Source organism: Betta splendens, chromosome 13 (assembly GCF_900634795.4).
Source record: "Betta splendens chromosome 13, fBetSpl5.4, whole genome shotgun sequence".
Taxonomy (NCBI): domain Eukaryota; kingdom Metazoa; phylum Chordata; class Actinopteri; order Anabantiformes; family Osphronemidae; genus Betta; species Betta splendens.
This window is the reverse complement of record NC_040893.2, coordinates 3,552,549-3,674,444: the sequence shown is the minus strand read 5'-3', so window position 1 is coordinate 3,674,444 and position 121,896 is coordinate 3,552,549. Positions and strand designations below refer to the sequence as shown.

The following is a 121,896-nucleotide window of genomic DNA, read 5'->3' as shown; positions in this document are numbered from 1 at the left end:
GAGTCTCCACAGGTTCAATTCAATTTCCAATTCAATTTAATTTATATAGCGCCAAATCACATTAAAGTCACGGCCATCTGCCTTGACTGGTTGGGGTGAGGGGATAGAGAAAGAGAGAAAAACACAGCAACAAGAACAAGTGTGGTGGAAATTTTCCATGAAGAAGCAGATGAGAGAGAGTTGTCCTTTTGTGCGATTTATTGAAATAATAAAGAAAATAAAAATAATGGGGAAAGCAAATAAAAAGCATGGATGTTGATCATGCACATAAACAAACCAAAAACCAGCTGGGGAGATCAGTGCACACACCACGGAGGTGTGATGCAAAGAGCCCACGATCTCGCCACAATACTATTAGAATCAGTGTTATTCTGGTTGTAAGTACAACATGCGTCTTCAAACATAACACAAACGCCTCTTTTCTCTGCTAACGTGTCTACGGCCATTCAACTGTAATGTAATAAAGACAATTAATGTATGATAGCCATAGGTTTCGGATGGGGTTCTGTTTCATATAATGTTAAGATAGATTTCATGCTTTCGGATCTTTAATTGTACATTTGCGTCTAGAGCGAATAGAAGATTCAGGGATTTAACCAGAATGATGATGCATATTTCTGCTTGTGTTGTCTTGATAGATAAAAACTAATTGTAGCAGTGAATAAAGTGATTGTGAGCAAATTAAACACCAAATCAACTTTAGGATATTTAAACTCAGTGTTGTTGTTGTTGTTAATTTTCTCATTCAAAAATAGTGTGTAAAGTTACAAGGAAACATCATGTGATAAAGGCAATAATCAGAGTAACATAAATTTAATTCTAACAAAGCATGGTTACACTTGATGTCTCGTAACAATCTGCTTCGTCCTGTTGAACAGTAGCGTTAGATTGTTTCCAACCTGTGTGTTGATGTATTGCCAGTACGTTGGAGTTCTTCAGGTTGTGATCAGATGATCACAGAGACACTTGGGATTTGTTATCACCGCCAGGTTTCCTCCCAATGTTGTCTTAGTCACTGTCACTCCCGTGATGTGAAGAGTCTACACGTCCAGCGTCAACTCAAGGCTGCTCGTGTGTGTGTTTTCTCAGGAACGTGTGTGTAGATGTATGGTCTTATAGTGTGATTCACCGGCGCAGCTTCAGGCGGCGCTTGGCTCACACCTTTAGCTGAACGGTCAACGCAGCCTCGCCTCAGTGCGTGTGTGAGCACAGCGAGGGTCGTCCTTCTCACTTCTTTTCGTCAGTGGTGGTTTTCTCCGTGTGGTGTAGATGTAGATGGAGGGTTGTCTGTTGGATCCGGGACCTTCCTGGATGGAGTTGGATCCAAGTCACTCTTTCTGCGATCTTTACAGCCGTGTGGGTCGTCAGAAGGTCCTGGAAGGGGCCTCGCCCCTGTTTGGAGTCCCAGTGCTTCCTCCTGAACTCCTCAACGATCACCCAGTCCCCTGGTTGGATGGTGTAATGGTCCTGTCGACTGTTTTCACCTGTTGGGAAATCTGAATTGTGGGGAAAAAGTGTTTGGGCGGCTCGGCTTCCATCAGGCCCAAACCAGACTCCATGGCTACAGGTGGAACCATTCGTCTTCCAGAGTCTGTGTTCCTGTGAGGTAGAAAATGTTCAAAGCACAGGGAGAGAGAGGAGGAAAGGTAGAGAGAGTTGGAGAGGGAAATGAGGATCAGGAGAGGACACAAGGATCAGGAGAGGGAGGGGTTGTTGGGCAGCAACCTTCGCAGCAGCGTCTGCAGCTGCATGTCGGCAGAAACAAAGTCGTCACTGATGGTGTGAGTCGGACGGTTAAAAACAGCATTAGCTGTAGGAAGCAGGACAATGTCCAGCAAAACAGAACCTAATCATGATGTAAAATAGGTTTGCAATCAGACTTCAAAAGCTTCCTATGCTTCCACAGAGCATCTGTAGAGTCTGTGTAGATGGTAACAGACTCTCCTTCTGCTAGTTTACTAGCTTCAGTCAACGCGATCAACTCTGCAGCCTGAGCAGAGTAGTGTCTTAGCAAAGCACTAGACTTCAAGACGGACTCTTGATAGTAATGTTCAGCATGTTGAGTAAGGTGGTGTTGCATCTAAGCCATCGGGCTGTAGAAAGATCTATTTCAAAAGAATCAAAGTATGAGGACAAAAGAACAGAAGTCGTACAACCTGATTTCTCATCCACTGTTTGAGTGAAAGGTTGCGTAGGGTCAGATCAGGAAGACCCAAAGTAGGAGCCGACTGAAGAGCAAGCATGAGGTCGGTGAACGTTGTTCAGCCTCAGACGTCCACGTGAGACAAGAAGTGGACGGTGAAGACGTCTGCATCAGAACCCTGAGTGGGGCCTCAGAGAAGGTAAAGTTAGGAACGAAAGTCCTACAATAAGAACAAAGACCTAGAACAGATATCAGCTGTTTTTACGTGCACGGTTTAGGCAGGTTTCAAATTGCTTCAACTCTGTTGGGTGAGATGGATTTGCCATCAGCTGTAATTACAATGACCCAGAAAAATGACCTTTGTCTGAACAAACTGTAATTTAGACAGGCTCTCTTTGTGGCATGTAGCATCCAATGATTCAGTATCTTAGTGGTGTCTGCAGTAACACCATCTATGGCTTCCTTTAAGAGGGTGTTGTTGTTTACATGGTCTGTGGTCAGATTTAGGTGTGATGACCACTGGTTCACATCCTCTGATCGAACCTACATCATGTCTGTGTGTGAGCCACAGGGAAGCAGGAGCTTCCTGTAAGGCTGAGTGTTGGGTCAGAGCGTCCTCTGAAAAAAAAAAAAAGCATGTAGTGTGTGTCATTAGAATGTGGAGGAACCAAGTTCACTGTTTGCTGCACATGACGGGCAGAATAAAAAAAGTTTTCTAAAAGTATGCAAAGTAGGTGAATACGTCACATGGGGTCAGAAGTCGTTCACCAGTCTCCACCCCGTTGACATCTGTTCACAAAAGAACCCACGTCCTGCATCTGTCTCCATCATGTTTTCACAGAAGGACGTGTGGAACTGTAGAATAAAAATCAAAAAAACCTTTTTGTTCGTTAGTAAAAGAAATCGCAAGCGCAGACTTGTGTTCATCTCAATAGAGGGAAGTTGAGGTCAGTTTGTGTGTTTGTGTGTGTGAAATCATAAACAAGCTGTGATGCAGCCTGTGTGAGGGCCTCAGTTACAGCCCCCCCTCAGCAGCCAATGATAAGAGCACAGCTGAGCTGAAGTTAACACCAACAAAAGAGGGATTATTTAGAATGTCTGTAGATGTAACCTGCACTCCGTCTGGAGTGGAAATCAATCAAATACCTAATTTACACATGAGATCTCTTCCTAAAACTTTAACTGGGCATAAGTTTGAAAGCAAAAATTAATGTTAAGGTGTCTTGCTGTCAGATGTTGCACAAGACAGTGAAAGAATAGGTTTTTCTTTAATAGTCTGGTACGTACAGTAATTATTACTACTTCTCTCTAATAGTCGTCTTCCCTTTAATAGTCATTAATAGTCTGTTTCAGTCAGTTTCAGTCTTCCTATGGTCTGTTTTGTTTTCCTATAGTCTGGTTTTGTTTTTCTATAGTCTGTTTTGTTTTCTACAGTCTGGCCAGACAAACCTATAGTGTACACAAATCTTTTTAAAAACATGGAGGATTTTATTACTGAATTTGTTGCAAGTTAAAATAGTTTAAACCCATCAGACTGCAAAGTCATGCAGCAGTTGTCATTTAGCTGTTTGTCATCATTTTAAAATCACTCTGTGGGATGTTTTGAGGAAAAAGCGATTCTTCATTGCGAGCAGATAAGCATGAACATGAATTTGAGCGTGTATCAGCTGTAAGCGTGTTTCTTCGTTGCGTGTATGAATGTGTGTGTGTGTGTGTACGTACCGACGTACCGTCTTCTACGTCACATGAAAAGGAACCGTCACCTTCCTCCTTCCCCAACCATCAGTCTGATGTGAGCGCCAGTGGGTGAAGCCTTTCAATGGGACAGTTGTTCCTCGATGACAGACCTTTCCTGGATCCTCGCATGCAGCTCTTTTGGGCCGATCACGTCTGAAGCCTCTCCTGTTGTTTCAACCAGTGTCTGTGTCAGAGCACGTCTTCTCAGATGGAGTTCACTCTGCTGTTTGTCTGTCCTTGTTTTAATTTGCTGATTGTCATTAGCAGGTGTCTGTATCAGACTCATACGTTTGTGTGACAGTTTCACGGCCTCTGAAGCTTCAGTCTTTTCCTGCTGGTGCAGGGCTTGTAGTAGCTGGTTCATCTGATGAGCCCAGAACGTGATGGCTGCAGACGTTGTGGAAGTCGCTGAGGCGTCCATGCTGGGGTCTGTGTCCTCCAGCTGCTGTGGTGTCAGAGCTTCCACTCCGTTCTGGTTGTTGGTCAGGCGCTTCTTCTCCTTCGGTTCTTCTGCTGATGGTGGGAAAGGAGTCCAGATCCGGATTTACCCTCATCGCGCTCAGTTCTGCATTAGGACAAAGAGCAGAAACAATGGGAGCGTTTGCTCTTGACATGATATGTGTGTGTGTGGTGTGTGTATGTGTGTGTGTGGCAGAGTGCAAACAATTCTTCCCCAGAGTTGTTATCTCCTTTTTTTCTGTTACTCTCATCTCTCTTTTGTTTCTTTTAGGGGTTTAGTTTTGATAGTTTTGCTTTTCAAATCTCATCTTTTGCATATAATTTTTCTTTCTAAGGTGCGTATGTCCTTTTACACAAAGCGATTGTCCTTTTGAACCCATAACCAGTTTCCCACTCATGGAAACATGAAACGCACTAATAACCATATTTACCTTTTACTTTTGTAATGTTTGTAATGCTGCAGTCTGGTGGTGGAGACTTAGATCGCCCCGAACCCATCTTTCAGAGTCCCGGCGGTTTTCTGCCTTAGACTTTTTTGTGTTCCGGCCGGAACCTTTTCTCAAAATTTCTCTTCCACGGACGTCTCCGTAGAAAGGGAACCGCTCATATCAGCGACAGGGTTCTCGGAAGTGCTCCCTCACCGTCAGGCCCCTCTAAGACCCGGGTCCCTCGTATCTCAAAAACACTTCCCCCTGCAAACGCGCTCCGTATTTCAGAAGCCGTTTTTTATTTCTTGTCCACTCCCTTTGGACTGCGCTCAGATTTGCACACTGGTCTGTATCCTCAGTACAGACAAAACAAGCTCGGTTCCACAAGCCAACCCTTAGCAACCACCGTCTCGGCCACCAGGGCAGACTAATTAATTTTTCTACCCGAATATTAAATTTAAAATTTAAAAAAAAAAAAATTTGTTTGGTCCTAATTTTTATATTTTAGATGTTTTCTGCCAAATAGTCGTTTCAGAAATATTATCACCTCTAATCCTAATTATGTTTTCTTTTATGTTTTAGTCTAGTAGGGGATGCTTTAGAATTAATTGTTATTTGCCTTACTTTCCCTAAACCAAATGATCAGAGCCAAGTAAACCCCGAATACCTGAAACCAAATTCAAACCCGTTTTCTTTTTTTTTTTTTTTTCTCCGATAAGTCACAACAAAACGGAATCTCTCTCACCGGGCCGAGTAGAGGTTGGATTTTGTGTTTGTTGGATCTCGTCAGAGGCGATCCAGATGGGTGAGCAGTCCTCCCACTCAGAACAGCTGTAGAGGTTTGGAGGCTGAGCGACCCTAGTCCTCAGGACTATCGTCCCTGGTCACACCGTCCAGATGACCTGCAGCGGATCCTGTTCGTAGACGCCAATTTCTGTGGTGGAAATTTTCCACGAGGAAGCAGATGAGAGAGAGTTGTCCTTTTGTGCGATTTATTGAAATAATAAAGAAAATAAAAATAATGGGGAAAGCAAATAAAAAGCATGGATGTTGATCGTGCACATCAACAAACCAAAAACCAGCTGGGGAGATCAGTGCACACACCACGGAGGTGTGATGCAAAGAGCCCACGATCCTCAAGTTGCTTCTGCCAAACATATATCATAAATTATTAGTCAGTCAAATGTAACATCAGATGTTTAGACTTGATGTACGTCAGGGCACAAGAGATTATTTGTTTGTGTAAGAATGTTCAGTATTGCACCTAACCAGCACATGACGAGTGTGTTGGATAAGAAATAGCACTAAGGTAAAATTTTTCCATTACAACAAGCAACAACAGAGCACAGGCAGGATAGTTGGAATAGGGACTAGATACTGGCAGGATGGTTGGATCTGCAGCTGCCCATCACAGAAACAAAGCTCTGAGTCCGATGATACCTGTAGGTGAGGACAGAATGGAGGAGAGAGAGAGAGCGGGGGAGAAGCAATACTACTGGAGAGAAAGAGACAAGGTTAGTTGAATATACAACTATGAGGGGAGGTTATTGGACAGAAGAGGTAGAAGGAAACAGAGGAGCTCAGTGTATAAATTTAGTCCCCCAGCAGTCTATGTCTATTGCAGCTTAACTAAGAGATGGTTCCTGTGACTAACAATCATTGCCAGTGACCTGAACCATCTCTAACTATAAGCTTTATCAAAAAGGAAGGCTTTAAGCCTGATCTTAAAGGTGGAAAGTGTGTCAGCTCCTCAAACTTGAAGAGGCAGCTGGTTCCACAGGAGAGGAGCTTGGTAGCTAAAAGCTATGCCTCCCGTTCTACATTTAAATACTCTAGGAATCACAAGTAGCCCAAGGCCCTAAGAACGAAGTGTTCTGCTGGGAGCAGGGAACTATGAGGTCTTTAAGATGAGAAGGAGCTTTATCATTAAGTGCTTTGTGGGTGAGTAGGAGAATTTTTTTCAAAACAAGGGTCCATCATGGGTCCAAACATATACATTTCCAGGAACCCCTCCAGACTCAGAAACCCCCTCCCGTGGAGGGCGGTAGCAGGAGATTCTCCCAACCCAGCAGCCGCTGGGCTGGAACGGTAGGCGGGAGGGGACGATCCCCAGGGGAGCGGCCGTGACGACAGCGGAGCCGAGGCGGATGGCGCTGAATGAGGGAGCGCCACCCAAACGGCAGGAGGCGCTGAGGGCGAGGCCACCAGGCCGGAATACGAGTCCGAGACGGACGTGACGTTGGTACCAGGACCAGAGACGAGGACCGGCGTGGAGACGAAACCATACGCGGAGCCGGGATGGACGCAGCTGACGCTGGACCAACAGGAGCCGGGGCAAACGTGGTCCCGACAGGACCACCAGGCGTGGCCGGTGCCGGGCCACCAGGAACCGATGCAGGCATGGCCGGTGCCGGGCCACCAGGAACCGATGCAAGCGTGGCCGGTGCCGGGCCACCAGGAACCGATGCAGGCGTGGCCGGTGCCAGACCACTGGGAGCTGCATCTGCGGATGTGACCGGACCACCAGGAGCTGCATTTGCGGACGTGACCGGACCCCCAGGAGCTGCATCTGCGGACGTGACCCGTGCCGGTCCACCAGGAGCTGCATCTGCGGACGTGACCCGTGCCGGGCCACCAGGAGCTGCATCTGCGGACGTGACCCGTGCCGGGCCACCAGGTTTAGAGGCAGACGTAGCCGGACCACAAAGAGCAGAGATGAACGTGTCTCCGCAGGCTCCTGTGTCCAAGGAAACCCCAGGCTCCGGGCTGCCCTGAACCAGTCCGGGCTCACCGGGATGAAAGAGGACGTGGTCTCTACCGGACCACCCGGAGCTCCAGGAGCGGTCCCTTGGCTGGTGTTCCCGAAGCCCGGAACCTCCTCCTGGAGGCCGACAGGAACAGAAGCTGGAACGATCGCCTCCTGGAGGCCGACAGGAACCAAAGCTGGAGCTGGAATGACCTCCTCCTGGAGGTCGACAGGAACCAAAGCTGGAGCTGCAACGACCTTCTCCTGGAGGTCGACAGGAACCAAAGCTGGAGCAGGCGCGACCTCCTCCTGGAACTGCGGCAAGAACAGGAACGGCGTCCTCCGTGGAGCCGACAGGAACAGGAACGGCTTGACTGGGCTGGAACCTGAGCATGACTTGACTGAGCTGGGCTCTGAGAATGACACGACTGAGCTGGGCTCTGAGCGTGACATGACTGACCTGACTGCAACGCAGGAACTGGTGTGGCTGCTGGCTGCAGGCCAGGGAGTTGCAGGGCCTCATGCAGGGCAGGTTCCCTCAGGATGAGAGCGGCCGCCTCCTCAAACAGTTGTCCCCTTTTGCTCTGATCTAATGTCACTTCGATGGTGTTCATGAGGTGAGCAAAAAGGAATAACACTGGGGAAGAGCAGTGAGGGTGGATCCGCTGGACGACGCTGTCTGGGATGCCTGCTATCAACGTGAGACGGCCAGCAGGACGGAGAAATCCTCTGCCGGGGAAGGGAGTCAGTCGGAGACTGTGACCGCGGTCTCTGGACGTGGGACCCTGGAAACGTGACTGGCGACTGGCTGTCGGCTGAGGCGCGGTGAGCGGCGCGGGCTGGGTTTCCCTGACTGGGTCCGCGTGGCGGGCAGAGATGGCGGCATCCGGGGCTTGGGCTGGAGCCGATGAAACGGGGACAGGAACGGGAACGTGAACCACTAGAGCGGCAATAGGAACGGGAGCTTGAACCGCCAGAGCGGCGACAGGAACGGGAACAGGAGCGTGAACCGCCGGAGTGGCAACAGGAACGGAGACGTGAAGCGATGAAATGGCAGCAGGAGTAGCTGTGGAGACACAGGCGGACGATGCGTGCAGAGTGCATGCCAAATCCCTCTGCAGCGAATGAAGTCTCTAATAGAATGCCTGCACTCCGGGATACTCACGTCACCAATACTCAGCCGTCAACAACTCGGTGCCCTGTTTTACGTGACGGAGACGGACCTCAAGGCTGGGTGTTTTCGCATATTTCTTAGTTAACCTCTCGAGGTCTCCGCGGATATCCACCGGCAGACTCGGGCATGAAAACTCCATTCTTCCCGCGAGGGATTAGTACTTGCAGCTGAACGGACGGGTAAGAAAAGAAAAAGAAAACCAGTCATTGACCTGGACGGAGGCTGAGCACTGGCTGGGTCCAAGTCTGGCCAGATCGTTCTGTCAGGAAAACGGCAGAGAGCGGACCCAAATTCACAGTGCTGAGACAGCAGACAGGTGGTAAAGCTCAAGGGTTTTAATGCAGTTTTCCTAATCACAGACAGTCCAGGTCATGCACGGATGAACACAGGATTGAGGTATAGGAGGCACAGGTGTGATCGGTTCTGACAGCAGGCGTGGGTCAAAAACAGGAGGCTCAGATTTCCAAGTCCAAATCGACAGGCTAAGACAGTTCCAGTAACATGCAGAGTTCAGCAACAGCAACAAGGGGTTTACAGTACCGGTCAGGATCAGACGAGAAGCGGTAGTCGGGAACACGGAACTGGGTCGGCAACGGGATAAGCTGAACGAGAGAATACTGGAAAGTGAAATCAGAGTTAATGTTTGTGTCAGATGTTCTTTCTCCTCCTTCAAGTAGCATTCATGGTTTTGAGCTTCTCTCAAAATTCCCTCCAGCTCTTTCATCTGGGAGTTGTCTGCGGTAGCCTTAATGCTAAAACAAATTACAACATAACAAGCTGAGCTCTTATTAATAAGAATTACTGGTTTACTATTAATAACAAAATGAAAATATTTTTTACTAGATAGAAAGTTTTTAATTTTTGCAAATAATACTACAAACACGTAAACACTTGAACATTCTGTTAAATGTTATTTACAAAGAGATTTACATTCAGTCATATTCATTTAGACTACATCCCAAACCGCCATCCTTTAATGAAGAATTAATAATTTGGTTATAGTTTGTGTGTTACAATATATAAAATCTTATCAAAATGACTTTCTACTAAAAAACTTAAATATATCAAACATGTCAACAAAATGTAAGTTACAGTCAAACATTCTAAGTTCCATTCTGCAGTTTTTCAGAAATCAGAGTTAATGTTTGTGTCAGATGTTCTTTCTTCTCCTTCAAGTAGCATTCATGGTTTTGAGCTTCTCTCAAAATTCCCTCCAGCTCTTTCATCTGGGAGTTGTCTGCGGTAGCCTTAATGCTAAAACAAATTACAACATAACAAGCTAAGCTCTTATTAATCAGAAGCTGATACAGGTGACATTAGTGGACTCATAAGCTAAAATTTAGATTTTTGATTTGCCAAGGCGCTATATATATATATATATATATATATAATTAATGCTGTTTATGGTGTCTCCTGTGTATTTCAGGCTCAAAGCCTTCTGTACATTGGGAAAACTTAATCTAATAAAATCTACGGTTTAGAAAGCTGAAGGTGCAGGAGTTTTACAGTTTAATAGTATGTTTTTTTTATAAAATTATAATAAAGGGCAGAGCATGTTGCTTAGTATAATTTACAATTTGCCATTCACTGTGTTTACCAGACCACCAGTCATGTCATAAACCTTTCCCAGTGACTCGTTATCGACAATTATTATAGGGTTCATACTGTGTATCTCATTCATCTAAACAGGAAGACTTGTAACCCAATTTATCAAAAGTACCCACAATCTATCACAACCTCAAACACAAACACAACATGCAACATACTGTAGAGGTCTGAATAATTCAGTTTGTGACAGTTCAGTCCTTCAGCTTGTGGAGGGACTTAATGCCTGGTAGCTCAGTAGGTAATGTAGAGCATCAGCCGAGGAAGCAGAATGTCCCCGGTCTGCTCCCTGCCTCTAGAACCTGGTGTGTTCCTGAGCAAGACTTTCACATTATCCCCTGGGCACCACGTACTGTAAATGCAGTGATAAATTTCCCACACTGCTTGGATCAATAAACGTTCAACTATTATTGTTTCTTTTTTTTGGTTACACAGTAACTTGTTGGTTTACCTTGTTTGTTCCTGCTTAGCAGTGAATTTGTCTCTATCATGTTTTGTCATTTTATATGAGTTTATAAAGAGTTACATTTGTTAGTTCATTCTTGCATTTTTATGAATTCAATTGAAATCACATTGTAATTTTGTGTTTCAAAACTTTGTCTAAGTTTGAGTTAAAAAGTTCTCCTCTAGTGCCACTTTTTTAGTGTTTAGTTTTAAACGTTTACATTTTGGTCATTCTCAATGTGTCCAAACTGCCATATTATGAGTTAGTTAATTAGTATTTAGAAACAAGTACAGTATTTTAAGTAATGTTTAGTAAACCATTGACACTTCTTGTTTCTGTTTTTCTGCACGTTATTTTGTCCTCAAGCAGTTAGTCATTTCCAGTTCTTATCTGTTGGCTATTTTTGGTTCATTATTTATTACTCTGATTTAATTTTCAGTCTGTTAAAGCCTGTATCCTCCTCCTGTTTTGTACATCTATACTTATTGGGGAGTTCCCTGAATTCAATAAATATTGTTTTCTATTAGCGCTTCACGTAAGCCTAGGCTCCTCTGAGCCAAGGCTAAAAATGTCAAACCCTAATATTATAGACAATATAATATAAATATAATATAATTTAGACATTAGCCTATAACAATTATGTTGGCAGACAGTATATGGAACTAAGTTGTTTACATCTAATACTGTACAGCTGAGTTGAATTGACTGAAACATATTTGCTGACATTTGCATGTTTTTGGCAATATAAATGCAGCTGCAGATATATGACCTACCTTAAGAATTCAGCAAATTGTGTAAACAGCATGCTGATGTTCAATTTTGCATCTGTAACACATTCAATTGTCATTCAATTGTTGTACATGTAATATGTACAGTATGTGAGACTAATTATACAACATTTTCTAAATTGAATATCAAACGGATTCTATACTGTAATTAGACCAGATAAAGGGAACTGAGATGTCAGTGGGTTAAATAAGTTTAACATCTTGTTGACCTGTTAGCCTTTGTTTGTTGCTTTTATGTCTATAAATCCATTAATTAAAAAATTATATGAGAATAAGATATCCTCTGTACCTGCAATTGAAACCTCAAATAAATCAGACTCCAAAGTGAATGGTTTACTGAGAGTTCTTTTGTTTTTTGATGCAAACTGGCTTTCATTGGCAGGTGGATGTTCTACCTATTGCATAGGAAAAAAGATAAATATTGCATTAAAAGTATTAGCTACATATTTAAAAGTCAAAAGTCAACTTTATCGGCGATACATCATGTATTTGCAACAGTTAAATAGAAAGAGGAGAAGCATGAGTATGTGTACGTGAAAATACACAGACTATGATGCATACTATATATTTACTATATACACATACACATAATACTTACATGTAATAACTGCAGAGAGAAAAATAGAGAGAATAATATATAAATGTATGTAAAGCGCACGATTCAATGTGAAAGATAGGTATGGCAGATTTGTACAGAGATATAAGGTGTTCTTCATGTCCTCTATCTAAACTAACTAAAACCTTGGTAATTAGATGCATTATACTACTGCCCAACTTTACCTTCTGTTTCAGAGTGAAAAAATGCTAACATGAGAATATTAGAATAAGTAGAACCTCACTTAACAACAGTGATCAATGTAACATTGAAAGAAGCTTGCCTAGGAAATATTGCATTCAAATATACTTGGTGTGAATCCTGAAATACCAATGGAAAATTAGGAGGGTACCAGCAGCTATTCTTACCCCATGGGGCGTTTCCTGTGCCAGACCTATCTTGTACCCTGTCTTCTTCATTATTCCTGGTGGAACCAGGGGTTTTGCTGGTTGTGTTGCTTCTTCCATTAGGTTGTAAATATTACTGCAAATTTGCAGTAACTAATTCACATGTAAACATATTTAACTCTGAATTGTCAAATCAAATAACACTGAGGTGAACTCTTGAATAACTTGTTCCAGGACACTTGATAAGAATCGGTTTAATCTAAGACTGAGTTAAATAAATGTGTGACGACTTTATCTTCATCAATGAAGCTCCTTAATGGCATGGCAAAAGATTTAACTATGCTAAACATTGTCTATCCAAACGTGATGCAATTTTTAATTAAAAAAATAAACAGCTAATTATGTTGGATTATATCTAACAACCATATTTCAGTAGGTGGCAAATGTAAAGTAAGTATCTAAAAAACGTTATACTCAAAATATCACTCACAATATGCCGGATTATGATTTATGTGACAAAACACAATTTTTTACTTTCTTACTAACTTAAGTAAAGACAAATGCAACACAAACAAAAAATGTTAGTCGGCTAAGTGGCTAACCCTTAACTGACAGACAACTAACGAATGTTGGCTAATTTATGGATTAAAATATTAAAGTAAAAAGTAGTGCTAGCTAACTATTTCTTGCAAGACGTATATGGATTATAACGAGGATTTAAATATTGAATTAATTTAAAAATGGCAACATGACCGCTTACCTGATAGACTCGCTAAATATAGCAAAACTTTCATGAAATTATCGCTAGTAAATTTAAAAGTCGGTCTCAGGCTGCGTTCAGGGCTCCTCGGGAACAACAGAACAATAGGTGGGCAGTAGCTTAGTGTGTATTGCATACAGTATTCTTATTCTTATTAATCATATTATTAATTAATGATAATAATAATAATAATAATAATAATAATAATAATAATAATAATAATAATAATAATAATAATAATAATAATAATAATAATAATAATAATAATAATGCGTATGCTGGCTTTTAGCTGAAGGTGACCTGTGAACTTCCGGTGAAGGGGCTAGGGTATAGGCAGCGTAACATGCACAACAAGACTTTGCATTTCACCCTTTAACAATTTATTACTGTACCAAACTGAGATTGTATCTCAGATTGAGAAATAATGTTAGAAAAAGACCATAACTGAACAAAATAGATTAGTTTAGCATCTCTTTAGCAAGTCCTAAAAGAAACCTGGAAAGCTATAAGGGAATATAGGTGTCTGGGTTTCCTCAAACAAATAAAAGTGAGTAAGATATAAATAAAGCAAATACAGAAAAACAGCAGCACATAAAGATACATGTTTGCTAATCAGCTTGTTTTATCATTGTTTACTGTGAACATTTCCTGTATTAAGTTCTGCAGACTCTGAACTCTGGATATTTGTTTATTTGATTATATCTTAAATAAGCTAGTGTTAATGAAGCACATATAGCCACACTTAGTGTTTTTTTTTTCTGCCAAAGAACCAGCTCTGTTCAGTTCTGAGCATCCATGTTTTTATAATCTGAACCACAGAAGCCAATTCCACTCGTCATTTGGGCAAGAGATGGATAGATTGCCAGTCTATCACAAATCAACACATAGAGACAGTGATCCATGGGCATTTAGAGTCTCTAATTAACCCAAGTGTGCGCCTTTGGCCTGTAAAATCAAGGCAGAGTAAATGAAAAGAACTCACACGGAGTAAACATGCAAATCTCCATATGACATTATGACATGGCATGAGCCATAGTGGAAATTCTTGTTAGTAAATCAAGAGAAAATTTGACAGTATTATGGCATTTATTTTATTTTATTGTGGCTTTATGTTATATATTTTATCTTTATTTATGATACATGTAATGTAGTACATCTATATTTGTTGATATCGTTATTGGTTTAATGTTGTGGGGTTTTTTTTTGTTTTTTTAGAGTGTGTCTTACACACTACATGACGCACCGCAGGTTTGCTAACTGCTTTTGTTTGTGGTGAAAAGCCAGAAAGAGCATATGCGCAGGTACTGTTTGTCGGCATTTCCGTGACTTGTGCATGGAGGGCCTCTGCCATTACCGCCAGTAGAAGGAGCTCTTCAGTTTTAGATTATCGACAAACCAAACGTTTACAAACATGGCGATATCACAGACCGCCAGGATGCTGTCGTCCCTTCGCTTTTTGTTATATTTATTAATCCTCGAATTTACAGGGATAAATTCTACGACCCTTCACGTTCACCCTTCGCAACACTTTTCGCTTTCTCAAAACAGAGGCTTCTTCATTGTAGACGCAAGAGAGGATCTACCAGACGGTGGCAGAGGTGGAGCGGACGCCGCGGCTCCGAGGGTGCCTCTGGGCACTCCTAGTATCACTGAAGCCGAACAGGGCTCCGGTGTTTACCCGCAGTACCGAAGCCGACGGAGCGCGGGTGCATCGACCGTACCCAAGGTCTACGGGCAGGTAATGTAACGTAACAATAGTGTTCGATAAAACCGCAACGCTGCGCTTAACCCCAGAATGATATTAGCCGCTAAACCAATGATTATACAAATTACGCAACCTCTGCTGTTTTCTGTTTCACATCTTGTATTTCCATCGCAACCCATGTTAAATTAGCCTGACTGTGATTACTGTTGTGATGGTAAATGGCACAGAGTTTCGCGTTTAACCAGAAACCCTACATACACAAGAAAGAGCAATAAACGTTTTGGTCAGTCGAGCTGGTTACAGTTCACTGAACATTTGTTGAAATGAAGGTCATTTTACAAACATATATCCCTCTTGGTTGCTTGGTGGCAACTTGTCTGGCACGTTCACGTTCTCAACCAGGGACATGAGTTCCACACTGACAACTTCCTCCATTCTTAATGTGCAAACAGTTATTAAAAACCCTAAAATTAAGTAAGTGTCTCCAAAGTATATTAAAGCCATATGTCTTATAACTGTTCTCTTTAGATGTCTTTAATTTATAGAAGTTTTATGAATACTCAGTACTACTTACAAATGTTAAAGAAAAAAGCAATTGAAAGGGAAATTGGAATTTGTACTGTACGACCGGACCTGTAAAGAAACTTGAGCAGGCGTTATAAATGTAGATAATGGATGTATCTGAGTGGGGTGCAGGTTATATCCTTAATATGATTAAATTAATATGCTGAGCGAGTTTTAAACACACCCATGTGTATTTTATATCAATTTATTCAAAGCACAATCCAGTTTTTTTTAAGATTTCTTCCATATTTCCATTTTTATTTCTTCTATGGTGGTGTATGTGTCGTTTTTTTTTTTTTTTTTTACTGTATATCATTTAAAGTCATATTACCAGCTCTCTTAGGGCTCCTACACTTGATGGATTATATTAGTGGATGCTGGAATAGTCCTCAACAAGGCAACTGGTGGATGTCTTTATTAGCCAACTCTTGTCATCAGTAGCTGGTCTTAGTCAGAGAATATTTAGAGTGATCTAAATTTGTGTCTTAATTTTGGTCTGGGTCTGAGTCACTGGGCATTTCTGTAAAGACGTGTCATTGATGTCTGTTGTTAGTTTGTTTTCTTTGCACTTTGCAAAGTCTAAATGAGATTTTGTTCACTGTTTTCTGAGTCTGCTTACATTTTCTCTGACATTCAGCTTGTTTTGTCCTGCAGGTTAGGCTCAATGACTCCCACAACCAGATGGTGGTTCATTGGGCTGGAGTGAAGAGCAATGTCATTGTAGCCTTGGCCCGAGACAGCACTGGAGCTATGACATCCAAGTCTAGCTCTGTATGTACAGTTGAACACACACCTTGACACATGAATGAATCACATGAATCAAACAGAGCTTGTATAGCTGCAGTCTCACAAAGTCCTCATGGTATCTCAAGTTGTATGTTCAATTTAAACTTTGTTACTTAGTTACACAAATAATGGTGTGGCAATATGTTCGTATGTTTGTGTAACATGTTTTCTGTAACAGTTTTTTTAGTCCCATATCTCACCTCAACAGAAACAAGCATCAAGTCATTGCACAACATGTTTAATCTGTCTTTTTCTGTCTCCGTTTTCATTTTTGGGCTGCATGACAGAAAACATATATTTATAAACTTACTTTAAAAAAATATGTAATTTACACCTTTCATTTAGCATGAATGCTGATATGGTATGGTAGAGGACATTTGTCTCATGAAATTGAAAACTGTGCAGAGTGGTCAGAGTTCAACCAGGTTCGACCACGGCTATCCTTGACTGACTTAACAAGAGAGCAGCAATAATCAATCTACCATGAGACCAGCCAGTCCTGGTCCTTGAGGACCACAATTCTGCTTTGTTTTCTAGCCATTTTTGCTTTACCTACTGGTGATTGTCTGACTCACTCTGATACTATAAGTGCACGAATGATTGTAAAAAACACAGTTACCCTCAAGGACCAGCTTTGGACACACTGGATTTGAATTGGATTTAAATGTAATTCGCTAAATTTACAATAATAATATATACTTTTTGTTGCAATCGACTGATGCCATTCTTGCTTTTGTGTGTGCAGGTTTATGTTTCTTACGATTACGGAACCACTTTCGTGCTCATCTCTGACAAGTTTCAGTTTTCTGGGTCAAGGTTGAAAGATGGCACTAAGCAGATCATCTCGCAGTTTTACCACAGCCCTGCAGACAACAAAAGAGTAAGTCACAGTATGGGGCAAATAATTGGGTACAAATTAGTTACTTTACAATACAACATACTGTACCTAAACAAAACATAGCTGAAAGTGATATGGTGAAAATGTGTTGGAGCAAGTCCAAACATAAGTAATCAGCCCAATGAGACTAGAAGTCTAGGTATAGGTGTTGGCAACTCTATGGTGACTGTTGAATTATACATGTTCTGTTCTTCTTTAACACAGCCTAATCTTACTGATCTACCAAGTTCTTATGTTTTTGTTTGAATTTGAATGTTTTTGTTTTTACTGTAAAATAACTGACTTTGAATGACATTCAAAAACTCAATTCATAAATTGGGTTTATTTAAAGGGTGTAATTCAAAACATAAATTACCTTCTGTCAGGATAACTCAGTGGGCTGGAAGATTTCTGCTGACATTAGAAATTTTAAATTAATTACATTACAAAACTAGAAAAATCATTTCCAGAGGAAAATGCACAGTGAATGGTATAATGCTTAATGCATTGCGGAAAATTTGCTGAAAGCAGCAAAAACATTGAAAATATAACTAAAAGTAATTCAGACATTTCATGTTTAGCTGAATGTATCTGTGTAAGAAGAAGCAAGCAACAACAGCCTGATTTCAATTAAAAGAATAATACATTTTACACATGTTGTTCCTACTGTCCTTTAAATCATTCATTTGATTTTCAGGAATCTAACAAGGATCTCCAGGATTGAATTTATGATCCAACCCTGGAGACCCAGGAATTTTTTGGGTTTAAGGATTTATGCCATTGAGCCACGATATCAGAGCTAAGAGAGCACAATATGTATGGAAGAGCGATAATAATAATAAATACAGTGAATGCTGTCAACAGCAATTACTGTATTACATCACTATATGCCTTACACCTGCTCATGAATTGGAGGGGCCAGTAGAGAATCTTCTACTCTCAGTATGACCAAACATTTTAGCTAACATGGACCTTTGGCACTCATATTTAAAAAAAAATCAGGAATACAGTGGTTCAAAAAAGGGAAAATGTCTTTCAATAAAAAGATAAATTAAAGATGAATTCAGATTCTGAGAGAGAATTTGAAGATGACAAGGAACCACAAAGCACATCATAAAGAGCAGCAAATGCATAGTAGCACTACGAGGATCTGCTGGAGCAGCTGAAGAGCCAGCCACTGGAAGAGTCCTACAGTCATCTTTATCGAAAATGGACAGATGGAATGTTCTTGTCTTCTTGTCCCTGGTGGGAGAGCCCCCTTGTTCAGCCGCCAACATCATGTGAATAGTGCCAGGACCCACACAATTTGTAGAGCCACAATGTCTCTGACAAGCTTTCATGTATTTTCAAGAATCATTAGATTTGACAACCAAGAATAAACAAGGGGACAAGCTGGCAGCAATCTGCACTGTGTGGGACCAGTGGGTGGACAATTGGGTGGATCAGCTTCCCCAGCTATACAACCCTGACTCCAGTGTAACTGTGAATGAGCAACTTGTTGGAAGCCAGTGCACCATCAGGCAGTACATGCCTTCAAAACCAGTGGTTTCATGGATTCAATGAATGGAAGCAGCTGATAGAAACTAGGGGACATGAGTGGTGCTCAGTATGCCACAAGGCCTACGTGTGAATTAAATGTAAAGCCTAAAATTGACCCAAGGGATAACAGCGGGTCCCAAAAGTGAAGACCAGACGATGTTTAAGAAATCTTCAGCTCTTCAAATAGTATGTATAGTGCAACATAGAGTGGCAGCTTGAGTAACTGTGGCTTAGTGGTGAATCTGCTAGATTATAACGCCTGGAGACCAAGGTTCAATTTCCTATTAAAGCAACAGCAAGACCTTGAGATTCAGATATCTTCAGCTATGCATTCAAGTCTTTACCTACTTGCAGCTATGTTTTGAATCTTTCAGCTACTTTCAGAAATTCTTAAGCAATACATTCAGCATGACAGCATTGACTGTACAAATTTCTCTGGAAATGTTTTATCTAGTTTTAGTATAAGCAAAACTTATGGTCCCAACAACAACAGTGTTGGGACCACAGGCTACAGTGGTGTGAAAAAGTCTTTGCCCACTTACTGGTTTCTTATTTTTTTGAAGGTTTGTCACAATTTAATGAGTCTGTGAAAAAGTGTTTGCTCCCTGTTAAAATATAACTTAACTCTGGTTCATTGCACCTGAGCTCAGTTTCTCTAGCTGCACCCAGGCTATAACCCTCAAATGTAGTTATAATATATAATATTTTATAAATCTCTTTTTCTTAATATTTTAAAATTTCTTCTGCTTAAACATGTCTTTTTCAGTATCTCTTTGTAGACACTATCAACAATTACTTGTGGAACACTTATGACTTCTGTAAGACAGTCCAGGGCTTTTCGCTACCATTTAAACCCACAGATCTGCTGATCAACAGCAGACTATCCAACATGGTACTTGGCTATGACAACTCCCACCCATCCAAACAGGTAAGAAGTACCAGTAAGGTACAAATACAATGGGTCAAATAAGTACTAAACATGTCACATCCCTCTGTATTTTGGTAACGATCTAGAGAATGAAATCATAGATATCCATTATGATTTAAATAAGGTATGTGTAATAATGTGAAATGACCCTTTTGCATAAAGGTATAGAAAGCAAAATGACCAGCTGAAATCAATTGGTAACTGGAAAAGGTAATTTCCTGATAAATCATGTGGTACAGCTGTTCTGTTGCCAATAGACGCAGGCAAAAATGCAGGTGATTTTAAGTCTTAAATGTTGACCAAAACCATACAAAACTTGACTATGATCATCTAAAGATAAATCGTTGTCAATGACAAAAAAGCTGACTTAGCTGAAAAACTGACCAAACGACAAATATGTATGTTTTTGTGTGTTTGTGTACAGTATCAGTGTGTGGGTCTTTTTTCTGTGATGTGTGTCTTTATCTGTACGTGTGTTACAGTCCTTTTCTGTGAAATGAAATCAATTAATAGAAATAGAAATACTTATTCACGTTACTTATTGCTAGAATAGAATCACGTTACTTATTGCTTGTTGAGAGGTCCTTTTTAAAATATCAAGTATGTGGTACAGCTGTTCTGTTGCCAATAGACGCAGGCAAAAATGCAGGTGATTTTAAGTCTTAAATTGTAGACGAAAACCATACAAAACTTGACTATGATCATCTAAAGATAAATCGTTGTCAATGACAAAAGCTGACTTAGTTGAAAAACTGACCAAACGACAAATATGTATGTTTTTGTGTGTTTGTGTACAGTATCAGTGTGTTGGTCTTTTTTCTGTGATGTGTGTCTTTATCTGTACGTGTGTTACAGTCCTTTTCTGTGAAATGAAATCAATTAATAGAAATAGAAATACTTATTCACGTTACTTATTGCTAGAATAGAATCACGTTACGTATTGCTTGTTGAGAGGTCCTTTTTAAAATATCAAGTACAGTTTTTCCATGGCCTGTACAACTGCATTGCTGAAGTTTATCTAAAGTTTGCTGTATTGAGACAGTTTCGTTCACCTCGTTCTTCTCTGTCCCTTCACTCCCTCTTCTGACTTCCTAGCTTTGGAAATCAGACGATTTTGGGGAGACATGGGTGTTGATCCAAGAACATGTGAAGACCTACTTTTGGTAAGACATACACTGTCTCAATTCATAGGTTCATAATAGGTATAGTGTGCACTGAAGAGTGTGCCTACTGTAAGTAAAAAGTTAAAATCATACCACATTGTGAAAATATTCTATTCTAAAGTTCTTATATGCCTAATTTGTAAAATTACATTAGTACCTTCTTTCATCATCCTTAGAAATTTAAGGATAAAGTTTACTTACAAACAGTATTTCTGATAGCAGTTTAGTCATAATCATGTTTTGGGAAAACTGCAAAACTATAACATATTAATTAAATACAAAAAATATTAAATACAAGTAGAAATCTGCCACCTATTCTTAATTTATTAATATCCGCATCAATTTCTCACGAATCTCTCCATTGGACATGTGTAAGATGAGATGCAGGTACTGGCTAGATTCAAGATTCAAAAACTTTAAAAAATATATTTTGCACACTTGTGCACACTTGTTACACTGTGTACAGTCCAACTGTACTTCCAACTGTAACTGTTATCACTGTTACAGTTGGAAGTACACACAAGAAGGTAGGGAGATTAAAAATAACAATGCTAACGCATCTACATACACTCACTATATATAGTGACTACTTATCCAATTACTAGCTAATGTTTTATTATACATATTGCATGGATGAAGAGCAACCCTTACAGACAGAGGAGGAATTCTACAGGCTAATGGCTAATGGTAGGAAGGATCTCTGGTGGCGTACTGTTAAAAACTTCAATATTCAAAGTATAAATAAACAAAGCAAGGATAGAGTTTTGTTCTAATGTGAAGATCTGCAGCAGCTCCAGTCAACCACTGCTACATCTGGGACACCAGTGTTTCTATCTTACGTTCTCCTGCGTCACTGTAGTTTTTACAAACCACGAGCTGAACTTCATATGACATCACATTTCTTGTTTGATATTTAATGCTCATATGAAGAAATTAGGGTGCAGCCTTTCTCTTGCTGCCATTTGTTTTTCTCCAGCATTTCGCCAGAAGTTGCGTTATTTTGCCACCACACTGTGCCGTAAAATCAGCAGCCCGACTAATTGATAACAGCAAATCATTATTGATCAATTTCCATCATCGATTATTGTCGATTTGTCGATTCGTAGTTGCAGTCCCACTGATCAGGCTCTGTGCTAGCTGGACCTTCAGCCACTGTGTAGGGGAAGGGAGGTTTTGTTTAGGATACAGAGACGTTTGACCAGCATCCTCTGCCTGGCAACAGCATGTAGACTTTCCCAGAGGGGGGAGGGCAGTGGAAGAATAGGCATCCTTACTATCAGCGTACATCAGGTCCAGTGTCTTCACACCTCTGGTGGGACAGCTCACAAACTGGGTGAATGTACAAAGTGACTTGTCAAGACTGGTGTGTCACCATAGATCATAAAGAACTTCTGGCAGATCTAACCTAGTGAAAATGGTAGGTTCTCCACCCACCTCTGAATCTTTTGATTTCACAGCTGAGAGACAAGTCTTTTATGCATACACCATTAGCACAGTCCACTTGGCTGTAGGCTGGCACAGTCACAATTTTATATAAACTTAATAAGCACTGATAGTTATCTGTGTGAAGACACTGAGCGTGTTGATGATTTTTCACAATCAGGTTCAACACATTTAAAATATAATCAATATGTAACATTTTATTTCTAAAATCTCTAGTATTTACATTTTAATATGAACTATGCACCATTCCTTGGAAATCAGTGTTCCATTTTCACTAGCCACTAGCAAATTTTAGCAAATCATGTTTGTATGTAACATATAAGTTTTTTTTTCTTTCAGATTGTTTTGTAAGAAACTGAACCTATCACCAAAGCTGCAGCATTTTTTATTATTACATTTTAGAAACACATTTGAGCCTGGCATTGGATGGTGTTAACCAATGTATTGTAATCTAGGGTGTAACTTAGTAATAGTGATCAGCCTCCGCTCTCCACTTTCTAGTGCCAGTGAGCTTCTGCTCCTCAACACAAAAAACAGGGACTTAAAAAAACCCGCTACCCTGTGCTTCACTGAAACCTGTCTCAGTGAGAACATCCCTGACGCAGTGCTACACAATCCCGGCTTCCAGCTCCTCCGTTTGGACCTTGTCACAGAGCTTTCCGGGAAAACATGTTTGTCTTGTGCAAACCTGATAAAACTGATTCTGATTCTAAACTTGACACTGCAGCTACAGTAAGAGTAAGTCTGAAAGATGTGATTGTTCTTGGAATTTTTGTCAGAAAAGGCTGATTCTCAAAGATAAGTTGAGCTAAACAGGTTAACAACCTTTATAGATGCTGAGCATACACAACTGTACGTTTCTGTGTCAACTAGGCACCAAAGGTTAGGTGCAGCCCATAGCCTATTAAGACATGAGGGAGGAGGTCATTTTGCAGTGTTAAAATGCCTGTTTCTACCCATCCAGCATTCAAGCTGAAGGTTGCACGTAGTTACTCAGCAATGCATGTTTAGCCAAGTCTGTTTATTCATTGTTCAACTTTTCTGCAACAAAAGTTCTAGAAGTAGAAGAAGAGCAATCTACGCAGCAGGAAAATGCAACACCTTTTACTCTAGTCTTAAAGAATTTCAAGCACATATGTAAGCAACAGTCTTCTTTTTGTCTTGCAGTTCACATATCAAATAGTTCAGTTTCTCAGTTATGTCTATTTTAAATGCAAGATCAAAGAAAGAGTTGACATTACACTAGTTCCATATTATTCGTCTTTAGGCATAGTTTTTGCAATTATCATTATTGTTTGAAAATATCTACCTCTGAATCAGGCTTTGGTTGCTTCTTTCAGTAGCCGCTTGATGGGTACTTAGCAGGTAACATACTGTGTGTATGTCGCCAAATGGATGAGGGCGGTATGTACTTTAAATCCACAGTGATCTGGAAAAAGGCCTGTGAATGCCTGTTTTCAACAGTGTTGAAATGTTAGAGATTAATTCCAAAAATGGGATTGAGATGGATTACAAATAACCTTCTATTTACTCTCAGCCCAGACAGTGTAAATCAGTTGAACCTTTTGAAAGACTACCACATAGGCAGTCAAGATGAAACACTGGTCTCTGAGCCCTTGAGACGCTCAAGGAAAACATGCTGAATAAGAAGGCAGTTGATAAGATGGTAAAACACCTTTATTCATTCTGTCTGATTTGCTTGTGGCATGGTTTCTGAAGACCATCCTAAAGTTAGATTTAAAAATTTTAATATCACAATATAGAGTCAATATATTCACTCTAGCCTCTCCATAATCGTGTTATATCTTTGTCCAGCTGTAATGGCTTTGAAAAAAATCTACAAATTAAAAATTTAAATAAAAAAGCACTGAATAGCATAAGAAAACAAATTGATCTAAAGCAAGGACAAAAGGATGTTATTTGATGTGAAACTAAGATGTGGATTTTAATTGTAAACATTTGGATTGTCGGGAGTAATGTCATATAGGTGTGCATGACATACAGGGAAAGCTGTTATTTCTCATACATTCTAGTGCAACAGACCAATAGAAAATGATGCATGTATACAATACATTTCTAAAATACTAACAGATTCAGTATATATATATAGTCTTTAGGGTAGGAGCAGACAACAACAATTTGGATATGGTGACAGGTTGCTTTACCTACATGTTAAAAGTTTTAAGCTGCTGCACATTATTTTTAGACTATAATGTGTGTACTATAATTATCTTATGGGTTTGATGTAAAACAGAAGCAAAGTCAACGATTTTTTCTTGTGAAATATAGTCAAAAAATTTCTCAAGATATAGGTAAACTTTCAAAAAATCTATTAAGGAGATATATTATCAGTTAAGCTGTGGGGAGACAAAAAGTCTGCAGTGTGGGGTGGAAATTTCCCATAAACAAGCAGATGAGAAAGTTGACTGTTGTGTGATTTATCATAAAAATAAAGGAAAATGAAAATAATGGAATGAGCAAATCAAAAACATGGTTGTTGATCGTGCACATTAACAAACCAAAAACCAGCTGGGGAGAACAGAGCACACACCACGAAGGTGTGATGCAAAGAGCCCAAAATCACTAACAGACTGAAAAACTCATTAGGAGGGCTGGTTCTGTTTTGGGGTGGAGCTTGACCCTCTACATGTACATGCTTTTGCTAAAAGATTGATGATGTTGACTGCATCATCCTCCTTTTAACACAGTGCTTCGCAATTATTTTCTGTTACGCCCCCCCACAGGAAGAAGTAAACCTAAAAAAAACAACTAAGTTTTTTAAAAAACCTTTTTCAGCAGCGATAGGCACAAAGCTCTGCACCAAACAATTAGTGCCCTGGTTTGCTGAAGTGGCATTTACAAGGCAGGACGATTGTTGGCAATATTTGTCACGTTTTCGCAGAAAAAACTCCAGCGACTTATTAGCGTGAATGGGGTGTAATGTCTTTAAGTGACTCCTTAACTTTTTTTGACTTCATGCTGTCCGCTGCCAACACTTTTAGACAAAGTTAACATACCGGTCTGTCCTTGTCTCCCCCTGTAGTCACAGTGAAACCAATCGCTACATAAGCTTCACCATATTTCCTCGTCTTAACTTTCGAGAGACTTACGTTTGTATCATTGTCTGTCTCCACCTTTCTTTTTATCCCAGCTAAATACTTTTCCGTGGACTGTCTGCACTTCATATGTCAGGCTCTCTACTGTGTCTTGTTCAGCGCTAAAAACTGCCTACGACAAAAAAGGATGTTACCTTTTTAATCTTTTTGTGCTATTAACCATGTATACTGATACCACTGATTGCAGCAAGTGATGGTCTTCAGACTTACAGCCTTACAATTTTAGAAGTGTTATAGTAGTACAATTGTTATCACAAATTACTTTTAATCTTGAACCTTAAGCAATAGTAATATTTTAGACACAAATGCGTATATGCAGCAGAAGTGGTAAATATTTTTTTTTCTGTTTTCCTCTCTTACATTCTAGGGGAGTAGAACCCTATGATCCGCCCACTACAGTGCTGGTCCAGAGACATGAGCCCCAGGGATTCTCCACAATTATCACAAGCACTGACTTTTTCCAGAGCGAACAGAACCTCAAAGTAATCCTGGAACAGGTAGACAGCTTTCAGCTCCAGGACAAGTACATGTTTGCTACCACAACGCAGGTAAGAAATTAGGTTATATTAGGTGAGATGATGATAATATTTTGATATTAATATTGTACAGACAAGAGATGAATAAACGTAAGCAAAACTTGGCAAAATTTGTCAGTCAGTCATTAACTACTTTTTGTGTGTTTAACCACTGCTATTACCTTAGTCCCGCAGAAAATGAGACAATGCAGTAATATGCCCTTTTGTATTTACAGCCATACTGCTGTATGCAGCTTAGATTGTAAAGTCTTACAGCAGCAGGTAGAAATGACCTACGGTGTCGCCCCTTCAGACACTTAGGGTGTATGTCTGTCACTGAAGGAGCTGCATAGTGATGACACCTTTGGCACCTCCTGTCTGCCACTGAGATGCTGCCGCACCAACAGACCACTCAATAAAAGATGGCTGATGCCACCACAGAGTCAAAAAAGGTCTTTAGAAGTGGTCCCTGGTTTTCAAAATACTTCAGCCTCATTAATATATATAGTCTGCTGTCCTTTTTTACACAGTGCATCTGTATTGTGTGACCAGTCCAGTTTTTTGTTGAGGTGAACACCCAAGTACTTGTAGGAGTCCACTCTCTCGATGTCCCTTCCCTGGATGTTCACGGGTGCTAGTGCAGAGTATGTGTGCCTACGAAAGTCAACCACCAGCTCCTTGGTTTTCCCTGCATTACTCTGGAGGTAGTTCCGCTGGCACCAGTCCACAAAGTTCGGAATCAGTTCTCTGTACTCTCTGTCATTGTCATCCATAATCAAGCCAACAATGGCAGAGTCATCTCAGAACTTCTGCAGGTGACAGGATGCTGAGCTGGACATGAAGTCTGCGGTGTAGACAGTGAACCAGAACTGTTTCCTGCGGGGCTCCTGTGTTGCAGACAACCATGTCAGACTCAAAGTGGCGAGCCCTCCCATACTGCAGTCGGTTCGAGAGGTAGTCCAGCATCCATGCAGACAGATGTTAGTCCACCCCCATGTGCACCAACTTGTCCCTCAGCAGCAACGGTTGGATATTGTTGAAAACACTGGAGAAGTCAAAGAACATGATTCTCATAGAGGTCTCAGCCTAATCCAGGTGTGAAAGAGCTTTGTTTAGGAGGAAGATGACAGCATCTTCAACTTCGATACCGGGCTGCTAGGCAAACTGCAGCGGGTCCATTTGACTGGCTCAGCACCAGCCTCTTCATCGTCTTCATCAGATGATAGGTCAGCGCCACCACTCTGTAGTCCTTGAAGTCAGTCGGCACAGATGTCTTTGGCACCGGTTCCACACAGGATGTCTTCAAACTGTGTCACCTTCCCCAGCTTCAGCCTCAGACTGAACACGTACAGCATTCATCCGCACATGTTTTGAGCAGCCTGGAGCTGATGCCATCAAAGCCAGGGTGATGGGAGGAGCTCGGTCGTTACCCCCCCCCCCCCCCCCCCCCCCCCCTCCCAAAAAGGTCTCTATAAATTTTCATGCCAAAAAGCTGAGCATCCAGTTGAATTTGCCAACACCTATGCACTTTGTCATTAACAACAGTATCTGCGCCATATCTGTCTATCAGAGTGAGCACTTCTCCTTTGCTGAGATAATCCAACCACCTCACACCCATGACATTTCAAAATGCTGGTTAGACAGCAGTATTATTGCACAGGTGTATCTTTGGCTGGACACACATTTTGCTTCTGCTACTTTGAGGTGTGAGGCATGTTAAATAGACAGCATTGACACTTTGACAGTGCTATATCAATGTATCTTTCCTCTGAGTTGAAATAGCTGTAGTTGCTGCAAAGGACTATGCTCTAGCAAGAGCAGATGATCTGGATGTGAAGTGACAAAGACATGCAGTTTGCTTTGATACAGGCAGTGCAGAGTTGTACGTACATGCTATGCAACATGTTTAAGGCTCCATAGTTATGCCAATAATATAGAAATGTGGCATCTAGAACTTGTATTTTTAGATATTTATATATTATATTTTTCTGTCTAAAAGTGCAACAGATATTGTATAAACCCTTGTTTCTCAAGGGTTAATACGCACAGCAGATGTTAGATCTCTGTACATTTATCATTGTTAGGCCCTCTCTTTCTGTGGTAGAAGCATCAGCTAGACAGCAAACGAACAGACAGCGGAGCAGATGGTGATGATTTAGATTTCACTTCCTCCGCCGTTTCATGAGTCTGCCTTTGACAGATTTTCTTTCTCATGTGACACATGCTTGGTTTGGACTGACAACAGCCTAAAGCTACAGTTATTTAGTAATAGCTAACTGGATATGTCCATTACAATAAATTGATTTTACTGAGCATTATGCAATGTGTTGCCATCTGTTAGTTAAATAATTTTTAAAATTTTACAGTGTAGATCCAAAAAACTATTTATCCCTATTATTAACTATTATTTTGCACACTTAGATCGCTGTCACAGATGAAAGTACACACAAGAAAGAAGGGAGATTAAAAATAAGAATGCTAACACATCTACACACACTCACATCAAGTCTAATTACTATTGTCTAATTACAGTTTTATTATACATGTTATTGCAAAGATGAAGATCAACCCTTACAGAGAGAGTAGAGTTGTACAGGCAGATGGCCACCAGTAGGAAGGCTCTCCGTTGGCGTTCTATGGAGCACCTACACTAATACTGATCAGCCTTTGGCTGAAGGTGCTCCTCTGTCCAGCCAGCACGCTGTGTAGGGGGTGGGAGTTGTTGTCTAGGATAGAGAGGAGTTTGATCAGCATCCTCCAGATGCACAGAACCAGCCCTCCTGATTAGTTTGTCCAGTCTGTTACTGTCTGCTACATTCATGCTGCTGCCCCAGCAGACCCCAGCGTAAAACACAACACTGGCCAACCACAGACTCATAGAGCATCCTTAGCAGGAAGCTGCAGACGTTAAAGGACCTGAGTCTCCTCGGGAAGTACATTCTGCTCTGAGCCTTTTTATACACAGCTGAGGAGTTTTTTTACCAGTCCAGTTTATTGTCCAAGTACACTCCCAGGTATTTGTAATTGGTCACCACCTCTTCATTTTTAATAGTGAGAGAGGTGACGGCACTCACAGATTTCCTAAAGTCTATCACCAGCTCCTTGGTTACTGATGTTTAGCTGGAGGTGGTCAGTCCACAAAGCTATCCACCACTCCCTGATACTCTGTGACAACACCTCCTTGGATATGTCCTACAAAAGCAGAGTCATCAGAAAACTTCTGGAGATGACAGGACTCTGAGTTGTACCTGAGTCTGGTGTGAGGTGAGCCACGGGTCTGTAGTCGTTGATGACTCTGGGACGTGGCATCTTATTCACTGGCACAATGTACAACTTTTGGAACTCTCTCCAGCTGCAGGCTCAGGTTGAAGGTATGTAGGACACCACACAGCTGGGGAGCACAGACTTTCAACACCCATGGGCTGATTCCATCAAGTCCTGCAGAGTTTGTTGGATGAAGCTTGTTCAGCTCCTTTCTCACCTGATCCGCTGTGATTGTATGTGAGGTGGGGTTGGATGAGCCCTCTGGGTGATGTGAAGGGGGGCCTATCGTGGGCAGCGGTTTATGGGCTCAATCAGTTAAAGAAGTTAAGCCAGGTAACCCCTCGGTCACCTGGCTGCTTGTAGCCGGTGGACTTGTAGCTGGTGATGGTCCTCACGCCTTCCCTTGTGTTGTTGTTCTGAAGTGTGTGCTCCAGTTTCCTCCTGTAAGCCTCCTTCCCCTCCCTGATTTGCACTGACAGCTCTCTCTAGACTCTCCAAGCTGCCTCCCTGTTCTTGGACCTAAATGCTTTCTTCTTTTCATTCAGGGTGGCTTTGATGTCATGAGTGACCCAGTCTGTCAGTCCATCAATGTCCTCACCATGTGGTTCACAGAGAGACTCCCACTTAGTGTCTTTAAAGCAGATCTGCAAAGCAACAATTTTAATAGTGGCAGGCAGCCTTTGAACCTGAGGTGTGTATTGTGACAGCAGATAAATCAAATTGTGATCTGACTTTCCCAGAGGGGGGAGGGCAGTGGAAGAGTAGGCATCCTTAACATTAGCATACATCAGATCCAGTGTCTTCTTACCTCTGGTGGAACAGCTCACAAACTGGGTGAATGTAGGAAGTGACCTGTTGAGGCTGGTGTGGTTAAAGTCACCGGAGATCATGAAGAAAGCGTCAGGATGTATGGACTGCAGGTTGGAGGCCGTCTGTATGACGTCACACGCTGCAGCGATGAGGATAATGTGTGGAAACTCTCTGGGTAAATAATATGGACGGAGGCCCACGGCCAGCAGTTCGATGCCAGGGCTGCAGATCTGCTCTTTGACCATCACATGTCCAGGATGGCACCACTTATTGGTAATAAAAATGGCCACCCCCCCTCCTTGCATCTTCCTGGTCGATGTTAACGCTGGAGTCTGGGATGCCATCATGCAGCCAGGTCACCGTAAAACACATCAAACTACATTCAGCAAAGATTTTCTCCTCTCTCACTAGAGCTGTCAGTTTGTCAATTTTATTATCCAGTGATCTCACGTTACCCATAATCAGTGAAGGGAGACACTGCTTCAATCTTCTCACCTTCTCTTTGCGCAGCGCCTTTTTTTGGTCTTGATTCCCTCCACAAACTTTTTTGCCTCTTCTGCATTCCTTCGGTTTTCCTCCTTATTTTTTGGGGAAGCTTGACATTTCTGATGGAGTCAAGTATTTTGCTGCTGAATTTAAACAAACAAAGCTTGCATGGCGCTGGGTCTGCTTTTGCGCACCAGCTTTACACATATAACTACAAACTCTTCCTGGGTCCACAAAGTTATCCATTACAGACAAGGAATGGAAAGAAGTAAGAGACCAGATAAATGAAAGGCTGCGGAACCGACAAAAGTTTGATCCCAGGACTGCTGGGGCCTATTTTCAGAGCTACAAAAGACATTGAGATTATCTAGTGATTGATGTACAATATTGTGTTACTACAGAAACACTCCAGAAACACTGCAAATAAAAATTATATAATGCAGCTCTGGACGGGCTCGGGCATCTGGTTCGGATGCTTCCTGGACGCCTCCCTGGGGAGGTGTTCCGGGCATGTCCCACCGGTAGGAGGCCCCGAGGAAGACCCAGGACTCGCTGGAGAGACTACGTCTCTCGGCTGGCCTGGGAACATCTTGGGGTCCCACCGGAAGAGCTGGAGGAAGTGTCCAGGGAGAAGGAAGTCTGGAACTCTCTGCTCAGACTGCTGCCCCCGCGACCCGGCCCCGGATAAGCGGATGAAAATGGATGGATGGATTTATGATGCAGCTCTTGTTTCATGTACTGTTTTGTGTTAAAATAAACTCAGATCCAACTCATCTGAGTACGAAACCCATCACATATCATTCGCTATCGTGCGATTCATTTAAGAGGCAGTCTGGAGCTCTTTGCTACGACTGCTGGCCCCGCGACCTGCCCCCGGGTAGTCTTTAAATTAAATTAAAGGCAGAGGTAACGCGAGAATGTTTTTTTGTTGTTTTTCGTTTTTTCTAAACTAGAAAAGTGATTTAAATGTAGTCCATGTAATCCATCTGTTTTCGTTAAAAAAACTATTTTGGCTCGTTATAATTGTTTGCAAGATGGTGCTTTGAATAAAATCTGTATCATATAATCCGTAATCATTGCTACATCTAATGCGCCCCTCCCTTGTCTCTGTCATAGCCTATATTTGCATATGCATACATTTCTGTGTGGTGATCACTCTGTCCGCACACATTGCTTCAAACCACATCGCATACGGAGTCACCAAGTCTTATATCTAGAGGTGACCTAAAAAGAGGCAGCTTATAAAAGGTGAGGGTGGTGAAAAAAAATGCAAGATACCACAAAACCAGATTTCTGATCAGATTTTATGTGATTTTTAGCCTGTATGCCAATTCCACTTTGGAAACCGCAGCAGATTGACTAGTTTGGAAATTAAACCAATAATAACCAGTTAACTCGACTGTGCTTTTTTTCTTTTTTCTTTTCATCTTTAGAAACTCTTTGGTAGCCATAAACGTTCATCTGTTCAGCTCTGGGTCTCATATAACCGCCAGCCAATGAAAGCTGCCCAGTTTAGGACCCGCCATCCAGTCACAGTGAGTCTATACTTTTATGTCAAATAATAGCTTTAAAACGGTAGTTTTTTATATTTAAATGGTAATTAAATTATTCTTTTGTGTTGAAGATGGACTTTTTTAGGATTTATTGTAAAAATAAAAGTAAAGATTTTTTGCAATGAATATACAGGATAATAATAAGCAAAGCATTGCAGTTACTTATCTAAAGATGATCCTCTTTTTTTTCTCCTCTTTCCTATAGGATTTCTACATAGCAGATGCATCTGAGGACCAAGTATTTGTTTGTGTAAACCATGTAAACAATGTCACAAACCTCTACATCTCAGACACACAGGGTCAGTCCTTTTCTGTATCACTGGAGAATGTGCTATATTACAATCCAGAGGGGTCTGGCAGCAATACACTCATCAGGTAATAAACACATGGATATGGTGTTAAATACTCTACTCTTGCAACTGAGTCTTTATTTGACATTAGCTTTGGTTGTTTATCTACTTTTAGATTTTGTATTGACCTGAACTCAACCTTTGTCCTCGCATTTTTCATTTTTTAACCATCTAAAACTTCTGGACATTTAGCTTCATTCTGTTCAAAGAACAAGTTGACCTTGGGATAAACTGAAAGAAGCCATTTTAATGGATTCAATAGTCTGGAGGATAGACAACTACATATATTGTGGCTGGTGGAAGTGAGATGTCACAATGAACAACATAAATATTATAACAATATAAATATTACAGGAGAATGCACATTAAGAGACACATTAATTGCTGGTTCATTGGTAGTTTCAGGCTTCTTGTGAGACAGTTCTGCTGTGTCCTTGACAGACATTTTTGGGAGACCCATCTCAGGTCATGTTTTGTTTATGTTTTGTTTTGTGTTAGCCATTTTAGCCAATGTTACAAGCACAGCTAGTGTGGGTGTGGGTCACAGGCAGTCAAACAGTAAGACACAGGCCTAACTGTCAAAATGGATCATTATGAACCATGAATAACACAAAATAAATTAAAAGATAATTCACTACCATGACCTGTGGGATACAAGGTAAACCGGTGACAAATAGTCACTAAATTCCATAGGTAATTACTCATTCTTCTGGTTTTGGCTTAAACTTTACATAATTCTAAATTCGAATAATTCTTTACATATATTTTTTTAAATTTATTTATTGCAATGACAAAATGTAAATGATATTCTTCGACCATAGAGTCTGATCACCCTTCTCTCTCTTCAGGTATTTTGCCAATGAACCCTTTGCAGACTTGCACCGTGTGGAGGGCCTGCGTGGCGTCTACATCGCCACACTTGTAAATGGCTCATTCAGTGAGCAAAACATGCGATCTGTCATCACTTTCGATAAGGGTGGGACATGGGAGCTGCTTCAGTCACCTGGTGCAGACAGCCTGGGAGGGACACTGGACTGTCAGGTAGACACATCCTTTCCACTGTAACACTGAATTTTTTATTGAATATTTTTTAGCTTATGTGTAAATGATTAAGCTTTTACTCATCTGATTTAGATGTACACTGTCTGGGTGTTAATCCATCCATGTACACACATTACCTGTGTGCTTATGTCAACAAAAACAAAGCAAACAAAAGATGCACAAATGTGCACAAAGCAATGCAATAATCTTGCCATTTATTGTAGGTGGTAAAATTAAGTGCTTGCATTAACCTGTTTATATTTATTTTGTTTCATATCCTGATCACATGGCCTGCCAGCACAAGAGGTGCTGTTTTTAAACTGTTTGGTATTTTTCACACATTTACACCAACAGCTTTTTTTTAATGAAGCACGCATTATTATATAATAAGTCATATTATTGACTTTGCTGACCGTATCAGATGGACAGAGCCAATGAGCAGATTCATTCTTTCTGCCTTAAATAAATGTCTAGTTCGCCAAAAGAGATTGGGAAGACATTTCACTTATTCTTTAACACAAATCGCCAACCAGTTACTGTGCTCAACAAAAGTCATCAATCGCCACCTTAAAAGAAGTTGAGACAAAAAAAACCTGCCCATCATTGCACAGATGACTCTGTCAGGAAATGTTTTATGAAGTAAGTGCGATTCTGTTTAATTCTGACACTGAAGATGATGACTTTAGTGGTTTTGATGCACAGAAGGCAGTGGTAGATAAAGTAATGGTCAATTACTTTTGTGGCACACTGCTGTATTGTTTTCAAACATGCCATGTTACAGGCACTGTTTATCGTATTTAATTAAAAGTTACATCTTTGCATAGCCTGCACCTGGGGTCCTGACTGGTATGGTAGATCCCAGCCTCTATTGATCTAGTATTTAAAGCCTGCTCCTGTGTTGCTAGGATCAATCAATAGGATCAATATATACCATGCAGGGTGTGGTAAATGAGCCTTGTCCACTCATCTGAGCCGTGGGGAAATGTTCAAAGAAAACCAAAGATGATGGCTCACTCTTATCCCGACAGTGTTTTCGCCAACGTACTTGCTCACACTCTCCAACCTCCAACGGCGTCTGGCCACTCTCTTCAAACGCCAGGCCCCGCATTAGTTTTAGCCTTTGAGCCCACAGCAAACCATCTGCCGGAGGAATAAATGATAATTTCTCTGCATAGAAATTAGGGAGCAATCTGAGTGTCCCCTCATTCTTAAGTATTACCTGGCATCATTTTGGTCAACCCCCAGTGAAAATCTAAAAATCTAATCGACGTTTTTCTTTAATACAGTTATTTCTGGTTATTCAATCTCTCTTTCCATTACTACAGTTTATTATAATGCATAGCTGCTCTATCCACCTATTTAATCTTTTGACTATTCCTAATAAATATTAAGACGGAGTTATGTGTTCTGTGTCTCTTTAGGTCCACACCAGTTTCTTGACGCATACAAGGCTTGTTTTCAGAAATAAAATGCTAAAGCAGTAGATATTTCCATTTTTCAAACATTTTAAAAACATGTGATTGTGCAAAAGTCATGTAGTACTACACAGTCAATAAGGAAGGTTTTGCAATCATTCAGAACTGCGACCTTTGAGTGTGTTTTGTTGTATAAAGGTCAAAAACACCTAACAAATATTTAAGTGTTTTTATTGTATTTTACAAAAACACAGACATGCAATTAAATGTGTTTCAAATGTGTTAGGTCTACCTTGTTTAGAAATTGAAGTGGTTTAATGGAAGAGAAAGAGTGGAAAAAATGAATTAACATCATGCTTTACCTTTCATTACTTCAGATCACTAAAGGTTGCTCTCTGCACCTGGCCCAGCGCTGGAGCCAGTTATTTAATATCCAGTTGAGGAGACTGTCCATCTTATCCAAGGAGTCTGCGCCAGGCCTTATCATGGCTACCGGTAAAACAATCCACAGAGATGTCACTAGCATGAGTTGGAACCCTAAAGGAAGTTTATTTCTTTAGGGTTCCAACAAAAAAACGATCGCTAACGGAAAACATCTATAATGATTTGCCGTTATTGACTTGTTTTACTGTTCATCTTACGGTGCAGCGTGAAGGCAACATAATGCAGCTGCTGGTGAAATAGTGGAGAAAATAGATCAACTGCAGGGGAAAGCTTGCATCCTAATTTCTTCATGGGTAGTTTATATTAAACAACAAAGTTTTGCAAAGCTTAGCTTGTGTGGCTTGGAAGCAGTGTAGTGATACTCGAATGCATAAAAAAACACAATCGTGTCATGGATGTAGCAGCAGTAACAAACAGTTGTATCCATCACGTGAAGACGATTCATGAAGTGCTACTGTGTAAAAAGTTAGTCTCAGGACAGTCGCAGAAACTTTATCTCTTTTGCCGCGACCCGTGTCTGCCATGTTTTGAACCTCTTTGAAATATCTTGCTTGCAACATAGTAATGAATGTTGCGACCACAGCTCAAATAACAATGAACACTTAAATAAAATATGGCTATGTGTCTATAGTGGTTAGGACTGTTGCCTCGCAACCAGAAAGAGCCCAGGTATCTTGTATGTCCTGGAGTTTAAGAAAAAGAAAACTTTATTTGTTCTGCAGTGGGGAAATTGCATTTTACAGCTACGTATATTATAACTTTATTAAGTATATTATCTAAGGCCAGTATGACCAAAGAGGATTAGCTAAATGAAGTAAGGACGAGCTAGGCTGGCACACTATAAAACTACATACATCGGGTACGGAAAGTATTCAGACAAAATTTTAAAATTAAATTTTTCACTCTTTGTTTTGTTTTTTGCAGCCATTTGCTAAAATCCTTAATGTTCATTTTTTTCCCTCATTAATGTACACACAGCACCCCATATTGACAATTGTTGGCATTTCTGCAGATTTATTAAAAACAAAAAAACTAAAATATCACGTATACATACATATGTATTCAGTATTTGCTGTGACACGCATATATTTAACTAATGACCCAAAACACACCTAAAACCACCCAAGAATGGCTAAGAGGAAAACATTGGATTATTCTAAAGTGGCCTTACATGAGTTCTGACCTTAATTATATTGAGTATCTTTGAAAGGAGCTGAAACATGTTGTCTTTAAACCTAAAACAACTTGCTCATGAGGAGTGAGCTAAAATACCTTCTGAGAGATGCAGACGTCTGATTGACAGTTACAGGAATCCCTTGATTGCAGTGATTGCCTCAAAAGGTTGTGCAACAAACTGTTAAGTTAGGGGTACCATCATTTCTGTCCAGGGCTGTTCCGAGTTTATTTTCGAAATAATTCTGTTAAAGCATGGTTGAGATGTCAATTTTCAAAGCATAATTATCCTTAAATAATATTTTCGGACAAACATCTACTGTAGTGGCTTTCTTTTCTAAGTGCCATATTGTTTGTTACAGTAAAATAAATGGCTTGGCTATAAATCTTATATATGTTAGAGCACTAACAGCAACTACACAATTGTATTATGCACATTAAACACAGGGTGTCTCTGTTGTCCCTTTGTAAAATTACTGTTTGTCATCTAATTCCAGGGTCAGTTGGTAGAAATTTAGCCAACAAAACCAATGTGTATGTATCCAGCAGTGCTGGAGCACGGTGGAGAGAGGTTGGTACCAAAGACATAAATTACTATAAAAATACTAAATGGAAAAAAAATCAGACTTCCCAATGCATCAGATGTGGCAATATGTTTACTTTTGTTTGTTACATTTATATATATATGACAGCTTTATTTTTATAAAATCATATGCCCAAGAAGAAATGTTAGAAACAATCCCAAGCTTTACCTGTTGTTAGAGGCAAATTTTGAAACTGTCTGCTTTTACTTGTTTTGAAGTGATTGCATTGATTTTTTTATTAATATTGGGACAATGCAACAATACTTTTATTCAATGTTACTGTAGCATGTTGCTAACCTCAAATAAAAGTATTATTGCAGTTAATATTATTTTAAACCCATAAATAATAAACTTTGTTTGGCTGTATTGTTAATATTGTGAGAATTCACTTAGACCTCAACAAAGAAATATGGAAAAAAATATGCCTTCATAAGATCTTAAAGATGTCTAAAGTGTTTTAGATAAATATATATACACAGTGTGTTCTGATATATTCCTGCTTATGTTTGCTGTAATACAGGCACTGGCAGGCCCTCATTTCTACACTTGGGGTGACCATGGTGGTATTCTGATGGCTATTGTACAAGGAGGCCCCACCACACACCTTAAGTAAGTGTAAAGGTTGTGTTCAAATAGTCTCCTCGTCAGCCATCTTGAGAAAAACCTTGCAGATCCACCTGATCCAGATCTACATGATCATGTAGATAACTGTATGTTTCATTCATGTATGTTTTATTCTAATATAGATAGAATGTCATTCAATTCCACATGTAATTCCACATAAAAAGGAAATCAAAACAACATCTAAAAGGAACTGAGGAATAAGCTGAATTGTCTCTGTGCTCCTTTCAGGTACAGCTCCAATGAGGGTGAAACTTGGAATGACTTTAAGTTCTCGGACAGAGAGGTGTACGTTTACCAGCTGCTAACCGAACCTGGGGAGAAGAGCACCATCTTCACCATCTTTGGCTCCTACGCTGACCAGAGACACAGTTGGCTTATCCTGCAAGTCAACACTTCTGATGTTCTGGGTAAGTTGGAGAGTGTGAGGAAGGGTTCAGATTAAAATCCACTTTTAGCAAAAACAGATCACATATAGATATAGTATATTGTTTGTTCGATGCTATTTAATGCTGAAAATGTCATATCAGTATTTTGACTTTTGTATTACAAGGGAAACACTTTCTCTTAGTGCCTGAAGCACTTCCTTTAGGGGTTACCAAAGTGGTTCTCACAGTCACCCACAAAGACCACGAGTCACCCGCAGGCCTCTTCTAAAAATAGCTTAGCATAGCAAAATTATGAGTGAACTAAATAAATTTTTATTGCTTTTTTTTTAATCACACTTGCTTTGCTGAAGTTATTGCAATTTCTGGACTATAAGCCGCTACCTTTTTCACTCTGCTTTAAACTCTGCGGCTTAAAGAACGGTGTAGCTAATTTGTGCATTGTTACCAGCTTATGAGCTTCATGCTGCCAAACACTGCCGAGCAGTGGCGTGCGATGAGGCTCATGGCTGGTGAGGCCCACAAAGTCCTCTGGAGTCAGATTTCACCATCATAATATCATAATACCTTAAAAGTATGTATTTTTCACTATTGTCAGAATGCATATTAATACTGGCCACATTTCACATTTTATCATCATTCCTATCTCACCTAAAGGAACATATTAAATTGTGAAGGAACATATTTTTATAGCAGTAAAATACCTGACCTGTAACCTCCATGTACAGTATTTTTCACAATTCATACTCATTCTAAAGTATAAAGAGGTGTAGATGTGCAATTTTGACCCTCAGTGAAGTTTATGTGGTTTTTAAAACTTTAAACACTGCTTTAATCAGTTGTACAGGTTTGCTCTTCATTAGGACAACATAGAATACTTCACTCAGGGTTGAAATTTTACTTTTCAAGCACTTGAATTGTTTTACTTAGTGTCATTCAGTAATTCGTTTTAGAAAATTGAAAACCATTTGTGGGTATACCCTGCGTTAAAGGGGCTCTTTAACGCAGGGGCTAACGCAGGTTAGCAGCGCCCACCTTCTGCATGAGGTCTGGACCTGTCCAGCCTCCCCTCATGAATTTTCTCTGTCAGTTTTAGCACAATCAGAAAAGTAATTATGTCACAAAAACATTGATAAACACATTAGGCAGGTTGTACAAAGTCATGGTGTAGAAGAAATCTGTCTGAAGGCTCCATACATTATACTGTACACAAAATGTGAAACAGAAAGGGATTATGCCTTGTATTAGGCCATTTACTGACTGAGGCTCCCCTCGCTGATGCCTCACTTCCGGTTTCCTGCCATATTAGATCAGATAAACCCACAGGCAAGTAAAATGTTAAGACAATTGAAATTATAGGAAAAAATATATTTTATAACAATTTTTATTTTATGTTATTTTAGTCACGTTATGGTATTGTCAGGCGAGGTGAGGCCCCGCCTCCCCTGCCTACCCTGACGTCACTGCTGCCGAGATGTTTATGCCGTGCAGATCCAACTGAAAGCTTGCGTGTTGTGTGCTCCCTCAGTCATTGTTATGGGGTAGCATTGAGAATCTTTTTTCTTGTTTTTTAAGGATGCATCCTTTTGTGATTGAATTGCTGACTACGTCAGATGGACAGAGCCAACGAGCAGATTCTTCTTTCTGCCTTAAATAAATGGCTAACTCGCCGAAGGAAAGACGTTTTGCTTATTCTTACACGCAAACCACTCAGGTGTTGCTGTCCTCAACAAAAGCCAAAACAATCACCACCTTGAAAGAGGTCAAGTCAAAAAGTACGGACGACTCTGTGGCAGCAGCTCCACCCGCTACAAAAAAAAGTGAATGAAACAGTGATAGAAGCACGAGAAAGTGTGTGACAAAGTAATTGTGAGGCTGTTTAATTTTGAAACTGAAGACTACTTCTAGGCAACTTTTGTGTTTAAAGAACAGGTTTAGTTCATATTGCCCAAGCTTGGGCATTTCCAACCTCATAGTTAAAGTCCCCAGAGATGAGAATCAGGGCCTGAATGTGCAGAGTGTGCAGCTGGGGTACGGTGCTGTGCACACGCGGCAGCGGCATCAGCTGACGGAGGGATGTAAGCGGTGACTACCAACGCTGCTGAACGCTGACTGCCAGCAGTTCAATGTCCCCGCTACTGTATTGTTCTTTAATCGTGATGTGGTCCGGGTTACACCATGTGTTGTTTACGAACACTGCTAGTCTGCTGCCTTTCTTCTTTCCACTTTGCGCCACACTCTGGTCCACCTACACCAGTGTAAATCTGTTGAAGGAGGCCACAGAGTCCGGTGTGTCCTGGTTGAGCCTTGTCTCAGTGAAACACAGCAGGCTGCTCTCAGGTACCTGCGCTGCAGTCTGTTGGAGAGAGCGGACATATCCCATAATAACAGATGGTACTTATGGCGTGTACCTCCGTCTTCTCTCCTGGCGCTTAATTCCAGCTCTGCAGTATAGTTATTTTCTCTCGATTTCAGAATCACGTCTGGAATCTCTGGCTTTCCAGCATGGAGAAACTCCGCTCGGCTAAGCAAACAGCTGATCCAAAGTATAAACAATGGAGCCGTTTCCTAAAGGGGTTCAAAAAGTTGGCAAAAGATAATAAAACATAGTGCAAGTGTAATGAACTTTATGACCTTAGTTGCATGATTCCCTAAGGATATGTAGAACAAGCAAAAAATACAGTGTCGAAAAAAACATAGAAAAACACAACACGTTACAATACATAATGAAAGTGTAAGTTATAAATCAAGAACTGCTCACTAAACTTTGTTTAGAGCTGACTAAGGACATTAAAAACAAATGAAATACTTTGTGTTTTAGGTTACTGTGTGTGTCTTATGACCTTTTATATTTTGTATAGAGTTAATGTTCATGTGTAATAATGCTACTAAAACTGAATAAAAACAATTGTAGTATCGACTCAAATACTTGAAATAAGTTGTATTTTAAATAAAGATAACAAAGGAAATATCAGCGAAGGAAAACCACATTGCCCCTGTCTCATGATTTCTCTTTTGTTACTGTCTACTTAGCTATATTCCATGTGCTGTAGCCCAGAACTTGTGGTACAAAATAGAAAAAATATACATCAACAGCTAAATTTTATTTTTTTTTTTAGGTGTCCCATGTTCTGAGGCTGATTACAAGCACTGGTCGCCATCAGATGACCATGGTAATGAATGTCTGTTGGGCAGAGAAATAACTTTTAAAAGACGAGCTCCTCATGCTACATGTTTTAATGGAGAAGACTTTGACCGGCCCATCACTGTCTCCAACTGCTCTTGCACGCGCCAGGACTATCAATGGTATCAATGGAATTCACACATGAATTAAACATTTATGTGTTACTTAGTACTCTTTTAATTAAAGTTGGCCTTACTTTTGGTCTTACAGTAGTTACAATTGATGTGTGGGTGTCATAATGTATCATAATGCAGAGTTAACTGTGTGTATTTGGTTTTGTCTCTTCGTTCTTTCAGTGACTATGGCTTCAAACTGAGTGAGGAGCTGTCTTTGCAGGTGTGTCTGCCTGATCCTGAGTTCATCGGTGACCTCTATGCTCCTCCAATTCCTTGCCCTGTCAATACCTCCTACCGTCGCAGCAAAGGGTAAATTTATCCCTTCCAACAGTGAACATGGTTGGGTGTTTTGCTTTATGTGATGCAGACTTTGGAATCTTTCAGTTTGACTATACAGTGGTAGAAATTAAGTGTAAATCTCTGCTGTGATTTGTTTCCATTTACCCCACGTTATCGCCTTGTTTTCATCGTGCTAGGGTGTTTGTTACAACCTTTTGGCCTGTAGACTGTGATTGGCTCCCTTTTTTGGTCTTAAAACGCTGTAGATAACTGTGTTATGTAGGCTCTTGTAGGATGGCTGCTGATGAAGTTTTGGGTGGCATAGTGGTTAACGTGCAGTTTTAAGAGGCTTAAGTATTCAAACACACATTTAGGTTATTGAATACCACAAAACAAGCCGACAATGAATGGGGGTTTACTATAATCACAGTTAACCAAAGCTAGAATTGGCCAAAACTGAAGTTTGGAGCTTCTGAAGACGTGACAACAATCCCTTTGCCAAGCCAAAGTGGTAGTATTCACCTCCCTCCATTTTGGAAGTAGGTACATCAACTTGGGTTCTAAGCACTGTCCTTGCATCTTTTGGGAGTTGAGGATGAAAAATCCTCAGAATGCTTAGAAGGGCTGTAAATGCAAGTAATGACACTGAGAAAGTTGTGGTCCAGTATCTTAATTAACAGGGCTACCAAAGTTTTTTGTAACCAAACCAGAATGTTTACTTGCAACAGAATGCTCAAGAGAATTTTGCTTGTGTCTGGCAGTCTCCTCAAACCTGAGTAAAATGTCTGATTTAGTTGCTTTTAGTATTTTTTCGGGTTTCACCACTTAAAGATGTTTTTTAGCAGTGTTGCAAGTTTAAGTTTCAAGTTTAGTAATTAATAATACAGGCTCATTGTGAAGAAAACATTTAGGATATCAGCTTTGAAACTCTGGGTCTGCAGGACCAGTAAAAGAAAAAAAAGCCATATTAAATACCTATCCAACACCTAAACATAGTGTTAGAAAATAACACTATGTATGCACAATATAAAAGGTTCCACACAACATAATAATAAAAAATTGTCTTACTTACCAACTGAATTTCTGATCCCAGATGTTTGATCACAGTTTGGAATCAGAAGCAGAAAAGCTGTATTGCCAGGTCCTGTAGAGCGCACTTTATAGAACGAGGAATTTCACTTGCTGTTGGCAGGTGATGCATTTCATAATAGAAAAGGTGCAGACAGTACAACATACAACATGACATGGCACAAATAATTGGAATACTGCAGTGATGGATAAATTCAAATGAAGTTATTTAAAAATTATGCACAGTGTGGCGTTTAATAACCATACATTGCTGTGTATAAATACTTTCAAATCCGCCAGACTAGACAAAAAACAGCCCAAATTATTGATACACGCCCAAAAAAACTTTTTCTGCCCAAGACCCTAAAAAGTAGCCCAATTGGGCGAAAAACTGTCTATCCCCCTCCTGTAGGCTGACTCATCTCTGTCAGAGTTGAGGCCAATGAGGGTGGAGTCAATCAGCAAACATCAGAGGTTTGACAGACTGGTGTCCAAATGTGCAGCTGTTTGTGTACAGGGAAAATATGTATGTGTACAGATATTAAAGGACACAGTCTTGGGGGGGATCTGGTGCTGATGCTCCGGGAATCAGAGACAAGCTTCCCCAGCCTCACATACTGCTGTCTGTGAGTGAGGAAGTCTGTGATCCACCTGCAGATGGAGTCAGGCACATTTAGCAGGGCTGAGTTTGTCATGGAGCAGGGATGGAATTATTCTTGAAGGCAGAGCTGAATTCTACAAAGGGTATCCTGGAGAGTCCAGATGCTGGAGGATGAAGTGGAGGGCCATGTCTACAGCATCGTCTACAGATCTGTAGGCAAACTGCAGGGGGTCCAGGAGGGGGTCAGGACCACGGGTCTGTAGTCATTGACTCCTGTGATTCTACCCTTTTTGGGGACAGGGATGATAATGGGGATTTGAGGCAGGCTGGCACATGAAAGGTCTCTAGTGAGGTGTTGAAAATGTCTATTAACACTGGAGACAGCTGGTTGGCACAGTGCTTCAGGGTGGAAGAGGAGACAGAGTCCGGGCCCAAAGCTTTGTGGAGGTTTGGTCGTTTAAAGAATCTATTCATTCTTGCGGGATGTAGAAAAGGTAATTCCACCTGGGAATCCCTAGCTCATGCAGCTGAAGTAGCTCCATACACTATTGCTGCCATTTCGAAGTCATCAGTTTCTGATCTCCACACTAGACCAAGCACCTTTAACACAGATCTCTGTAAGTCAGGATTCAGAGCTAGTTCAAAACCCCCTTGACTCCATTTTGCCTGCAATTCAGGGGAGTTTGTTGTCCACTTACAGAGGTTCATGTTGGCCTCTTCAACCCTGCTTGAACTAGCTGTAAAGTAATCAACATACAGCAAAGTTTTCAGTGTTCACAACTTCTGGATGCTCACGCTGGTATTTCTCCAAGTGATTCCTGATTGTAGCTGCAAGCAAGAATGGGCTCGATGACAATCCAAACACCACAAGAGTCACTTAGCATACGCAGGCTGTCGTCTTCAGCATCAGGGGGCCCTGCAACCTCAAAGCGTCTCTGTCCTTCTCCGCAATGGATATCTGTAGTAAAGCCTTGTGATGTCTGTCATAAATGCTATAGGATGTTTCCTGAATCACACCAAGACTGTTAAAAGGTCTGGATTCGAATTTGGTCCAGTAAGCAGACAGTCATTCAGTGCCGGACAGCCATCTTCACGTGCAGAAGCATCAAAAACAACTCTCAGCTTTGTTGTGGTCTTGTCTTCCCTTATTAATGCGTGGTGAGGTAGATAGTTCTGTTGCACCTCAATGTCTCTATTTTGTTTATCACCTTTGACTGAGATACCTAAAGATTCTACGAATTTCCCAGAACACATGCAGCTGGTCTGAATCTTAAGTAAATTCCTCGACACTTTATACATGAAACCTAATTTATGCTCGAAACTGACACTGGTCCCTGTACCGTCCACCCAAATTTGGTCTCTATGGCAACCAAAGAGTCCGACAGTCTTTCTACTCAAACCCCATTTTCCAGTAATAGTTTGGATCTATCAATACAGACAGCTCCAGCTCTTCATCTTTATTGGGTGAAACATCTGCTGGATACAGGCCCCTTTGCTGTAGTTGCCGCTGGATGTGTTCTGTTTCCACAGCTTCGATTTCAAAACCCTGCCCCGTGTCAGTAACATTTTGTAGTACTACATTCACAATGTTGCATTCCATCCTTACTGGATCTCCACTTCCAAAGGTCTGAAATCTTGAGGCTTCCCTTAAGATTTTATTACATTTATTACATTTTATTACAGGCAGACCCATTTTATTACAGGCAGACCCAGTGCCCTTACTTGTTTCTCTAGCACAAAACTTCGCTGACTTCCACCATCCAGGTGGCAACGTACTTTGCCCTTCCCTTTGGTCCCTTTTACCATTGCTGCCACTGTTTGCAGGAGAATTATGTTTTGCCTTCCTGTATTTGTACTTTCTGCATGGGATGCTACAGATGAAATGAGGGTGTCGCTTATCTCTTGCGTACCTTTAGTGTTCTCCGTTGGTTCACCTTTATCACACATATTAGGGTGGTGTCGTCTTTCACACATGTTGCACAGAATCCCCTTCATTCTGCAAAACTTTGCAATATGAAGTTTTCCAAGACACACATAGCATCTGCCCAGCTTTTCCTTTCTTAAACTAAGCGTACTATCTGTGCACTGCTCTGATTTGTGGCCTAAACTTATTTTGCATGTGTAAGCGAGAGACAGCTCCTCTGGTGTCAATTGGAGTAATATAGGCCACAGCAACCCTCCATACATGGCCGAACTTACCTCCAGTAATTCTAAGCTTCTGAACTGGACTTCACATTCATCATAGAGCTTTCTTAAGGCAAGAATGTCTGAGGCTCTTCTCACTGGTGTTAGATTCAGCAATTTTGTCATATGTGCACTTACTCAAGGACCGGTTTGAGAGAAAGGAGTAGTATTTCTATTACTGCATTGTAATTACTCTGTTATTTTTAGTCCTGCTGCTGGCTCTTGCTGCTGGGCCCACCATGGATGGAGTGGCAAATTTTAGCTTGCTTGTTCCTAACTGATTTCACGCCGATCTTGTCTTGACATTAGCATGACTTAGGTACCATTCCACCAAGCCCCCCCCTACACCAGTCATGACCCCCCACTGTGATGTACTTAATGCGTAGCTGCCTTGTTAACGCCCCCTAAACCTCTTTTTAAGAAATGACCTGCAATTGCACATTCATGCACACACACATATATATATATATATATATATATCTATAATATCTATCTCTATATCTCTCTATCTCTATCTATATCTATTCTCTATATATATATATCTCTATCTATATATCTCTATCTATCTCTCTCTCTCTCCCCACCCCGCACCACACCCCCACACACTCTATTCTCACCCTCCGCGGGTGGTCTCATCCACTTTCCAAGCTCGGGTCCTCTACCAGAGGCCAGGGAGCTTGAGGGTTCTGCGCAGTATCCTTGCTGTTCCTAGGATTGCACTTTTCTGGACTGAGATTTCGGATGTTTTTCCAGGGATCTGTCGTAGCCACTCCTCCAGTTTGGGGGTCACAGCCCCTAGTGCTCCGATCACCACGGGCACCACTGTGGCCTTCACCTTCCAAGCCTTCTCCAGTTCTTCTCTGAGCCCTTGGTATTTCTCTAGTTTCTCATGTTCCTTTTTCCTGATGTTGCCATCGCTTGGTATTGCCACATCCACCACTACGGCTTTCCTCTGCTCTTTATCCACCCACAATGTCTGGTTGGTTCGCCATTACCATTCTGTCAGTCTGGATCTGGAAGTCCCACAGGATCTTGGCTCGCTCGTTCTCTACCACCTTGGGAGGTGTTTCCCACTTTGACCTTGGGGTTTACAGTCCATACTCCGCGCAGATGTTCCTGTATACTATGCCAGCCACTTGGTTATGGCGTTCCATGTATGCTTTGCCTGCCAGCATCTTACACCCTGCAGTTATGTGCTGGACCGTCTCTGGGGCCTCTTTGCACAGTCTACACCTTGGGTCTTGTCTGGTGTGGTAGATCTATATATATATATATATATATATATATATATATATATATATATATATATATATATTATATAAAAACTCCCTTCTTACCCCACGCGGGTGGTCTCATCCGTTTCTCCAAGCTCGGGTCCTCTACCACAGGCCAGGAAGCTTGAGGGTTCTGCGCAGTATCCTTGCTGTTCTGAGGACTGCACTTTTCTGGACTGAGATGTCGGATCTGTTGTAGCCACTCCTCCAATTTAGGGGTCACTGCCCCCAGTGCTCCGATCACCACAGGCACCACTGGACAGGATCTTGGCTCGCTCGTTCTCTACCACCTTGGGAGGTGTTTCCCACTTTGATCTTGGGGTTTCCAGTCCATACTCTGCGCAGATGTTCCTGTATACTATGCCAGCCACTTGGTTATGGCGTTCCATGTATGCTTTTTCTGCAGTTATGTGCTGGACCGTCTCAGGGTCTTGTCTGGTGTGGTAGATCTGGGCTTCTATGGCTCTGGTGCTCAGGGCCTGCTCCTGTGCAGCCAGGATGAGTGCCTCTATGCTGTCCTTCAGCCCAGCCCTTTTAAGCCATTGGTAGAATTTGTTGAGATCAGCCACTTCAGTTATGTTCCGGTGGTACATCCCGTGCAAGGGCTTGTCCTCCCATGATGGTCCCTCATCCAGCATCTCATCCTCTGTTCTCCACTGCCTGAGACATTCACTCAGCACGTCATCTGTCGGTGCCTTATCCTTGATGTACTTGTGGATCTTGGATGTTTCATCCTGGATAATGGCTCTCACGCTCACTAGTCCTCGGCCTCCTTCTTTGCGGCTAGCGTACAGTCTCAGGGTGCTGGATTTGGGGTGGAACCCTCCATGCATAGTGAGGAGCTTTCGTGTCTTAACATCTGTGGTCTGTATCTCTTCCTTTGGCCACCTTATTATTCCCGCAGGGTATCTGATCACTGGCAGGGCGTAGCTATTTATTGCCTGGGATTTGTTCTTGCCGTGCTATCCTGAAAGATAAGATCATGCGGAGATTGAACAGGCAACCCCGAAGCCAACTACAACGGCTAAGTGAAGTACCATCCGAAAGTCTCATGGAAGATGCACAGGAGCAGGCCCTGAGCACCAGAGCCATAGAAGCCCAGATCTACCACACCAGACAAGACCCAGGGTGTAGACTGTGCAAAGAGGCCCCAGAGACGGTCCAGCACATAACTGCAGGGTGTAAGATGCTGGCAGGCAAAGCATACATGGAACGCCATAACCAAGTGGCTGGCATAGTAAACGGGAACATCTGCGCAGAGTATGGACTGGAAACCCCAAGGTCAAAGTGGGAAACACCTCCCAAGGTGGTAGAGAACGAGCAAGCCAAGATCCTGTGGGACTTCCAGATACAGACAGACAGAATGGTAATGGCAAACCAACCAGACATTGTGGTGGTGGATAAAGAGCAGAGGAAAGCCGTAGTGGTGGATGTGGCAATACCAAGCGATGGCAACATCAGGAAAAAGGAACATGAGAAACTAGAGAAATACCAAGGGCTCAGAGAAGAACTGGAGAAGGCTTGGAAGGTGAAGGCCACAGTGGTGCCTGTGGTGATCGGAGCACTGGGGGCTGTGACCCCCAAACTGGAGGAGTGGCTACAACAGATCCCTGGAAAAACATCCGACATCTCAGTCCAGAAAAGTGCAGTCCTAGGAACAGCAAGGATACTGTGCAGAACTCTCAAGCTCCCTGGCCTCTGGTAGAGGACCCGAGCTTGGAAAGTGGATGAGACCACGCGCGGAGGGTGAGAATAGAGTGTGTATATATATATATATATATATATATATATATATATATATATATATATATATATATATATATATATATATATATATATATATATATATATATATGAGTACACAAACCTCATGAGTGTCTTAAATGTAAAGTAGTTAACTTAAAGGTATTTATGTCTAAGTAAGTAGAAAATTACAGCAGTTCTGAATAAAATGCCCTTTAGTCAAACATTCAAACATTCAGTCAAGATGCACATGGATATTTTATTTGTTCTAATTATACTATGTATTACTGTATTGTAATGATTAGCACTAAAATTACTGGCAATTTTTTTCAACCAGTCAGGAATAAATGACAACAGAAAGTCCAAAAGCTTCCTCAGTCTGAGGGAAGTTCCATATTATCCACCAGTTTGCCTTCACTTCACACTTGCAAAGAATTGGCTCGTTACGTGAACAAAAGACACAAAAGTGAGTAGGTGTGATGAACCCTCCCCAAAGAAGGACACCAAACTGAAAGAGTTGACATGACTCAACTTCCACACACCTTCACCTGAGCCATGAAAACCAGATATATTTGTAAACTGCTTAACAAGAAAATTCGTAATGGATCCATAACTTTAAAGATTCCGCTCAAATCAAGGCTTTGTTAACATAATGCTGTATGAAGGAATTTAGTATCTGTCCATACAGTAGGTTACCCTCAAAGGACCAACAGCCTAGTGGTTGTCCAGCAGGAAATCAGCATCCTCATCCACCATGTCAAGTAATAAATGGACATCTGAATACATGTGTTACCAGAGTTATGCCAGCTGATATTCTTTCAGTTCTGTGTCATTTCTATCACCTTTACTGCCAAATGTAACCACAATCAGCTGATTGTGAGGGCTCAATAATTTTCAAGTTAACTCTCAGACTTTTCTTAAAGTAGAAACATTACCAAAGGTGCAGGAACCTTCAGTCTGAGTAAAGTTAGGCACTATCCTCTATTTACAATAGGCTTCACTTCACACCTGTAAAGAACTGACTCATCAGTTGAACAAAGAACTGTGAGAAGGTGTGATGACCATGTCCCCCATGAAGGACATATAATGTAGAAGCTCCTTGAGAAACATTTCTGCTCTAAAATAATTGTTGGGGATATGCGAGGAGCACAAATTATAATAATTGGATTTATAGCTCCTGATTGGAGATACCAATTATGTTTATAATTTAGATTCACAAATCTTGGTTATTAGCTTAAATATATATAACTATACGACAAATGTCTATAGTTTGGCAAGTGAAACACTTACTATTATTGATTTAATAATTATTAATTGAATTAATAATTACTTAGTTTACGGGGCACCACCCTGTTACCAGGGACCAATAACTGATTTGGAATAGCCAATACAGTCTCATTTGTATTTAAGTTAGTTGAAGGGTGAACTCCGTACCATAGCCGCCTCAATTCACTAGTGCTGCAAAACCATGTACAAATAATCACAGACAACGACCAATTAAATTATGATGCTTTATTAAACAGTTAATATTAACTCTAAGTGACACTAAGTGTCAACACTATCTTGAATAACTCAGCAAATCACAACTTAATCTTATGGTGTGTTCGTCTGGCGTTCTGTATGTGTATGCGCGTTACCTGAGATAAGAGGGTTGTGTGTGTGTGGGTGCGTGTGTCAGAGAGAGAGAGAGAAAGAGAGAGAAAGGAGGAGGGAGAGCGCCCCCCTTTAGGGGCGTGGTGAGGTGGCACAGCTGCGCGCGTGTGCCGGTGAGCCCTTTGAATGGAGCGCGCGTGTCTGGCGCTCACAGGGAAAGAAGCGTGTAAGGGAGTGTGAAGTGAGACTAGCGTGGATAAGGCTTGTGGTCACACAAACACGTGGGGCTATATTCTGCGATATAGTCACGTGATCGCGGAAGCGTGCAGTGGTTGAAACGCGCGCTTGGCGTGGTCGCAGAAGAGACAGAGCACCGCACAGTACCACAATAAAACACTTAAGCTAGCGAAATCACAGGTTACAACACTTCAATGTGCACCTCTTAGATTTACGTAGATCGGTAACAGCGTTACAGTCACGTGATCGCGGAAATACACAGCGGTCAGATCGTGTGTGCAGGAAAAGAAACAACACAACAATAAAACAATTACTGATACCCTAAGAGTTCTACTCTGCTCAGACTTAAGAATGCCTCCGCCTTACTGCTCAATCCTGGTGAGAAGATCCGGCGTTGCGTGCGTGCGTGCTTGTGCTGTTGCGGTCCGGTCCAGTCCAGGTGTGCGTCGCGGTGATCGCGTCGTGATCAGCTGATGCGGCGGCGAGTGAAGCGGTTACGCTGGCGGTTTCCTGCCGTGTGGCTGGGAGTAGATGGGTGATCAGGCCCGTTCTCTGTGACGACGTCTCCGTTGGTTCAGCTGTTGGCTGCGGTGGAGGCTCCAGGCGGACGGAGAGAAAAAAGGTATGCTGTGGTCTCGTGTGCGAGGAGGGAAGGGTCCGGGACGAAGTCGGAGAGAAGAAGCGAGAGAGAGATCGAAGAGAACAAGGGGAAACGGGACAGGGTCGGAAAGAACAAGGGACGAGTCTTCGGTCACGGCGACTTTTATAACCGTGTTTTTGGTCACGCCCGTCCTATTGTTTGGTCCAATCAGGACGGCGGACGTCCAAGTTCTTCCGGCTGACGTCCAAGTTTCTCCTCCGTTTGTCACTTGTGTCAGCGGGAGTTGGATGTCAGCGGGGGAGCCAGGTATGGGTCCCCAGCCTGGCGCCTGGTTTTGGCGCTGAGATTTGAAATCTCCTTGTTCTCACTCACTATTATCAGGATGAGGACTTTACATGCAGGCCGCAGTGCCTCCTTTGTCTGAGCATGTGGGACCTTAATAATAATTCTGTTAATAACAGATTATACATATGAGGTCCCCCAACAGAATGTACCCAAATTTCAGACTACCTGGTTTAGAAAATGGTCAAATTAACTGGATGTTTATAAAATCTGTAAATAAAACTTGTTAAAAAGAAAGTTTTATGTTTGTGGCTTTAGGATTTAAAAGTTTCTTATATTAAACCACCAACTAACAAAAACGGTTTGTTTAAAAAACGGTGGGTGGGAAGAACCACTAGGCTCTTTGAAGTGATGGATCTCTGAAGAATCTTCTGTTTAAGTAGTTCACAAACGCATCTGGTTACATCACATCAGGTAACAGCACTGCAGGACTCTGGTGCTTTGGGGAGAAGGTGGTGGTGTGAAATCAGTCTAACTAGTGCTGTGAATTGGTCGTTATGTCTGAAAAGAGGCTCTCTGTTGTTATGTTCCATCTAAGCTTGATTAGAAGATTCAAATGCTCATTTTTTAAATTTAAAACAGCTCCTGGAGCAGACAGACTGACAGCCACTACATCCAAGTGAATATGGCCGAATATATAGAATGAGAATTTAAGAATTTCATTAGGTACATTAGTAAAGTCTTATTAAACCTAATACACCCCAGTAACTGATAAAGCTCCAGAAGGTAGTTTTGGCAGCTGTGGTAGCGTGAGCTGCAGATGCTTGTCTATGATTAGAAAAAGAAAGTTTGACATTTAACTCTGACATGAAGTCAACTTTTCAGTTTTCCCAACTTTTTGGTTTTTCTAGACTTTTTTAGACTGTCTGTCTGTCTGTCTTTTTTAGACTGTCTGTCTGTCTGCCTGCCTGCCTGCCTGCCTGCCTGCCTGCCTGCCTGCCTGCCCTAGCAAACAGTGTAGAACTGACATTATCAGATCTATGTCCTGTTCTCAGAACTGTGCATATACTTGGTATTTGACCAGGTCAGATATACAGGTCAGATACTAAAGCTCCACCTTTTGGTTTTACCCTGGAATTGCGTCTTTGGTGCTAAAATGGGGGTGGCCTCATTAACATTGTTAACACCTTCCCCAGACAGACCAAGGAGGGGGGCTGCTGACAGTCGACTCATGAGGGTGTAATAAGTGTTTGATCAGAGTCAGAAAGGGCTCTGTTCTCATAAATGGCATTTTCGAATTGATCCCATAATTCCTGCCCACCATTCCTATTATTTTGCCATCATATTTGCTTATAGACAGTTTGGGCAACTTTACAGAAGGCCTATTGGACAGTGTTTGAATGTGTACTCACTTAAACGCAGAGATGAACGCCGTTCACTCGCACCTACTCTTCTATAATTATTGTCGCGCAAGCCTTCCACAAGTTTATGTTATCCTGGTAATCAACTGTTTTTGTCATGTCCGCCTCCAGCTCGCCCAGTGGTATCTCCTCTTTAATCTCCCTCTCAAGTCCCGTGAGGTTGCTTCAACTGCCATCATGGACAGTAGTTCTTGTAAGCGGTTACAACTGGCATCGTCCTTACACACTTCCTTTTCCAATGCCCGCAGTAACTTTTTCATGGACGCTCGTAAAACTCCACGTTTCTGGTTCAGTCGCTGCAAATGCTCAGTCATTTTCATTCTGTTACAGCTATCGTCCCATCTAACTAACGTCACTCTGAGAATATTCCTCGGTTTCTGCACCAAAATGTTTGTCGTAAAACTTAGTCGTAACCTCATAAGAAAATGACGTCAGGATTCAGGCGATTTTATTTCACATTTTAAAATAAATTCCTCAACATAAATCAAGTTAACAATTTGAGTTTAAAGGTGCAATATCCATATTTAACATGGCTATGCCATCTTCTTGAAGACCCCAGGGAATATGCCTGGTGTGTTATGACTCGGCTTCCACGCCACCAGGGGCAGTCTGGCTTTACCTCTTGGTTTTGAGAACCTCTTGGTTTTTTTGTTCTGTCTTGCGTTTTCCTGTAATTAGTTTAAGTGAGTTTACCTGTCTTCTCTTGTATTTAAGCTCTCAGTTTGTGCAAAGTCTTTGTTGGTGCATTACGTGTTATCAAGTCATCATGCTTCCTCTGTCCAGGTCTGTTTGTTTGTTCAGTGTGTCTGTTCAGTGTGTCTCATGTACTGTTGTTTGCATGTTTAGTGTTCTTATTAGGGTTGATTTGTTTTCCTGCTCTGTAGTGATCTTTAGTTATCCAGTGAGTTATATGTGTTAGTTTTGCGTTGTTTATTTTTGGCAAATCCTGCACATGCAGCGTCCTGAGTTCAGTACAGCTGCTGAGTGCATCTTAAAGTTTGGTACCTGTTCCTGAGGTCTGCGTCGCTATACCGGTTCCTGTTCCTGTGCCCTGCTTTGCGGAGCTGGTACCTGCTGATCCCTCCACTTTGCCTGAACTGAGTTTGGATTGGACTCAGTTCAATCCTGGGTATGGGAGGTTTGTTTGTGGAATTGGACTCTGTTTGCTGGCCTGGTGACACGCCTGCACCTGAGACTTTGTCTGCAAACTCGCTGTTTTGCGCAGCTCCTCCCCCGTCTTGCCCTGCAGGTCCTCACTCATCTGGTTCGTCGTTGGTCGCTGCAGCTCTTCAGCCTCCCAGCACGTCTCATCTGCCTGGTACATCTCCACGTCTGGTTTCATCTCTGGTTCCAGCCCCACGTCTGGTTTCATCTCTGGTTCCAGCTCCACGTCTGGCTTCATCTCTGGTCTCTGTTTGTCGCTGTGGTCCACAGAAGATGCCGCTGGTTCACGTTCGTCGACGCGGTAGTCCACAGAGGACACTGCTGCTTTCCAATTGTCGTTGCTGTGGTCCACGAGCGGCCTTAGGGCTCATGGGGCCTATACCACCAGACTGGTTGCCTTGCCTCCATAACCATCCGCTGTTACGCTGGCTCTGCCTCTACCGGCGACTCCCACCCAGAGAGCTGGCCCCGTGTTCAGGGGCACATGGAGTGCCAGCGGACTTCCAACTGCTGCTGGGTTAGACCCTGCCTTGTTGGCACCCACCGTGAAACTGGGGGTGTTTGTAGGGGACGTCGAGATTTTCTTCATGGACTCCCTCAGTTTGTTATAGACCTTGCGTCCTGGGGTTTTACTATTGGGGTTACGTTAGTTGGGTTGTGTTTTGATCTTGTTATGTGGTGTTATCCGTCTTGTTATTTACTGTTTGGTGTTCTCTGTCTGTGTCAGTGTCTGTGTCTGTCTGGTTCTGGTCCTCCTTTCTGTGTTTTTGTCTTGGTTTCCTTTGGCCCTCCCCACCTTGTCGGGTTTGTACATGTAGGACGTCTGGAAGCCAGCATTGAGAAAGGGGCTCTGTTATGACTTGGCCTCCACGCCACCAGGGGCTGCTTGGCTTCACCTTTTGGTTTTGTGTCCTTGTTCTGTCTTGAGTTGCCTTGTTAGTTTTGCGTTGTTTATTTTTGGCAAATCCTGCACACGCAGCGTCCTTTGTTAGTATTTTCCTATTTATTGTTTAGTCCTGTCTGCGGGTCGTGCATTTGGGTCCTCCCTCCCTGTCTTGTTTGTAGGCCTTAATAGCCTGTTCCCCGCACATGGTGAGCGCAGTCCAGACCTAGTTCAGTTCGAGTTGAGTTTGCCCCGTGCTGGTAACATTGTGGGTAGTGGTTTGTACTTTCAACACTGGAAAAAACAGTATTATCAACATTGAATTAATATTATTTACTGTTGAAAAATCAATTTCAACCAAAATGATGATTGATGATGGTGATTCTGATGCAATTTCAACATTGAATCAATGTTACCCTGCTATCTGGGTTACTACTGTGCCACTGCACTGTATTGCATATTGCTGTCATTATGAGTATATGTTGAGAGCAATGCCATGTTCCCACACCGGTGACAAAACACAACTTGGTTTATACTGCAGCTACAGGAAGGTATCGGGGGACAGCTGTAGTGGAGGAGACGTGGAATCCAGGCTAAATGGAGAAATGCTGCCATGTCCTGTCGTAGGTAAGCCCAGACTTTTTTCAGTGTGTGTGTGTATGTATATCATTGATGTCATTTGTATAATCAAAGATGCCATCTGTATAAATGTAAGGTGTAGATGTAAACATATTTAATAAACTTAAAAATGTTAGGGCAGCACGGTGGATAGCACTGTCGCCTCACAGCGAGAAGTGCCTGGGTTTGATTCCCAGGGCGGCCCCGGGTGCCTTTCTGTGTGGAGTTTGCATGTTCTCTCTGGGTTCAAAAACATGCAGGGTTTGCATAGGTTGATTTGTGAAGGGTTGTCTGTCTGTGTTTGCCCTGCGATGGACTGGCGACCTGTCCAGGGTGTACCCTGCCTCTCACCCAAAGACAGCTTGGATAGGCTGCAGCACCACCCGCGACCCCTCATGTGAATAAGCTGTAGAAAATGGATGGAATGGATGAAAAATGTAATAGGATCATTTAAACCCATGCCTATTTCTTGGGTTTTCTTCTAGAAAATATTTTAATACTGATATTAAATCAGTATATCTCTGCAACCACAAGGTCCATCTTACAGATTTACTGCATGAAATCATACTTAGTCTGTCCCTTTCACAGTTGTCCTTTTCTTGATAGAAATTTTGAACTGCATATCACACAGCATATGTTTCTTTTGCAGAGAGCAACGAGTTCATCTTGTATGCAGTGAGGAACTCTATCCACCGCTATGACCTTGCAACAGGCACAGACCAGGTCCTTCCTCTAGCTGGCCTCAGGGAGGCCGTGGCCCTGGATTTTGACTATGAAAGTAACTGCCTGTACTGGGCTGATATTTCACTGGACACTATACAGGTTAGCAAGGACTTCTTTAGTAAGCAGAAAGAGCATTGAGGGATTATGTTCTGAACAGTAACTCAGGTGTGTGGATGCTCCACACAGTTTAGCTAAAATATTGTCCTGCTTAACTGGATTTTTGCAAACTTACATATATGTAGTTTGACATTATGCAATTCAAATTCTTTATTTGTTTTTATTATTTATTCATCTTCTGATGCTACGGCTCTCGCTTTGTTTCTCATGCAGCGTCTCTGTCTAAATGGCAGTACAGGTCAGGAGGTTATAGTAAGAAAAGGCCTGCAGAATGTCGAGGCCCTTACCTTTGACCCCATCAGTAAACTGCTCTACTGGGTTGATGCTGGAGCACAAAAAATTGAGGTATACAATTATGTTGTGTGTTCGTGGGTAATTTATTTTCATTTTATGTAATCTGTTACAAATTAGTCTATACTGTGCATGCTGGTAATATTATACTGTTACATTAACTCTGGTCGTAACAATATTTTTTGACTGGAACTAACACAGGCTTTTCTAAAAAGATAATAAGAGGATGTACAAGAGACATAATTGTGGGGAAAATGATTCCAACCTGAAAGGGTTGAAGCTCATTGTTAAAGATGAATAGGCAGAAATACCAGTGGTGACATGGAAAAAGCTGGTCACCAATGATAGGAATTTTTTGATTGCTGTAATAGAAAAAAAAGATAGATTATTGAGAAGGGATGAATAATGCAGAAGATAAAATAAACATAAGTAAACTTGTTTCTATTTTTTTTCTTTTGCACTTCATCTTATTGTCTTTTTAGGAGGAAGCCTGTGTTATTTCTGGTCAAAAAAAACACAAAACCTTGCTTGTTGAATGAAAGTAACTTTAGATCAAAATAATTTTGGTCTTGACTCTACACAAATGTGAAGTTTTCTGTTTATATTGACTCAAAGGAAGACATTTAAACTTGTTGAAACTTTCATCCTGATAACAGTAACAATAGACTTATCTAAACTAACAGATTTCTTTTATAAATCAAGCATTGCTGCATGTATCAGACATTTCAGTTAATAAATGTTTATTTCTAGCACATTTCAAAAACAAATTATCTTAAGAAACTTATGATATGGTTAAGTAGAATTTAAGTATACACACAGACAAAGAATATCAATACATAATAGCAAGAATTTATAAATAAATTTTAATTATATTTACATACGTTTAGAGGCAATATTATGGTGTATTCCATAAAAAAAATGGAAAAAAAAAGGAAATTGCCATTTTGCAACAGCCCGTACAGTAAGACAGTAATACAGAAGACAATTGAAGAGAGAATTCCAATAAGCTCAAATATAATTCCTTGGTTGTCCTGTGCAAACTTGGCCATTAAAGCTGATTCTGATTCTGAAAAGAAGGCAAAGAGTGTGTGTGTGGTGGAAATAAAGTGACTCCAGTAGATAAAGTGACTGGTATAATTGCCCTGGTAATGTAGCGTGTGTGGTGGAAATGTGCACCATGTTAGAGTTGTTCAACGTTTGACAGCAGCAGGAAGGAAAGACCTGCGGAATCTCTTTTTCCCACAGTGAGGGTGGATCAGCTGTCACTAAATCTACTGTCCAGAGCAGACAGTGTGTCCTGAGTGGGTGAGACTTGTGGTCCAGCCAAGACCCTTCTGTCTCCCACCTCCCTCACTGAGTCCAGGGCAGCCCAGGACTCAGCTGGACTTCTTAATGACGTTGTCCAGCTTCTTCCTCCCCCTCTCTGTGAGACTGCAGTTCCAGCAGACCACACCATACAAGATGGCTGATGACACCACAGAGTCATAGAAAGTTCGCAGGAGTTCCCCCTTCACTCCAAACAACCTCAGTCTCCTTAGGAGGTAGAGCCGATTCTGGCCCTTCCTGAATAGTGCGTCTGTGATGTTTGTCCAGTCCAGCTTGTTTAGTGAGCACCCAGGGACCCATTCCCTGGATGTTCACCTCCAGTGAACATCCAGGGTGTAGACTGACATCTGTTCTGCTGACACTAATCCACAATGTCAGTTCTCTGTAACCTGCGTCATCATCAGTGAGTTAGTCCGACAATTGCATAGTCAGTCAACTTCTGCAGAACAGTTGTCTGAAGTCTGCAGTGAAGAGGGTGAAGAGGAAGGGGCCAGGACAGTACCCTGTGCGACTCCTATACTGCAGATCAGATACACAGTCCCGAGCTCTCTCAAACTGTGGACGGTTTGTGACATAGTCCAGTGTCTACTCTGTAATTGTCCTCACCAGCTGACTCAAATTTGGCCCTTAAGAGAGTTAGCTGTATGGTATTAAAGGCACTGGAGGAGTCAAAGAACAGAATCCTGACAGTGGTGTCAGGCTTCTCCAGGTGGGCCAGGGAACGATGGCGCTGGAAGATGATGGTGTCCTTTACTTCAATGCCAGACTGGTAGGCAAACTGCAGCCGATCCATCGCTAGCGTCACCATGGGGCACAGTTGATGCAGAAGCCAGTGTCTTCATCAGGTGTGATGTCAGAGTTACCGGCCTGAAGCTGTTGAGATCCTTAGGGTGCGTTGTCTTGGGCACTGGTACCACACAGGAGGTCTTCCAGAGATGTGGTACCACCCTCAGCTTGAGGCTCTGGTTGAAAACATGCTCCATAACCCCACACAGTTCATCTGCACAGGACTTAAGGAGCCTGGAGCTAAGGTCATCTAGCCCAGCTTCCTTCCCTAAGCTGCTGTAAAGGACAGAGGAGGGTAGGAGGGCTGTGTGGGGGTGTGGGGGTGTGGGGGGGGGGGGGGGGGGTGAAGAATATACTTCCTTAGTGTTAGCATAAAACAAGTCCAATCATTTGTCACCTCTGGTATGTTGGTAAGACAGATGAGGGAGATGCATGTTTGAAGTCACCAGAGATAAGGAAAAGGGCCTGTGGGTGCTTTGTTTGCAGCCTGTTTGTGGTGGCGAGCAGCGCGTCGCAGGCTGGGTCTGCATTAGCAGAGGGGGGCACGTACGCCACTATCATGATGACGTGTGTAAACTCCAGGGGCAGATAGTATGGCCACGTCCTAACTGCTAAAAGTTCAATGCCTCTGCAGCACAATTGCCCCCTAACAGTATAGTGTCCAGGTTTGCACCATCGCACATTAGCAAACACAGCCAGGCCTCCTCTTTTCCTCTTTCCACTGTCCCCTGTTCTGTCCACGTGCAGCAGATGAAAGTTATCCAGAGAGACAGCGTAGTCAGGGGTGTGAGGGGTCAGCCACGTCTCCATGAATAACATGACGCTGCTCTTTCTATATTCGCGCTGATGTCTTGTGAGCGCGACAAGCTCGTCAGTTTTGTTGGGGATTAATGTAATGTTTCCCATGATCACAAAGGTCTGAAGCGGTGGCTCTTCTCCCGACGTTTCCTCCCAGCTCGGCCGCCTCTGCGTGTCTTTTTGAACCATTAGCACCTCCACCAGGATTACTGACTGTGACTGTCTCTGTGGAACACAACCACTCTACGCAGCAAGATCAGCTGTTCCGTGGTGTAAACAATTTGTGCATGGTCCGATACACATTGTTGCAAAAATTTGCTAAGTTGGTCGAAAGTGGAGGAAATAAACGTTTGATTCCTGTGGTGTTTGGCTTTATAAGCAATACATAGAGAAAAAATACAGTTTTTAGAGACAATTTAGCTAGAAAAAGTTGGTAAAAAGAGTGCAGAGCCATTGTACCCGGCAGTCAACTTCCGTCAGTGCCGTTGCCTAGCAACAAAACCTACCAAACATGAACATCCTGATGTTCTAATCATAAGAACCTAACTCTGATTAGCATTTCTCTAATTGGTTGATATTTTCCTAAAACAAGAGTTCGAAAGTTTTAAAACTGTATTGATCATGCAAAGGGAAGGTATAAAATAATTACAATGTTGTTACGTTTGAAGGTTTCGAATCCTGATGGAGACTTGCGTCACACTTTGATCAATTCATCTATTCTGGAACATCCCAGAGCTCTTGCTGTGCTTCCGGAAGAGAGGTGAAACACGTGCATGCACATATACTATGTATCGTATTTTCCAGGCTACAGAGCGCCCCCGAGTATAAGCCACACCCACTAGATTTTAGTAAATGAAATATTTTTTTTCATATATTGGCCACACAAGTCCACGTTAAGGCAGAAAGAATATTCCGTCCCGGCACCTCTGTCCATCTGATACGATCAGAAAGTCAATCATATATGTGTGCTTCCTTTATCATAAGGGGTAACGTAACACCCGTAGCAAGAGCACACTGAAGAGTCTCAACGCTAACACATACGCAATAAAATAGGTCGCATACAACACGCAAGCCTCAACAGCTGTCAGTTGGATCTGCACAGTGTAAACATCTCTGCTGCGTTCAGCAGCATGCAGCAGCTTTGTGAGCCGCTAAAAATTCACAAATTAGCGGCATTGTTGTATAAGACGCAGGGTTCAAAGCTCTGGAAAAAAGTAGCAGCTTATAGACCGGAAAATACGGTATATGTATATGTTGTACATTTCTTGAACCTATATTGTTGTAATCGTGGTCAAGCATCTTAAGATGCTTTTGTCATCATTGACATTCAAAGACACACCTGGTGCCAGAAGGGGGGATCGAACCAGAGAAGTTTTGCTTCCCAGGCTGATACACTACCAATTATATTAGGAGGTGTTATTGTGTTGGAACTTCATATAATATAAAGTTTATGCACAGCACAGTAAATGAGAAGCAGATAATGATTTACTCATAAGGTCAAATTTCATGCTGTGAATTTCTGGCAGTCTGATGTTTTGGACTGACTGGGGAGATCGAGCAGCTGGTGTTTACCGGAGTTATATGGATGGAACCAATGCGTCCTGCATTGTATCAGAGGGTGTCCGTTGGCCCAATGGGATCACTGCAGATGATCAATGGCTGTACTGGACAGAAGCTTACAGTGACCGAATCGAGAGAGCTAACTTCAGTGGTGGCCAGAGACGTGTTCTTGTGGAGGGGCTTCCCCACCCATACGCCATTGCTGTCTTTAAGGTAAACCTTTGTGTTCCATTTTAACAAAAAGTATGTCATTGTTAGATATATTTGTATAATTTTGTTAATAATTATAACAAATACTCAAAATTACTTCCTGCTGTATGTGTTTTTAGAATGATTTATACTGGGATGACTGGTCCAGAATGGGAATTTTCAAAGCTCCAAAGGTTGGTTCCCACAGCAATGAGCTGATTGTTGGCAGACTAACTGGAGTCATGGACCTCAAGATCTTCTATAAGGGGAAGAATCAAGGTGGGGACTCAAGAGGCCAGAATGCTTTAAGCTTAGCAATAGTAGTCTAATGAGATAAATCTTATTCTAAGTGCAGTGACAAAAACTAAGCTATAGTTGTAATCAAATGAATTTTTATGCACCCTAGGTCATAATGCCTGTGCAGACCAGCCCTGTAGCCTGCTGTGTCTCCCTCAGCCTGGCCACCAACACATTTGTGTTTGCCCAGATACCATTCCGACTGTAACCATGCCCAATGGTGATTTGCAGTGCCAGTGTCCCACTGGATATCACCTCAAGAACAAGACCTGTGTTAAGACTGGTAAGCTAACGAAACATACTGCAGCGCCATGATGATAGTGTACAGTGAGACACCTCCACTTTGTCCCTGCCTGAAATTACCTATTTTATGTCAGAGTGGTTGACTAACACGGTAATTATGTAGTTATCACTTTCTCCAATCAGAGCACACCTGTTTGCCCAATCAATATCTCTGCTCTAATGGCCGCTGCATCAGCAGCATCTGGAAATGTGACAATGATGATGACTGTGGAGACAAAAGTGATGAACAGGAGTGCCGTAAGTATTCAGTAATTTCTGTTGTTATTTGAAATGACACATATTTATTTGTCTTTCTGTATGTCCCTACCCCTATTAGCTACTATGATTTGTGACTCGTCCAATCAATTTCGATGTGTGGCCTCAGGATCCTGCATCCCTTTGGCCTTCAAATGTGACCATGAAGATGACTGTGGAGACAGCAGTGATGAAGAGGACTGTGGTAATATGCAGACTCTCTCACTCTCTGTGAGACTGTCGATACCTTCAGCTGAATAGTGTTTGAGAGTTTTAGCATATAATAAGTGATATAGGATTATTAGCAGAAATAAATTGTGTATTCTGGATGACAAAAATACAACACGGAGGAGGGGGACTGTACTTGAGTATATAAAATGTTAAAAGGTTTTAGACGAAGTTTGTAATTAAAGCATTGTGTAGCGGATTCAAATTAATAGTTTGATATTAATGCAGAAACATTAATATTCCTCGAAGTTGGGGCACCAGGTTTGTTTTAAAGCTGAAACCACGCTTGTATCAATCTAGTCAGCGCCAGATGTCAATTCAATGAGTTAACAGTTATGAACTTGCGATAAAACCAAATCAGTCTTTTATGCCGTAAATTCTTGTCGCGATTCAGGGAACTCTGTTTAAATCTGAAGAACAATGCACACAAAATCTGATTCCTTTTAACGTTTTATTAATCTAACACTACTGGATATATGAATAACATAATATGGAAATACCCAAATAAACAGAACAGAAAATGAGAAAACAGTCAGAATGAGATGATCAACACTGAGTGAAAGGACCAGGAATGGTCAAGACCTGAGTGTGTGTTGGCTTTGATCAAGCGAAAAGAGTATTTGTTTCAAACTTATACAAATCTAATGATAACTAATGAATTTGGAATGTTCAATTTTAGCGCTTTGAGAAACACCAGAATTCTCAGAGGATTAGAGATGTTCGTCTTGCTTTAGTTTGGAGCTGTAGGCCGCTTACCGGCTTGGTTGAGCAGGCGTTCCCTCTCTGATCCAAGTGCCACGGCCTCTGGGTCAGGAATCGTCACCCGGGGTGATGATCAGCAAAGTAACAGTCGGCCAGGCTAAACTTTCCAAGGTATTTTAAAACACCATAACACAGTACACATGTAACGATCACTTTGGCACTCAAATAAGCAGAGAAGTCAGAATGGTTAAACAGCAATATTAAATGCATAGAATATTAAGGTTTTATACGTAGTCCCTTAAAACGCTGTAACAAATGAAATGTTATTCACGATGACTGGTCTTGTCCCTATGTAACGCCAAGTAAACACTAAAACATACACAAATAATAAACACAAGAAAAATCAAATTATAGATAGCTTCATCTAGACATTACTAATTAAACAATTGTAATACCAAAATGTAATACAATAATGAGGATACCTAATTGTAGCTGGTGGACATAGCCTATATGCATGTTGCACAGATTAAAAGAAGTAGGTGAGTACAACTTTGTACATTCACACAAAGGAAAGCATGGTGATAAGTTGAAGTCCCTTTGTAACTTGAGGAATTTCCTGGCAAATCTGTAGATCAGGCATTAAACATCAAACAGAAACCAATCTAGTATCAAATGATAACATTTTGTCCACAGAATACAATGGCATCAGTTTCATGGAAGTTGAAAGGAAGTTGAAAGCTCTGGTGCATCGGAACCAGAACGTGTATCCAAATGAAGTCTCTTGTTCTCTTAATGAGCACATTCCACATTTTTTGGCTGATGGTCCCAGTTCTGGGACTGGCAGCTTTTCGGTGATAAATGTGACAGCCTGTCCTTTTGGAATGATAAGCAGAGGTGGAATCCTGTGTGATTTACAGGTAGATCAACAAAGTGGACTCATGATTCTTTGATATGGACATGTGAGATGTTGGCGCCAATTGTGATTGAAATTTCCAGCAATCACAAAGAGGATGTCTGGTTTGCAGGATGTAGGTGACCAACTTTGTGATGTCACATGCAGCAGTAGCGCTCGCGGATGGAGGAACTGTAGACAGCAAATGTCAAGACTGCAAATCTTTGACTATTACATGTTCATGATGACATCATTTGTTGTTAATGAAAACACTCTCCTCCTAAGAACAGCAAATTATTAGGTAGTGGCGTAAATACAAAATTTAGCTGTTTATGATGAACCTTGTGTGTCTTTTTTGGTACTGTATGGGTACTGTATGAAATATACAGTACCACGCAATATTATACCAATATTGTCTACACGAAAACTGACCATTGACTGTTTTTCATGCATCACAGAGTCTCATCAGTGTGGCCCTGGAGAGTTTACATGTGCACGAGGCATCTGTATCCGTGAGGTATGGCGCTGTGATGGAGACAATGACTGCAGAGACTGGTCAGATGAGACGAACTGCACAGGTTGCTGATGTTGCAATTCTAATACACTACAATGCATTTATTTTATTACATCTTAGAATAGCATGTGGATGAAACAGTGTGTAAACACACTGTTAAATACTACTAATTTTTTATTGTCAATAGCATTTTCTCACACCTGTTAAGTCCCATGTTTTTTCCTAGTTGGCCACCATACATGTGAGCCGACTAGCTTCCAGTGCCACACGGGTCACTGTATTCCACAACGCTGGACCTGTGACGGGGATGATGACTGTCAAGATGACTCAGATGAAGACCCTCAGTATTGCGGTAAATTAACAACCCACACTTTAGAAGTCACTTCAGTAAGCAATTATTCCCCTTCAACTTATAAAGATGAGTATTCAGTTCTAGCTAGTGTTTCTGTCCCAGCTTTCTAGATGTCAACCTCTTTTTACAGTACGTGATTGCTCTAGATAGCTATTTCTTTCAAAGTGTTTGGTGTACAATTTTTTTTAGATGGTTTTAGAGTTTATTAAACTATGAAACTTGGGAGGGCCCTGGGGTTTGTAGTTCTTTGTGGTAAACTTTACGTCATGAACAAATGCCCCATAGGGTTTTACAACGTCCAAGCGCATTTGAATGAATTACGTTTTGATTTTAAATTTGTAAAAATATGTTGCTGTGTTTCCAGAAGGATCTCGGTGTAAAGGCTTCCTGTGTGCCAATGACAGCTGCCTGCCAGCAACTGCCCATTGCAATGGCATACGAGAGTGTCCTGATGGTGCAGATGAGAACAACTGTGGTAATGGAGTCTTTTGCTTAGTTTTGCTTGTGAGGCACACACCACCAAGCAGACACTTCTAGCATTTATTTTAAAAAAATAATTCTCTTCATGCAAAGAAGTTACCTTTACCTTTACAGTCTGTTTGTATTACTCATTTTGAATGCATCATTGTCTCTAATTTCCAAACATCATTTGACTTGTTTATTTCATTAACCCACAGACCCTCTGTGTACTCGCTACATGGACTTTGTATGTAGGAACCATGCCCAATGTCTTTTTCAGTCTCTTGTTTGTGATGGGATTAAACATTGTGAAGATGGATCTGATGAAGATGCTGGGTATGCTGGATGTGGTGAGGAACCTTTTAGTCTTTTACTGTATGCTCCTGTTCTTTAAATGAATCTCGTATACTATAGTGTGTATAGTATTATAGTTGCATGCAGTAAGTTTTGATATTTTTGCACCTCACAGTGCCTTACAAATTTGCAGTTTTGACTCATTGTTCCTTTACAACATTTAGTCATAATATAATCATGTTGAAAATCACAAAATTAACAGAAGATGACATGCTTGAGGATCAATAAACCAAAGTTGAGAATCATGTTGGAAGTCTTTGTAGTACATGAATATAATGTGCTTGTGTGTGTGTTTCCTATCAGCTACACCATCTGAATTTGGTAAAGTGTGTGACGCTTACACCTTTCAGTGTGCCAACAAAGTGTGTGTGAGCCTAGAATGGAAATGTGATGGCATGGATGACTGTGGGGATTACTCTGACGAAGCCAATTGTGGTGAGGAGTCAAAATTAATGCACTGCTTCTAATTATGTATAGAACACAATTGTAGAAATGCAGGTTGCCTTTTTTGTCATCCTGCTGATTTGTCTCAAAAATTCAGATGTACATTTTTAGTGGTATTCATCCATGTGTTGCAGCTGCTCCCACTGATGTTCCAGGCTGCTCTAGGTATTTCCAGTATGAGTGTAAAAATGGACGATGTATACCAACATGGTGGAAGTGTGACCGAGAGAATGACTGTGGAGACTGGTCTGATGAGGCACAGTGTACAGGTAAACAGTGTGAGACATGGCTACAACAGTATTTTTCATAATTGTTTTCATATGATAAAACATTTGCCCCACAATCCTGCCTCACAAGCAATTAAAGGCAAAATGGATGGACGCGTTCCAGTAACAGCTATGATATATTTAGTTTACTTATAAAAAAAAAAAAAAGTGTTTGAGTGTCACATATAGTCGAGCCCGAAATTATTCATGCCCTTAGTAAATTCTTGTTACTAAGCTACTACTAGTTGTTACTAACTAAAAAAGTATTTTTGACTAGCAATACCACAGGCTTCACTCAAAAGAAAGCAGAAAAGCAGCTGCTGGGATGGGTGACTAGAGAAAAAACATTGACTCCCTATGCAGTACTCAGTCACGTGAATGTAATCTACTGTACATGTTAATGGTATCGGAAATTGCACATTTTGAAAATTCTGTTCTAAAATTCTGAATTTTTCTGCCTTGTAGATAGTGTTACTCCTTACACCTTGCCCTCTGGTCCTTCCACCTGTGCTTCCAATCGCTTTCATTGTGGTTCTGGGGCGTGTATAATCAACACCTGGGTGTGTGATGGCTACGCAGACTGTCCTGATAGCAGTGATGAATTTGGATGTCCCACAGGTGTCAGCTTTGTCTTTAAGTAATTTTGAGCAATAATTATCATATCATAATGTGCAAAGAAAAGAAACAACACATAGCTAAAGACAGTGGACATATCTAAAGAATTTATTAAACGTAATGGAGAGGACATGACAAAAGTAAATATTTTATTTTTTTGAGAGCAGTTAATGGCTCTGTGACGCTGGCTCCAGTACCCACACAGCCCTTTCCTCCACCACCTGTTCCTGAGAGTTGTGCTTTTGATCAGTTCCTGTGTAACAACCCCCCACGCTGTATACCTGACTGGCAACGCTGTGATGGACAGGCCCACTGCCTGGATGGCTCTGATGAAGCAGCCTGTCGTAAGTTTTCCCTGTAACACAATGCGAATATAATTTAAGTTAAACAAGAAATCAAACAACTGTTTTCCATGTTAAATAAACTATATATAAGAAATTAGTTCAAAATTTGACAAATTATAAAGTTGTAGCTGTTAAGCTGTTAAAAGTGTCAGCCTCTACTGCGATTTGTTGCTATTTTCATCACGTTCTCACAGCATCTGCACCCCATCACAGTGTATGTTAGTCTTTTTTGCCTGTAGGTGGCTATCGACTCACACTCTAAAAAACAGCATTGGTATCTCATTGTCCCATGAGACAATATAACACAACTAATATAGACGGCCTGCCGGTATTATTTAGTGGATGTATCGCTAACATTACCAACTGCCGTAGACTTGCACGCAGCGTAAAATGACATAACTTCCAGAATGCTCTTCTGTTCACAAGACGCAGACAAGCCGTATCACACAGAAGTTAGGTGGTTAAGCAGAGGAAAAGTACTGAAAAGCTGTTTCACATTGTGAGGAAATATGCTTACTTAATTTGGCGCTGCCTCGAGTGGCAGCCAGTTGCAGCAGCTCCTGGTTACATTGTAACCATTTACTTTGTTTCTTATATTTTTCCACGCTTTACTTTTCCTTCTTGCATGTATGAGTGTGTGAATGTGGGAACTGTACTATGGAGGTCAAACTCGTGGAGTTTACTCTGTTCTTTTTTCTACATTTTTTGTTCTCGCGTCTGGGAACGCCGCACGTAGCCACGTTCCCATTGTTTACACCAGGGACCAGCTGTTAGCATTCTGCGACGGCGCTGATGCTACACCGAGAAAGGCCTGAGGTTCCTCGGGAGCTGAAGCAGGAGAAGACGGGGAACCTGACCTGGAGCTCTTTGTCGGGCTAAAAAGAGACGGTGCCGACCCACCCTGCCCTCTATCGTCATGGGGAATGTGAGTTCGCTTCCTAAAAAGATGGACGAGCTAACCACTCTCAGCCGGCATCAGAGGAAATTCCGGCAAGCTAGCATCATGGTGTTTACAGAGACATGGCTAACAGTGCTAACACCGGACAAAGCTGGATTTCAGCTGACGCGAGCAGACAGGATGGCGGAGAGTGGTAAGAGGAAGGGAGGAGGACTGGCAGTATTTGTGAAAAAAAGGATGGTGTAAATCCACTCACATCCTTTTAAAGAACAGATTTGTAGCAAGGACATTGAACTGTTAGCCGTTAGTATGAGGCCATTCTACCTGCGAGGGGAGTTCTCACACGTTCTCACAATATTTTCCCCTCTGCTAATGGTGAAGCTGCGTGTGATTTTCTGCACTTTGTTGTAAATACACTCTTGAGGAGTCCTAATTCTCTTCTCCTTATCTCGGGAGACCTTCAGTGACAGAGTGATAAATCCTAAGTGTGGGAAGGAGCGAGACCGTAGGTCTTTTCTACCTGCTGCCTGAGTTTACAATCTAAGCTGCTCCCACTGAACCACTGATTATTGTAATTGTTACTACAACTGTAACTAACCTCACCTTATACTGTAATCACCATCTAAATATTTGGGAAATCTTTTATCCTGTGCAATTTCCAGACAATCCATGGTGGAATTACCCATCACCTCCTCAGTATGCATGTGTGTATATATATGATATGTCTTTATTTTATGTTAAATTGTACATTCTTTTGATTCTGCTATTGTTTTATAACTGTACTGCTGCAATGTGGAAATTTCCCCATTGTGGGACGAATAAAGGACTATTTTATCTTATCTCTTATATGTCAGTTCATGCAAAGTAATGGGAAAGACAGCAGAGTTTCTGTTAAACTGGCCTCCCTGTTTAACAACTTGATGCACCGAAACTTCAGCTTCAGGGACGGGAGTGGGAGACAGGTTTGCTCCCATGTCCACAGTCTTTCTATACATACTTTGTGCTGATGTGTACCCCACTGACAGGCGCATTCATATGACAATGTATTCTCACCTTGGCTGGAAGTCGAGTAGAAGAACACAATGAAACTTTACCAAACCCTGTTTGAATAACATCTACACACTGCAGTAGTTACTTCATTAATTACTTGTGATTATTATTGGAATAAGCACAAATCATCGCCAGTCAGCATAAGATAACTTATTTAGCTTAAACCCCCTGTTTGTATAAACACTCAAATCAGATGTCACTATAATTTAAGTGTGTGATTAATGCAGTGTTTACAATAAAGGAGTGTCAAGCTAAAAAAATAAGAACGTCAAAATGTTTATTTTGAGTTCAATAGACCTACCCCTAACCCTTCATTTAACTCAAAGTCTTTATTAGTATCAACTTATGTGCTATCCTGCTTAATTCAAAACTTGACCTGTAGTGCAATAATTACCTAATTGATTTAACCGAAAAACATTCATAATATCAACTGTTATTTAGTGGCAAAGCAACATTTAATCACTAATTAAACTAAATTAAATTAAAATCATAACCACTGAAATCATAACAATCAAAAGACACACAAAACCAACGTATTCTTGAACAGTATATGAAAATACAATGTTTTTTTTTTGTCCTTACTGGTAACACAGCTTCTGTTGATATTGTTGCTAAATTACCTTAAAAGGGTAAACGTAGTTAAAACATGTTGCTAAGTTAGCTAACGTGAATGGGTGCAATGTTTGGTTAAACACTGTTTTCCACCACTAACAAACATCCTATGAATCAAAACATTATGCTAAGTTACTAACGTGACTGACTGGTCAAATATTCACATTTAAAAACTTTCCTAAAGCGAAGAAGTGGCTAGTAGCTAATGGAAAAGACTACACTAATTACTTTGAAAAAACTCAGCATGTTCTCACTCACCAGACTTCAAGTTGGTGAAATTGCTTCGCAATTACGTTCAGTTACAACTCCCGCAGTAAGAAGTAAGTATCCCCCCTCCCCCACCCAGAACTAAACCCAACAAATTATACATACAGCAAGTTTTTTTTTGCTTTTTTTACCAGTACGAAGTGCTTTCTTAATATATTATAGGGCACCACCTAGACAACCTCGCCACATGGCAGTAGTTGCATAAGTTCATTGAGCAGAACAGGAAACAGAATGATTTGTTCCCGACCCACTCAACTGAGCGTCCGTCCTCAGGGACAGCCAGGCCGCTCGGGCTCTGTAGTGAGCAGCAAGCGCTCCAGTTTGTTCATGATTCGTTCATACAGATCTTTACCGATCGCTCTTTCGTTCTTTTGTTATGTGACAGCTGTAGATCAGGGGCTATGTGGACTAATAAACAAAGAAATAAACGATATTTGATTTCTGACGTTTATTCGTCACCTGACGCCCGACATACTTTATGCATTTATGGAATCATAATTAATTTGTGGTCTTTGATTCTTGTTTGTGACTGTCATGCTGTTAAGCAACAATGGCAGGGAAGATGCAGGACATAAGTCACATTAATTTGGTGTGTGTTTGCTAGGCTTTCATAAGTTGTCCGCTGAAGCAAACCATGTTGTCTTCAGTATAAAGTGTTTGAGAACCGCGACCATTTTTACAGCGCACACGCCTGCTGTAAATAAACAAAATGAATGAATGACTCGAAATGATTTGTTCACTTTAATGTTCAAGAGTTAAAGATCAGAGTCAGTTAAAAGAATCAAACTTCCCATCTCTACAGGAAAATATGCTAGCTGCTATTCTAGCAGAGAAAACAAACACTAAATAACTGAAGATTAGAAGGACGTTTAATGAAATGAAACGCTGCTTGAGTATTACAAGCTTGTTTTGTGACTATTAACAGTCGCTACCAAATATAAGGTGATAATATTTAGAAAAGAGCGGAGAGTAACGCCATACACACGTAGCTGCAGCAAACCTCAGTAACCGGAAATTACACAAAACGCTTTCTGTGAGTCAGCCATCTCCTGGTTTAAGTGCCGTTCAATATTGTGGCAATAGTCGTCTTGTTTTCACGGAAAAGGTGACGCCTTATCCTATTTGACTTAATGCTGTCTGCTACCAACACTTTTAGACACATACCGGTGGTTCCTCGTCTCCCACCCTTGTCACACTGAAGCCAATACTTACGTTTTGTTATACTTCCTCGTCTTGACTTTCAAGAGACTTATGTTTGTCTCATTACCTCTGTCTGTCTCCGCCTTTCTTTTTATCCCAGTTAAATACTTTTCCGTGGTTTGTTATCTGCACTCCATATGTCCTCCTCTGTGCTGTGTCTTGTTCAGTGCCAAAAACTACCTGTGGCAAAATATGGCATGTTCCCTGGGGTTACACGAAACAATGCATATTACGAAATAAACTACATGTTGGCAACTGGTGTGAAATCTGAGTTTGAGCATATACGTATCTCCACCACAGCCAGTTATGCTGTAAGCGGTGACATCACTGATTTAAATGGCCTCATCACTCTTGCAGTTTCAAGCAGACACAGAGTAAACATATGTAGGAAAACACATGTTGCTGCAATAATGAGTCGCTATATAGTAGATTCGCTGAGTCCTTGCGTTATGTCATAGGAATTCAATTTACAGCAGTTGTTGATCGCAACTGTTGAACACTATGGTTATTATGGTTATTTATGTGAAGTCTAAAAGACGTGACATCACTACGACCACTGAAAAACGTATATTAAACAGTTATGGCAGTTTTAAACTGAAATAGACTGGGCTGCCATACACGCTCAAATATTAATTAAATCATGACTCATAACCATGGAAATATGTGAAGTATTCTGTCAGATGTTAGAGCAGACATGATGCAGTATGTGTGCACATATTTATATTAAGGTGGCTGTCGTTTAAAGACACAAAAGAGCTGAGGCGTATGGAAACAGTTTTGCTGACAGACAACTTTGCAGAAAATAATTAACTAATTGTTAAAACTAAGCACAAAACACTATGTCATGTTATTGTATCATCAAATGTGGTAGAGTAGTTCATTTTTAAATATTATAGATTATTGTGCGTCTTTGCTCGCTAGTGCGTGCTTGTGTTTGTTCTCAATTGCCGAAGCTGCTGATGTCTTTACACAGTTCCCAGGGGAAATCAAGTCTTCATCTTGTTTTCCCAGCTTTTACTCTCGTAGGGAAATCAAACTGTTAGAACGTACAGGGACTGTGTCGCCCTGCTGCCCAGTTATTGTTGATTGCACACATTAAGAGAAAAGACACACGGTGTGTTTCCAAATGTTAACAGTTATACTGGATGAAAACGAAAAGAACTCCTTCTGCTCTGCAGCATAAACTACTTTTAACCACTTTTAAGGTCTGTGTGAGAACAGTTAAACCAGTAAGATATAGCCAATGTCCTTTAAACGGAAGCTCCAAAATTTTACCGGAATGACATTAATCACAATATCTGCAAAAAACAAACTTTTAATACACAGGCAACACAGTGGATATGGAACTCGCTCTGCATCGTAAACACTGCGTTTAATGTTGGTTCAGTTGCTAAAGCAAACTTCACATTCCTTCCCCCTACTCCGTAATGGCATAGAGACATGTTAACATATTGTCTCCACTCGGTCAATAGGTGTGAAATACTTTAGCTCTGAGACAAAGCAAAAGCTCCTTGGGAGATGGGGCAGCATCAGCTGCACCATCACGCCACAGACGATGCTTCGTGAAAGGTATTTATTAACAGAGCTTTCAAAGTCGACAAAATCCAGAGTCTTTTATTTATTTGCGACATCTGTTTCTCCCATAGAAATAATATCATAATAAAATCGAACACTGTACCTGGGAGCGCGCACTTGGTCTGTCTAAGCATACAGTACAGCTGCTTATTTCAGTTTTGAACTGCCATAACTTGGAAATACTACTACTGTCATTTGTTATTATCTTGTAGGCCAAAATATAGAAATGAGATAACAACGCTGATTGTTCAGTAATTACAACTTCTGCTTCCACCCAGATTCGAATGCGGGACAAAAAAACTGACGAGTCAAGACTGTTAAACAATAACTAACCATTACACCACCAAGACATTGTAACGTTAATCTACGTGGGCCCATATAACATGGTTTTAGTACGGCGTCATAGGGGCCAGTGTGGGGGCAGATCGCCACCTATAGGCCAAAAAGACGTAACACGCGCTCCACGCCGTAAAAACAAGGTGATACAGCACAGAAAATGAAAGCTTATTGCGGTAAAGGCTGACACTTTTAAGTGCTACGACTGTACGTTGCAGGTAGAAAGGAACCATTGGGTCTCATTAACGCTGTAGTGAATTGGAGGAATGTAAACAACTTTGCTTCAACTGGTTGTTGAAACGACACTAGCATCCTGATTATTTTCAGCTGGCTGCAGGATTAGTCTTTAGGCAGCAACGCACCTATGGCGCAGTGGCCATACTACCAGACAACAGTCATTGGTCATTTTGCATTGCTACAACTGCACTGTATGTGAACTGAATTTCTCAAGTTTTGAGATGACCAAATAATTGACACTGAATTAAATCTAATATAAAGAAAGTCCCTCCTTTGAAGCAGCACAGTCAGATTCCTGAGCATCATCTGTTGTATAGTTGACTGTGCTTTTATCTCGGATGAAGATATGGTGACATTTTAATGTAAAATGTTTTTTTTACAGTTTGTGGTACTTTCGCATTGTAGCTGAAGTTAAAAAATAAACAATAAAAGCAAAATTTACTCGTCTCTCTCAAACAATAATTATTTTGTGTGTATCTTTAGCCACCCATGGGCCTTTGTCTTGTGTCAGTGGGACTCGCTGTTCAGATGGTGAAGCTTGTGTGCTGGACACTGAGAGTTGTGATGGTTTTCTGGACTGCTCCGATCACAGTGATGAGGAAAACTGCACTTGTACGTCCACACCACTTACTTTGACACTACTTATATGAATTACATTATTAAATTCTTCCCTGGGCATTATGAAGGATGTTGATGCCTTGTGTTTTTATGTTATATTGCTTTACATTTGCTTTTTAAATAATTATAGATCACTTAAGCATCACACCAAAAACCTCTGGGTACAGTATGTTTGTTGCCTAGGATTACTGCAGTTAAAAAGTAGTAAAATGTTGCCATCTGCTGGCTATATGTGTGTAAATGAAACCTTTAGAGCCCTTTTTAATTTGCTCATTGTTTCTCACAGTGGACACAGTGGCTTATAAAGTCCAGAACCTCCAGTGGACACCAGACTTTTTGGGCGCCATCACTCTGACTTGGTCTCGTCCCAAGAACCTTTCTCTGGACTCCTGCTACTTCCTAATTTTTTACAGGTAGACTCATTTTTGTCATCAGTGATCACAATATAACTGATGTGACTGCACTTATGATGTTTGGAGATATTGTTCTTTTATTCAAGTCATACCAAAATAACACACCTGTATTTGACTATGGTTTAAAGCATAAAAATCTGCTGGAAACACAGCGATCTGTTTTTAAAAATGACTCTTCATTTACGTCTTTGTCCACAGACTTGTGGGAACACAGCAGTGGACCAATCTGGATACCCACAGCAACAAAACAAGCTACAGACTGACTGTCCTGAAACCTGACACCACCTATCAAGTAAAGGTGCTCATTCAGTGTCTCAGCAAACTACATAAAACCAACGAGGTGATCTTAGTCAGGACACCAGAGGCCGGTAAGCATCACATGATTTGTGCACGTCCACTGTAACCAGCTGGCTATGGGCGAGAGGCAGGGTACACCCTAGACAGGGTGGGGCAACACATACAGTAGACAAGCAATCATTCACACACAGACACACCTACGGGCAATTTAGAGTGACCAATGAACCTAATGCATGTTTTTGGACCGTGGGAGGAAGCCGGAGAACCCGGAGAGAATCCATGCGAACACAGGGAGAACACGCAAACTCCACACAGAAAGGCACCCTGTCGCTGTGAGGTGACAGTGCTACCCACCGCACCAACGTGCCACCCCCAAAGCAAACATATCATTATTTAAAAATAAAATGAGTTAAATAGTATCAAAATGCCTATGATGATGTAATGTTTGCCCTGTTCAAACCTGGGGAATAAAAACGATTCTGATTCTGAAAGCGGCTGATCAACTTCGCAGGAACACATTTCATATTGTACAGGTGAAAGGGAGACTAACAACCCAACGCAGCCGAGGCTGTAGCAGGCAGAGAAACGCAGATCTTTGTCCTGCGTGTTGATGCGCGTTTCCCCTTCCCCCAGTGTCCCTGCTCTGGGACGTGGATGGCCAAGCCCACTTTCATTCAACAGACGGACATGAAAGAGGAAATAACAAAACAGCTGGTTAACTTCGTAGGAACACGGCTGTAGCTCTGCAATGACTTTATGTGGTACAGGTGAAATGAGTAATAACGAAATAAACGGAATATAAAACGGAAACACTTTCAAGCGTTTTCAGTTCACCCAAACTTGATGGGTGTACTGTCATCTTTTCTGTAATTTTTAGCATTTGCATGTTGTTGTATATGAATAACTTAGATAAATTAGATAAATAGAAATTACGTTTGAAAAAACTGTGAAGAGATCCGTGTCTACATGAAAGCGGACAGAACAACATCCGTCTATGACTCACTGCCGAAAGCGGCTGGTGAAACATGGCTGTAGCTCTGCAATGACTTATTATGTGGTACAGGTGAAAGGGGAAATAACAAAATAAATGGAATATAAAACCGAAACGCTTTTAAGCGTTTTTTGGTTTATAATATATTTTTAATTGCACATTTGTTAAAACTAGATGGGTGTACTGTCGTCTTTTCTGCAATTTTTAGAAACGTTACAGTGCAATAATGTGTGAACTTTATTTAGTTTTTTTTTTGTAAATAAGCAAAGCAGCAAAACTGTCTTATTGTATTGTTGATGTTTTTTATTGCTTCCTTCGGTGAGACCGCAACAATGACACTCGTCCTTTCACGTTGTAAATCCAAGCACATAGCGGTGGAACATTGTAACAGTGGATGTCACTCATAGACTCATAGGAACATGAGTAGGAACCCTGCTCTGCCTTGCAGGCAGCAGCAGGGTCAGCAAGCCCAGGCGTCCCATCCCACAGAGTGGGTAGGTGATGGCCCTCTTTACGTAACAAAAGCGGCTCTTGGCAGGGTGCCAGATGGAGCGTGCCGGACAAATGAACACCCAGCCGTTGGTAGGGGTATATGTAAAGGTGTACGCCCTTTAGTAGTTCTAGTGTTATGTTATGTTTGCGGAACACAATGGTGATTGTGGTCACAAGTTGATCTGGCTGTTTCTGTTCAGAAAAAGCGTCTTCATACATGTCAGATGTGTTTTATGATGTAATCTTAATAGTGAGTTTTCAGTGGCGTGATGGTTAAGGTCATTAGCGTAATGTTATTTTGATGCTGTGACACGGGATGAAATCCCGTTATTTTTTGCTAATTTCACAATATTTGAGAACATTCAACATTTGGGTTTAAACACTAACAAGAATCAGAAGACAGGATGCAGAGCTTTAACATTTTATATTTTATTGACAAAAGATCATAGCATTTAACAGCAGACTTATTCAGTCCTCATTTTCCTCAAGGTACTTCCGTGAGTGGAATACGAGCAACTATCATACTGCGTCAGATTACACTTTGTAAAGTTGTAAAGACTGTTGATTTACTGTTGATTGTCAAGGCAACAATGAGGGCAGCTAACACGCTTTTCCCAGCTTCAAACAAACAAAGTAACAAAGGGCAATAAGGGCGGCATTAGGAAGTCGGCCACCACTTAGTCTGGAAACGCCTTCACCTTTAACATCGGCTACCGTGAAGACACGTTAATCATGTGAACCAGGGAGGAGCGCAAAAGCGACCACTTGGAGCCACAGCATAAGGATGAAGGAGCCGTATGCAGTTCTGGAGCTGCGGGTTGCCGACCCTCCATTAGAATGATAACGCCACTCATCACTACCAATATCAATAATGTGTGAATATGGAAATTGTGGTGTTCTATATCATGACTTTTCAAGTCGTAGTATGGGATATGTATAACAATGCACATGTGTATTTATATGATATGTATATGTTTGTATAAGTATGTGCACATACCTTAACACTATTATTGGTATTAGTATTAACCTCCAAGGTAAGCCACAGTACAATCCTTACCCCCCAATGCTGCTTGTTAAACTGCTGGACAGAACAAAAAAAAAAAGAATGCTAAATGCTAAATGCTATATGAACACTTTCACTTGACGTTTTGCCATCTAAAATATACATTACTGGCGAACCAATACAATTTTTTCTTATTCCTATGTCTTGGGTAGCTAGCTAATCTGTAACTTGCTAGCTGTCCCATAAAGTCCGTCTAAAGCATTTTATTGGTTGGACATACGGTCCCATGTTTTCTGCATCGTGACGTTATCTTATGTTGCATCAATGTTTGGCCAATTCTGACTGGCAGGCAGTGCTGTCCATCCCGTGTTAGTGTGTTAGTCACTCATCCCCCTCTAATGGCTGTATACTGACATGTTTGGATGAGTAAACGTGGCTGCATCCCTTAGATATGTACAGTAGTTAGATAGGTCAAAACAAGCATTTTTTGCATATATTAATCACTTTTATTGCTATTTGACATGCGCTAGCAATGGAAAAACATTAAATATCCACATTAAATGTTCAGTAATTGTGCTATGATTTTATTGAGGTTTATATATTTATTACAAAATAATAAAAAGGTATTGGAAGAAGAAGATTAATTTGCCCTTTGACCAGCGGTAATCAAATATTGAAGTTACTATAAAACGCCAGTATACAAATTACATTCTATTACATATCAGTTTTATAAACAATAAATAAATAATACCAAAAATTTCGCACACTAATGCCAAAGCCAAGATATAGAAAGAGACATCAACACTTTTTTTTGTTATCAACATCCCTCCTTTAAATGAATATTCTTATATCTTGTTTTAAACTAGTGTATGCATGGATATTGCTTAACTCCACACTTTCCACACAGCTTTAATCCAGTGACTGAAAAAAAATGGGGTTTTCACCTCAAAGTACACCCTCCTTCTCACTGAATAATTTCTGAATATTTTTGGGCAGTATGTTACAGTTAATATTCACAACATCTGGAGATTTTAGTTTATGTATTTATTAGCGCTGGTCAACAATTAAAATCCTTAATCATGTTAACTGCATGGTTTCTGCGATTAACACATTAAGTAACTAATTCAAAAGTAGTATATAGCACATTTTTATTTTAAAACTACTACTCTCTGGTGAGAGCAACAGTTGGTGCATGTTGTAATGACGTTAATTTTAATAGTCCACTCCTTTTTATACAACTCGTGTATTCTTCCTGTGATGGTGCGTCTTAAGGGGGGCACAAGTGCCATCATTCATTGTGATTCTAATAATGTTCCTCAGACCGACATCTTCCAACACTAACTACCAACTTTTTTTCATATTATTTCATAATTTTATAACACATTTACATTTTCTAGTTTCTGTTGTGGTTGATTGTGTCAGAACCTTTTTAGATCAAAGACTATATTCTATGATCTATTGTAGAACAGTTCCAGAATTGTGGTATTAAATTGATTGAATATTTTAACACAATTGTATAATCCGTATTTATGCTGTATGTGTGTCCTATAGTGCCTGACCCTCCCAACAAGCTGCAGCTATCTTGTGATAATAGTGAGGATGGAAAGGTGGAGGTTTCTTGGTCTCCACCTGACAAAGGTCATGGTCTTATTAGAGAGTATGTGGTAAGTAGTTACCTTTAATACTTTAATATTTAATATTATGAGAATTTAGTTTGTCTAGATCCTGACTTACTTTACCCACACTCATTTGCCCTCGTGAATTATGGAGGTTCATTTTCTGGCATTATCCATTCCCAAAACAGACAGATATATAATTGTAGTTCAATTAGGTCATAATAATATAGCCTGAAAATATGTTGCTTAAATATGAATTATTCTGCATTATATAGATATAGGTATGATCCTTCATTTATGTCATCTGTCTATACCTGGCTTGACTGCATTCTCTTATTCTGGTTTCACAGTTATGCAGGTGGAATAAGCCAGGGTGTGTTTAGTAGACTAGGTCAATGATGTTTTCATTTATCCAGGATATCTTAATTCAACCCTCAGATTGAATACAGTGAGAATGGGAGTACAGATTGGACATCACAGCGGTGCATCAAAACTAGAACTCAGGTGAAGAACCTGCAGCTAGATACCCTGTACAACTTCAGGGTAAGGACAAGTTTTTTTTAAATTATTATTATTATCATTAATGGGAGAGCTGGAACAGCTCTCACACTATTGAGATCTTTGCTCTTTATTATTAGTGGGAGAGCTGAACAGCTCTCACACTATTGTTATCTTTGGTCTTTATTAGTGGGAGAGCTGAACAGCTCTCACACTATTGTTTAATATTCTTATACCGCCCTTTTTTCAATTGCTATCTACTTTTTAACACTTCATCATAGAATCATCGTTTAACTTTCTAAACGTGTGTCGTCTTTAGGAGATGTGGGATATTACTTTTCACTTTTTCAACTTTTCAACTTTTAACGTTATTCAACTTTTTTCATCGTTTTTTTAATAATAGTTGTCTATGGGAATCATCGTTTAACTTTTTGCCAACTTCCCTCTAATAATCAGCGTCTTTCATCATCATACTTTGGTGTAGAAACGTCATTTCAACTTCAAAAGCATTATCTTTTAACTTTATCAGTGTCAATCAGCATCCTTGTAAATTCTATACTTTTCAACTTGTCAGCGTTTAAATATCGTGTGTTTTTAGCTTTTCCATTATTGTCTATTGCGTGAGCTAGAGTGCGTGATGTCACAGCTAGAGTGCGAGGGCGCGCTTTTTAAAGACAGAACTTCTGTCTGGGGAGAAAAACAACATATTTTTAAAATGCGACTGTGGCTACAAGCTTTCGTCTTCAAACATAAAATTAACTACACGTGTTCAGGGAAGCCTTGGTGCAGCGTCCAGTCAAAAAAATCAAGCTTTACTGGTAGTCTGAAGCCTTTCTTTATTGTGGAGGTCACCTCAAACCTGCCGCAAGAGCTAGGCAAAAACACAATACAATAAATGAAACAAGACAACCATTAAGCTAGCTTAGCAGACACGAAATATTTTAAACTTATAATTTAAATAATAAACTTCACCTCGTTGCCACTTTGACCAGAGCTAAACAAACCAAAACAAAAAATACTGTCGCTGTAATTTGCCTCTTCCTTCCTTAACATCTCTCCCTGTGTACTATTTTCCGTTCTCCGCCATGTACAAAACTGTTTCCTGTGGCAACACAATAAACCAACATCCTCAGATGCTAAACTCCCACCAAATCATGTGTGTTTTACTTAATAACACAAATATTAAAATACAAATGATTTCAGAATACAAATGAACTACAGCTGAACATAAAGTGCTATAACCTACACTGCATTTTAGTATTTACTTTACCTTATTCAGTTCAGACTCTAATAACAAAACTAACTTATGAACTGGGCGTTCAACCACAGACATTTTGCCTGTCTGTATGCCTTCTTTGTTCAGATATTTGTTCCTTAGAACAAGCTTAACTCTTCTTACTAGTCCATCCTTATCTGTTACAGTCTCTGTGACTCGTCCGAGTCGCCACTCATTTCTTGGTGAGGTTTCATCTGTGTCTAAAACTATGTGACCAATCTCAATGTTTCTTTTAGGCTCGTGCCACCTCTGTCTGAAAGCAATGCTGTGGAGATACTCCTTTCTCCAGCGGCTCCAAAACTGCTCTGTGAGATATTGCACCTGTCGCCATCTTTTGCGTCCATAGAGGTCTTCCTTGATGAACATGCCTGGTGGCAGTAATGCTAGTAGACTTCATGGTGATAAGATAATTAGGAGTGAGCGGTTCCAGGCTGTTTGGATCGTTTAAGTTATCCACTGTCAAAGGGCGACTGTTTACTATTGACATTGCTTCATACAGTAACGTCCGTAGGGAAGAATCACTGAGTCTACAGGAAGGGAGTGAGAGAGTGAGACTGAGGACATTTCTTATGGTCTTAATCTGTCGTTCCCACACTCCACCAGCGTGACTTGCATGGGGTGCATTTAAGAAAAAGTCACATTGCTTTGAGACCAGAAAGGTTTTTAGTCTTTTTGGATCAAGCTCCTGTAGAGCTGTGTTGAGTTCGTTTTTGGCTCCAACAAAGTTTGTTCCTTGGTCACACCTTATTTGTCTCACTGAGCCTCAGGCCATTGATGAATGCATCACTTGATAGATCCACTAGCATCTCTATGTGAATGGCTCGAGAGCAGAAACAGGTAAACAGCAGGCTATATCGTTTGTGTTCCTTCCTACCTTCCTTTGTAATGAACAGTCCAAAACAGTCCATGCCACAGTATGTGAATGGTGCAGAAGGCTCTATCCGTTCCATGGGGAGATCAAGCATCCTCTGTCCTTCAGGACTTCTTCTTAGTCATCGGCAAACCACACACTGATGGATGCATGACATGACAGCTCTGCTCATGCTCTGGGTCCAATAACCATTTGATCTTATTTTGTTGATGGTGAAGCCTTTTCCCTGATGAGCAACTTTCTCATGATAGTGCATGATGATAAGTTTTGCTATATGATGTCCCTTAGGAATAACTGTTGGGTGCTTGAATGAATTCGAAAGGGTTGAACGACTTAATCTCCCTCCCACCTTGAGTACACCATCACTGTCAAGAAAGGCGTCGACATGAGACAACTTGTTGTTGTTTGGCAACTGCTTTTCCTTGCTCAGTATTTTTATCTCTTCCGAATAAACCTGTTTCTGTAGGTCTTTAATAATGACAAGCTCTGCTTCTTGTCGTTCTAACACTGTTGAATGTCCATCTGATTTATCCTTTGAAACTCTTCGTTTAAGGCAGGCAACAGCACTGATTGCTTTGGACCATGACAAGAACCTTGCAAGCCTGTCTGTGAGACTCAAATGTTCGGTAGCCTTAGTTTGCAAAGTTTGTGCCTTTCTCACCTCTTGGTCTCCAATCTATAGCTCCACTGATTTCTTCATTATGGTCTGAAGTTCACTATTCCACACGAATTCTGGGCCTGTAAACCAATTGGATGACAGCAGTCCGTTGACCGTTTTTCCTCTGGATGCATTATCAGCGGGGTTGTCATCTGTTGAGAGATAAAACCATTGTTGCGGTGTTGAACTATGGCATATCCTTTGCACTGTGTTTGCAACAAAGGTGTGGAAATGTCTGGCTTCATTGTTTTTGTATATGTATACATTATGTATATGCATATGTATATGTATATGTATACATGTATGTGCATCTGAGAAGTGATGTAATTCTTGTTTTACCCCCCTTCCAGAGTTGGCAGGCACATAGCAGCAAGCTATTTGTATTTTCTTGATACTGGCAAGATCACCTTTCCAACAGTCCCATCGCGTTTTAAGGTGCTCTGGTAGTGGGTCATCCCATCCAGTACCTTGGCGGCACATTTCTTGAAGTATTCTTTTCCCGTTAAGTAGGTAAGGGGCTTCGAGTCCAAGAGGGTCATTGGATAATATGCCACGACGTGTGGGAGGCTGGTTTTTGACATTACTGATGAATGTGAAACAGTCAGTTTCAATATTCCAGTGCATCCCTAGCGTTCTCTCTGTTTGGATGCCACTGAAGGCAAGGTCCTTTGTCTTCGTTTCAACTCAATGTTCTGATGCAGTGTTATTGGACATAAACTTGTGCAGACGTAGGCCACCCTTTGCACATGTTTCACGTGCTTCTCTTGCCAGCTTTATGGCACATTCAACGGATTCTACACTTGTGACTCCATCATCTACATAAAAGTCTCTTGCAATGAACTGGGCTCCTGATGGTAATAAGAGATGGTTTTCCTTTGCTAGGTGCTTTAACCCATAGTTTGTGCATCCTGGGGAGGATACTGCTCCAAAAGGGTGAACCTTCATCCTGTAGTCCTTTGGTTGTGCATTTAAATCCCCTTTTTCCGCACCAGGTAATTGCCGTCATTTTCCTCGATGTGGAACTGGTGGAACATTTTTTCTGTATCACATGTCATAGCAATGGGATGTTGTTGAAACCGTATGAGGATTCCTGTTAAATAGTTTATCTAGTCTGGTCCAGGCATAAGATGCTTATTGATGCTGGTGCCTCTATGCTTAGCAGAACAATCAAAGACAAGTTTTCCTGGCTTTTTAGGATGATAAATGCAATGATGAGGTACATACCATTTTTCTCCAGGTGGTCCTTCATCCAGTGCTTCTTCTGCATCGCTGTTTTCAATAACGTTGTCCATAAACCTCATGTAGTCTTCTCTGTATTGCTCATCTTTACAAAGTTTCCTCCTGAGGTGGTTCAGTCTTTGCTGTGCAACCACCTTGTTGTCAGGCATTTGTGGTCTTTCCTTGAATGGGAGAGGCATTTCATGTCACCCTTCTCTGTTCTTTCTTATGCTTCCTTCTAATTTGCTAAGGAAGATGAGATCTTCACGGGAGACCATTTTGTCCTTTCCGCCAACATCCTTGAAATCACTCTCCCGGGCACGGATTGCATCCATAGGCGTTAGTGGGGGGGGCTCTCTTACTGAGATACAATGGCAAAGACTGTTTCTCATTTCAGTGTTGTGGTAGGATGTTATACTTCCAACGATGCTCCAACCTAGGTCTGTTTGAATAGCATAGGGTTCATCTCCTTTTCTTATTATTACCTGTCTGGGTGCTAGGGCTCTGAAGCTGTTATATCCTATAAGAAGACCTACTTCACAACTAAGCAGAGGTGGTATTTCATCAATGATCCTTGATAGGTGTTTCCAGCCCTTGGCTGTTTCACAGGTAGGTATATAGTGATGACTTGCAGGTATGGAATCCTTTGTGTAAGCAGGAGGAAGGTGGATGTATGTTGCTGAGCTGTAACCCCTCACAGACACAGTCCAGACACTCTCTCACTACTTACTACAGTATTCTCTCCAATCATGGTTGTCAGTTTTAATTTTACTGGACAAGTGTCTACTTTTTATTTCTGGCTCACTGATCAATCAAGATAGTGTCGCTTTGTGTGTCTAATAATGTATACACCAGTATCTCCTTGCTTGGGTAGACGAAACCCATACTGGAACAATCATGGATGTACTGATTGATCGTCCTTTTCTAGCAACGTTGAGTGATAAGGCTGCAGCTGTCTCCGAAGTGTCCCTCTGTGTTATGTTCTCACCAACTTCCCTTCTTTCTCTCTTTCCCACGCTGTTATAACTGGTAAAATCATGGAGGCATGTTGGGTGTTTTTTCTTGCAGACATCACAGATAAGGCGACGTTGACACTCTTTCACACTGTGGCCTGCTTTTAGACAGCCATAACACAGTCTGTTGTCCTTAATGTATGCCCTACGGTTTACTAGGGACCATTTTAGAAGGTTTGGGCACTTGTGAAGTTGATGGGTATCTTGGCATAACCTGCACAATGATTTTACATTTGAGGTCACTGCTGCTTGCTCGTCACAATCTCAGGAACTTTGGGTACTGAAGACACTAGCTTTGTTTCTTTTAAATTCCTTAATATTTCTCTTGTCAGTACGAGATTCTGGTGAATGTAGTGCGTGGATAGAGGTGATTGGGTTGCAGGCAATCTCTGCTTCTGTTGACACAAAAGTGGCAAAGGCACTGAAACCTGGAAAATCCTTTCCTTCCATTAGGGCCTTTGTAACCTGACGATTCCACCTGGCTGCTGCGCAGGCAGGTAACTTCTGAGTCAGTTTATGGTTTTCTTCACAGTCATTTAATATGTGAAGACCTTTAACATGAGGCATGGCTTATAAGCAGGCATTTAAAAAATCTGCAGTTTCTGAGACCTTCTGCATCCTTCGGTTGTAGTTTTGGCCAGCTTGTTAATTTTTCTCTGAATGCCCTTTGAATGACAAATGGCTGACCGTACCGCTGGTCAAGTCTTCTCCAGGCATCTTGATATGCTTCATCGTCGTTTCTAAAGAATGTGCCTTCAAGGCATCTATGGGCCTGGCCACTAACATATCGTCTAAGATAGTAGAATTTGTCAGCAGAGGAGATGCCTTTTTGATCTATCAGTGACATAAACGAGGCCTTCCATTCAACAAAGTGGACTGGCTCACCTGTGAACACTGTTGGCTCTGGCCTGGGAAGTCTGTTCATTGAGATTGAATCCTGAATGACCTGTGCTAACTAAATGGCATTAGGTGGTGCAGATAGTACAGCATTGTCAGGTGGTGGTGATGCAGGAGAAGAGTAGGCTGAAGAATAGGCTTTGGGCTCACCTGTTCATCCTTGATTGGCTGACCATCAGACATTTGGGCTAATTCTCTACTGTAGGCTTCTAATCTTGCTCTAGCTGCATTCATAGTCCTTCCAGCGTGCAGACGTTCCAGCTCTGACAGCTGGGTTTCTAGCTCTTCTTCATGTTGTTTTTGCAGAGTTTTTATCCTTTCTCTTTGTTTCCTTTCTTCTAGAAGTGTTGTGAGTCTCCTCCCAACCTCAGAGGGCGGCACTGAGTAACTGTTTCCTTCCGGAGCATCATTAACTTGGGGACTATTTAAGTGGAGGATGGAGACTCCTCCAGTTGTCAGTGTGTTATGGTGGACTCTCAGTTTGCATCTGGCTTTCTGTATGACGGTTGGTTTTGTGTTTAGTTTGAATCGTGAACAGCCCTGTTATTCCTATTTTGCCTACTCAGTGCAGCGACCTATTGTGTCCTAGTTTTGTTTGGTAGTGGCTTTGGTAGTGGTAGTGTTTTGTATTATTCCTCTGCCTAGTTTGTTTGGTCCTGTTTCGCAGTGCGCCTCAGTTTAGTTTATGCACCTTTTGCCTACTCTGTAGTGACCCTTGGTTTTGTGTAGTATAATAAATATATCGTTTTGTATTCTGCCATCCTCGCCTGTTACTGCTTTTGGGTTCTGCCCTGTCTGGTCTTGGTGTTTGTAACAGTACACACTGACCAAACATGGACCCAGCAGCAGGAGAGGAGGCCTGGCAGGTTCCGAGCCTTAGCAGTGCTCGTTTGTTACTCGACAGCCCACGCACTACAGCCCGAGCTGAGGCCTTGCATACTCTGCGGGAGATCGGCAGTGAAGCAGCGTCTTTAGAGACGATCCCGTCTTCCCAGGTTAGATTAGCCCCTCCCGACAAGTTTTACGGGGATGCCTCTCGTTGCCAGAGTTTCATTACCGCGTTACGGCTAAACTTTAGAGTAGAAGCGGGGCTGTTCCGATCTGAAGGGGAGAAGGTGGCGTACTGCATCTCGCTGCTAGGAGGAAAAGCGCTAGAGTGGGGTGCGGCGGAATACGGGAACAACTCAGCCTGTGTCGCCACTTTCGAGGGATTCGCAGAGGAACTCACTTCCCTGTTTAACCCCGTCGCGCATCGCAGAGTGGCGGCGGCCAAACTGTTCCACCTGTTTCAAGGACGTTCCTCATTAATGGATTACGTGGTACAGTTCCGCACGCTGGCGGCCGGGTTGGATTGGAGACAAGAGACCTTGTGCGATCGTTTTTATGACGGTCTCGCGGAGGAGATCAAAGATGAGTTGGCGGGGCACGTACTTCCGGATAGACTGAGAGATCTTGTGGCGCTGGCGGTGGCGATCGGCCAGCGTTTCGCACAACGCGAGGCGGAGCGGGGAGCGCTACGTCGCAGCAGCAGCCGACCTCCATCGGCAGCAGGGTTTTCACACCACAGCGGAACCGGGCAGCTTCAGCCGTTCATTCCAGGACGAAGAGCGACGAGCGCAGGAGCCCAATCTGCAGCAGACGCGGGGGAATTCCCTACGTCACGTCGACGTCATCCGTCTCCGCCCACCCGCCAGGTGCCGGGGGCTTTTCCCCAGGGCGCTCTCATGACAGAAAGGGAGGAGCCAATGGAGATCGGACGAGGTCACCTGTCGACGGAGGAGAGACAACGTCGTTTCAACTCCGGACTGTGTTTGTACTGTGCGCGTTAAACGGCAACGCTCGTCAGCCGGTGGAGAGGCGCTGACGAGCTTCACCGTGAATTTAATCTCCCTCTCCAAACCATTGTTTCCAGCCACTCTGTCAGGACCTCTGTCGGCGCGAGAGCTTCCCGTGTTTGTGGATTCCGGAGCCGAGGGAAGCTTCATAGACAGGCAATTTGCTCAGGAGCTGGGGCTCAGGCTGATTCCAGTACAGGACCCCGTGGTGGTCCAAGCGCTGGACAAACAGGTCATTCACCGTTCTTTCTGTTTGGCTAATTGTTTGCGGGCGGCGGGGCGTTTTTGTTTTTGTAGGGAAGAAGGATGGCGGTCTCCGTCCCTGCATAGACTATAGGGGCCTTAATAAGATTACTGTACGTAATCGCTACCCACTTCCCCTCATTGCATCCGCTTTTGAACTTTTAGAGGGTGCTACTATTTTTACTAAGTTGGACTTACGTAACGCCTATCATCTTGTCCGTATAAGGGAGGGAGATGAGTGGAAGACGGCATTTAATACTCCCACGGGGCATTACGAGTATTTGGTCATGCCTTTTGGTTTGACAAACGCACCTGCGGTTTTTCAGGCCCTTGTAAATGATGTCCTGCGGGATATGGTCAACAGGTTTGTCTTTGTCTATTTAGATGATATTCTCATTTTTTCCAAAGACCCGCGACAACATGAGGTGCACGTGAGAGCAGTTTTGATGAGACTCTTGGAAAACCAGCTATTTGTGAAGGCTGAGAAATGTGAATTTCACACAGCTAAGACTTTGTTCCTAGGGTTTTGTTTGGAACCAGGGAAGCTGGCGATGGATCCAGGAAAAGTGGCGGCTGTGACAGATTGGCCGGAGCCGAGGGACCGTAAGCAGCTGCAGCGGTTTCTGGGGTTTGCCAATTTTTACAGGCGTTTTATAAGGAACTTCAGCAAGGTGGCGGCTCCTCTTCATGCCCTCACCTCATCTAAGGCTCCGTTCGTTTGGTCGGCAACCGCGAAGGGAGCCTTTGAGCTACTGAAGTCCCGATTTACGTCTGCACCCATCCTCTGTCTCCCTGATCCTCAGAGGCAATTCATAGCGGAGACGGACGCCTCCAGCACCGGAGTGGGGGCAGTGCTGTCACAACGCAGCGAACAGGATGGTAAGGTGCATCCATGTGCATTCTTCTCCCGCAAACTGAACTGCGCAGAGAGGACTATGACGTAGGCAACCGGGAACTGCTAGCAGTTAAGCTGGCGTTGGAGGAGTGGAGACATTGGTTGGAGGGGGCGGAACAACCTTTTATGGTTTGGACGGACCACAGGAACCTGGAATATGTCAAGACGGCCAGGCGGCTTAACGCGAGACAGTCCAGGTGGGCTTTGTTTTTTGCTCGGTTCAATTTCACCCTATCGTATAGGCCCGGCTCCCAAAACAGGAAGCCGGATGCTTTGTCTTGGAAGTTTGAGGAGGTCACAGAGGAGGAGCCGAGAGCAGAGGAGGACCGTATCCTGCGCCCGCTGACAGTGGCCGCGGTTACCTGGGACCTTGAGACGAGGGTGAGATCCTACAAACACTCGGTGCCCGTTCCTGCTGGCTGTCCTCCTCGTAACTTGTTTGTTCCGCCTCCTCTGCGCACCCAGGTTCTACGCTGGGGCCATGATTCGCGGCTGGCATGTCATCCGGGGGGGTCCCGGACGCTGGCGCTGGTCTTGCAGCGTTACTGGTGGCCTTCAATGAGACTGGACATTTGACGTTATGTGGCAGCATGCGGCGTGTGCGCGAGGAACAAGACGCCACATCGCGCACCCGCAGGGTTGTTGCGTCCACTGCCAGTGCCGTACCGGCCGTGGTCACACATCTGAATTGACTTTGTGTCAGGTTTGCCACCGTCTGAGGGTAAGACCGTCATACTTACCATTGTGGATCGCTTCTCCAAGCTCATCCACCTCGTTCCTCTGAACAAGTTGCCCACGGCCAAGGAGACGGCGGAGCTACTAATTGTCCATGTGTTCCGTGTACATGGCATTCCAGAGGACATTCTGTCTGATCGCGGTCCGCAGTTTGTCGCAGCTGTTTGGCGGGATTTTTGTGCAGCGCTGGGTGTCTCCGCCAGCTTGTCGTCTGGTTTCCATCCTCAAACCAACGGACAGACGGAGCGCAAGAATCAGGACGTGGAGACTATGCTGCGGTGTATGTCGTCCACCAGGCCGGCGTCTTGGGTCCGGCAGCTTCCTTGGGTCGAATACGCTCACAATACTCTTCCTTCCCAAGTGCTGGGATGTTCCCCTTTTGAGGCTGGCTATGGCTATCAGCCCCCGTTGTTTCTTTCTCAGCAGGTCCAGGGGCTGGACGGGTCGGTGGGAGCCTTCATCCGGCGGTGCAAGGCGGTTTGGACCAGGACCCGCGACTTCCTTCTCCGGGGCCAGACGAGAGCGGCCATATGGGCTAACCGCCGTCGGTCTCCAGCTCCGGAGTATCGAGTAGGGGACAAGGTCTGCCTTTCCACCTCGAACCTGCACCTGAAGGGGGCTAAGCGGAAGTTGGCACTCAGGTTCATTGGACCATTTGAGGTGACCAGGGTGGTCAATCCTGCGGCGATGAGACTCGCCCTCCCTCCCTCCCTGCGCGTTCATCCTGTCTTCCATGTATCCTGTTTGAAGCCGGTGGTGGACTGTGATCTGGCGCCCGCCTCCGACCACCCTCCGCCCGCCCGGGTGATCGACGGGGGTCTGGCTTATACGGTGCGGGAGTTGCTGCACTCCAGACAGCGGGGCAGGGGGCTCCAGTACCTGGTGGAGTGGGAGGGCTATGGCCCCGAACACCGCCAGTGGGTGCCGCAGAGGTTCATCTTGGACAAGGGTCTCATCGGGGACTTTCATCGGAACCATCCTGCGGAACCCTCCTAGGTCGCCGGGGGACGACCGTTGGGGGAGGGGCTCTGTTGTGAGTCTCCTCCCAACCTCAGAGGGCGGCACTGAGTAACTGTTTCCTTCCGGAACATCATTAACTTGGGGACTATTTAAGTGGAGGATGGAGACTCCTCCAGTTGTCAGTGTGTTATGGTGGACTCTCAGTTTGCATCTGGCTTCCTGTATGATGGTTGGTTTTGTGTTTAGTTTGGATCGTGAACAGCCCTGTTATTCCTATTTTGCCTACTCAGTGCAGCGACCTATTGTGTCCTAGTTTTGTTTGGTAGTGGCTTCTGTTTTGTATTATTCCTCTGCCTAGTTTGTTTGGTCCTGTTTCGCAGTGCGCCTCAGTTTAGTTTATGCACCTTTTGCCTACTCTGTAGTGACCCTTGGTTTTGTGTAGTATAATAAATATATCGTTTTGTATTCTGCCATCCTCGCCTGTTACTGCTTTTGGGTTCTGCCCTGTCTGGTCTTGGTGTTTGTAACAAGAAGACCGTTGTACTCTGCTTCCTTTGTTGCTAGCTCTGCAGCTGCATCAGCACGTTTTGCTGCTAGATAGGATGGTGTGGAGCTATGGGTGGTGCTGTTCGACCGTCCCGCAGTAGAACCATAGATCGACCAGGCATAGTCGTGATTCAATAGTTCACGCAGTCAACATCCTTCCCTTTCTGCTTCAAACTGACGGTCAATGCCTGATAGTCTTTCATATATAATTTTAACTATATCCCTGGTCACTGCTTCACATGCATCAACCTTTCTTCTTTAATCAGTTGTTGGAGTCACGTGGTCTCTGATTTCTATGTAGAGTTTCATAACACCATCCTTTCCTTTTTCTAAACTGTCTGCCATTGATGCCATGTGTGGTTCGGGTATTTCTGACTTTAGATCCTCTCTCACCTTACGTGCTTCAATCTTCCAGCGTTCATATAGGCTGATTAGCTTCTTTTCCTTATTGCTCATTTGTTCTCTTTGATAAGCAGCCATCTTTTCTGTTGAGACTCTAGCACGTTCTGTGCGACGAGGTGTGTCGTTATAGAGAGTTTCCTTGGTGGCTTTGTTTCGATGCTGCACAATCATTGCAGTTAGCAATTTTTCATTATTCTCTTTGGTTTCATCATTGTTCAATCTTATATTACTCCTCACTTCCCTGACTCTTTCCTTGCACCATTTGTTTGTTAGAATCCTTATTACCTGCAGATGAGCATGGTGCATCCTCCATTTTCAGGTCACTGTCCCTTATTCCTAGTTGCTCGAGGTAGACCAACTTCTGTTGCCTGCTGTTCGCTGTAGCTGGATAGCTTCTACACGTGTTTTCCGCCATTGACGACGGCACTGCAGAAGTTCCGAGAACCTACTTTCTTCACAGCGCAGCAGAAGGTCCGAGCTCTTACTGTAGCGTCCAGTCAAAAAATCAAGCTTTACTGGCGGTCTGAAGCCTTTCTTTATTGTGGAGGTCACAAACCTGCCGCAAGAGCTAGGCAAAAACACAATACAATAAAAAAGACACGACAACCATTAAACTAGCTTAGCAGACACGAAATATTTTAAACTTATAATTTAAATAATAGACTTCACCTCGTTGCCACTTTGATCAGACCTAAACGAACCAAAACAAAAAATACCGTCGCCGTAATTTGCCTTTTCCTTCCTTAACGTCTCTCCCCGTGTACTATTTTTTGTTCTCCGCCGCCATGTGTCCACCTTTTTCGCTTTCGAGCGCACCTCGTTCTTGTGGTGCATTCAAAGACTGTTGAAAACAGTTACCTTTGTGGCACATTCACTGACCCTGCAACAACTCCGTATTTACCATGTACAAAACTGTTTCCTGTGGCAACACAATAAACCAAAATCCTCAGATGCTACACTTGGGATTCATAAATTGAAGTTATTTTGGTCATAACTATTATGGTTTTGCTGGAATAAGTCTATTTATCAGCGTTAAAACTCAATGTACAATGCACAATGTAATTCAATTACCTTGAATGGCAAGAGTTTTGGTTCTAACTTTCTGATGTTAATTATGACTACTTATTAAACTATCACACAGTTAAGCAATTTACTACAAATACTACTCAAAATTAAAAGGCTAGTCAGCTTTTTCAAGATTGTCAACAATGCAGCTTGGTCAACTTTTTAATCTTTGACATGTTTTTATCTTGGTCAACTTTTTTAATAGTCATCTTTTTAATCGCTGTCATCGTTTTAATCTTTTTCGTTTTCATCGTTTTGTTGTAGTTAACTTTGTGCGGTCAGCAGCTTAATCAGCATTTGGCATCTTTTCGGCAACAGAACAGCTCTCCCACAAAATTACTTTTTATCTACTTTTTTCTCTATTTTTTTTCTTCCATACATTCTTCTGCATCTAGGCCCACATACTTTCAGCTACAGAAACCGTTCAACTATCAAAAATATTCAACTATGCAGAGAGAAGTGTGCTATTATTTTTCTCATTAATACCTTTTATAATTTTATAAATATTAAGCCTTTCCACCTTTTCCCCCTATTGAAATGAATGGATAAAGAGTTTTAAATCCTTTACTTAAATACAAATACTTTAGTCTGTATCTGTATCTGAGTTCCAGAATTCCTCCCACTGCTCAGTGTGCACAGCAGCTCTTTGCAAATTACTGATGAGTTCATTAAACTGATTCCAGATCCAGATCTTTAGCTTAGATAGAATTAATTCTACTTTTGATAATAGTAATGAGCCTGATTTACGGATTAATTGCCAAGACACAATTCAGATCCTTTGAAACAATAAAATCTTATAATTTATTAGCAATGTTTAAGTTTTTATTTTGTATTTTCAACCTCTACTGTATACTGTTAAAATGTTCAGCTTTTTATTTAATTACTCTTAGAAGTTAATCCTATTAGAATTTAAAACCATTTTTACCAATCCTCAGAAAGATTTTCAGCTTTGTCCTATCTTATATAGATATATTCAACTATTTCTTAACCTATGATTGATGAATAATGTTGTATTAGCATATTCACCTTTGTATCGGCTTTTTGTTTAACCAAATACAAGTCATTTCAAAATAAAAGCACTAACAATCCAACAAAATTTCCAAGCGTCGGGAGCTGCAGGGACTATTTCAACGCTTCCCAACGTTGCTTCGTCAGAGGCCTGGGCGAACAACATGGCAAACAACGCCATTCACCTCACCGACCAAACACCATCCAGGCAGAGGCCATACCGGGTGCCGGAACGTATGGTGAAACCACTAAAAGAGGAAATAGAACTGATGAAGGAACTGGGGGTGATCGAGCAATCGACTAGTGAGTGGTGCAATCTGGCGGTGATCGTCCTGAAAAAGGATGGGTCCCTCCGAGTCTGCATGGACTTCCGCCAGCTAACAGCACCAATTTGTTGCTTGCCTAATGCCGAGAATTGAAGACCTAATAATGAAAGTAGGAAACTATCAGCGGTTAACAGCTAATTGGGACGTGGGTGTGTATGTGCGTATGTGCTCCAACAAGCCCGCTGCTCCATCAGCGGGAGGGACAAACTTGCGGTTTGTCACAGTACCTCTGCCCTCTCCTAGCAGAGTGAAATAACAGAATAAAAAACAGAATAGCGACCAGTAGTACCAGCTGCTCAGGCCATCCCTAGGTCCTGGCGAGTTGCTCGAACGGCCGCAGGTATCATCAGGTTAAAGAGAGGACATTGGCGCGTCCCTGCACTGTGGTGGCTCGCTCAGCTCTGGCACGCCCAGGGAAACTCTCCGGTGCCCCCCTCCACGCGGACTTGCCACCCTCGGCACACCTGGTAATGGTTGCTCCACACGTGGGCTTTCTCCGTCCGAGTCTGGCTAGTCCCCTGCACAATGGACTCACGTAGGCCCTGGTGCTCCTGCAGATACCGCTCCTCTCTCTGCTGTTGTGCGTTCAGAAACTGGCGCATCAAGAGACTAGCTCATTCTCCGGTTTGGCGCCAGAAGCCACCGACTCTGTGCTCCCGACTGATTTCCAGTCTTTGTCATCTGTTCCTGCCACTTTCACCTTCACCTGTGAGCGCAGCCCCGTCCTGGTCCTCTTGCTGGTCACTGCTGCCTTGCGAGAAGCCATCCCACTCATGACACCAACTGTGGTGAATGAGCCTTGTTTGCTCATTCGATACGTGGAAAATAATGTTCCAGGGAAAAATCGCAGATGGCAAGTTTAATGGCAGCCAAAGCGCGGGACTCTCCCCCCAACTCCCGCCATGTGGAACACTCCTGTACACTTCCCATACACAGTAATCAGCAATAGGGCAGACATAGAAACACTACACAATTCCCCAACACTCCACTATATCCCCCACTATAACTATAATGCACACAGAACAAACAAGATCGATAACAAACAGGGCCAAACAATAATAAACAACATTGGTCTTGTTGGACCTGTGCGTCGCACCGACTCGTTGCCGTCATAAGTGACCACTATTCATAATAGTCGCTGGCACAACGCAGAAGTCCGACTGCTCCTGAGACGCGAGTACAAACAAACATAACACGGACCCATTATAAGGAACCCCTGTATGTGTGGTGTGTGAGGCTGTATGTGTGAGAGTCCGGGAGGTTATGGCGTGAGGTAAGCCGGAAGGTGGGTGACTGTCCACTGCCAGCACACTTCGGCGGCTAACAGCTGATTAGGACGTGTGTGTGTGTGTGTGTGTGTGTGTGTGTGTGTGTGTGTGTGTGTGTGTGTGTGTGTGTGTGTGTGTGTGTGTGTGTGTGTGTGTGTGTGTGTGTGTGTGTGTGTGTGTGTGTGTGTGTGTGTGTGTGTGTGATCTGACGGGTCTGCTGCTCCATCAGTGGGACGCACAAACTGGCGGTTTTTCACATAATGCATAATTGTGACTAGTTAATGAGACTATTTTATAGTTTACGTATTAAGCCCATACACATAATCCTTTCAAAAAAGCACCAATCCAGATCTTTAGCTAAAAATAGCAATACTTCTCCACTACTTTCAAATGGTTTATTATGACTAGTTAATAAGACTGTTTAGCAGTTGCCTTCACATGCATCCGCCATATTCTTTCAAAACAATAGCACCAATCCAGCTAAAAATAGCTTTTTAGCTAAAAATAGCAATATTTCTGTTTTTGACTAGTTTATTATATCACTTTTATACCTCTGGTTGGTTAATGACTGCTAATTAATTAGACAATTTTACAGTTTAGCAATTGCCCACACTTTCTTCAAATCCTTTCAAAATAAAAGAACCAATGTAAAACTTTAACCTTTATAGCAACGTATCTGGATTTGACTGGTTAAATATGATTACAAATCTATAGTTTAGTAATTACCCACACACACCTCATCCAGATAATTTCAAAATAAAAGCACCAATCAAAATTGTTAGCTTCACTGGCACTGTTTCTGCTTTTGACTGGTTAATTATGATTAATTAATAAGACTATTTCACTGTTTAGCAACTATCTGCAGATGCTTCTATCAAATATTTTACACAACTTTAAACTATTCTTTCAGTTCTTGAACCTTAAACTTTTTAATTATAATATTTAGCTGCTTAATGCGTTAAGCTGAATTACATCAGGTTAAGAAAACCTTTACACACTTCCTTCATTTTCATCAGTTCTTCAATTTCAGCAAATCTTTTTCAAGTTTCATCAATTTAAAATTCAACTACTTTAGCTTCTTCTGCAAAAAATCGGCTCTGTTTAAACACCTCCTAATTCTCTTCAGATACATTAATCTATGCTTTACATGCTTCACCTATTTTCAGTTATTTTTCTAAATGTTTCAGCTACATTCAGGAATACATTCAGCATGGAGGCATTCACTGTGTGTTTCCTATGGAAATGCTTTATGTAGTTTTTGAATTCTGCTATTTGGGTTAAGAGGGAGAGAATTCAGTTAAATCAGTCACTGGCTAACTGAGTATATTTTGGAGGGCACCTTGTGTCACTTAATAGATTGTCTTTCACTTTTTAATGCAGTGAACATGTTTTCAAGCTTATAAGCTCTGTAATGAAATTAGAATAATACCCAAAACTTATATCTGTGCAAACCTATAATTTTTCATGCTGCCCCAAACGTAGCGCCATTACGTTTCAGCAGCTCTGTCCTTTTCTGCAAATTTTAATGTTTATTTCAACTTTGTGTGCTGTGTTTTCTCTTCAGTCGTGCAACTAGGGGCTCAAAGTTCATTACATTTACACTTTCTTGTATTAAATTTTTTTAACTTTTTGAGCCAGCCTCGGGGGGAACCTTTAGGGTCCAGCTGAGTGTCCATTGTGTACACTCGGGATCAGCTGTGCTCTTAGCCAAGCTGAGTTTCTCAAAGCCGAGATTCCAGCTGAAATACCAAAAAAACTGAGTCTGCAAAGCTGGAGTTAAGTGCCGGGAGAGTAGACAGAGGTACAAGCCATAAGTACCATCTGTTGTTATGGGAAACGTTTGCTCTCTCTCTAACAAGCTGGACAAGCTAATAGCACTTATGCGGCATCAGCGCATGCACCGGGAGAGCAGCCTGCTGTGTTTCACAGAGACATAACTCAACCAGGACACACTGGACCCTCTGATCTTTGTTAACGGATTTACGCTAGTGTGGGTGGACCAGAGTGTGGTGCAGAGCAGAAATAAGAAAGGAGGCGGACTGGCAGTGTTTGTGAACATCAGAGTTGTGCCAATACAACCCAGTTTCACTGATCTGTTTCTGTATTTTTGCTTGCTGTTGCATTATTCTTCTTCTGTATCATACTCTGTGCTATTGTGAGATGAAATTTCCTCACTGTGGGCCTAGTAAAGGTTTTCTTGTTCTTATTCTTAGTGTAACCCGGCTCAAGTCATGGTTAAAGAATAACATTGTAGCAGGCACATTGAACTAGTGGCGGTCAGTGTTTGGTCATACTACCTCCCACAGGAGTTCTCCCCTGTGCTGGTGGTGGTAGTCACCGCTTACATCGGGCCACCACCGCTGTCACACGTGATAGCGGTGAAGGAAGGCAACCGACCCTGATCACATCAGCTCCTTAGGGAGTGTGCAGACCAGCTCTGTGACGTGGTCTTGTCCATATTCAACCTGAGCCTCAGCCTGGAGAGAATACCAGTAGTCTGGAGGACTTCCTGTCTGGTTTCAGTTCCAAAAGTAGCTTGCCTTAAGAAGCCAAACCACCAGCAGTCCCGTCGCCCCGAGCACTGTGAGAGTCATGTTTTTTGACTTCTCCACCATTGCTCTCAACACCGTCCAGCCATCATTGCTGAGAAGGAAGCGGGGGGGCAGGTGTGGACCAACATCTGGCTGCTTGGACCATGAACTACCGCGCACAAGGACCTAGTTCTTACAGTGTGAGTGGAAGAGAGCCAGATTTCTTAAGAAGAGTGACTCTCGAGGACCAGGGTTGGCTTTCCATGCTGAAGGCTAACAACATCATTGAAAATCGAAAAAAAAAGAGTCAAGTAGAAAATAATGCACAATGGAACAGGAAATGTACCCTTAAAATTAACAAACATCACAGAAATTATATTCGCAAGATTGTGACAGAATTTAAGAAACATTTACAGAATTCAGTTTATATTCGTTTTCCAGGTGGCAGCAGTAACCAGTCGAGGCTTGGGGAACTGGTCAGAGGTGAAATCCATCACTCCAAAGAAAGGCAAGATGTTTCACCTGCAACACTGTGCTCACATAGTCCAAGAGAGATAACTTCCATCTTCTTGTCATTTTGTTGTCATTTAGCAGTTGTACACATATAACACTTGGTTATGTTTGTTTGAACAGTTGCTGTGGTGACATATCCAAAATAAAATATATTTCTACTGCATTGATCCATCAGCACTATGTCTCAGTGATGACTAATCAATGTCACTGCATTTCCTCGCTGATTTTGACTGTTTTATTCCATCTATGGTTTCTGCTGCAGCTCTGCCTCTTCCATCTGTTATCATTGATGGCATCACTGATGACTCCATGAATATTTCTTTTGGGTTAAACTCTCAGTATGATGTAAGTGTGCCTATTTAAACACTAATTAACTTTTTAAGCTGATAAAATAGGTTATTTCTCTAATTGTTTTTTTTTGTTTTAGGTGAAACAGTACATTGTGATCCTATCATGGCAGTTTGACACCCATGTTAAAGAGAACCACAACTACACAATCAGTGAAAGGTTTCTGAAAGGTACAGTGCCGTTTATATGTGTGCTCCTAATTAAGTCATATAATTTATTTACCTGAAATTGCCTTTTAATGTGTTCGAACTGTTCCCAGTTACTAATCTTACAGCAGGAACAGACTATGAAGTGGCTGTGTGGGCACACACTACTATAGGAGACAGCCCAACTGCTCTGTTCCATCGTCAGACCACTGGCACTCAGCCAGAGAGGCCACTTCTCAAAGCCAAGGCTCTCAACCAAACAGCTGTGGACTGTAACTGGACAGTAAGCACACCCCTTGTCAAGGTACAACACGACTTCTCCAGTTTTTCATGTCTTTTATCCATTTCTAAGAACAATATTTTCCAGGGCTGATTAGAATTGTCTTCTCCCCACCATACTTACTTTCTTTCTTCTTAATCTGAGGAGCATAGACCAAGTTTCAGTTGATGTAATAAAAAAGTAATTAATCTTAGGCCCAGCTTCTCCAGTGCTTTCCTTAATGCAAAAAAATATATATATTACGGAAACTTTACTGAGTACACACTTTTATTTTTTGTGTCTTTGTATTTGTTTGTCTAGGTGTTTGGTGTGTTTTATGCCACATCATTCTTGGAGCTGTACAAGAATCCTAGTAAAGTGAACACAACTTCTCTCAGCCTTACTGTCACAGTGGACAGTGATGAACAGTATTTGTTTTTGGTAAGTCATTTTGTAGATATTTTACTATATCTTCCGGTTTGTTGTGACAGATTTAATGCACATGTCATGGAAAAGTAGTAAAGTGTGCAACTAAGTGACATTTGGTGTGTGATTTTGTCTTTTAGGTGCGTGCAGTTTCTCCTTTTCTGGGTCCTCCCTCTGATTACGCTGTAGTAAAAATGATTCCCAATGAGAGGCTGCCACCAAGAAATCTCCATCGAGTGCGAGTAGACAAAACGCAGGCTAGACTCAAGTGGCAGCCACCCTACGACACCCCTGACAAACCTCTGGTATGAAACTAACTTTGACGTTAAACATTTAAAGAAGGCAATGTAAATGATTTTCATCTAGATCATTTGTGGTGATGATAATATTCAGCAGTACTTTAATGATATGCAAAATATTTTAATACTTTAGTACTTGGAAGTACTTTAACGAGTGCTGGGAGCTTAGTGTTAGAAACACTTAACAGGTTAACAGTTTCAACATTAGAGGGGAGTTTTGTTCTTTATGTGATGTTGTTCAGACTCATCTGAGCATTTGCAATCAACTGTTGAAGCATCCTGTTACCAACTCTGTAGCATCATAAAGTAAACTTGTGCAACAAAGGTAAGAAAATGTAGTCTTTATGCTTGATTTAAGGTTTTGAGTCTTGAGTTGTAGATTTCAGTGGCCTCTGTAGTTTGCTATTTAGCGTTTGATGCTCATTTCAATCAATCTGAAGCTTTACCACATTTTTAGCATCAAATTCCTAAAAACACAAAATGAATCTCATAGAGTAATAGGATCTGAGGGTATGTGCAGAAATTGTGATATGGAGGAGGTCTGTGAGATACATAGGTGAAAGAATATTAGTGACATGAGGATACTGGTGAGGTTGCCGCAGAACAGGTTGATGTGTTTCTTGTGATGATGTGTTCTGCCAAATTTTGTTCAACGTACAGTTTGTTAAGGGTTTTCTGGGGAACATCGGACAGAAGTGGGTTGCAGTAGTCAAGCCAGTTACTAAACAGTGAACCAATATAGCAGCAGAAATTGTGTGTAGGAGGGACACAGATGATTAATGCTGCACACATTGAAGTTGGCTCACTGTGTTATGTTGTTAATGTGGGAAATTAAGTAGAGTGTGCTGTTGAGGATGACACCCAGACTCTTAATCTGAGAGAAGGGAAATATGGAGAAACTGTAAATAGATAATGGAAAAACTGCCAAATTGGTTTTAGATTTTGTTCTAATAGGGAATAGTTCGGTTTTTCCACTGTTTATTTGAGAAAATTGCATTTCACTTTATTTATTTTATTGAGATAATTGTTAAGGGATAAAGGGGGGAGGGTTAAATTAGGTTTGGTGTAAATATAAAGATGTTATCAGCAGCAACAGTGTATATGATATTTACAAAAATTAATCAGTTGAAAGTTAATAGATAGAGGGACTTACCTATGTACTTTTTAGAAATTCATAAAAACTGTGTGTTTTTGTCTTCATTTTTCTGTAGACCTACGCAATCCATGTGCGGGATTTAATTCGTAAACAGGAGCAAGACTACAAAGTGACCACACAGAATAACACCGTAGAATATCTGCTAAAAGGCCTGGAGCCTGGAGGACGATACAGCATATCTGTTCGACTACGCAATATGAGCAAAGAAGCTAGCTTCACTCTGAGCACAGGTTACATACACACCCCTCGCCTTTTTTAAAGCTGTGTATTTATTGGAACATATCAATAATAGAAGTTAAACAGACATATATTTACTGAAAACTGTAATCATTTTATGTACAGATGTTCATCGCTGTCATGTGGCAGACTATTCATTCAATAGGCTTCTAAATGCATTTGTCACATCTTTTGCTGAATTTTCTTTTGTCTAGGACTTAATCGTCAAAGCCATCTTTATTATCTTTAAGCATGTTGTTGGTCAGGTCCATGCATAAACCAAATGTTCCACACTGTTGTCTAAGCTGTTTAATACATGATTTTATGATGAAACTAATTTCTTCATATAGATATGTTTGTGTTGTAGTTCCACTTTCTGCTCCTGATTCTCTGAAGCTTCTATTGGAGAAGGACCATGTCTTTCTCTTCTGGAAAAGTCTGGCAGTCAGGGAGAAGGGCTTCAATGAGAGCAGGGTGAGCCACCCATTTATACGATCTATATACTCTATAATACACATTATTTATTATGTCTTGTTATTTTCTATGTATAACAGCGTGTGTTCAAGTTTGCTACAGTCTTTGCAATTTTGCAATGGAAATATTATTGCAGATTTATTAAAAAAGAAAAATCGGAAATATAACATGGTCATAAATGTTCAGGCCCTTTACTGTGAAACTCATATATTTAACTCTGTCCATTTCTTCTGTTCATCCTTGAGATGGTTCTACACTTGGACTTGATTATGAAAGCCACATACCTGTCTATACAAGATCTTACAGCTCACAGTGCATGTCAGAGCAAATGAGAATCATGTGGTCAAAGGAACTGCGTGAAGAGTTTAGAGACAGAATTGTGGCAAGGTACAGATCTGGCCAAGGTTACAACAATATTCTGCTGCACTTAAGGTTCCTAAGAGCACATTGGCCTCCATAATCCTTAAATGGAAGATGTTTGGGACGACCAAAATCCTTTCTAGAGCTGGCCATCCGGCCAAATTGAGCTATCAGTAGAGAAGAGTCTTGGTGAGAGATGTAAAGGAGAGCTCAAAGATCACTGTGGCTGGGCTCCAGAGATGCAGTCGGGGAATGGGAGAAAGTTGTAGAAAGTCAACCATCACTTCTCTTTCCACAAACTCCACCATTCAGAAGAGATTTAAATTGATAACGTCCGCGTAATAGTATCCCCACCAGCTCTGCTGCAGCGGTCTTAGGCTGATTGAAAAGCGTATCTCAGGCCAGTAATGATCAACAGCCCGCTTCTTCTGTGACCTATAGTTTTTCTGCATGAGTATTCAGAGGCAGTCAGCAGCAGACTTTCCAAATATTAATAACAAAAATAAAATGCATTACTGCACATTGTCAGCATTAGTCAAACATCAGTCTTGCGTTAACACAAGAAGAATGCGAGATTTATGCGTTATATGTTTATAGATATATGCGTTAGATATATAGAATATATATATATAACAAATTGCATCACCATTCTCCTCTGACTTTTGTTAAAAAATTGTTTACAGGGATATGAAGTGCACATGTACGACAGTGTTACCAACAAGACAACCTACCTTGGAAACACCACAGAGACCTATTTCCGCATCACCAGCCTCATCGCAGGACACAATTACACTTTCTCTGTGCAGGCTCGCTGCCTGGTCATTGGTCAATTGTGTGGGGAACCTGCTTTGCTGCCCTACAACCATCTTACAGCAGGTATTGAAGCATACACACACTAAAGTGCAACCGAGACGAAATTTCATTTGTTAGTTATGCTATCAAATTTCTCTTACACCTGTCCAGGAAGCAGCAAGACCTTCCCCAGCAAAGCCCATACAGGGGACATGGCAGCAGTTGTGGTACCTGTCCTTTTTCTGCTGTTGCTTGGAGTTTGTTTCAGCTTGGTGGCACTTTACCTTCGACACCGCCGTCTGCAGAACAATTTTACAGCCTTCGCAAACTCCCACTACAACTCTCGTCTTGGCTCTGCTATTTTCTCCTCTGGAGATGAACTGGGTAATCAATCTGTTTTTAGATGTTTATGCTCTTATAAAAAAAGAAACCTTTTTCTTGACACTGCAGAGGTTATTAGAGTTCTTATTTCTTTTTTCGGCTGAACTAAAATCAAAAGTGAATGCTTCTACTAAATATTCCCTGTGGGTTGCAGGGTCCCTCTCCTTTGAAGACAAACGCAAGAAATACAGTTAAATTAATGTATTATTAACACTATGGAATCAAAAGAGAAAGTAATAAACTCCTCCTTGTAAGGCCACCTTATCAGTGTTGTGTGGACAGTGGATTAAAGAACACTATAGTTAGGGTAAAACAATATTTGTGAGATAGGCCTGATATTGGGGCTTAGATGCATACTTATGATAGATGTAGTCATAACAGGTGTTCTTAAAAAAACAGAACAATTACCTATCTTTACTTTGTGTTGTGTAAGACAACTGCAACAAGGCCTGTAACAATACACCCCCCCCCCCTCTTTCTCTAGGTGATGATGAAGATGCCCCCATGATCAGTGGCTTCTCAGATGACGTTCCCATGGTCATTGCATAGCAACACATCCCTCACTACCAATAGTTTCTCAATTCTGCTTCGACTCCCCTTTCCTCCACATCACATCTATTGATGTGCTTATGACATTTGATGTAAAAGGAACAAGTGGTCAACAAATGGACGTTATACCATGAACATACTGTATGAAAATTTTGATATTTTTTCAAATATATGATGGACTTGGATGCATAATAACTTATATTTTTGAGAAAAAAAGAAAGCCAGGAAAGGACTCTGAGGGTGGACACTGAAGCAAACTGTGAAGAATTTGAGTTTGTGAAGAAACCCTACTAGCAATGCAAACTCACTATCCATTAAAAGGAATCATTGCTTAAGCATGCAGAGGCTGGAATATAGAATGCAAAAATAAATAATAATAAATAATAAAAATAAACATGTAGACATGCTGTATACAAAAGGTACAAGTAAAAAAATATCATGGTAGTAATAGTTGCATATTTTGTTGATAGTACAGTTTGTACTTGTACTATAGCAATATATACACACCAACAGTGGTTCAGTGTAAGACAGTATAGATGTTAAATGTGAATCATGTTTTATTGTTTAGATTGTCTGAATGTTTAGTGTCTATTATCACCAGTTTGAAAAAATATTCTTGTAATCATCTGAACTTAAACCACTCAGCGCAACCAAACAAATCTGACTGGACTAACCAGCTGCACCATGTGCACTTTTATTTTCCAACACCAGCTCACTGTCGTATGTCTGTGTATAGACACATGTACCATGATATGAGAAGTGGTTTTGACAGGGAAAAATCCCATACACCTTTGCTGAGACTGTGACTATCTGTATATATTGGCTTTAATATGTTCTCTCCTTTTAATGCTGCACCATAAAATATTGTAAAATGTGTATTTTTCATCTTTTAAGGCCATAATTTAGTTTATCCCCAGTGTTTTGATATAGCTTTACTCAAAAACCTAATTTGTTTGGTGTTCTCAGGGAACCATGGCCACCAGTGCAGCGACACCATCACCACTATGGCTTAAGCAGTTATTTTTATTGTGTCCTTGAGGGCCTGCTAGATACATTGTTAATGAATGACAGGTTCACACAAAGGTCTCAAAAGAGTCTCACACACTATTTGGTGTTACTTGTTCAGGTTGTTAGGAATTGTTTCTTTAACATTTCCAACACAAAGATTTGTTTGAGAATGATGTCTTTGTTGGAGAACACAGGAGACAACTCTTTTCAAAACAAAAGTAGTTGAAAGACCTATTAACAGTTGTTACACCGAAAGGGTTACAGCATATTATATTGACACAGCCCAAATCACTGAAAACATTTTTACCCAGTCATTATAAAAGATGAATGTTATCAAATATACTCTAATACTTAGCCTGCTGGTGTTCAACTAATGATTTAACAATAAAACTTCTGAATAACTATTGATGAATCAAAGACTAATGACCAAAACATGAACCAAGAAAACCAAAACTACCGTGATGGTTAAATATTAGGAGTTTTTGGTATTGTTTTTTTTTTTGTAAAACTTGACGAGATAATAACCTGTGAACATGTTTTCTCTGTCTCAGTATGCACAGACTTTAACTGTTCTAAAAGTATCAACACCTGTTCTTCAGAAGTACAAAATATAAATTTGTTTTCTGCGTCCTTGCTTGAGTCATTTGAAGTGGTGGTGCTGTGCGCTCTGTTGACTTTGTTCTTTTTTTGTCAGCGTCTTCATGAATGTACTTTATATTTATATGTGCAAGTTAATTTAGAACCATTACATTGGGGTCAACTCAGTAGACTGGTTTCTCTGTGCACCCACTTCTGCAGGTATGTTTCTTTAAAACCCCAAATTAGAGCAGCAAACCATTAAAGTTCCTACACTGTTTTTTTTTCATCACAATCTCCCTCAGATCATTAAATGTGTCTGCACTGAGAGTTAGAGTTTCCAGATTTTACATTTATTTTAAACTTCATTTGGTTTATTGGCTATTGGCCTTAAAAACAGATGCTTTGTTACTGATGCTTTTTTGCCACATCATGCCTTATTAGAACACATTGCAATCCTTTGTAACTTTATTGTTTGTACGGTATAACACAAATGTGTAGATTTGCATACTTATTCCTACATCTGCCCATACACAGGGTTACAGGGCAACAAAGGGGAGACTCCTGTTGGGCATTTAGTTAATATTGTCAGATCACTGCTTTTTTGTTTCAGCTACTTTAAGCTGGCTACTTATTGTTTTTAGTTAGGTGTTCACATGGCAGTATAATTATTGATCTTAATGTGACTGTTTGCACTAAATTTATATTAATGTCAGTTCTCATTAAACCATTTTCTTCAAAATGCTGTGTTGATGCCGAGTTAAATCCTGTTGAAGTTTTTTATGCTTTAAGATGTTACTCTCGTATTGAAAGTTTCAAGAAAATATGGTGTTTCTTTTATGCAGTGAAGGATGTTCAGTAAATAAGTAAATATAAAAATATTTATATTTTTTCTGAATATGGCACATTTCTTTTTTTCTCTTTTTTTTCTCGTGTGATAAGAAAACATGTCTCAAAAGCTCTTTGTGTGGCAAAACAACTACTGTGACTTGCTTAGCAAAATTTGACAATGCATGTCACAAGGCAAAATACAGTGCTCATTTGCGAACTTTGAACATTAGAACACAGATGTGCAGCCATGAAACAAAAGGAGGTTGAGAACAACTCTATACTACAGAACTGTGCTACTTGGGAAGGCAGCATCATGTTGCATGGTTATTGTTTTGCAAAAACAGAGTGGTGTAATTCATTAGCTGTATTACATAATGAAGACAAACATGGCAGTTAGTCATAGAAAAAAATTTAAAGCTAATATCAGCAGGATAATGATCTTGAGCATTCCATTAAGTTGGTAACTATATAACTAAAGACCAACAAAATAAGTATTGGAATGTGTTTTGCAATGTCTTGAATATACTTACTTATAAAAGTATACGTCTGTTCCTGGTATCTTGATGTGCTTATTGACCCATGTTCTGCAGGAAACAATAAGCACAGCCATATTTTGAACAAAGAATGTGCGCAAGTGTCTAAGCACATCCTCCAGTGGATAAAACTCCAGGTGAAGTTAACTTGACTAACTGTATTTTAATTTGATTTCTGATAACCACCTGTAGAGAAGATTTGTTTCTTTTCCAGATTGTCTCCCATAATTTTACACAAAAGCAGAGTTTTTCTCTGCATATAATGTACAAACTTAATAACGATTACTTGATATTTCCAGGTTTTTTGGTCATGTAATTGTGGATTTACTAAATATTTTAGTAATACTAAAACAAAACCATCAACATTAGACCAAGTTCCAACTGAGTAGTCGAACATTTTTTACCCTTAATTAACACTTCCAAATTAGACCAATTTATTGTGTATCTCTGGAGTAAACATATTTATTGAGACCTATACTTGACCCCAAGGATTTTGACCAATATCTAATCTGCACCTAATTGAACTTGACTTAAAAAAAGCAAACACAGGACCAAACATTAAAAAATGGGAATAAGTTTAGTGGAGATTCTTAGTCATCCAGGTGGAATAATCCGAAGGTTCACCACCAGAGAGCAGCATTGCATTGATGAGTATGTTTCATGTCATGAGTGGGAGACTAATTATGGGTTTCAAGAAGGTAGATCGTTCAGTGTAAAAGACATACGCTCCTGTATGAAATACAGGTGAAAGGGACAGTAACAACCCAACGCAGCCGAGGCTGTAGCAGCAGAGAAACGCAGATCTTTGTCCTGCATGTTCATGCGCGTTTCCTCTTCCCCCAGTGTCCCCGCTCTGGGACGTGGATGGCCACGCCCACTTTCATTCACCAGACGGACATGAAAGAGGGAATACGAAATAAACAGCTGGTTAACTTCGTAGGAACACGGCTGTAGCTCTGCAATGACTTTATGTGGTACAAGTGAAAGGAGTAATAACGAAATAAACGGAATATAAAATGGAAACGCTTTCAAGCGTTTTCTGTTTATATTTTCTATTGCACACTTGTTAACACTTGATGGGCGTCTCTCTTTTGAGTTTTGTCTTCGGCTAAATAAGTGTAAAACAGTCCTTATTACTCATGCAGAATCAATATATGCAGAACAAACAACTTGCTGCATTAATGAGTCGGAGATCTACTGAGTCCTGGCGTTCTGGCATACCACAGAGAGTTTATTACAATTTATTTATTTGTATTATATGATATTCGTTAGCAGTGGTAGTCTGCCAGACCTGTGTGAAATACCATAAGAAGAGCGTTTTAAAAAAGTCAAGTGAAAGGTTTTGGCGTCCCACAGCCTACGTAGGTGCAGCTGATCACGCGCCCGATCTCCCATGGAGCTTTTCTTTGTCTCGGAGCTAAAGTATTTTACACCTATTGACCGAGTGGAGACAATATGTTAATGTCTCTGTGCCAATACGTAGTAGGGGATGGGGTTTGAAGTTTGCTTTTGGAACTGAATCAACATCAGACGCCGTAACTCGCGCGAAGCGAGTTCCAAATCCACTGTGTTGCCTGTGTAATAAAACATTGTTTTTCTGCAGATACTGTGGTAAATGTAATTACGGTAAAGTATAATAGTGCAGCTTCCGTTTAAAGGACACATTGACTAACTGTTTTAACGGTTTAACTTGACCAACTTAAAAGTGGTCAAAGTGATTTATGCTGCAGAGCAGGAGTTATTTTCGTTTTCATTCAGTGAAAAACATTAACATTTATCGTGCGTAATAAGCACATGTAAAACAAACAAGCTGCTGCATTAATGCATTGTTGATCTGCTGAGTCCTGACGTTCTGACGCGCCATAGAGAAAGATTTAATACAATGTATTTATTTATATTAAATAAAATCCTCTTACAGATTTTACGTCCATAAGAACGGCGTTTAAAAGCGGTGAAGTGAAAGGTTTTTAATGTCAGTAGTATAAGAAAAAAGACCATTGGTTTTAGAAGCCAGATGTTGTTTAATTAGTAGGAGATCAGATCAGGGGACTCTGCCGGTATGAGCACGCAGCTGATTCCTTTCGCCTCCAGACAGGCTATTGCAGCGACATGTTTGGGGTCATTGTCCTGGAAAAACCGATGCCGTGTTTCAATATACTTTCTAATATATGGCCCCACTGTGCGTTTGATTAAGTCGAAAAACTGTCTATCCATAATCCCCTCGAAAATAATCATCGGTCCTGGTCCCCACCTAGAAATCATTCCCCAAACGTGGAGTTTGAGGGGACGCTTAGGTCGCGGTTTGGAAACCAAGTGTCCGTTCTTCGAAGCTCATTCTGGCAAAATGCTCCAATGCCACAGTCCATTCGTTTTTCCCCGAAACGAGAAAACGGGAAACGGCTTTAAATCTATTAATGTGTCTGGTTTTGAAAACACCGTTTTCAGCTTGTTTATTCGTTTTTAACACGATGCTTTGAATAAATGCCGTTTGTCCTTTTTAAACGAGATGGTGGGGGTTTCTCGTTACAATACGAAGTTACTGGACTTACTGGGGGCGTGTCCAGACACAATAACAGGTCCTCCGGGTTTAAAACGTTCTAAAACGACGTGTTTTCTCGTCTTCCCAGCTTTTATTCTAGAGGGGAAAATCAAACCGTACACGGACCCGACACTTAAACACGAGGACATACTGTATAAAGACAGCAGCGACATCAGCAACTGACAACAAACACTAGCGCGTATTTACAACTTGATCCAGGTCATCTGCCTATGAATAAGCGGCTCCTCAGCACCATCGTTTGAACGTCACATCACTGTCTGCTTCAGATGGTGACGCCACCGCCCCGATTCTCTTGTTGCTGTCACGATCTGGGTTTTGTGTCTAGTTGTTTCCTGTTTTATGTTGGTAGTCTCCTGGTTTCTGTTTCTGCTCGAGCTTTACTTCCGGTTTTTGTCTTGTCACAGCTGTCCCTGCTTCACCTGGTCGTTATCCACACCTGCACTTTATCAATAATCAAGCCACTTTGTATTTAACCACCACCTGTGTCCTTAGTTCTCCGCCAGATCGTCGTTTGTCCCAGTTTCTTTGATTCTGTCCGGCCGTGTTTTACGTATCTTGTTTCTGGACTGCTGATTCTGAGCCTGCCTAATCCCTGCCTGTTCTGTCTGCCTTGGTGTTGTACCCGCCTGTTACCGACCTTGCCTGCCCGACCACGATTCAACGCCTGATGTATGGTATTGTACTCACCTCTTGGATATGATCTGTGCCTGCTCCTGACTACGCCTCTGCCTGATCCCATTTAACCTGTTTGATCGCCTGTGTATGACCCTGCCTGGACTTTACTTCGCATATTGGAATAAACTACACTCCTTAACACCAGAAAACCTTGTACTGTGCTGTGCATGTGGGTCCTCATCCGAGCGTTCCTGACAGAACGATCTGGCCAAACTTGGACCCAGCCAGCACTCAGCCTCCGGTCAGGTCAGTGACTGTTTTTCCTTGCTTCTTTTTTTTTTAACGGCGAGTATTATCCACCCGAGGGAGTATGGAGTTCACCTGCGCCGAGCTACCTAGCGATCTACAGACTTATTTTAAAATCCTCGCGGAGGATTACCGGCGAGCGCGTAACACGGAAAACCAGCGCAGCGCCGTGGAGGTGGCGATATTGACTTTGGAGGACGAGGACAGCGTGTTAGAGCGCTCCAGTGTTCGTCGCCTCTATGAGCGATTGTGCGCAAGGTTCGATGAGCTAAGCGACGCGCTCCGCACCACGCCAGCGCCGGTCGCACCGCCGATGGTTTCGGTTTCCTCCTCTCAGCCCCGTCGGACCGTCGTGTCTGCACCAACCTGCCCAGCTCCATGTTTGTTCCGCTGGGAAGACTTCCTGCACTCATGCGGTCCCCCGTCTCCAGCCCAGCCGCGCGCTGTTCAGTCTCCAGTCCAGTCGCGAGCTGTTCAGTCTCCAGCTCAGTCGTGTTTTGCCCAGTCTCCAGCTCAGTCGTGTTTTGCCCAGTCTCCAGCTCAGTCGTGTTTTGCCCAGTCCCCAGTTCAGCCATGTTTGGCCCAGTCTCCAGCTCAGTCGTGTTTTGCCCAGTCCCCAGCTCAGTCGTGTTTTGCCCAGTCCCCAGTTCAGCCGTGTTTTGCCCAGTCCCTAGTTCATTCATGCTCCGCTCAGGCTCCAGTCGCCGTTCAGCCTCACCACGCTCATGCTCTAGTGCAGCCCTGGCACGCTCAGGTTCCAGCCCCAGTCTAGTCGAGCCCAGTCCAGTCGAGCCCAGTCTAGTCGAGCCCAGTCTAGTCGAGCCCCGTCCAGATCCCAGTTCAGTCGAGCCCAATTCAGTCGAGCCCAATTCAGTCGAGCCCAATTCAGTCGAGCCCAGTTCAGTCGAGCCCAGTCCAGTCGAGCCCAGTCCAGTCGAGCCCAGTCCAGTCGAGCCCAGTCCAGTCGAGCCCAGTCCAGTCGAGTCCAGCCCAGTCGAGCCCCGTCCAGTCGAGTCACGTCCAGACCCCAGTTCAGTCGAGTCCTGTCCCAGTACAGTCGAGTCCTGTCCCGGTCCAGCCCAGTCCCGCGCAGGTCTTGTCCCAGGTAGAGGTCATCACCTGTAGAACAAGTGCTATGCACACCCGATCAGGCCCGACGTCTGCTCCGTCAAGCTCGGCAGCGGCAAGCAGCCATGCCAGCTCCAGAGGAGACGCCGTTTCAGTCCCTGCCGGCTCCTGTGAGGAGCCTGAGGGCAGCGCCGCCGGCTCCTGTGAGGAGCCTGAGGGCAGCGCCGCCGGCTCCTGTGAGGAGCCTGAGGGCAGCGCCGCCGGCTCCTGTGAGGAGCCTGAGGGCAGCGCCGCCGGCTCCTGTGAGGAGCCTGAGGGCAGCGCCGCCGGCTCCTGTGAGGAGCCTGAGGGCAGCGCCGCCGGCTCCTGTGAGGAGCCTGAGGGCAGCGCCGCCGGCTCCTGTGAGGAGCCTGAGAGCAGCGCCGCCGGCTCCTGTGAGGAGCCTGAGAGCAGCGGCGCTGCTCTCAGGCTCAAGTGAGGACGCCGTTCCTGTCCCTGTTCCGGTTCCTGTCGACCAAGTAGAGGTCGTTCCAGTTCCTGTCCCTGTCGGCCAAGTAGAGGTCGTTCCAGTTCCTGTTCCTGTCGGCCAAGTTGAGGCCGTTCCTGTTCCTGTTCCTGTCGGCCAAGTTGAGGCCGTTCCTGTTCCTGTCAACCAAGTTGAGGCCGTTCCTGTTCCTGTCGGCCATGTTGAGGTCGTTCCAGTCCCTGTCGGCCATGTTGAGGCCGTTCCAGTTCCTGTCGGCCATGTTGAGGCCGTTCCAGTTCCTGTTCCTGTCGGCCAAGTAGAGGCCGTTCCAGTCCCTGTCGGCCATGTTGAGGCCGTTCCAGTTCCTGTCCCAGTCCCTGTCGGCCATGTTGAGGCCGTTCCAGTTCCTGTCCCAGTCCCTGTCGGCCATGTTGCGGCCGTTCCAGTTCCTGTCCCTGTTCCTGTCGGCCATGTTGCGGCCGTTCCAGTCCCTGTTCCTGTCGGCCATGTTGCGGCCGTTCCAGTCCCTGTTCCTGTCGGCCATGTTGCGGCCGTTCCAGTCCCTGTTCCTGTCGGCCATGTTGCGGCCGTTCCAGTCCCTGTTCCTGTCGGCCATGTTGCGGCCGTTCCTGTCCCTGTTCCTGTCGGCCATGTTGCGGCCGTTCCTGTCCCTGTTCCCGTCGGCTCCCGCAAAGATGCCGTTCGTGTCCCTGTCACCCTCGGAGCCACAGCCCCCGCCGACCTCCAGGAGGAGGCGGCGCCGGCTGCAGTCCCTGCTGCAGTTCCTGCTGCAGTCCCTGCGGACCTCCAGGAGGCGGTCGCGCCAGCTGCAGTCCCTGCGGACCTCCAGGAGGCGGTCGCGCCAGCTGCAGTCCCTGCGGACCTCCAGGAGGGGGTCGCGCCAGCTGCAGTCCCAGCGGACCTCCAGGAGGGGGTCGCGCCAACTGCAGTCCCTGCGGACCTCCAGGAGGAGGTCGCGCCAACTGCAATCCCTGCGGACCTCCAGGAGGGGGTCGCGCCAGTCGTAGTTCCTGCCGACCTCCAGGAGGGGGTCGCGCCAGTCGTAGTTCCTGCCGACCCCCAGGAGGGGGTCGTTCCCGTCGTAGTTCCTGCCGACCCCCAGGAAGGGGTCGTTCCCGTCGCAGCTCCCGCTGCGGTTCCTGGCGGCCCGGTTCCGGCCGCACCTGCATCGGTTCCTGGCGGCCCGGCTCCGGCCGCACCTGCATCGGTTCCTGGCGACCCGGCTCCGGCCGCAACTGCATTGGTTCCTGGCGGCCCGGCTCCGGCCGCACCTGCATCGGTTCCTGGCGGCCCGGCTCCGGCCGCACCTGCATCGGTTCCTGGCGGCCCGGCTCCGGCCGCACCTGCATCGGTTCCTGGCGGACCGGCTCCGGCCGCACCTGCATCGGTTCCTGGCGGCCCGCCTCTGGTTCCTGCCTCGTCTCCACGTCTGTCTTCGCCTCTGGTTCCTGCCTCGTCTCCACGTCTGTCTTCGCCTCTGGTTCCTGCCTCGTCCCCACGTCTGTCTTTGTCTCTGGTTCCTGCCTCGTCCCTGTCTCTGCTGCCGGACTGGTGGCCTCGCCCTCGGCGCATCCTGCTGCTTGGATGGCGCTGCCTCCTGCGGCGTCGTCCGCCTCGACTCCTCAGCCTTCAGGATCAGCGTCCGTCTGGAGGACATTGCCATCCGGGGTGGTCCCCGTGGACGCTGGCCCAGCTCACGGGCACTGGGCGTGCCACCCTGCCTCAGCGGCGGCTGAGCAGGATCTCACCGCGTCTCCACCCGCCGTGAGGGAACTCCTGGACTCTGAGTTTTCCTGGTCATGGACTTTGTTCCTGTCTCGTGGACATTCATGTTTTCTGGTTTGAGGCTCGTCCTTGTTTTGTGTTTTTGGTGGGTCCTCTGGTCTGTTGTGTTCGGGCGTGAATTTTGTTTGATGGGGGTTCCCGTTTTGCCCTCCCCCAGTCCGCCCTCCGCCCGCCCTGTCGGTGTTCTGTGCGGGTTGTTTTTGGTTCTGTCCGGCCGTGTTTTACGTATCTTGTTTCTGGACTGCTGATTCTGAGCCTGCCTAATCCCTGCCTGTTCTGTCTGCCTTGGTGTTGTACCCGCCTGTTACCGACCTTGCCTGCCCGACCACGATTCAACGCCTGATGTATGGTATTCTACTCACCTCTCGGATATGATCTGTGCCTGCTCCTGACTACGCCTCTGCCTGATCCCATTTAACCTGTTTGATCGCCTGTGTATGACCCTGCCTGGACTTTACTCCGCATATTGGAATAAACTACACTCCTTAAAACCAGAAAACCTTGTACTGTGCTGTGCATGTGGGTCCTCATCCGAACGAACCCTGACAGTTGCCTGCATTTGACAAGCATACATTTCCGGTTAAGCTCTACCTGGACACATCCTCTGTCATTCAGGCTCTTACGTTTCATTCAGAATCAGAGCAAACTATAGGTCATTGCGGTCTGAGTAAATTTTAAGAGTTTGGTTAAACCTTAAAGCTGCTTTAACAAGACAACGACTTAGTTTTTCCTTCTCTTTTTTTTCTCAAAACGAAAAATCAGTTTTAAATCCAACTCCGTCCGTTGTGTTGAAAAAAACAACAACACCTGAATTCCGTTAATTAATATTACGAGTTGAAACGAAAACCAAGTTTGTTTTGTATTTTTTCCTCATGATCAACAAACCAGAAGACGAGTACAGATATACAAATAAAATACATTTATAACACAGATTGATGAATAAATATAAATTCGTATTTTATGTTATTATACTTATATTATTCTATTGGATTGGCTGGAGGAGGGACTGTGTCTCTGGGCTGGCCTGGAAACTGTAAAAACATCAGCAGCTTCGGCAATTGACAACAAACACTAGCGAGCAAAGATGCATAATAATCTATAATATTTAAAAATGAACTACTCTACATTTAATGATACAATTCCATGACATCGTTTTTTGTGCTTAATGTGCAGACACAGATAGGAATGAAAAGTCGGACCTCCCATCTTTGCGCCACCTGGTGGTTAAAGCGAGACTAGCACCCTGGTTTTTTTCAGGTGGCTGCAGGATTAAAAATCCTTAGTCGGGGACGCACCCGTGGCGCGCTGGCGACGCGCACGTACTGCGGTAAAAAAGGTGGTTGCTTTGAAGTGCTACGACTGTACGTAAGGTAGTTGCAAGCTACAGTATAAACGAAGGTTTTGTGACCAATACTCTTTCTCTAAGCTGTTCAACTTTATTAAACAACTCCTTATTCTATTCGGCTAATTTTTGCTTTTAACTTTTTCAAAATGAAAACATTGTATGTAAGACTATGTATGACTATGTATTGATTGACAATTAAAGTCAATCAAAACCGTCAATATTAAAATACAAGCTCTTATTTCAGGTCTCCACACTACCAGATGACACACACAGGTACCCAGGCACAGCCACTGCCAGCCTAGCTACTGCTGTCACATCACTGAGATCAGTAAGTGATGCTGTGGTTACATTAATGCACAGGGCGACAAAAAAACTCAAAAAAGGCCATGCATCCAAACAGTGCCCATGTCAGAATGTGATGGAAACGTGGATTCTGCTTTTTCAGAGACGAGTGTTATAGCTCTGCTTGGTCCATATCACACATGATATTGTGCTTTGATTAATTTACAATATATTAACTTTTTTCCATGTCATTTTTAACTTGCACTCACTTCACCAGTGTACATAAAGCAAGTTTTGCTTCATGTACACTGGTGAAGTGAGTTCTATATGTTTATGTTAAGCATTGGTCACATTGGGCTGACACAGCTTGTAAAATGAAACATTAAAAGGATATAATGTTTTGCATTGAAAAATGCTGATCAACTTTATTAAACGACTCCTTATTCTATTCAGCTAATTTTTGCTTTTAACTTTTTCAAAATGAAAACATTGTATGTAAGACTATGTATTGATTGACTATGAAAGTCATTCAAAACTGTCAATATTAAAATACAAGCTCTTATTTCTGGTCTCCACACTACCAGGTGACACACACAGGCACCCAGGCACAGCCACTGCCAGCCTAGCTACTGCTGTCACATCACTGAGATCAGTAAGTGATGCTGTGGTTACAAGTGTCTGAACAGCATTAAATGTCAGCCTAAATGCATATAAGCATTACACTTATTACAGTTCACTATACAACGATATTCTGTCTGCTTGTTTTCAATACAGGTGCCTCTGCCATCCATCCCTGGACGTCACGTGCATCGATCAAGACACATAAACAGAAGGCATGTCAAAACATACACTAAGGAAGTTGTGTGTTTGCCTTTTTCACTGGAGTCATCACTCTGTCATTCCCAGGGGAGATTCTCGGAGTAGGTTAGCCTAAGCTGGCCTTATTGGAAAAATGTAATTTTCTACTGAATGGACTGAAGACCAATTAAGATGGGAAATAACAGCTATTTTCAGACGAGTATTTGGGTATCAGAACACCAGTTATTACCGTTTCAGTTTTTGAGCACCATCAAGGGGTGCAAAAAACTAATGAAACCACAGGTCACCTCCAATTTCCCCTGGGGTGGTAAAGAAGTTGCTTCCATGTGCTCCAACCTTTGTATGTACATCATGGCAGAAATGGAAGCTCCATCACAGGTGAGCATGTTGTTGCATACATTTCCAATTTGAACTTGTTGGTTTAACTACAAATGATATCACTTACTCTCTGCAATCATTAAGCCTTATGTAATTTAATGTTTATAAGGTATTTTTGACTACACACTAAAATGAACAAAAATAAACTGTTTAATATTCAAAGTCAACCTGGAGCACATAGCTCAACCCAAAACCCACCTCTAAACACAGGATAGAAACTATAACTTTTAACATAACACTTTTTAACATGGCTTTTTTCCTGTTATGTATATCCTATCCTTTTTATACAGAATTTGCTTGTGGAACTCTCTGATGACAGTGATTTTGAAAGCCAAGCTCCACAACTAAGGAGATGTAAGTAAAAAGAAAAGAAAATGTCTGTCATGCAAATCACAACCAATCTACAGTAGGTTAGATGGTAAGATCATTTATTTTAATAATGTGGTTATATTAATGACAGATTTTTTCATGCAGCAAGACGGACAAATGTATCATCCATATCTCAGAGGGAACAATATGAAAGGCAGGAGGGTGAGAAACCAGGCCTCAAGCTGACATTGAGATGGAATTACATGAACAGCGAGGACCAAATCAAGCTACTACTCACTTCACAGATTTTATGTATGAATGTGTTTATTCAGTTGTTGTTGGCCGTTTTATGGTATGGAATTTATTTTTACCTTTTATATATTTTAGTCCTGTTTATGTTGATGATGAAGAAGCCATTGAGGAGGCCATCAGACGCAGTCTTTCAGAAGAGGCAGGATCTTCATCCTTACAGGATTCAAGGTAATCTTACATGGCATATATAACATTTCAGTAAAGTATTTGTAGTGTACCTCTCAGATGGACATTAATTTTGATTTTGGTTTGTTTACTTTTGATCACTTATCTTGAAGATTTGCAAGAACACTGTCCAAAGAAGAAATAACTGGAATTGTAAAAGCACACAGTGAGAGGGTTGTTACGACATCTTACAAGCCAATCTACATCAGTCGAGGGAACCTGTGGACAACTGCCCTCAGACAGTTTAGCAGACAGAGATTTGCTGAGAGCACTCACATGCTATATGTGACCTTTGCCAGTGATGAAGACATCACTGAAGATGCTGAAGACCTTGGAGGGCCTAGGCGGGAATTCTTTCGTCTACTTGTAAAAGCCATCTACAAGGAGACTGGAGCTTTTGAAGGTGCTTTTTCATAAGTTGCTCTAATTACACGTTTCAATTATGAGACCTATCTTAATAGGAGATAATTTAGCTACACATATGCAGTGTTAGTAAAGATCAAAGTTAGGGTTGTTGGTTTTGATTTTTATACACTATTCACATATTTTTGTATTTATTGTACTATGCAATATTTTGTCATTTTCTTAGAGTCTTCAAATGGCTTTATTCCAAGACTCAACATTACCCATGTGCAAAATGGATTGTATCGCACTATTGGACAGATGATGGCCACTATCATAGTCCAGGGTGGTGAGCCTCCAGTTCTGCTTTCCCCTCTTGTGGTGGGCTTCCTCTTGACAGGGCACTTTCAATTCAATGTGACTCCAGATGATGTAGCTGACATGGAGCTGAGAGAAGCCCTCAAGAAGGTATATGCATGGCCCTAACCTCAATATTAAGCACATTTATGTTAAACGAGTGCCTCTTTTAATTCATGGTTGTGTTTGCTTTATTGACCTTGAGGTTGATCAAGCTGCATCAAAGGATGAGTTGGATCAAGCCATCGGATACTGTGAATCATGGCAGTACCAAATCGAAGGTCTTCCAAATCCAGTCACTATGGACAACAAGGATGCATTTGTGAAGAGTGCAATACTTTTCCATGTTCTTATACAACGACAGAGCTGCTATGATCAGTTAGTTGAGGGATTGAAGCAGTATGAAGTGAGTTTCAACGTCATTCAATTTTTCTTTCACAGTTGCAGTATGTTAGCCTACTGTATGTTTGAATGTGTCATTTCATCATTAGTTATAACTGTTTTTACAGTTTTTCCTGCAAGTATAAATTTGGGTTGAATAAGTGCAAAAGGTTTGGAATGTGTAATAGTGTTTCTAATAGTGTTTTTTCTTTCATTCCTAGGTTTTTTCACTTCTCAAAGAAGACCCTGGTATTCGGGTTCTTCTTGAGATGCCCCAAAAATGCAACGATGTCACAGATGATGATGTAGCTACTCTTCTAAAACCTGTCTATTCTGTTCTTGGAAGTAACAAAAGACCAAGTGAGGAGTTAATGGTGGTCAAGTTCAGAGAGTTTCTCCACTGTGTACAAGGTAATTAATTGTCTTTCCCATATAAGTTCTAAGTTAGCTGCATTGATGTGCTGGAACACCATGCATAATGCTAATCTAATATTGTGAATTGTGGTGAATTCCAGACATTTTTGTCTAAAATTCATCCTAGGACACTGGAGCTTGTTACTTTGTTCAAAATCTATATGACTGTAACTCGTGACACTTGCTATTGGATTATGAATGATAATTCTCAAACATTTTAATCTTCATACAACATTTATACAGTTGAAGTCTTTAAAACATTTATTGTTAGCTAGAATTGTAATGCCCACTTTTATTTGTTTTGTATCACATTCGCTCTGTAGAGAAGGAAATTGGGGAACGTCTTCATGCCCGGGACCTCACTGAGGCAGAAAAGGAGTTCATCCAGACGCTGACTGCTGGACATATCTTGGCCTTTGCAACAGGAAGCAGCCAAGTGCCAGCTACTGGGTTTCTTCCTAGTCCCAAACTGACTTTTGTCCATGATGAGACAAAACACCTTCCTGTGTCTCACACATGCTCAAATGAACTTCATATCATATGTTGTCTTTCCATTGTTTCCATCATGTTCAAGTGGGTTAATTGTGACAGCCAGTTCTTGCAGGTCTTGGTGGTTAAGTGGGCACAAGGAGACAGGTGCATGCAATGTTGATGCTGAATCTACTGTTATGCTCCTGTTAAACCATCCAGATGCTGCTACAGAGAACAACATATGTCTGTCTAGGGACAAAATTTGCAGCGGTGTCCTGTTCCCTTCAGTTGAAACTGAATGATTGTAAACGCTGCTTTGAATGCATTCAATGTCTGATTGATCCTGGGAATGTAAACATAATGTAGACAAAATAAATCTGTATCATTGTCAACATCCAATGCTTCTGTTGACTCAAGCTCATTGAAAATGGGTGCAAACACATCTCTGCAGTTTTTGTTCAAATCCCGATTAAATCTTTCAATGCGCTGGTTATGAACAGAGCTGCCAGTCAGAACAGAGGTGTCACCCCTGTGCAGTCTCATGTCTTGCCAAATCTGGGCATTCTCCCCCCATAATCAGTTCTGACATGAAGGGGTCGGCCATATTTGCTGATGGCTGTGCAAAATAGATCCATAACAGTTTCAGCCATATTATTACTGGAACACTGAAGGAAGACTAAGAGTCTACTGTATCCATCCATTGCACAGTGCACAACTAATTTCCATCTGATTAGTTTATGATTCCCATCTATGTGCCATATATAATTTGGAAAAGGCACAGTGTATACCCTCCTCTGAATTGTTGCGGTTCTCCTGGACTCAATACCAGCAGCATCAATCCTTTGTACAGACTGTCTGATACGACATCTCTGCACCACAATGTTTTTCGAACGTAAATGTCCAATCAGCATAATTTGTCCTATATTAGGATGTTCCGATTTGATTTCATTGATGGTTGCATTTAATTCTTCGTCAGAAATGTTGCAAAATCTTGTGTGCCTTATGTTGTAGTCCTGCATGAGCTTGTACAACGTAGGCCGGGAGATCTGCAGGACTTTTGCCACTTCAGTAAGTGTTGTGCCAAGCGCCAGCAAACTCTCAATGTCCTCTCTGGAGATGGAAGTATGCTCATGCTATAAAGGGAGAAAGAAATAAGGATACTCAGTAATTTTTCAATGCAAAACATTATATCCTTTTAATGTTTCATATTACAAGCTGTGTCAGCCCAATGTGACCAATGCTTAACATAAACATATAGAACTCACTTCACCAGTGTACATGAAGCAAAACTTGCTTTATGTACACTGGTGAAGTGAGTGCAAGTTAAAAATGACATGGAAAAAAGTTGATATATTGTAAATTAATCAAAGCACAATATCATGTGTGATATGGACCAAGCAGAGCTATAACACTCGTCTCTGAAAAAGCAGAATCCACGGTTCCATCACATTCTGACATGGGCACTGTTTGGATGCATGGCCTTTTTTGAATTTTTTTGTCGCCCTGTGCATTAATGTAACCACAGCATCACTTACTGATCTCAGTGATGTGACAGCAGTAGCTAGGCTGGCAGTGGCTGTGCCTGGGTACCTGTGTGTGTCATCTGGTAGTGTGGAGACCTGAAATAAGAGCTTGTATTTTAATATTGACGGTTTTGATTGACTTTAATTGTCAAGAGTATCGGTCACAAAACCTTCGTTTATACTGTAGCTTGCAACTACCTTACGTAAGAAGGCTAGCTAGTAAAGTTACCTAACTGTAATTCCCAACAGATGCAATAGAAATATTCCATTCAAACCTTTTAAACCACAGCACGTGCAACTGTGCTTTTAGGGTGTATTGAGCTGTCTTACAGTAGCTTGGCATCAGAACACGAATATTATAAGCTGTAACGTAAGAAACCAATGCAGAAACACTAAAACATTGTTTTGGAGCTTTTCAGGCCATAAGAAAACTAGTTTAAACCACGGCACATGCAACTGTGTTTTTAGGGTGTATTGAGCTGTCTTACAGTAGCTTGGCATCAGAACATGACTATTACAAGCTGTAATTTTAGAAACCAATGCAGAAACACTAAAACATCGTTTTTGAGCTTTTCAGGACATAAGAAAACTAGTTAAAACCACGGCATGTGCAACTGTGTTTTTAAGGTGTATTGAGCTCTCTTACAGTAGCTTGGCATCAGAACATAACCATTATAAGCTGTTATGTTAGAAACCAATGCAGAAACACTAAAACGTCGTTTAAAAGCTTTACAGGCCATAAGAACACTAGTTTAAACCACTGCACTTGCATCTGTGCTTTTAGGGTGTATTGAGCTCTTACAGTAGCTTGGCATCAGAACATGACTATTATAAGCTGTAATATTAGAAACCAATGCAGAAACATTAAGACATCGTTTTTGAGCTTTTCAGGACATAAGAACACTAGTTAAAACCATGGCACGTGCAACTGTGCTTTTAAAGTGTATTGAGCTCTCTTACAGTAGCTTGGCATCAGAACATGACCATTATAAGCTGTAATGTTAGAAACCAATGCAGAAACACTTAAACGTTGTTTTAAAGCTTTACAGACCATAAGAAAAATTGTTTAAACCATGGCACGTGCAACTGTGTTTTTGGGGTGTATTGAGCTGTATTACAGTAGCTTGGCATCAGAACATGACTATTATAAGCTGTAATGTTGGAAACCAATGCAGAAACACTAAAACATCGTTTTGGAGCTTTTCAGGCCATAAGAACACTAGCTTCAACCACGGCACGACTATTATAAGCTGTAATCTTAGAAACAAAAGCAGAAACACTAAAACATCGTTTTTTTAGCTCTTCAGGGCATAAGAACACCCGTTTCAACCACAGCACGACCATTATAAGCTGTAATGTTAGAAACCAATGCAGAAACAGTAAAATATCGTTTTGAAGCTTTTCAGGCCATAAGAAAACTAGTCTAAAACACGACACTTGCAACTGTGCTTTTAGGGTGTATTGAGCTGTCCCACAGTAGCTTGGCATCAGAACATGGCTATTTTTGGCAGTAATGTTAGAAAACAATGCAGAAACACTGAAAAATTGTTTTTGGGCTTTTCAGGCCATAAGAATACTAGTTTAAACCACTGCACTTGCATCTGTGCTTTTAGGGTGTATTGAGCTCTTACAGTAGCTTGGCATCAGAACATGACTATTATAAGCTGTAATATTAGAAACCAATGCAGAAACATTAAGACATCGTTTTTGAGCTTTACAGGCCATAAAAACACTAGTTTAAACCACGGCACTTGCAACTGTGCTTTTAGGGTTGTAGCCCTCCTAAACCCCATGAAAAGGTAAGGGCCCCTGAGTTCTTTTCTCTACTGAAACTACAACAGAACTAATAGAAGTTAGATACTCACTGCACGAATTCTAGGGCTCCTATTCACTACCTAATACCACATTTAATATCACACTTACAGTAAGAAATAATAAAACCAGGGAAAAGTAGAAAATGCCAAATTTACTGGGTTAGCAAACTTCCATTAAACAAACAGATGACATTCCACAAATGCTTTCCACAGTGTTTGAAATAATGTACCAAGTAAAGTGGGCCCACTCACTAAACACTCACAGACCTTATATCTGTACTGCATTAACCCTTACGATGCAGGCCTGAGCGTTGCTTGTGAGCGGGGAGGCCTGAAACTTACTGGCCACTTCACTCTTCGAGCCAACAAATAAAATATCAACAGGTACCTGGTTTGGATGTGTAATACTCCCAC

The 121,896-nt window shown here is 42.0% G+C and overlaps 3 protein-coding genes across 11 annotated transcripts; 2 read left to right on the top strand and 1 right to left on the bottom strand.

Moving 5' to 3' along the window:
• Positions 1–2,764: 2,764 nt before the first annotated feature.
• On the bottom strand, positions 2,765–13,355 carry LOC129605005 (uncharacterized). Of its 4 annotated transcripts, none has more exons than XR_008696452.1 (7): positions 13,228–13,340; positions 12,489–12,620; positions 11,815–11,920; positions 11,511–11,562; positions 7,974–9,941; positions 3,866–7,899; positions 2,765–2,998 (listed from the first exon to the last, which is right to left on the bottom strand). XR_008696452.1 is itself a non-coding variant. In XM_055514020.1 (7 exons), the coding sequence occupies exons 6-7, from the start codon at positions 8,125–8,127 to the stop codon at positions 6,728–6,730; spliced, it is 1,326 nt and encodes a 441-aa protein (XP_055369995.1). In that variant the 5' UTR covers positions 8,128–8,579; positions 8,679–9,941; positions 11,511–11,562; positions 11,815–11,920; positions 12,489–12,620; positions 13,228–13,340; the 3' UTR covers positions 5,743–6,727. The 4 variants fall into 4 exon arrangements, 3 of the variants coding, with proteins under 3 accessions (XP_055369995.1, XP_055369996.1, XP_055369997.1); XM_055514020.1 differs by lacking the exon at positions 2,765–2,998 and having other exon boundaries at positions 5,743–7,899; positions 7,974–8,579; positions 8,679–9,941; XM_055514021.1 differs by lacking the exon at positions 2,765–2,998 and having other exon boundaries at positions 5,743–7,899; positions 12,489–12,603; positions 13,228–13,355.
• Positions 13,356–14,220: 865 nt separating this feature from the next.
• sorl1 (sortilin-related receptor, L(DLR class) A repeats containing) lies at positions 14,221–105,127 on the top strand. Of its 4 annotated transcripts, none has more exons than XM_055514016.1 (48): positions 14,221–14,965; positions 16,151–16,267; positions 17,028–17,162; positions 19,465–19,626; positions 20,722–20,789; positions 25,716–25,896; positions 31,857–31,958; positions 32,182–32,351; positions 33,175–33,367; positions 35,160–35,277; positions 36,897–36,970; positions 37,504–37,592; positions 37,836–38,014; positions 41,110–41,296; positions 41,471–41,599; positions 55,162–55,247; positions 55,888–56,060; positions 56,292–56,423; positions 59,948–60,039; positions 60,806–61,052; positions 61,169–61,307; positions 61,435–61,608; positions 61,752–61,865; positions 61,945–62,067; positions 64,143–64,262; positions 64,425–64,550; positions 64,915–65,025; positions 65,228–65,359; positions 65,667–65,798; positions 65,942–66,076; positions 66,539–66,691; positions 66,856–67,032; positions 73,691–73,819; positions 74,112–74,238; positions 74,437–74,606; positions 78,573–78,685; positions 79,076–79,180; positions 97,324–97,390; positions 97,658–97,740; positions 97,823–97,913; positions 98,003–98,193; positions 98,470–98,589; positions 98,715–98,879; positions 100,085–100,259; positions 100,613–100,719; positions 101,763–101,955; positions 102,043–102,098; positions 102,737–105,127. In XM_055514016.1, the coding sequence occupies exons 1-48, from the start codon at positions 14,639–14,641 to the stop codon at positions 102,758–102,760; spliced, it is 6,513 nt and encodes a 2,170-aa protein (XP_055369991.1). In that variant the 5' UTR covers positions 14,221–14,638; the 3' UTR covers positions 102,761–105,127. The 4 variants fall into 4 exon arrangements, with proteins under 4 accessions (XP_055369991.1, XP_029027892.1, XP_029027891.1 ...); XM_029172059.3 differs by having other exon boundaries at positions 14,225–14,965; positions 64,918–65,025; positions 102,043–102,255; XM_029172058.3 differs by having other exon boundaries at positions 14,227–14,965; positions 102,043–102,255.
• An 8,223-nt stretch (positions 105,128–113,350) lies between these two features.
• LOC114868626 (G2/M phase-specific E3 ubiquitin-protein ligase-like) lies at positions 113,351–118,390 on the top strand. Of its 3 annotated transcripts, XM_041073578.2 has the most exons (11): positions 113,351–114,243; positions 114,782–114,849; positions 114,972–115,394; positions 115,685–115,748; positions 115,869–116,015; positions 116,091–116,183; positions 116,294–116,583; positions 116,770–116,990; positions 117,085–117,285; positions 117,482–117,671; positions 117,998–118,390. In XM_041073578.2, the coding sequence occupies exons 5-11, from the start codon at positions 115,957–115,959 to the stop codon at positions 118,324–118,326; spliced, it is 1,383 nt and encodes a 460-aa protein (XP_040929512.1). In that variant the 5' UTR covers positions 113,351–114,243; positions 114,782–114,849; positions 114,972–115,394; positions 115,685–115,748; positions 115,869–115,956; the 3' UTR covers positions 118,327–118,390. The 3 variants fall into 3 exon arrangements, with proteins under 3 accessions (XP_040929512.1, XP_029028217.1, XP_029028218.1); XM_029172384.3 differs by lacking the exon at positions 113,351–114,243 and having other exon boundaries at positions 114,771–114,849; XM_029172385.3 differs by lacking the exons at positions 113,351–114,243; positions 114,782–114,849; positions 114,972–115,394 and having other exon boundaries at positions 115,435–115,748.
• Positions 118,391–121,896: the final 3,506 nt, after the last annotated feature.

Excerpts from the sequence above, each read along its gene's own strand:
- sorl1 (XM_029172058.3), top strand. The coding sequence starts at position 14,639 with ATGGCGATATCACAGACCGCCAGGATGCTGTCGTCCCTTCGCTTTTTG. Across the intron at positions 41,600-55,161 it reads TCCTACCGTCGCAGCAAAGG|CTACAGGAAGGTATCGGGGG; the intron begins GTAAATTTATCC and ends TTTATACTGCAG. Across the intron at positions 98,880-100,084 it reads ACACCCCTGACAAACCTCTG|ACCTACGCAATCCATGTGCG; the intron begins GTATGAAACTAA and ends ATTTTTCTGTAG.
- LOC114868626 (XM_041073578.2), top strand. The coding sequence starts at position 115,957 with ATGGAATTACATGAACAGCGAGGACCAAATCAAGCTACTACTCACTTC. Across the intron at positions 116,991-117,084 it reads TGAGAGAAGCCCTCAAGAAG|GTTGATCAAGCTGCATCAAA; the intron begins GTATATGCATGG and ends ATTGACCTTGAG. Across the intron at positions 117,286-117,481 it reads AGGGATTGAAGCAGTATGAA|GTTTTTTCACTTCTCAAAGA; the intron begins GTGAGTTTCAAC and ends TTTCATTCCTAG.
- LOC129605005 (XM_055514021.1), bottom strand. The coding sequence starts at position 8,127 with ATGAACACCATCGAAGTGACATTAGATCAGAGCAAAAGGGGACAACTG. Across the intron at positions 7,900-7,973 it reads AGTTCCTGCGTTGCAGTCAG|GTTCCAGCCCAGTCAAGCCG; the intron begins GTCAGTCATGTC and ends AGTCATGCTCAG.